Source organism: Lathyrus oleraceus, unplaced genomic scaffold, assembly GCF_024323335.1.
Source record: "Lathyrus oleraceus cultivar Zhongwan6 unplaced genomic scaffold, CAAS_Psat_ZW6_1.0 chrUn0056, whole genome shotgun sequence".
NCBI lineage: Eukaryota > Viridiplantae > Streptophyta > Magnoliopsida > Fabales > Fabaceae > Lathyrus > Lathyrus oleraceus.
In genome coordinates this window covers 12,941-157,119 of record NW_026112447.1, presented here as the reverse complement: position 1 = coordinate 157,119, position 144,179 = coordinate 12,941, and the positions used below count along the sequence as shown (strand labels likewise).

Sequence of the window (144,179 nt, the reverse complement as noted above, 5' to 3'; positions counted from 1 at the left end):
GAAATCCGGAAAAGTGAAGCAATGGTACAAGGGATCATAAAATTGCACCAATACACTCATCAATCCTTCGTCCACCTGAGTAGTCAGAAGAGAAAGAAGCTTCCAAAACGAGCTTTGAAACCCAAGGGATCTAGTACATAAGATGTCAAATTCCTTAGCTCTTTCAAGTCGGGTTGTCTGAAACTGTGCTTCTTTGTATTCCTTCTTTTTCTTTCCATGTCTGAAAATTTGCAAATAGACCTCTTAAGTTCCTCGAAATTTTTCTTATTATTTTGATGATATGGATGCAAATGGGTGCATGAATGCATGAATGCAACAATCACACTCAAGGATCAAGCAAAGCACACCAAACAAAGGTCATGGGATGGATCATGTTATCCTTAATATCAATCATCCATTTTGGTGGATCATGGTTTACACCTTATCAACACCCAAGTTCCATTGATAGTAAGGATGCGTGAACGGATCAACCATGAATCAAGGGTTTGTTGCAAGTCACGAGCATGGAGTCTCGGTTAAAAACCACCCAAAGGGAGTGTACTAGGGTTTAACCTGCCAAACATGTTCTACAAGAGGTTCCCATAGTCATCATCCCATCTTTCGGATATTATCGGAGAAACGACTACTCGTATTCAAAAAATATTCTCAAGAGAGACTCTTATGAGTGTAGTATCGTGTAACAATCGTATCAAATCTTACACTTGAACGACTTTTTCACTACATCCTAAGAATAGGCCAAGATGGGCTTGGTAAACTAAGGTCCTTGGCTTCTAAGGTCTATATTGGAAAGAGCAATGTCTAACCACAACTACTTGTGTGACATTATTGATCCCAACATGACCTCCACCAAGTGAATGGACTTGCAAGTCAACTTGCTAAGGAATAACTCCATACAAGTCAACAAGACTATGCCATTCTCCTATCCTAAGTGCACTCGAGTTCGGGTATAGAACTCATCTCACAAAGATCACCAAGCATACAAAGAATTAATATTCAAGCAATTCAATCATTACATACAATACAGTAATCCCAAATTGCACAAAAATATGTCACAAAACAATATACAATACAATACAACAAACTATGAAAAGTAGGCAAAACCCACTAGGCAAATGTTCCCCAGCAGAGTTGCCACTTTTCTGTAGCGGGGTATTCGTTACCATTAGAGATATTGACTAAATCTAAGGTAAACCATACAAGTCGAGTCGCCACCGCACTTCTATTTATCCAAAGGAATGGTTAGAAAGCGAACAAAAACCTAAAAGTTTTATCGAATCAAAAACTAGTAAAAATGTCAGAGATCTGGGTAAGGGGGTTGGTTATGCAATGGGAAGGTTTTAAGCACCCAAAACATCCTAGGTACTCCTAGGGAGCCCTTTTCACATTTGTTGTAAGGTTGGTATTTTATGAAAATTTGTTTGTGCAAACATGATTGAAGAGATGAGAAGAGAATATACAAGTTATTTACAATTTTGTGTTTGGATGGATAAACCCATTGCCTACGTACCATCTTAAAAAAAGATTAGGATCAAAACCTCGTAGTTCGGGGTAAAAATCTAAAAATTAGTGAATGGATTGATTGGTCCAAAAGCCTTAAGGTCTTTTGTTATCAGGGGAGAAAACTCAACCTAAACCCACAAATCCACCATGTGAGGATAGCTTCAACATGCTAGTGAGGGGTTAACCCTATAATAAGCATGGAAGACTCATTGTCCATCACTAAGGATATAGGTGAGTATTACATCTACCTCAAGGATAACTCAAACCTAATAGCTGAAGGTTATGAAAAAATTAGATTAAGAAAGTGGCCATTGAAACCACAAAAATATTTGAATGAGTGGTATTTACCAATGAAAAGTATTTACAAAATATGGTCAAAGTTGACTTAAAGATTCAATTCAAAATAAGTGTTATGAAAAGAAAGTTTGAGAATCAAAAGGATAAGGCTTAGGTTTCTAATGTTTGAAAAGAAGTGTTAAATGTTTGCACAAAAAGTTTTGGCTTGGGTTAGAGTGGAGGGAAGAAGAAGAATGGCTAAAGTCCTAATAATACAAGAGATAAGGGATAAGAGAACAAGACCACAAATGGAGTTCCTCTCTTGAGATTATATTGATGATCCAAGTAGCTCTCATCCTTTGGAATATGCAAGCAACATAATAGTTAGCTCAAGCAATCAACAATCAATTTAGCTCTTGGAAAGTTCCTCAATGGCTCTTAGATTTCTCTCTCTTAGAAGCTCATGGCAATGGTTCCTCACTTAGGCTCAATTTTGGAATCCCTAGCACAAGAACACACACATTAAAAAGTTCCTTCAAACAATCAAGAATGAACAAGAAGGAGTTTTAGAGATTGGTCCTTTCAAAGTTCTCTTCAACATTTATAGCATTCTAAAGGCCCAATGCCTAGTTGCTCTTTGACTTTTATAGCACTCTAAAGGCCCAATGCCTAGTTGCTCTTTGACTCCAAATTTGCATAGGGAAAGTCCTAGAGTCTAAGTCCATTTGTCCATTTCTTTGCATTTGGTCCACAATAATCAAAACAAAAACAAGCACAATGATATATACACAATTATGTACTCAAGTGAGCAAAAGGCAAATTGCATTAACATAAACATGTGCCCAAATGAGCAAAGGAAAAAGCAAATGAATAATTTGTACAAGAATAGTAAATTGCACAAAAGTAAAGAGCAAAAAGTAAATGTTAATTGTTAATGGTTAATGTTAGTAATTAGGGTGCCATAAGGCAAATTTAGCGCTATGTTAAGCAATCGTATTGGACTTATGTAGAAGTCACAACTATCTGAGGCCGGTCAATAATAATGTAGGCAACAACACAAGTTAGAAGTCTTGATTAGTGAACCAAGTTCCAACAACTTGCCATGCCAAAAAAAGAAAGAGAAATGATCTTGTATTGGTTTATGTCCTTTGTATGATTTAGAAAGCAACCTATCCTTGATGCAAAGCCATTCACTTGATCATTTGATCAAGATGAATTAGATTTGAATCAAGGAAGATTAAACCTCCCTAATCAATGTTAACTTATCAACCTTTAACTCATTGATCCAAGAAGAAGAAGAAGAAGAAGAAGAAGAAGAAGAAGAAGAAGAAGAAGAAGAAGAAGAAGAGATAGGATGGATAATAGAAATGAAGAAAATAAAGTGCATCCAATGAAAAGGATGTATCAATCCATAAATGTTGACCAAAGATAGGGAAGATCAAGGTCAAACCCTCAAAATCATAAATGAGATGAAGATTGGAAGTCAAGAAAAGAAATAAACAAAATATTTGGCATTTTTAATATTGAAAATAAACTTGAATTAAAATATTAAAGAAAGGTCAAACTTCAAAATCACTCAAATCAACTTTGAAAAGTCCAAGTGAATATCCCAAGTTAAACAAGGTCAAACAAAGTTTGACAAAAAAAATCAGCATTTTTAAAAGTCAGAAACTATTTTTAATCAATAAAAATGACTAAAAATAACCTAATTGAACTAAAATCTCAAATCAATTAAAAAATTGATGAGAATATTTTTCATAGATCCATCATCATTCAAAGAGGTTAGGAAAATATTTTTGTATTTTTTGAATATCAAGAACTATTTAAAATGAATTAAAAATAACCAGAAAAGAGAAAATTTACAAAAATATCAAATGATAAAATAAAAAATATTAAAAATCATTTTAGAAACAAGAATTAAAAAGAGAAATAATGGAATTGGTCCCATATTTTTTAGAATTAAAATGAGAGAGTTATGATTTTTGAAATAAAATGAATTAAAGAAAATAAACATAAATTAAGGAAAATAGAAAAATCAGGAAGCGTTGGATGACTTCATTAATTGACGTGGCAACATCCAATGGATCAGGAGCGCGCTCGTACCTTAGTCATTAGTCAACTGAGAAACATATTGAATTAAAAAAAGTCATAATAATGGAGCGTGGAGATTAGATCTGGAGATTGAGATCAATGGCTTATATTGAATCTGGCAATGAGACGGTGACCAGCGCCACCGTCTTCTCCGGTGAGCTCCGGCGAAGGTCAAAAAATGCAGAGACTCAAATGCTCACTAAAATGGGAGATCCAGGCACCATTCGAAACGTGAAGTGATGTACATCACTCTTATACCACTCACTTCCACTCTAAATTCCTATTAAGAGAGAAATCAGAGATGGAAGTTTGGTGATGTTCAACTGAACTTGCTCGATTTCAATAATTAAACACTCAATAATGATGCCTCTATAGAGAGGACTTCAGACAACACAATATCAAGGCCAATGGATCAAAGTATAAGGAGATTTGAAGCAAAAAACAATTGATCAAAACCTTTGGATTATGAAGATTTGAGTCCCTTTCCTTGGTTTCTTTTGCAAAATAGAACTTCAATGGATCAAATGATGAAGGTTTAGGAACTTTAGATCTGAAAATTCAACCAAATGCAATTGAATTTCATATCTGAATTTTTTGAAGAAAGATGAACTTTGTTCCTTTGGTATGGTTAGGGATTCACTCTTGCAGCATTTCAGACGCCTTCGGGTTGGAGAATTATGAAGCATAGCACATGTATTTATAGCTAAATGGATGCAAGCAAGTGAGGAACTCGTGTGCATGGCAAATGGATTTTTCATTGCATGGGCTTGTGTGATCATGTGGAAGGCCTAATGAAGACTGAAATGACCTGTTGAGTTCATGTGAATTGCAAATGGACATGCACATTAAGTGTAAACAGCTCATGCATGGCAATTTGAATGGAATTTCACAAAATGCACTTAATCTTCATGTCTTCGAAAATGGTGCTTCCAAACTCCAAATGCCACCTTATGAGTAATGGTTAGAGAGCTTGTTGCATGAGGAAAATGATATGTTGATCAAAATTTCAATTGGGCTTTGGAAATTAGTGAATTTTGAGTTTAAAGTGTAGGGTGCAAAACATGCATGAGTGAAGTTTCCAAATTTGGCCAATGTTCAAGCCCTTCTGTCTCAATGATGCAAGCTCCAAATCATAAAACCTTCAACATCAAAGTTGTATATATTTTCAAGAAAATCAATTTGGACTTAACTTTTGCATCATTTGGATTTTTAATGAAGAAGTTATGGGCACTTGAAGTTGAACTTTTTTCCATTTCAATGACTTTGGTCCAAAGTGACCTATAATGTCTTGCATTATCACATGTATTTCTTTTGAGATTTTGAAATTTTGCTCAACATAACATTTGAAGTAGACACAATAATATTTCCAATTCACTAGGTTCCACCTCAAAATCAAACAAAATGAATGAGGTATGTTCTTGGGAAGTTGACCCAAAATTAGGGTTTCAATCAAAATGACCTATAATGTCTTGGAATGGAAGATGACTTTCCAAGCTTCAAATCAAATTTTGATGAACATGAAAGTTGTTCATATTGTCCTTAAGAACATATTTTATATTGGGATCATCTCCATTTGACCAACACATAAAAAGTTAGGTCTCAGTGCATTTCAAAATAGTCAGATGAATTGACTGACCAACTTCTCAAGTCCATGCCTCAAATCTTGATGAATTGATGATTGAGGGCACTCAAATAAGTTAAAATATGCACGGAATAGTGGATTAAATAACTTCCCTTGATTGTATTTGACCATGGACTGAGGTTGCTTCATGAGCAAGGCATTGTTGATGATCAGATGAATTAGGGTTTCCTTGGGAGATAAACCTCAAACCCCTTGACTTGATTTGATCAAAATGATGAATTGAGATACTAGGGAGCCATATTTGATGGATGAGAGCTTTGGGAACCATTGTCATGCTTGCTTTCATCTTCTCTTAACTTTATCATTGCACAAAGGATCTCCTAGAAGCTTCTAGACCTTGTGATTGCTCAAGCTACAAACAAAAGATGTTAGTGACATATTTTTGTGTTTTTGGTTAATAAATAAAATGAGAAAAGCAATGAGATACAATTCAAGCATGCTTGGTGATCTCAAACCACTCACAAGAGGTCCCACCAAAGACAAAGGGAAACCAGATGCTTATGATCCTTGAGGCTTTGCAAATGCAATGTTATGATGCCATGAGGGATCTTAGGGCCAAAATTGGGGTCTTACAGCATGGCCAGACTTGTAACAATTGGGTTGTTGTTGATGTTCATACTGTTATTCACCGTTTTAAGTAATTTCTTTTTATTATTTATAAGAAAAATCCTTCTCACATGCCTAAGGGGGAAGTGAACATTGTTGGGCATTTTTATTACTATCATCAATGAAATACAATTTTATTCATCCATATCTATGATGTTTTATTTTTACTTTTTTTGCTTTTTCATGAAAATGGTAATCACAAAAACCATAAATAAATAATAATCTTTCCATCTACATAATATTTGTTTTCACTCCATTTCTCTAAAATCAAAATATCAAATCATTATGCAGGTTGGTTCTCAAACCCATTGAATATAATGATCCTACTCCCTCTCCAAACTTTAATTTCCCTGTATTTGAAGATGAGGAAGAGATTGATGATGAATAAGTATCTGATGAGTTATCTCGTTTGCTTGAGCATGAGGAAAAAGCCATTCAGTCGTTTGAGGAGCAGATTGAATTTGTCAACTTGGGTTCTGAGGATGATGTGAAGGAAGTTAAGATTGGGTCTCAACTATGTCCAGAAGCTAAGAAGGGGTTGATTGATCTTATTCAAGATTATTCAGATGTGTTTTCTTAGTCCTATCAAGACATGCTTGGGTTGGTTTATGAGATTGTGGAGCATAGACTTCCGTTGAAACCAGAATGCTCGCCGGTCAAGCAGAAGTTGGGAAGAACTCATTCTAATATGGCAGTAAAGATCAAAGAGGAAGTGCAGAAGAAGACTAACGTTAGTTTTCTTGTTACCTCCGAGTATCCGCAATGGGTGGCCAATATTGTGCTTGTTCCTAAGAAACATGGAAAAGTCTACATGCGTGTTGATTACAGAGATTTGTACAAAGCTGGTCCGAAAGATGATTCTCCTCTGCCACACATTGATATGTTGGTAGACAATACAACTAAATTTAAAGTCTTTTCGTTTATAGACGGATTTTCTGGTTATAATTAGATCAAGATGGCACTAGAAGATATGGAGAAGACCACATTCATTACACCCTGGGGAGCGTTCTGTTATAGAGTGATGCCTTTCGATTTAAAGAATGTTGGTGCAATATACCAGAGATCCATGACCACTCTTTTTCATGATATGATGCATAAAGAGATTGAAGTTTATTTTGATGATATGATTGCCAAATCTAGTAATGAAGAAGAACATGTTGAGCATTTGTTGAAGTTATTCCAGCGTTTGAGGAAGTATAAACTCCGCTTGAATCTCAATAAGTGTTCTTTTGGTGTTCGTTCTAGTAAGTTATTGGGTTTAATTGTCAGCGAGAAGGGTATTGATGTCGATCCTGCCAAGGTCAAAGCAATAAAAGAGATGCTTGCGCCCAAAATGAAGAAGCAAGTCAGAGGTTTTCTCGGCCACTTGAACTATATCTCAAGATTTATCTCGCATATGACTGCCACATGTACGCTAATTTTTAAGCTTCTTGGGAAAGATCAGTATTGTGATTGGACCGAAGATTGTCATAAAGCTTTTGATAGTATCAAAGAGTATCTTCTTGAGCCTCTGATTCTGTCTCTGCCTGTTGAAGGAAAACCGTTGATCATGTATTTGATTGTGCTTGATGATAGTATGGGTTATGTTCTTGGTCATCAAGATGAATATGAAAAGAAAGAATATGCAATTTACTACCTCAGTAAGAAATTCACTGACTGTGAGACTCGATATTCTGTGCTTGAGAAGACATGATACGCATTGGCTTGGGCTGTTAAGCGTCTGCGCCAGTATATGTTGGATCATACTACTTTGTTGATATCCAAAATGTATCCAATCAAGTACATTTTTGAGAAGCCTTCTTTAACTGGGAGGATTGCCCGTTGGCAGATATTGTTACTTGAGTATGATATTGAATACCGATCTTACAAAGGTATCAAAGATAGTATCTTGGTTGACCATTTGGCTCACCAACCGACTGAAGATTATCAGTCAGTGCAGTATGATTTTCCCGATGAAGAGATTTTATACTTGAAGATGAAAGATTATGATGAATCATTGCTCGAAGAGGGGCCAGAACCTAGTTCCCGTTGGGGCATGGTATTTGATGGAGCTATCAATTCTTATGGTAATGCCATTAGGGCAATGATTATTACTACTCATGGAACTCACTTTCTGTTTACAGCTAGATTGACCTTCAAGTGTACAAACAATATGGCTGAGTATGAAGCTTGGATTATGGGGCTTGAAGAGGCCATTGATCTTAGAATTAAATATCTTGACGTCTATGGAGATTCAACTTTGGTTGTGAATCAGATCAAAGGTGAATGGGAGACAAATCAACCCGATTTGACACCATATAGAGACTATGCGAGGAGGATTTCTACTTTCTTTATAAAGGTTGAGTTTCATCATATCCCTCGAGATGAAAACCGGATGACAGATGCTCTTGCAATGTTGGCTTCAATGATTGTGGTGAATTTTTTAATGAAGTTCCTAATTTAACTGTGATACGTCTTAATAGGCTAGCTCATGTATTTACTATTGAAGAAGTCAAAGATGAAAAACAATGGTATTTTGATATCAAATGTTTCCTCCAAAGTCATATCTACCCTCCTGGGGCATCTTTAAAAGATAAGAAGACTTTGAGAAGATTAGCTGGCAACTTCTACCTGAATGGTGATGTGCTTTAAAGAAAAAATTTGATATGGTTCTACTCAGATGCATGGATAGACACGAAGCAGACCTATTGATGACTGAAGTCCATGAAGGTTCCTTTGGTACTCATTCCAATGGACATGCTATGGAAAAGAAGATGTTGAAAGCAGGTTACTATTGGCTGACAACGGAATCTGACTATTGCAAGTTTGTGAAGAAATGCCACAAGTGTCAAATTTATGCGGATAAGTTTAATGTTCCTCTGACAATGTTGAACGTCATTTCCTCTCCATGGCCCTTTTCCATGTGGGGAATTGATATGATTGGTATGATTGAGCCCAAAGCTTCAAACGAACATCGTTTCATTCTGGTGGCTATTGACTACTTCACAAAGTGGGTTGAAGCGGCATCATATGCAAATGTAACCAAGCAAGTTGTTATAAGGTTTATCAAGAATCAGATTATATGTCGTTATGGTGTGCCAAGTAATATCATTACTGATAATGGATCTAATTTAAACAATAACATGGTAGAAGCTCTTTGCAAAGACTTCAAGATTGCACATCATGATTCTTATCCCTACAGACCCAAGATGAATGGGGTTGTCAAAGATGTGAATAAGAACATTAAGAAGATCATTCAACAGATGGTGGTAACATATACAGATTGGCATGAAATGCTCCCATTTGCTTTGCATGGGTACCGTACATCCATCTGCACTTCAACAGGGGCAACTCCTTTCTCTCTCATTTATGGCATGGAGGTTGTGCTCCCCGTGGAGGTTGAGATCCCGTCATTGTGTGTTTTGATGGAAACTAAGTTGACAGAAGTTGAATGGTGTCAGGCCAGATATGACCAATTGAATTTGATTAAAGAGAAGAGACATAATGTGATGTGTCATGGTCAGTTATATCAGTAAAGAATGAAGAAAGCTTTTGATAAGGAGGTCAAGCCTCATATGTTCAGAGAAGGTGACCTCGTGCTCAAGAAGATTTTATCTTTCAAACCTGATGCTAGGGGAAAATGGACTCCTAATTATGAATGACCATATGTTGTGAAGAAAGCCTTTTCAGGCGGTGCTTTGATTCTTACAACTATGTATGGTGAAGAGTTCACGCGTCCTATGAATGCCGATGCAGTCAAGAAATACTTCGCCTAAAAGGAAAAGAACAGCTTGCGAAGTTGAAAACCCGAAAGGGCGACTTAGGAAAAAATGAGCGTCTCGGTGGATTGAAAACCCGAAAGGGCGATCCAAGAAAAAATTAGAGACATATAACATAAAAATTATCACGGTAGATTGAGTACTCCACCTTGGGGCAATCTAGGAAAAAATTAGGGATGATGGCAAGTAACTGCATCCGGTTGGTCCTGATCTTTGAAACAGTTTTGAGTAAGTCATTTGGTTCTGGTTCATCATTCTCAACCAAAGACAAGAGCACAATGGATTTCAAAGTTGGTAGGGAGAGTAGTGATCATTGTATTCCATGTAGCCCTTTTTCCATGAAAATTACCATTCTTAAACTTTGTAAAAGATCCATGGAGTCCCGCCATCCGCGGACTGCCATTCTATTAAATAAAGTTGAGCTTTTATCCAATTATTTATATTCTTATTTACTTCTGATAAATAAAATTGAATTTTTTATGATGATAATTTTGAAATAAATTAATGAATAATTATTTTTCTTAAAATAATAAAAGGAGTCACTTTAAGAATAACCGATTTCAGTAAGGAATGTCAACAACAATCTGAGAACAGGTAAGTCTTGAAGTGTGAAGCATTATTGGTCTTCCCCGAGCAGTTGGTTTGGTAACTATTTTCCTCCCCAACAGTTCGTCATTTATCCCCAGCTTGATCGATGAGTTTCTCCCCGAGTGGTTTGATATCCCCAATAGAGTTAGTGGGCCTCATATCCGATTGAGTTGATGGTTGGTCCCCTTCGCAAATTCATATTCCCCAACTGAGGTGTTAATGTTTTGTATCCCCCAGTTTGTGATTTGAGTGATTGGACCCTAGATATCTAGAACCACTATTTGGTTTCTAGATCCCCATTTGCATTTGTTTGTGTTGCCTAACCACAACAGTTTCTCCCATGTGTGAGTCGGATCCAGTTATCTTTGCCTTGGAATTGGTTTATTTCACAATTTCCAAGAAGAATTTGATGATTATTAAGGACTGTGATGGTTTTTTGTTTACTCTAATAGGTCACAACATCCCTAGCAATTTGCTTGATTCCTCACCCAGAGTTTTATCTCTTGTATTCCCCGACGGAGTTCATCTTTTGATAGAAGATCCCTCGTTTCCGGCAGCATTGGATTCTGAGTAGTATTTGATTTTGTCCTCTGCAAGGTTGTCTCCCATTCGACATGGTGTTGACTTAAAATTCCCCACAGTGTTGACAATTCGGATCCTCAGCAGATCCTTCTCTATCCTCGGTATGTTTGGTTGATCATCCTTCAGCAGTGCTCTCTCCCCACAGAGTTTGTCGTGATTGACTAGAAGCATGCTCTCCATGTATTTCCCCAGCCATAGTTGATTTATTCGGAGCTAGATGATTTATTTTCATCCCTAGCATTTTCTCTAGTTGATGCTTCCATCTTGTTGAGATTAGTCGAGTGTTTGTAGTGATGATTCAAATCTTTGTTATTTGTATCCTTTGCGCTATTTGTCAGCATAATACTCAGCATCAAATATTTCATTATGCATTCTATCACATTGATTTATCTTCTGATCCCTTGCTTTGGTGATATTATTTTCCCATGCAGATTTGGTGTGTTTGTCCTCCTTAAATTGTAGAGTGCCAGCCCCCTAAGCAGAAAGAGTTTAACCTTTCTCATTCCCCACTGAGTTATTTCCTCGTGGATGATTGTTATTTCAGTTTTCTCCCCAGTTAATCATCTAGATGGAACCAATCTCCTTGAGTTATATCCTCATTGGGTTGAGTCCTTGCTTGACCGTTTCTTTCTAGTTATTGCCTAGATAAATATTTTAGTCCCCCGATAGTCTATTACCCATTAACTGGTAATTTTCTTCTTGATGTTGAGTACATTAATTTTTCCCAATACCCGGTAAAATGTAATCTACTTCCTTTGTTTTCCCCGGCGGATTCGTTTTCACGTTTCCTCGATAAGTCTATCCTTTATATGTTCATCCTAACTGGTGATGAATATACTTCCTTTTTGGTTTTCTACCCAGTAAAAAGGTAGTTGTAATCCCTAATTTTATTCCCTAGAGAGTCTATCCTTGATATGTTAACTTTAACCAGTGACAAATTTTTCTTCTTTGCGGTCTTCTGCCCAGTAAATGGTAGATATAAATCCTACTTTTGCCCTCAGAGTTAATCCTTGATATGTTTAGTCTAACCAGTGACGGATTCTCTCTATTTTTGTGGTCTTCTGCCCAGTAATCGATAGTTGTAAATCTCATTTCCTCTGTTGAGTCTATCCTTGATATGTTCATCCTAACCGATGACGAATATTCTTTATCTTTGGTCTTTTACCTAGTAACCGGTAGTTGTAATTCCTATTTCTCCCTGACAGTTTATCCTTGATATGTTTACCCTAACCGGTAACGGATATTATTCCTCATTCCCAAGATGGCCTATCCTTGATAGGTTCATCCTAACCGATGACATATATTCTTCCTTTGAGTTTATCCTTGATATGTTCACTTTAACTAGTGACGGATACTCTCTTTTCGGTCTTCTGCCCAGTAACCGATAGTTGTAAATCCTATTTGATTTCTCTCCCTAGTAGGTTATTCTTACCTGGTAACCGGTTATGGATACACCTCTTTTTTCTCAGCGAGTCATCCTTGATATGTTTACCCTAACCGGTAACGGATGTCCCTCTGTCAGAGTGTATTATCTTCTTACCCAGTAACTAGTAATAGATAATATATCTATTTTAATCCTGTGTTGAAGTTCATTCTTCCCCAGTTAAGTTGGAGTGCGTATTTCCTCAGTGAAGTCGTTGATCCCCTGTTTGGTTTGAGTATTTCAGTTTTGTTTTGATCTATTCTTATCCCCTGCAAATTTTCCTTATCCCCAGACCGAGTCTTTCCATTGATTTATTTTCATGGAAATTCCCCTTGCGTCCCCCAGTAGTTTTTAAGTCGTAGTCTGGCCTACGCATAACTTCTTATCCCCTAGAGTATTTGTTTTCACAGTGAGTTTTTCTTAGGGAATGCATTATGCTCCTGTGGATTTTCAGTCTCTCCCGGATTCTTTTCCTTTGTGGCAATATATCCCCCATAAATATTATTTTAACATTCATATCATATACATCATGAGGTCTCTTAGGGGCCAAAATTTGTTTCTAGATATTGTTATTTAAGTCCATTCTACTGAGTTGATACGAAGATTTTAACCTTTACATCCTCATCTAGAATATCCTTAAATAGGGGCAGCTGTAAGACCCTAATTTTAACCCTAAGATCCCTCATGCTATCACATCATGTGCATTGGCTTTGGGATCACACCTTAGCATCCTCCTTACCCCTTATTCATTAGGCTTGCATTGGGAGAGATCACCAAGCATATTTAATTGTATCAGACTTTATTTTTCTTTGTTTACTAACCAAAATACCAAAACTATGTCAATGTATAGCTTTATTTCTTTTGTAGGTAGTGTATGCATCCACCAATGCCTCATCAAGCTCATAATTAGGGTTTGAGACCCTTAGTGCAAGAGATAAATCAAGATATGGTTCACATTGGTGCTATACATCATATATGGATCCCCATTATCTTCACTTATCATTTTGATCAAGAAATCATCAAGAGTTTGAAATTAGGTTGCCTTCGAAACCCTAATTCATCTAGGTATCTTGTGTGACTTCCTCAGTAAGTTTCTTCAACATTTGATAAAATACTTTAAGGAATACTTCATATTACATCATCTTATACATATATGATCCTCCATGAGTCCCAAAGATCAAGATAACTTCAAGTTTGCAAGTAGGTTCAAGGTGGTTGACCAGAGAAAGTCAACTGGTCAAAACTGGGGTTCCCTGGACCCTATCTCCTACAATATTTGTCATATGAAAATGATTCCAATACCAACGTTACTCATTATTACATTCCAAACAACTTTCATGTTGACATCAAGAGCTAGTTTTGCGTGGAAAGTCATTTTTTAAGGTGAAACATTATAGGTCATTTTGTTAGTGCCCTAGTTAGGAGGTCAACTTCCAAGGACCATAACTTGCTCAATATTTATGATATGAAGGCCATCTAAGTTCCATGATCAATTTCAAGATTTTCTATCCAACTTTTATTCTTTTAGAAATTTCAAATACAACTTTCAAGGGCATGTTCCAACAGGAAATATTATAGGTCATTTTGGACCATCATCATTGAACAAACAATTTTCCTCAACTTCTAAAATGCATAACTCTCTCATGCCAAATCCAAATGAGGTCAAATTTAAGACCAAATAGAAGAGAGATGAAATATCTACATTTTTGATGAAGGAACATTTTCCATTTGAAGCTCATAGAAAAAGTTATTCAAGGTGGAAGAAGTGGATATTTGACTTGGTACTTAGAAAATTTTCAATTATGTTTGATTTCTCAAACTTCTACCTCAAAATCCATCATGATCCAAGCTTCAAATGGAAAAGTGTTCAACACAAAATTTGTTCCCCTTGATCTCACCTTTCCAAAAAGTTCAAGATCACCTCATTTGGACTAAGATTGAAGGACTTACGCATGGGTGTAATGCATGTACCCATTTGGAAAGATTTATGATCATTTTTCATTTCAACATTGCATAGTCCCTTGACTTTGTTTCAGCATCATTTGGAATTGAGTTTGGACCTTTTGACATCATTTATTGGGCTTTGTACACGCCCATGCAAGCATGCATGAGAACATTATTATTTTTGGATTTTGAACGGAAGTGTGTGAAAAGAATTTGGTAGCCTCTAAATACATCTCCCTTGAGCTCAGAATGGGGACTTTGCATAAGCTTTGATCTGCAATATCTCCCACCCTCCATTTATAGGATAAACTTGAAGATTTCATTTGAAATCGAGTTTCAATCTCACTTTTTTTTAGATTGAAACTCCAAGAATTTAAGCCCTTTGATCATTCATTTCATCTCCTGCAAGTTGATAGAAGCAAGTCATGCCAAATTGGAAGAGAAATTGAGCCCCATTGCTACAAACAGAAGGTGATTTTTGTGAAATTTCTCTTCTTCGATTCTCCCTCAATTCTCCATCATTTTACTTGATCTTTGGTTGTCTGAATACCTACCAATATAGGCAACAAGATTGAGTTGCTTTGAGGTCAAATCGAAACAACTCAGTTCATATTCCTCAATTTTCAATTCCACGTATCTTTCAATATAGTGAGAATTGGAGAATTTTGAGAGCATATTTGGACTCCTGGCGTTTTACTTTTCAAATTAGTGTATGCACTTTTTATTTTAATGAAGGTTGATGGTGGACCAGTCCGGTGAGGTCTAGCGGAGAAGATGACCGGAGCCCTAGCTCCGGTGGTGTGTTGGCACTCTCTCATCCCTTTGATCGTGTTTAAACGTTTTAATCTTATCATTTGGTTTGCATGACCATGTTTGCAGCCGTTTGACTAGTGTGTTTGGTGGACACCACATGTGTGGCCATCAGATCTGTCACCTCAATTAATGAGGGAGATCTGATGGCCCCTAATTTTTCATAATTTTTTATTTTCTTTTAATTGCTCTTATTTTATTTTATTCATAATAAATCCATTTTTAATCCAAAAAATATGGGACTTTCACCAAAAAAACTTAAATATTTTTCTCTTCCATATTCTGAATTAAAATTATTTTTTGGATTAATTTTGGTATTTTTCATTAATTAAATGTTTTTGTGCATATTTTTAATTGTTTAAAAACACTTTTGACTTTCAAATAATTGTGAAATTTTTGTCTAAGGTCCTTTGACCTTGTTTGACCTAGGATAAATCCCTTGGTCATTTATTTGGTGTTTTGAAGTGATTTTAGGTTTTGTCCAAATTAAAATGTATTTTAATTCATTTTTAATGTGATTTTAAATTGATTAAATGTTTAAAAATATTGTTGAGCCATTTTTATGGTCTGGTGATGTTTGACTTTCTGTTTGGGCCTTGGTCATGATGGATTCGACTTTTGTTGGATCAAAACCATTGGATTTAGGGGATTGATGAAATATGCATTTCATCTCCCAAGATGAATGGATGGTTTTGATGAGATGAAATTCCTCTCATGAATAATTTGTGTTTCTATTTCCCCCTCCATCTTCTTCTTCATCCCTATTCTTTCTCATTCCCTCATTTGACCAATGAAATCTCTAATGTCTAAAGGTTAATTGATTCATCAATGACCTTGTGTCAGATAAATCAATACAAGTATGACTGAGATAGGTCCTTCCCATTTTCTTTTAGTGTGTGGTATGTTTTATGAGTTTGGTTCTTTGTACCAAAGCTCTAAGATGCATTAACACATATATTTTCATTGTCCGGCCTCAGATAGTTGTGACTTCTACATAAGTCCAATTAAGATTGCTTAATATAAAGCTAAATTTGACCCTCAAGGTATAGCATTCTAGTAAGTGAGATTATAAGTCTCCCATTCTTCATGGCATTGTGTGGAGACTTGAATTTTTTCCTTTAATGGGAGCTAGTGGCATACTTGTTGAGTAATCCAAGTTGGAGCCCTTCTCATGGAAGATGTCTTGGTTTAAGGATCCATACTTGTGAATGAATGGTTGAGTGTTCTCCAAAGAATGACTTAATCAATTAAAACTCAATACTAACATTTGATTAATAATTGACTAACTCATATTCATTATGCTTTTACTTTCAAGTCATTTACTTTATGCAATTTAAATTTCCTCATTTATCATCCATTGCCATTTACATTTCAAATGACTTGTTTATGTTTAAGTCCTTTTTCACTTTGCTCATTTGAGTCATATCTTGTGATTCTATATATTGTTTGTGTATTTTGATTTTGTTTGTGATCTTAGGACCTTAAAACACCTAATAACAACAAAAACTCTAAAAAAACATTTGGTGGACTGTTGGAACTTGATCTGAGCTTTGGACTTTGAATTAGGCTACTTCCCATGTGCTAAAGGACTTGGTCAATGCCAACATTTTCAGACTGGGCTATCTTTGACCATTGCCTTCATCTGATGCAAGACTTGAGGATTTCTTGGATTCATCTGCTACTCTGTCTTTGTGCTTAATTGTTATTTTGATCTTATTGTCTATGTTTGATGTTTTGCTCTGAGTTGATCAAGGAATATTTCATCTGATACATTGGAAGACAATGAAGACTGCTAGCTATTGGAGTGCTTGCTTGGGTGTGGCTATCTTTATTTGATGAATTGATCTTCATGATGTCTGGATATTGCTCATTGCTTATTGCTTGTTACTTGTCAAAGTCCAAAGGAAAATGGGTTTCTATATGACATTCTTGTCTGTTGGATTGCATCCCATTGGTCAGATCTTTTTAACTCTTAACTTTTAATTTGTGCTTAGGATAGCCTCTTCATCTCCTCCCACTTCTTAAATTTAAAAATCTCTTCCTCTTTTAAAAATCCTCTCTTTGCTTGTGATTTCAAACTTAGACATTGTTTAATGATTAGAAACTTTGGCCTTATGCCATTGAATTTTCAAACTTTTTTTCTTAAATCAAACTTGTAAATAAACTTAACCATGTTGACTCAAATTTAAAAAGACAAAAAGAACTAACAAATCCATTCAAATTTTTGGCCTCTTGTGCCCCCTTTTACTTAAGCTTTTGTTAAAAGCAATTCACCAACTTATTTGAAATTTTTACCATGAACTACGGGGTTTTTATCCCTCATTTTATGTTGGTACGTAGGCATAAGACCGAAGGTCTTGTCAAACACAAAAATATAATCAATTAATTCTTTTCTTATCCCCACACTCTACTTTATCAAACATCTTTTATACCAAAAACACATGTGCACATAAAAAAGGGCTCCCTAGTTGTACCTATGTGTAAGACCCCAATTTTGGCCCTAAGATCCCTCATGGCATCATATCATACCATATCATTGCCTCAAGGATCTTTGTGCACCTTTGCTTCCCTCCTAGTGGGTGGGTTATCTTGTGAGTGTGGCTCTTGATCACCAAGCATGTATTGCATTTGTATATCATTGCTTTTCATTTGTCTATTAACCAAAAGTACAAAAATATTGTCATCTAACCATATTACTTGCAGATGAAGCCAATTAGGTCAAATCAGTCAAAATCAGTCAAAGTCAGTCATTGAGATAGATGGTGGCCATTCTTGCAGAATTTGGGCACCATGATCATTCATCAAGAGTTCATATGAGTTGTGACATCATTTTGGATCAAGATATCAAGTGGTAGGGGCTTGGAATTCACCAGAACATGGTTCAGTCAACCAAAACCCTAGCAAAGTCAACTGAAGTCAACTGTTGGTCAACTGTGCATTTAATCAGTGATTTGATGGTGGGAATTGGTCTGAGAGGTCTCATTCATGTCCATATAAGCCTCATATAACATGTCAAACATCCACAGTGAAGAATTTGAAGTCAGACAAGAAGTTGCCAAAAATAGAAAGTTGACCTGTAATTGGAATTTGCCAAAAAAGGAAAGTTCTTCTCCTCGACATTACTTCATCATACAAGCATCAAATGAATTTTTGTCTTACATGAAAATTGAAGATCTTGTTCTCCCATTTCCAAAAAGTCCAAGAACACTCATTTCTCATGTGTGGTTGGCAAGTTATGATCAAATCATTCTCAAAAAAAATTTGAACTTCAAAGTGGCATATCTTCCAAACCATTTGGCCAAATTGAGTGAGGTTTTTTGCTACAAGTCATATTTGATGTGCTCTATCCAAATCCTTCATCATAATTCACCAAAACTCAACCAATCAAAATGGCATTTTTTAGTTGACTTGAATTAAAAAGGAAAGGTAAAAAAGTTGACTTTCAAAATAGCCATTTGCTACACTTTCTACCAATTGAACTTGACTAGAAATCATATTTGGGGTATGTCTAAGGCCCAATTTCGTGCAGTCACATGCACCCCATGCATTTTTGGTTAGTTTTTAGCAAATTGGCAAAACACTTCATTTTGAGCTAATTTTCACTTACCATTCATTAACCAAACTTAGCAACATTAAAACAGAGTATATATACTTCTTTTCTGCTGAGAAAACCCTAGCCACACTTTGCCAAAGCAGACCAAAAACTCATTTTCTCTCAAGCTCTCATTTTCTTCACTTGACTTTTTCTGAAAAAATCTTCAAGAGCTCGTGTTTCTGAGTTTTTTTTCATCACTCACCATCCTTTTGGAAGCTGTAGCAAGCATCAAATCTCAGCTGTAAAGCCTCTCATACCACTGTTACATTAAAGCTTCATCCATGGCAGATCTTGATTGGAGCTGTTTCAAAGGTTGTTGAGCTAAAATTCATTCTCCATTCATCAATACAAACCTCCTTGTACATCTGTTTCAGCCTTTTGCAACCAAACAACCACTGTATCATCACTGTGCTCCAAATCAAGTAAGATTTTGAATCTCTTTATTCTCAAAATCATGCCATGCTTTAGAAAGGTCTTTCCATGCTGATTACATTGAGCTTTAAATCGTGGCAAATGGTTGAGTATTTTGAGAGTTATGTTGTCATGAAGTTTCATATGTGAATATTGTTTTTGCTTAGTTCTCTTTTGTTAGCATGAGTTAGCGAAATTTAAGGTTAGATTATTGATGAGCATGTTGAGATGATTTGAATGGTATGTCGATTTTTAAGTTTTGTTGCATTTTGTTCTTGCTGCAAATTTGGAAATAGTGAACAAGATGAACATTGTTACTGTAGCGTGGAACCCTAATTTCCTAAACCCAGAAATCGCGTTTGCATGAAAGACACTATTCCATTGCCATGCGCCAACCATCGCTTGACACCTCCTTAAGTGAAACGCAGAGTTTCACTTAAGGGACTCCCAAATTACCAGTATGCCACTGCCGTGTTTTTATTTCATTAAATCATTTTATTTTTTTTATATTTATTTCATTTTGTGTCCCAAACTTAGAAAAATCATAAGTTCCTCAATTTTAATCCAAATTTGATGGGATTTTTTGCTAAATGCTCCTCTTGATCTCTAGTTTTTTATGATAATTTTTCCAGATTTTTTACACGTATGGATTTTAAAATGTGCTAGGGTTTGTTCATGTTGTCCATTTTATGTATGTCATGCCAAATTGATTGTGAAATGATGATACATTATCCAATGCTTCCCAAATTTTTTGTGCTTAAACTAGACATGTTCATGGTGATTTTGGTGTAGAGTTTGTGAATTTATCATTGCTGGTTGTGGAGATATTATTTTTTTATTAGGGGTGTGACAATTTGTGTCACACCATTCATGTCCAAATTCATGATTTTTATTACCATGCTTATTAAACTCAAATTGGTCTGGATTTTCTCATGAACATACTTGTGGATGTCTAGTTTACATGTGAATTTTTCTGGAATTATTGATGGAATTTCCTATTTGATTGGAATTTTCTCCCCTGTTTGGTCATTTGTTGACTTTTTGTGACACATGTTTTTATTTGATTTGGGAAATCCTCATGCTTAATTGGATGGACTTGAAATTTGACATGTGATTAGTAGACATCTTAAAGTTTGTCATGGTTTTAGCCCCATTCATTTCTCATATGTTGTCACTGTTTTATGATTTATTGAAGTTGATGCATGTTTTGATGCTTTGTATGAGTCTACTTGAGCTTGCTTTGACTTTCTGATTTTCATTGACCTACTTCCTTTAATCTAAATGAGCTGAAATTTGGTACGCTTATCATGTAATGGATGATGTTTGATCATGAATTATTTGAGGATTTATTGAAATGTTTATGATTGGTTTTGACTTGAATCATTCTGTTGACTTCTTCGAGGTTCTATATGACATGTTTTGACCTAATTTGTCTGTGAAATGATAATGATGAATGATATGAATGTGCAACCACTTGGGTTTGCTTCTTGATTTTTGAACTTGATTTTGGATATCTTTCACTTGCTGTCTTGGATTTTTTATCTCCTTTTGACCCTAGGCCTGTCCTAGTGGTCTTGTTGCTCATGTTTGAGTTTGTTTTTCAGGATAAGCAACAAATGCTTCAAAGAGATCAATACAAGTTGAATGAGTTTGATTGTTTATCATAAACTAACTTGTTTGTTTTGTAGGTTGCTTAGCTCACTTGTTATGAGCTTGTGCTTTGCACATATGCTTGAATGTGTTGTCTGTTGGCTTATGCTGTTTGTTTTAACTTTGTGTCTGGTATACTAATTGTGTTTGACTGATTTCAGGTACATTAGTTGCTAATAGTTCTTTGAGAACTTGCATTGCTTTGCTTGATAGCATTTGCATTGAGGTATAATCTCTTATTCCTCATGTAGTCTGGAAGACCTGGCCTGTTACTTGGCCAGGCAACTGTCTGAAGTCCTCCTTAAGAGGCAATGTCTGTGCTTGTTTACTTTTGTCCCAAGTAGGAAAAGTCCTTTATATAAGGCAATTGGTAGAATCCAAGAGATATGTAACCTATCTCCTACTATTCTGTGAGTCACTCACCTTGCTCACACTACTTGTGTTGATGCATAGTGAGTAAAAACCCAAGATCTATAGAGTCTAACTTGTGGAGAGAGTTCCATCTTTCTGAACTCCCACACCTTCTGATATTCAAAGCTCTCCCTGACCAGGGATAAGAGCATGAGGCACACCCCTCATATCCTTTCATCTGCTTCACCTTGGCTCTCAATGTCAAGGTTAAGAGCACCATTAACCCTATTCCAGTTGGCTTCAATGCCTAACCCTTTGTATGAGCCTAATTGCTTGGTTATAGTGTGTGCTGAATGCCTCTGATTGATTGATTACTTGGTTCATTTATACATGTTTGCTTGTATGCTTTGTGCATTTATCACCATTAATTGGTCATTAGTGCATGATCATTTCATCTGTCTTTGTGACATATCTCTGTTGTTTGCCCATTGAGGACAATTGTAAGACCATTCATTGGCCATTGTTCCTATGATATGGAAGTGAGTATAAGACCATTTCATTGGCTACTCATCATCTCTTTGCTTGATGCATTTGTTTGATTTATGTGAGGATGCAATTGTAAGTCCGTGTAATTTGGCATTTGTTTTCCTATGATCATATGTTGGAAGTTAGAGTAAGCCCAGATAGATTGGCATATAACATCCAAGTGTTTGCTTTGTTTTTGTTGGAGATTGGTATAAGTCCAGATAGATTGGCATATAACATCCAAGTGTTTGCTTTGTTTTTGTTGGAGATTGGTATAAGTCCAGATAGATTGGCATCCGGTATCCACTTTTTATTTCTTTGTTGAGGAGATTGGTATAAGTCCATAGAGTGGCCTCTGATATCCAGTTCTGTTTTAGGAGATTGGTATAAGTCCAGTAATTGGCATCCGGTATCCGCTTTTGTTAACTTTCCTTTGCTTTGCCTGTTTGTTATTGCTCATTGCCTATTCCAAAGGATACACTTGAGTCATCTTCTATATGATTTCAAGAGGTGAACCTTCTAGGAAGTTTTACACTCTATCTTCATCTATTCATCCATTTTGTCCTAAACCTTTTCACACATTACTTTCAAAACTTGAGATAAATATTGTGCAAACATCTTCATGCTTTCAAATTAAAAACCTGGACCCCAAGTCCTTGACTTTTTCAAACTCCATTTTCATAATACTTCTTTTGAATCAAACTTAATCATACTTTGACCCTCCTTTTGTGAATACTCATAATCAATTAACTTCACCCATTCAATGGTTTTGTGGCTTTGTCCATTCTTGTTAAGTTTTCATACATTAGCCATAGGTTTGATTTATCTTAGTTGGTTGATGTCAATCTCACCTATTTGTCCTTAGTTGATTGAATTGTAAGTCTTCCTTGCTTATTATAGGGTTAACCCCTCACTAGCAAGTTGAAGCTTTTCTCACATGGTGGACTCGTTGTTTGTATAAGGTTGAGTTTTCTCCCGTGGATAACGTAAGACCTTAGGGCTTGTGTTTAAAATTGAATCCACTAACTTTTGGAAATCTTTTAGCCGAACTACGGCGTTTTGATCCTTACCTTTGATGGAAGGTACGTAGGCAACGGGTTCATCCGTTCGAACACAAAAATAATTAACTTGTACATTCTTTTCTCATCATCCCAATCATGTTTGCACAATAAATATTTCATAACAAATAACAATTTTTATACAACAAGTGTGAAAAGGGCTCCCTAGGAGTACCTAGGACGTAGTGGGTGCCTAACACCTTCCCATTGCGTAATTTACCCCTTACCCAGACTCTCTGATCTTTTCATTAGTTTTCTACGCGTAAAACTTCTTAGGCTTTTGTTCGCTTTTTAGCCAGTCCTTTGGATAAATAAAAGTGCGGTGGCGACTCGAATTCTTTGTATGCTTTGCTTATGGTTTAATCGATAAATCATATAGCGACGAATACACCGCTACAGAAAAGTGGCGACTCTGCTGGGGAAGTAATCGATCCTTGGTGGTATTGCCTACTTTTCACCTTTGTTGTGTTATATTATTATTTGTTATATGACATATTTTTGTACCATTTGGGATAACTGTATTGATTGTAATGTTTGAATTGCTTGATATACAATTGCTGTTTGCTTTGGTGATCTGTGAGATGAGTTCTATACCCGAACTCGAGTACACTCTAGGATAGGAGAATGGCATAGTCTTGTTGACTGGTGTGGAGTATTCCTTAGCCAGTTGACTTGCGAGCCCATTCACTTGGTGGAGGTCATGTTGGATTAATAATGTCACACAAGTTATTTGTGGTTAGGCATTATTCTTTCAATCATGTGCTGCAGAAGCCAAGGACCGTAGTTTACCAAACCCATCTTGGCCTATTTTTAGGAACGTAGTGCGGAGGTCGTTCAGATGTAAGTTCTGATGCGATTGTTACGCGATACTACACTCATAAGAGTTTCTCTTGAGAATATTTTTGGAATACGAGTATTCGTTCCTCCAATAATATTCGAAAGATGGAACGATGATGATGGGAACCTCTGGTAGAACATGTCTGGCAGGTTTAAACCCTAGTACACTCCCTTTGGGTGGTTCTTAACCGAGACTCCATGCTCGTGACTCTCAGCAAACCCGTGATTCGTGGTTGAGTCGTTCAGACAACCTTAATATCAATGGAACCTGGGTGTTGATCAGGTGTAAAAACTAAATCCCCCAAAACGGATGGTTGATATTAAGGATGTTCGAGCCGGTTCAGGTACCGTTAGTATCAATGGAACTTGGGTGTCGATAAGGTGAAAACCTAAATCCACCAAAATGGATGGTTGATATTAGGGATACAATGAGCTTTCTCATGACCTTTGTTTGGTGTGACTTGTTTGATCCTTGAGTGTGATTGTTGCATTCATACATTCATGCATTCATCTGCACTTCATGTCATCAGAAAAAAAAGAAAATTTTCAAGGAACTTAAAAGGGTTTATTTGCAAAATTTTCAGACATGGAAAGACCGAAAAGGCATACAAAGAAGTACAGCTTTAGACAGCCCGATGTAAAAGAGTTAAGGAATCTGACATCTTATGTATTAGATCCCTTGGGTTTCAAAGCTCGCTATGGAAAGCTTCTACCTCTGCTGACTACTCAGGTTGACGAAGGGCTGATGAGTACTCTGGCTCAGTTTTATGATCCGCTGTATCATTGCTTCTCATTTTCGGACTTCCAGCTGTTGCCAACTTTTGAGGAGTATTCTCATCTCATTGGGATCCCGATTCTGGATCAAGTGCCGTTCAGTGGCCTAGAGAGTATTCCGACTGCTCGAGAGATTGCCAACTTGTTGCACATAGATGAAGATTTGATTAGGGCTAATCTGACTACCAAAGGCGGAATTCAGGGTTTTCCTTCCGAGTTCCTCATTGCTCAAGCTACCTTTTATGGGAAGGCCATGAGTGAGGATGCCTTTGAGGCTCTATTTGTGCTGCTCATCTATGGATTGGTGTTGTTTCCCAACTTCGACAAGTTCGTGGACATGAACGCCATTAGGATCTTCTTAGTTCTTAATCCCGTTCCGACTTTGTTGGGCGATGCTTATGTCTCTTTGCATTTGAGGAACGCAAAGGGTGGAGGAGTTATTGTCTGCTGTCTACCTCTGCTGTACAAGTGGTTTATTTCGCACTTGCCGCAGACAGTTGCTTTCAAGGAAAACAAGGGATGTCTACGGTGGTCTCAGAGACTCATGTCTCTCACCAATGATGACATCACTTGGTATGATCGCGTGTATGATACCGTCCAGATCATTGACTATTGTGGTGAGTTCCCTAATGTGCCTCTTCTTGGCACATGTGGTGGGATCAACTACAATCCTATTCTTGCACGACGTCAGCTTGGGTTCCCCCTGAAGGATAAACCTCATAACATTCTGTTAGAAGGTGTGTTCTTCCAAGAGGGTAAAGATCCCCAAGGCCTGAAAGCCAGATTTGTCCGTGCTTGGCGCAGTATTCACAAGAAGAGTAGGAACGAGTTGGGTCCAAAGAACTGCATTGCTTTGGAGCCATACACCTCTTGGGTCAGACAAAGAGCTGCCGTCTACTTGATGCCGTATGATCATCCGAGACCTACACCGTTGGATGTGGTTGGGCCTTCAACCCTCCCTACCCAACGTGTAGAGGAGTTGAGAGAAGAAGACCTTTCACGTGCTTGGATCCGTGAAAGAGAGGAATTGCTTCAGCAGCTTAAGGAGAAGGACGCTATGATTGAGTTCCTCGAGCATCGAGTGATCGACGACCCGAACGACACTTGGACCTCTCTGCTTCCTCAGTCTTCCAAATTCTGGAAGAGGCGGTATGATCGACTTGCAAAGGAGAAAGCAGACATGGAAGCGGCCTATGAGAGAGAGATCAAGAAGCTGTGTACTTCTCGTCTTCCAGCATCCCGAGCTTCTAGGGATCCATAGGATGTTTATTTCCCTTTTCTCTTTGTAATAATTAAAAATGTTGTACTTCTTTGTCTCGATATATTGAATGAAAAATTTTCCATGAGAAATTAAAATGCTTTAACTATTCAAAATATTGCAAATGATACCCTAAGGGTTCCTTGAAAATAAACAAAGCATCTGCACAAGCATTTCATGCATCATTTTTGCATAAGCAGGTACCCTTTGTTTCTGGTCTTCTTGTCCTAACTTTGTGTTCTTCATTTATTTTGAAGACAAGATGACTCACCGGTATTATACTCGAGTCAATTCTGCGAGAGTGATGGAGCAGCTAGAACAAGAGAACAGAGAATTGAAGGAAGAGGTCGCCAGACTTGGCGCTTTGATGGAGCAACTCCTCGCTGCTCAAAATCAACCTGCCCAACAGCCTGCAACTCCTGTTCAGAGAACGGTTATTTCAGAAGTCTCCACTTCGACTGTGCCAGCCAGTGCTCAAGTGCCCAATGCTATGCCAGCCGGGTTCCCTTGGGGAATGCCTCCAGGTTTTATGCCCGATCGGCCTGCTCCGACTTTTGCTCATATGCCGGCATCTAGCCCGATCCCTGTCGCCGCTCCTCCTGTCGTGCATACCATGCCAAGGGTAGACGACACCATCTATCACTCCGAGCCGTCTGAGGGCCCGGACGTTTATGAAAAGATGGATGCCATGAACGACCAATTCCTCGAGCTGAGAAAGGAATTGAAGACCCTTCGAGGTAAAGATCTCTTCGGCAAGTCTGCTGCCGAGCTCTGTCTTGTTCCCGGTGTGAAGATACCGATCAAGTTCAAAGTACCTGACTTTGAAAAGTACAAAGGGAACACTTGTCCACTTGCTCACCTGGTCATGTACGCCAGGAAGATGTCTACCCAGACTGATAATGATCAACTTCTGATTCATTATTTTCAAGACAGTCTGTCCAGTGCCGCGCTCAGATGGTACATGAGCTTGGACAGTGCCAATATCAGATCCTTCAGCGACCTTGGCGAAGCTTTCGTCAAGCAGTACAAGTATAACGTCGATATGGCGCCTGACCGAGATCAACTCAGGTCCATGTCGCAGAAGGACAAGGAAACGTTCAAGGAGTACGCCCAGAGATGGCGAGAGCTGGCAGCTCAGATCACTCCACCGCTAGAGGAGAAAGAAATGACCAAGATCTTTTTGAAGACTCTTGGCTCATTTTATTATGAGCGGATGGTAGCAAGCGCTCCCTCTGATTTCACCGAGATGGTGAACATGGGGATGCGTCTCGAAGAAGGTGTCCGTGAAGGACGATTGGCGAAGGATGAGAGCTCTTCCTCTAAACGATATGGGGCGTTTAAGAGGAAAGATGGGGAAGCACATGCTGTGCAATCCCATCCCAAGCACAGAAGACCCTCTGTTCAGAGGAAGCCTGCACGTCGTGCCGGTCATCAGCACCAGGTGGCTCATATAGCACCTGTCTTCAAAGACAATGCTCAGCAACATCAGCAATATCAGCATCAGCAACAATATCAACAGCCTCAGTACCAGCAACAACATCGTCCACAGCAACAGGCTTACCAGCCTCGTGGCAGTACAACCAATCAAGCTAACTTGGGTTATGATAGGAAGAAGATCAGCTTCGATCCAATTCCTATGTCATATGCAGAGCTTTATCCTTCCTTGTTGGAAAGGAAATTGGTTTCTCCCAGGGATCCCCCTGCCATTCCTGCAAATCCACAATGGTGGTATAAACCAGATCAACACTGTGTTTACCATTCCGGTGCCCCAGGCCATAACATTGAGAATTGCTTCCCACTCAAGACTAAGGTTCAAGACCTTATGAGATGTGGAATTTTGAGCTTTGAAGACTCAAGCCCGAATGTCACCAAGAACCCATTGCCTGCGCATGGGAAATCAGTTAATATGGTTCAGGAATGCCTTGGGAAGTACAAGGTCAGATTCGTAAGCCACATCCGGCAGTCGTTGGTTGAATTACATCGTTTGCTGTGTCAGTACAGCTACTTGGAGCATAACCACGACAAGTGCCGCGTCTGCTCGATCAACCGCTTGGGTTGCGATCAAGTACGCAGAGAACTCCAAAAGTTGTTGGATGAGGGTACCATTGAGATTCTGCAGAATCGCAATGTTGATGAAGACGAGCCTGAGATTAATGTTATATCTCCAGTGTTCAAGTTGCCTGAGCCTGTTGTTATTCGTTACAATAGCAGCAAGCCGAAGGCTTCCCCTTCTTTGGTCATTAAACCTGCAGGCCCTGTGCCCTATTCATCTGATAAGGCTGTACCATTCAGATACAAACCTGTTGCTGTGCAAGATGGGGTAGAAGTGCCTTTTCCTTCAACTTCCGTGACCAACATCGCTGATGTGAGTGGCTTGACCCGGAGTGGTCGTGTGTTTTCTGCACCTGCCAAAGCTCCTGTTGCTTCTGAATCTGCTGAGCGTCCGGTTGGGACAGCTGTGAATATTCAGAATCAGGCACGTGATGTTGCCAAACCATCCTCCTTTGTACAAAAAACTGCCGTTTCTTCAGTTGGCCCGAGTGGCATTGTAGATGAAGAATCTGATGAGATGCTGAGGCTCATCAGAAAGAGTGAGTACAACATTGTAGACCAGCTTCTACAAACGCCCTCCAAGATTTCCATTCTTTCTCTGTTGTTGAATTCAGAACCCCATAGGGAGGCTCTGCAGAAAGTCTTGGATCTGGCGTATGTTGATCACGACGTCACCCTTGAGCAATTTGATAGTATTGTTGCAAACATTACCGCTTGCAACACTTTGAGCTTTTGTGACGCTGATCTCCCTGAGGAGGGAAGAGACCACAACATGGCTTTACATATCTCCATGAATTGCAAATCTGATGCAATGTCCAATGTGCTGGTGGACACTGGATCTTCTTTAAATGTATTGCCAAAAACCACACTCTCCAGATTGGCATATCAAGGTCCTCCTATGAGGCAGAGTGGGGTTGTTGTGAAAGCATTCGATGGGTCGCGTAAGACAGTGATTGGGGAAGTTGATCTCCCAATCAAAATTGGACCAAGTGATTTCCAAGTTACCTTCCAGGTAATGGATATCCACCCATCTTATAGCTGTCTCTTAGGCAGACCATGGATTCACGAGGCTGGCGCCGTGACATCCACCCTACACCAGAAGTTGAAATTTGTGAAGAACAAGAAATTGATTGTAGTAGGGGGAGAAAAGGCTCTCCTGGTTAGCCATCTGTCTTCTTTCTCGTACATTGACGCTGAGGATGAAGTTGGAACTCAGTTCCAAGCTTTATCTATTGATGAACCAATCGAGAAGAAGTCTCCTTCATTCACTTCCTACCGAGATGCGAAGCTGGCCATTGAATGTGGTGCAGTTGCTGGATTAGGGAAGGTGATTGAACTTGAAGACAATAGATCCCGGGCTGGCATTGGCTACTGTTCTGGGGCATGTAATGATCAAGGTTTATTCACGAGTGGAGGATTCATCCATGATGATCAACCTGAAGAGGAAGTTGCTGCTATCTTGGAAGAAGATACAGAAGACGTGAACAACTTCGTTATTCCTGGTGGTGTCTGCCACAATTGGGTCGCTGTAGATGTTCCTACGGTCATCCATAGATCAGAGTAATTGTTCACTTTGTTTAAAACCCTTCTCCCATGCCAAAAGGAGAAGTGATGACATTGTTGGCAAAGCATATATACAATGATGTTTTCATTCAATTAATGCATTGTTAAACATTTGTTTTTCCTTTGTTTTCACTTTTTGCCTTTGCATGAAATCAGTGATCACAAAAAACCCATAAAAACAAGAATAAAAGCAATCTTTTCATCTGCATAATGGTTTGCTTGTTTAAATTCTGAAGTTTTTCATTAACCAAAATCATTATGCAGGTTGATCCTAAAACCCATTGAACATAATGATCCAACGCCATCTCCCAATTTTGAATTCCCTGTATTTGAGGCAGAGGAAGATGACGTTGAGGGGATTCTTGATGAGATTACCCGTCTCCTTGAGCACGAAGAGAAGATCATTTAGCAACATCTCGAAGACTTGGAAACAGTCAACTTGGGGTCTGAAGAGTGTGTTCGTCTGGTGAAGATTGGGGCACTTCTTGAAGGGTCTGTCAAGGAAGATTTGATCAGTTTTCTACGAGAATATTCAGATATCTTTGCTTGGTCCTATGAAGACATGCCGGGTTTAGATACAGATATTGTGCAACATTTCCTGCCTTTGAAGCCTGAGTGCGTGCCTGTGAAGCAGAAGCTCAGAAGAACTCATCCAGATATGGCAGTGAAGATCAAAGAGGAAGTTCAGAAGCAAATTGATGCGGGGTTTCTGGTGACTTCTACGTATCCTCAATGGGTGGCCAACATTGTGCATGTTCCTAAGAAGGACGGAAAAGTCCGTATGTGCGTTGATTATAGAGATTTGAATAAGGCTAGCCCGAAAGATGATTTTCCTCTACCACACATTGATATGTTGGTAGACAATACAGCCAAATTCAAAGTCTTTTCCTTTATGGACGGATTTTCCGGATATAATCAAATCAAGATGGCACCAGAGGATATGGAGAAGACAACATTCATCACACCTTGGGGAACATTCTGTTATCGAGTGATGCCCTTCGGTTTGAAGAACGCCGGAGCCACGTATCAACGAGCTATGACTACCTTGTTTCATGATATGATGCACAAGGAGATAGAAGTCTATGTTGATGATATGATTGCTAAGTCCCGAACGGAAGTTGAGCATGTCGAGCATTTGTTGAAGCTTTTTCAGCGTTTGAGGAAGTTTAAACTCCGCCTGAATCCGAACAAATGTACATTTGGAGTCCGTTCCGGCAAGTTGTTGGGTTTTGTGGTAAGTGAAAGAGGTATTGAGGTTGATCCTGCAAAGGTCAAAGCAATACAAGAGATGCCTGCACCCAAAACTGAGAAGCAAGTCCGAGGTTTTCTTGGCCGCTTGAATTACATTTCCAGATTTATATCCCACATGACTGCCACATGTGCGCCGATATTCAAGCTCCTTCGGAAAGATCAGTCTCATGATTGGACCGAGGATTTCCAGAAAGCTTTCGACAGTATCAAAGATTATCTGTCTGAACCTCCGATATTGTCTCCGCCTGTGGAAGGAAGACCTCTGATTATGTATTTGACAGTTCTTGAAGATTCGATGGGTTGTGTACTCGGTCAACAAGATGAATCAGGGAAGAAGGAATTTGCTATATACTACCTCAGTAAGAAGTTTAATGATTGTGAGTCTCGGTACTCTATGCTTGAGAAGACGTGTTGTGCTTTAGCTTGGGCTGCTAAGCGTTTGCGCCAGTACATGATAAATCATACAACTTGGTTGATATCCAGAATGGATCCAATTAAGTATATCTTCGAGAAGCCTACTTTAACTGGGAGGATTGCCCGTTGGCAGATGTTGTTGTCTGAGTATGATATTGAGTATCGAGCTCAGAAAGCTATCAAAGGTAGTATCTTGGCTGACCCTTTAGCGCACCAGCCGATCGAAGATCATCAGTCTGTTCAGTATGACTTCCCTGATGAGGAAATTCTGTATTTGAAGATGAAAGATTGCGATGAGCCTACACTTGATGAAGGTCCGGAACCTGGTTCCAGATGGGCGATGGTGTTTGATGGCGCTGTTAATCAATATGGAAATGGAATTGGGGCAGTGATCATTACTCCTCAAGGTTCACACATTCCGTTTACAGCAAGGCTAACTTTCAAATGCACGAATAATATGGCGGAGTATGAAGCTTGTATTATGGGACTTGAAGAATGCATTGATTTGAGAATCAAGTATCTTAATGTGTATGGTGATTCGGCCCTGGTTGTTAATCAGATCAAGGAAGAATGGGAGACGAATCAACCTGGTCTCATCCCATACAGAGATTACGCAAGAAGGATTTCAACATTCTTCACAGAAGTTGAATTTTATCATATTCCTCGAGAGGATAATCGGATGGCAGATGCTCTTGCTACGCTTGCTTCCATGATTGTAGTCAGATGGTGGAATGATGTCCCCAACATTACTGTGATGCGTTTGGACAGACCAGCTCACATATTTGCAATCGAAGAAGTGAAAGATGACAAGCCTTGGTATTTTGATATCAAGAATTTCCTCCAGAACCAGGTCTACCCGCCTGGGGCATCTGTGAAAGATAGGAAAACTTTGAGAAGGTTGTCAGGCAGTTTCTACCTCAGTGGTGAAGTGCTGTACAAGAGAAATTTTGATATGGTTTTGCTCAGATGCGTGGATAGACACGAAGCAAACCTGTTGATGACTGAGGTCCATGAGGGTTCATTTGGTACTCATTCCAATGGCCATGCCATGGCTAAGAAGATGTTGAGAGCAGGCTACTATTGGCTGACAATGGAGTCTGACTGTTGCAAATATGTGAAGAAATGTCACAAGTGTCAAATTTATGCGGATAAGATTCATATTCCTCCGACACTTCTGAATGTGATTTCATCACCATGGCCTTTCTCTATGTGGGGAATCGACATGATCGGCATGATTGAGCCGAAAGCGTCCAACGGACACCGGTTTATTCTCGTAGCAATTGATTACTTCACCAAATGGGTTGAAGCCGCTTCATACGCGAATGTAACCAGACAGGTGGTTGTGAAGTTTATCAAGAACCAGCTGATTTGTCGTTATGGTGTGCCAGAGAGGATCATTACTGATAATGGATCTAATATGAATAATAAGATGATGGATGAGTTGTGCGCTGAATTCAAGATTGCACACCATAATTCCTCTCCCTACAGACCTAAGATGAATGGGGTTGTTGAAGCTGCTATAAGAATATCAAGAGGATTATCCAGAAGATGACTGTCACGTACAAAGATTGGCATGAGATGCTGCCATTTGCTTTGCATGGATATCGTACGTCTGTACGCACTTCAACAGGGGCAACCCCTTTCTCTCTTGTTTATGGCATGGAAGCTGTTCTCCCAGTAGAGGTGGAGATCCCATCAATGAGAGTCTTGATGGAAGCCAAGTTGACTGATGCTGAATGGATTCAAAGTCGTTACGACCAATTGAATTTGATTGAAGAGAAGCGATTAACTGCCATGTGTCATGGTCAGTTATATCAGCAGAGGATGAAGAAAGCATTCGATAAGAAGGTCAAGCCTCGTATGTTCCGAGAAGGTGACCTCGTGCTCAAGAAAGTTTTGTCTTTCGCGCCCGATTCCAGGGGCAAGTGGACTCCAAACTATGAGGGTCCATATGTTGTTAAGAGAGCCTTTTCAGGCGAAGCTTTGATGCTTACAACAATGGATGGGGAGGATTTCACTCGTTCTGTGAATTCAGATGCAGTCAAGAGATACTTTGCCTAAAAAAAAGAGTATATGCAAATGAAAAAACAGAATAGCTCGCTAAGTTGAAAACCCGAAAGGGCGGCTTAGGCAAAAATGAGCGTCTCGGCGGAGAACCCGCAAGGGTAATCCAGGCAAAAATTAGAGACTTGAAAAAAAAAAGAGAATATTTGCATCCCGCTAGATTGAGTACCTCACCCTGGGGCAATCTAGGCAAAAATTAGGGATTTGGCAAGTAACTGCATCCTGACAAGACTTTCTGTTCTACAGCTGTCATTTCGTCAGAGCATTCTCGATTCGTCGTCAACTGAAGCTTCGAATACATCGAGATTCAAATTGGTAGAGAAAGGATCATTATGTTCAATGTAACCCTCTTCCAATATATATCACTGATTTCAAATTTGTACAGATCTATGGAGTCTTGCCATTTGCAGGCTACCATTCCATCAAATCAATTTGAGCTTTTTATCCAATTATTTGCACTCTTATTTGTTTCAATTCAACAAATGTTTTGCATGTTTTAATTGATAAAATATCATTGTTTTTAAACAAATCAAATTTTTCAAAAAAAAAAATTGTTGTGTTAAACAAAGTGAATATTCACAAGGTTGAAAGGATACTCAAGAATACCTCAGTGCTCTCCCAAGGGTGGCATGATCTCCAACAGGTAAGACATTTGGTTCATATTCCTGGTTTGGTTGTATCTTCTTTCTCCAGATCTTGTGATGGGGTTGTTCCCCAGCATAGTTGCAAGCAGAGTGTTGTTGAAGACTCAGTTTTCTCCAGCAGCAGTTTTCCCCAGTAGATTTGCTTATACAGTTGGATTCTACTTGGATGTTGTCCTCCTTCAGTGGGTTGTTCCCCGGAGTTGTTTGGAGTTGCAAAACTTTTTGTTTCTCAGTTGATGCTGAGATCCCCTGCGGATCTTCGAGATTTTCTCTTGTTCCCCAACAGATTCGTCTTGGTGGTTGTGTTGCCCGTTGTGACTTTCTGTACCCTGGTTGGGTTGTTTGCTGATCCATCACTTAGAGATTTGGTGTTTCCTGATATCTCTGATCCTCTGCTTCCCTTGCAGTACCCGCAGATCTATGCTTTATAGCATGTAGATCTCCGCAGATTGGCTTTCCAGTTGGTTTTTTCCCTGGAAGTATAATACCGGGCGTTTGATTCCTGGACCTGTTTGTGTTAGATATGTCTGTTTTGTCAGCATTCATCAAACATAAATCATGCATATTCATGCATATTCATAAAACATTCAGATATTCATGTTGCATTTTTGCCATATATCTTTTGTTTGTTGTATCCTTGCTATGGCGGTGCAGATCCCTAATAGATCTCCCCTAGCAGATGTCGGGTGTTAAATCTCTCCATATAGAGTCAGCCCCATAAGCAGAAAGTGTCTTTTGTCTTGTCCTTCTGCAGTTCCCCACTGAGATATATCCTCGTGGATGACGGTTTCTTCCGTTTCCTCCCAACATATATATTGGGATGGATTTTCCTATTTGAGTTATATCCTCATTAGGACGTGTCTTGATTCAGTCTGTCTTTTCGGATTATTCCCGAATTGGCTATTTGTCAAATGTCTTGTGCTTCCCAGTGGGTTGTTCCCTAGCGGAGTTTTTCGGGCCTCTACCCTTATACCGGTAGTTGTAAGTCCTATTTTTCTTTGCCCTTTCAGCGGAATTGGTGGTTATATACCTTTTTTATTCCTCGGCAAGAATTGTTGGTTTTCTACCTAGTAGGGGGTAGTCGTAAATCCTATTTTCCTGCTCTCCAGCAGTTTGTGGTTTGTTATAAACCTTATTTTTTTGGTTTCCCGTGCGGATTTGTGATTTGTTCTATCCCCACGTAGAGTTTTTGGTTTTATACCCCGTATTCGGTAGATGTAAACCCTAATTCGTGGTTATCCCCACCAGAGTATGGCTATTACCCCGTATTCGGTAGTTGTAAGTCCTATCTCTTTTTCCCTAACAGAGGTAACCTTTGTGGTTCGTTCTGGTTGTTGGTGGATTGTGTGCTGTTCTGGCCCCATCCCCAGTTGAGTCTGTGGTTTTCTACCCCGTATTCGGTAGTTGTAAATCCCAGGTGTTGATTCTTTCTCCTCAGCGGAGTTTGTGCTTGTGGTACAGTTGGATAATTGTCGGATGCTAGCAATTTTATCCCCAGCGGGTCCCTTCACCGTTTGTCAGTGATTGCGTTCCCCGGATAGTTGATTGTCATCAATATATCCCCAGCTTGTCATTGTGGATAATTGCTGTTTATGCAATTCATCCCCAAATCATTGATTCTCACCAGTGAATCCTCAGCAGATCATCTTTCATTTACCCTTTTGTTGGTAATGTCTGTTGCTCCTTTTGATTGGTCATCATTATATACCTAGTTTGGTATCCCGATACCTTTCTTTTCGGTTGATTTATCCTTTATTAACCCAGTAACCGGTTGTGGATAATCTTCCATGCGAGTATGTTATTCACGGTCTGCCGGTAATGAATAATATATCTCATGCACTCTTCAGTCGAAGCCTTTTGTGTTTCCCTGGTCGAGTAAGATTCGTTATTTCCCTTCGCGGAGTCGAATGTTCTTTGTTGTCGGATAATTGCCGGATGCTTGCAATTTATCCCTTTGAGTTATCTTTCGTTTACCCGGATGCTTGGTATCGATTGTCTCTCTTTTTGGTTAGTCACCTATTATATACTTCGGTATCTCTGGTGTCTTTTCCTTTTGAGTATATTATTCACGGTCTGCCGGTAATGAATAATATGTCTCATGCGCTCTTTAGTTGGAATCCTTTGTTGATTTTCCCCAGCTGAGCAAGATTCGTATTCTTTGTAGAATCGAATATCCATCCTTTAACCAGTTTGTGTTTTGGATGATGAGTGTTTTGGCATATATACCAATTCACGTCTTCGGTAGATCACCTATTATATGCTTCGGTATCTCTGGTGTTTCTTACCATGCGAGTTTATTATCTACGTTCTGACGGTAATAGATAATATATCTCATGCGAGTTTTCTTATCCACGGTCTGCCGGTAATGGATATTATATCTCATGCACTCTTTGGGTTTGTGTCCCCAATTGAGTAAGGTTCGTTTTCCCGTTGTGGATTCGAACGTCCATCCTGTAAGTCGATTTGCTTTTTCAAGCCCTCCTTTCGGATGATGAGTGTTTTGGCACATATACCAATTCACGCTTTGGTCGGTCACCTATTATATACCTCGGTATCCCTGGTGTTCCTTCCCTTCTGCTCCCTATTATGACCTTGGTCCCCCTGCGGAGTCAGATTTGCCTGAGTTTATGTACCTTTTTCAGGTCTTTCTCAGACGTTTGGTTGAATGATATCTCTCACCCTTATACCGGTCTTAGATATTCATTCTTCCTGAGTTTGTTACCCTTATACCGGTAACACCTCATTCTTTGGTGCTTCCTCAGTGGAGTTTCCTATTGCTTTTCCCAGGAGTCAGCTTTTGTCTCTCCAATGGATGTCTTTTTCCTTTGGAATTTTCTTTTCCCCAGTGTGAGTCCTTCACTCCCCAGTGAGGTCTCCAGTCTGATTTCTGTTATTTCTTAATCAGAGTCGTGTTTTGTTCACGCTGTGTCAGTTTTGTTTTCCCCAACTTGAAGTCGTGTCCTGCTCACGCATTCTTTTTCTTTTACTATCCCCAATAAGAGTCTTGTTAGAGTCTCTGTTCTTGGTGAGTGTATTACTCCGATGGATCGTCTTTTCTTCTGTGTGAATCATATTCCCCACAGAGTTCGTGTCTTTTGCATACATACATTTGCATCATGAGGTCTCTTAGGGACCAAAATTTGTCTCATTACTGTTATTTAAGCCCATTCTACCGCGTCGAGTTGAAGATTTCTAAACTTCACTTCTCCGGATAGAATGACCTTAAATAGGGGCATCTGTAAGACCCCAATTTTGGCCCTAAGATCCCTCATGGCATCATATCATACCATATCATTGCCTCAAGGATCTTTGTGCACCTTTGCTTCCCTCCTAGTGGGTGGGTTATCTTGTGAGTGTGGCTCTTGATCACCAAGCATGTATTGCATTTGTATATCATTGCTTTTCATTTGTCTATTAACCAAAAGTACAAAAATATTGTCATCTAACCATATTACTTGCAGATGAAGCCAATTAGGTCAAATCAATCAAAGTCAGTCATTGAGATAGATGGTGGCCATTCTTGCCGAATTTGGGCACCATGATCATTCATCAAGAGTTCATATGAGTTGTGACATCATTTTGGATCAAGATATCAAGTGGTAGGGGCTTGGAATTCACCAGAACATGGTTCAGTCAACCAAAACCCTAGCAAAGTCAACTGAAGTCAACTGTTGGTCAACAGTGCATTTAATCAGTGATTTGATGGTGGGAATTGGTCTGAGAGGTCTCATTCATGTCCATATAAGCCTCATATAACATGTCAAACATCCACAGTGAATAATTTGAAGTCAGACAAGAAGTTGCCAAAAATAGAAAGTTGACCTATAATTGGAATTTGCCAAAAAAGGAAAGTTCTTCTCCTCAACATTACTTCATCATACAAGCATCAAATGAATTTTTGTCCAACATGAAAATTGAAGATCTTGTTCTCCCATTTCCAAAAAGTCCAAGAACACTCATTTCTCATGTGTGGTTGGCAAGTTATGATCAAATCATTCTCAAAAAAAATTTGAACTTCAAAGTGGCATATCTTCCAAACCATTTGGCCAAATTGAGTGAGGTTTTTTGCTACAAGTCATATTTGATGTGCTCTATCCAAATCCTTCATCATAATTCACCAAAACTCAACCAATCAAAATGGCATTTTTTAGTTGACTTGAATTAAAAAGGAAAGGTAAAAAAGTTGACTTTCAAAATAGCCATTTGCTACACTTTCTACCAATTGAACTTGACTAGAAATCATATTTGGGGTATGTCTAAGGCCCAATTTCGTGCAGTCACATGCACCCCATGCATTTTTGGTTAGTTTTTAGCAAATTGGCAAAACACTTCATTTTGAGCTAATTTTCACTTACCATTCATTAACCAAACTTAGCAACATTAAAACAGAGTATATATACTTCTTTTCTGCTGAGAAAACCCTAGCCACACTTTGCCAAAGCAGACCAAAAACTCATTTTCTCTCAAGCTCTCATTTTCTTCACTTGACTTTTTTCTAAAAAAATCTTCAAGAGCTCGTGTTTCTGAGTTTTGTTTCATCACTCACCATCCTTTTGGAAGCTGTAGCAAGCATCAAATCTCAGCTGTAAAGCCTCTCATACCACTGTTACATTAAAGCTTCATCCATGGCAGATCTTGATTGGAGCTGTTTCAAAGGTTGTTGAGCTAAAATTCATTCTCCATTCATCAATACAAACCTCCTTGTACATCTGTTTCAGCCTTTTGCAACCAAACAACCACTGTATCATCACTGTGCTCCAAATCAAGTAAGATTTCGAATCTCTTTATTCTCAAAATCATGCCATGCTTTAGAAAGGTCTTTCCATGCTGATTACATTGAGCTTTAAATCGTGGCAAATGGTTGAGTATTTTGAGAGTTATGTTGTCATGAAGTTTCATATGTGAATATTGTTTTTGCTTAGTTCTCTTTTGTTAGCATGAGTTAGCGAAATTTAAGGTTAGATTATTGATGAGCATGTTGAGATGATTTGAATGGTATGTCGATTTTTGAGTTTTGTTGCATTTTGTTCTTGCTGCAAATTTGGAAATAGTGAACAAGATGAACATTGTTACTGTAGCGTGGAACCCTAATTTCCTAAACCCAGAAATCGCGTTTGCATGAAAGACACTATTCCATTGCCATGCGCCAACCATCGCTTGACACCTCCTTAAGTGAAACGCAGAGTTTCACTTAAGGGACTCCCAAATTACCAGTATGCCACTGCCGTGTTTTTATTTCATTAAATCATTTTATTTTTTTTATATTTATTTCATTTTGTGTCCCAAACTTAGAAAAATCATAAGTTCCTCAATTTTAATCCAAATTTGATGGGATTTTTTGCTAAATGCTCCTCTTGATCTCTAGTTTTTTATGATAATTTTTCCAGATTTTTTGCACGTATGGATTTTAAAATGTGCTAGGGTTTGTTCATGTTGTCCATTTTATGTATGTCATGCCAAATTGATTGTGAAATGATTATACATTATCCAATGCTTCCCAAATTTTTTGTGCTTAAACTAGACATGTTCATGGTGATTTTGGTGTAGAGTTTGTGAATTTATCATTTCTGGTTGTGGAGATATGATTTTTTGATTAGGGGTGTGACAATTTGTGTCACACCATTCATGTCCAACTTCATGATTTTTATTACCATGCTTATTGAACTCAAATTGGTCAGGATTTTTGCATGAACATACTTGTGGATTTCTAGTTTACATGTGAATTTTTCTGGAATTATTGATGGCATTTCCTATTTGATTGGAATTTCCTCCCCTGTTTGGTCATTTGTTGACTTTTTGTGACACATGTTTTTATTTGATTTGGGAAATCCTCATGCTTAATTGGATGGACTTGAAATTTGACATGTGATTAGTAGACATCTTAAAGTTTGTCATGGTTTTAGCCCCATTCATTTCTCATATGTTGTCACTGTTTTATGATTTATTGAAGTTGATGCATGTTTTGATGCTTTGTATGAGTCTACTTGAGCTTTCTTTGACTTTCTGATTTTCATTGACCTACTTCCTTTGATCCAAATGAGCTGAAATTTGGTACGCTTATCATGTTGTGGATGATGTTTGATCATGAATTATTTGAGGATTTATTGAAATGTTTATGATTGGTTTTGACTTGAATCATTCTGTTGACTTCTTCGAGGTTCTATATGACATGTTTTGACCTAATTTGTCTGTGAAACGATAATGATGAATGATATGAATGTGCAACCACTTGGGTTTGCTTCTTGATTGTTTGAACTTGATTTTGGATATCTTTCACTTGCTGTCTTGGATTTTTTATCTCCTTTTGACCCTAGGCCTGTCCTAGTGGTCTTGTTGCTCATGTTTGAGTTTGTTTTTCAGGATAAGCAACAAATGCTTCAAAGAGATCAATACAAGTTGAATGAGTTTGATTGTTTATCATAAACTAACTTGTTTGTTTTGTAGGTTGCTTAGCTCACTTGTTATGAGCTTGTGCTTTGCACATATGCTTGACTGTGTTGTCTGTTGGCTTATGCTGTTTGTTTTAACTTTGTGTTTGGTATACTAATTGTGTTTGACTGATTTCAGGTACATTAGTTGCTAATAGTTCTTTGAGAACTTGCATTGCTTTGCTTGATAGCATTTGCATTGAGGTAGAATCTCTTATTCCTCATGTAGTCTGGAAGACCTGGCCTGTTACTTGGCCAGGCAACTGTCTGAAGTCCTCCTTAAGAGGCAATGTCTGTGCTTGTTTACTTTTGTCCCAAGCAGGAAAAGTCCTTTATATAAGGAAATTGGTAGAATCCAAGAGATATGTAGCCTATCTCCTACTATTCTGTGAGTCACTCACCTTGCTCACACTACTTGTGTTGATGCATAGTGAGTAAAAACCCAAGATCTATAGAGTCTAACTTGTGGAGAGAGTTCCATCTTTCTGAACTCCCACACCTTCTGATATTCAAAGCTCTCCCTGACCAGGGATAAGAGCATGAGGCACACCCCTCATATCCTTTCATCTGCTTCACCTTGGCTCTCAATGTCAAGGTTAAGAGCACCATTAACCCTATTCCAGTTGGCTTCAATGCCTAACCCTTTGTATGAGCCTAATTGCTTGGTTATAGTGTGTGCTGAATGCCTCTGATTGATTGATTACTTGGTTCATTTATACATGTTTGCTTGTATGCTTTGTGCATTTATCACCATTAATTGCTCATTAGTGCATGATCATTTCATCTGTCTTTGTGACATATCTCTGTTGTTTGCCCATTGAGGACAATTGTAAGACCATTCATTGGCCATTGTTCCTATGATATGGAAGTGAGTATAAGACCATTTCATTGGCTACTCATCATCTCTTTGCTTGATGCATTTGTTTGATTTATGTGAGGATGCAATTGTAAGTCCGTGTAATTTGGCATTTGTTTTCCTATGATCATATGTTGGAAGTTAGAGTAAGCCCAGATAGATTGGCATATAACATCCAAGTGTTTGCTTTATTTTTGTTGGAGATTGGTATAAGTCCAGATAGATTGGCATCCGGTATCCACTTTTTATTTCTTTGTTGAGGAGATTGGTATAAGTCCATAGAGTGGCCTCTGATATCCAGATAGATTGGCATCCGGTATCCGCTTTTGTTAACTTTCCTTTGCTTTGCCTGTTTGTTATTGTAGCGGTGTATTCGTCGCTATATGATTTATCGATTAAACCATAAGCAAAGCATACAATGAAATTTCGAGTCGCCACCGCACTTTTATTTATCCAAAGGATTGGCTAAAAAGCGAACAAAAGCCTAAAAAGTTTTACACGTAGAAAACTAATGAAAAGATCAGAGAGTCTGGGTAAGGGGTAAATTACGCAATGGGAAGGTGTTAGGCACCCACTACGTCCTAGGTACTCCTAGGGAGCCCTTTTCACACTTGTTGTATAAAATTGTTATTTGTTATGACATAAACATTGTGCAAACATGATTGGGATGATGAGAAAAGAATATACAATTTTTATTGGGTTTGAACGGATGAACCCGCTGCCTACGTACCTTCCATCAAAGGTAAGGATCAAAACGCCGTAGTTCGGCTAAAAGATTTCCAAAATATGAGTGGATTCAATTTTAAACACAAGCCCTAAGGTCTTACGTTATCCACGGGAGAAAACTCAACCTTATACAAACAACAAGTCCACCATGTGAGAACAGCTTCAACTTGCCAGTGAGGGGTTAACCCTATAATAGGCAAGGAAGACTTACAATTCAATCAACTAAGGACAAATAGGTGAGATTGACATCAACCAACTAAGATAAATCAAACCTATAGCTCATGTATGAAAAGATTAACAATGGACAAAGCCAAAACAATTGAATGAGTGAAGTTAATTGATTGTGATTATGAAAGGAAAGTCAAAGTATGATTAAGATTAATTCAAAGAAGTATTATGAAATGGAGTTTGAAAAAAGTCAAGGACTTGGGTCCAGGTTTTTAGTTTGAAAAGCATGAAGATGTTTGTACAACACTTATCTCAAGTTTAAAAGTCATGTGTGAAAAGGTCTAGGATATAATGAGGATGAATGGGTGAGGATGGATTGTAAAACTTCTTAGAAGGTTCACCTCTTGAAATCATATAGAAGATGATTCAAGTGTGTCCTTTGGAATGGGCAATGGATAATAACAAACAAACAAAGCAGAAAACCAAAAAAAGCGGATACCGGATGCCAATCACTGGGCTTATACCAATCTCCTAAAACAGAATGGGATATCAGAGGCCACTCTATGGACTTACACTAATCTCCTCAACAAAGAAAATGAAAGTGGATACCGGATGCCAATCACTGGGCTTATACCAATCTCCTAAAGCAGAGTTGGATATCAGATGCCACTCAATGGACTTACACTAATCTCCTCAAAAGTAAAGTAAAGATGAAATATGGAAGTCAACTGCCAATCTATCTGGACTTAGGTTAACTCCACGTATGATCATAGGAAAACCAATGCCACATTACAGGGACTTACAATGGGTCCTCACATACAAGAACAAAAGCAACATATGATCACAGGAAAGCAAATGCCAACTTACAGGGACTTATAATTGCAACCTCACATACAATCAAACAAACCAAATTATGATCACAGGAAAGCAAATGCCAACTTACAGGGACTTATAATTGCATCCTCACATACAATCAAACAAATGCATCAAGCAAAGATAATCTGAGTGGCCAATAAAATGGTCTTATACTCACTTCCATATCATAGGAACAATAGCCAATGAATGGTCTTACAATTGTCCTCAATGGGTAAACAACAATGATAATGTCACAAAGACAAATGAGATGATCATGCACTAATGAGCAATCAATGATGATAAATGCATAAAGCATACAAGCAAACATGTGCATATGAGACAAACAATCAATTAATGAAAGCAATCAGCACACACTATAACCAAACAAGGAGGCTCATACAAAAGGGTAAGGCACTGAGGCCAACTGGAATAGGGTTAACTGGTGCTCTTAACCTTGCCATTGAGAGGCTAAGGTGAAGCAGATGAAAGGATATGAGGGGTGTGCCTCATTGCTCTTATCTCTGGTCAGAGAGAGCATTTGAATATCAGAAGGTGTGGGAGTTCAAAAAGTAGGAACTCTCTCCACATTATTGACTCGATAGATCTTGGGTTTGGATCTCAATGCTACAACCATGTAATGGGAGCAAGGAGAAGACTCACAGAATAGTGGGAGATAGACTACTTATCTCTTATATCCACCAATTGCCTTACTTGAAGGACTTTTCCTGCTTGGGACAAAAAGTAAACACACACAAGCATTGCCTCTTAAGGAGGACTTCAAACAGTTGCCTGGCCAAATAACAGGCCAGGTCTTCCAGACTACATGAAGAAAAAGGGATTATACCTTAAAGCAACTTGCTAAATAGCAAAGCAAAGCAAGTTCAAAGAACTAAGCAACTAATGGTACCTGAAATAGTCAAACAGATCAGTACACAGTTCAAGAGTTCAAGCAAAAGGAAGTAGGAATCAACAGTTAAAACAGACAGACAAATGTGCAAAGCACAAGACCCAAATCATATGAGTCAAGCCACCTACAAAACAAAGAGGTTAGCTCATCATAAACAAATAAACTCAAACAGTCGGTAAAAGTTTCCTTGAGGCAATTGCTCCTCAACCTGAAACATGAACTCAATCATAAGCCACAGGACCACTAGGACAAGCCTAGGGTCAAAAATAAATGAGAAAGTCAAAACAGCAAGTAATATCCAATCAAAATCAAATTCAAACATTTAAGAAGCAAACCCAATTGGTTTCAAGTTTATATCATGCATCATCATCATTTCATAGACAAAAGAAGTCAAAGCATGGCAAATGAGGGCTCATAAAAGTCAACAGCAAGACTCAGCTCAAAAGCCAACATAGACATTTCAAAAAATTACCAAATAATTCATGATCAATCACAATCCACATAATGACATGCATATAAAATTTCAGCTCATTTGGATCATGGGAAGATGGTCAATTAAAATCAGAAAGTCAAACAATTTCAAACATGCTCAAAGAAGTCAACCAAACATGTATCAACTTCAAAAATTCATAACTCAGTGATAACATACTAGAAATGAATGGTATCAACACCATGGCAAATCTTAAGATGTCTAGTATTCACATGTAAAATTTCATGATCATCAAATAAAGTATGAGAATTTCACAAATGGAATGGCAACATGTATCGCAAGAAGTCAACATTTTACTAAACAGGGGAGAAAATCTCAAACAATTAGGAAATGCCTCAAATAATTCCAAGAAAATTCACATGCAAACTAGACATACAAGAGTAGGTTCATGCAAAAATTCACATCAATTGGAGGTCAAGAAGCATATTATCAAAAATCATGAAGTTGCATATCATTGGTGTGACACAAATTGTCACACCCTAATCCAAAAAATCATAACTCAATGACCAGATAAGATAAATTCACAAACTCTATACCAAAATCACCATGGATGAGTCTAGTTTATGCACAAAAAATTTCAGGGCCATTGGATACATCATCACAATTTCACAAATGATTTGGCAAGATGTACAAAAATTGGTCACATGAACAAAACCCTAGCACCAATTAAAATCTATCCATGCAAAAATTCTGGAAAAAATATGATAATAAACTAGACATTGTGATGAACATGATGCAGAAAATCCCATGAATTTTGGATCAAAAATGATTGAATTATGAATTTTGTAAGTTGTGTAACCAAAATGAAATAAATATTGCACAATTAAAATGAATTGATTTAAATAAAAGGAACCGATGGCATTTTTGTAATTATAGGCACAACTTAATAAAACGCCGCGTTTAAGACAGAACAATGGAATGTTCTGATTGGTCCGGGCAGTGAACAGTGAAGCGAACTCATGCAATACGTGAACAGGGAATTCTGGAAATGCAAATTAGGGTTTGTGAAAGCTACAGTATTCATCATCTTCTTCAATTGACATCGTGCAAAAATTATTTCCAGAAATGGCCAAACAACATATCAATAAAATCAGCAAACCACACACATTCATAATATAGCATCCACATTCATCAAATCGAGCTAACAAAAGAGAAAGAAGCAAGAACAAGTTTGGTCATGAAATTTAAAATCCAGATTTCTCACACATAACTCAACCATTTCATGTGATATAAAGTTCAATGGAATCAGCAAAGCCTAATCTAACTAAAGCATCTCATGATTTTGGAAATAGAGAGAGTTGAAAACTTACTTGTTCTTGAAGCAAATTGTGAAAACAGTGATGTTTGGATGTTGTAAGCTCAAACAGATGTCCAAGAGGTGTCCAGGAGATGAATAGAGGAAGGTTTTATGCTCAGCCCTGTTGGTTTCAGCTCAGATCGTGATTTGCCATTGATGTAGCTTGGAAAATCAGAACTCGAGAATGGCTGTAGTTGGTGATTGATGCTTGCAAAGGCCTCCAAATGATGGTCAGATGATGAAACAACAAAGGGTAGCTCGAGTTGTTTTGAAATTTTTCAGCAGAAATTCAAAAGATGGAGAAATGAGATTTTTTGAGAGAGAGTTTTTCTGTTGGTAATTCGTGGCTGCTAGGGTTGGAATTCTCAGAAAAAGTGTTTATATATCTCTGTTTTGCATTGGCTAAGCAAGTGTTAATCAACATTAGCTTAAATGAACCAATTTGCTCACTTTGCTAATTTTCAACCAAATGGCAAGGAGGTGCATGTTCTGCACGAATTTGGGCCTTTGGGCAAGTTTCAAATGCATATTCTGTTCAATTCCCATTGGCCAAAGTGCTTAAAAATCAATATTTGGAAAAGTCAAATTTTAACTTCACTTGAAATTAAATAATGCAAGTCCAAAAAGGCCATTTTGAATGGTGATGTTTTGATGCATGAGGATGACATTTTTGGAAAGAGGGGATCAAATATGACTTGTAGGAAAAAACCCCACCAAATTTGGCCAAATGGTTTGAGAGATATGGCCTTTTGAAGTTCAAGAAATTTTGAAAATGAATTGATCATATCTTGCCAACCATACATGGGATTTGAGTGTTATTGGACTTTTTGGAAATGGGAGAACAAGATCTTCAACTTTCATGTTGGGCAAAAATTCATTTGAAGCTTGTATCATGATGTAAGTTTAAGATCAAGAAGTTTCCATTTTTGGCAAATTTGAATTACAAGTCAACTTTCTATTTTGGGAAATTTTCTGTTTGACTTCAAATTCTTCCATGATGATGTTTGACATGATATATGAGGCTTGTATGGACATGAATGAGCTCCTTCAAATCAATTTCCACCATCAAATCACTGATTAAATCCACAGTTGACCAAGTTTGACTTTTCTAGGGTTTTGCTTGACTGAAGCACCTCTGATGAATTCCAAACCCTAATTCCTTGAGATTTTGATTCCAAATGATGTCACAACATATATGAACTCTTGATTATTGATCATGGTGCCCAAATTCTGCAAGAATGGCCACCATCCAATGCAATGACTGACTTTGACTGATTTTGACCTAATTGGCTGATGATTGCTTCAGCTGCAAGTAACATGGTTAGATGACAATATTTTTGTACTTTTTGGTTAGTAAACATATGAAAAAGCAAAGATATAAAAATGAAAGACATGCTTGGTGATCAAGAATCAACTCACAAGGCAACCTACCCACTAGGAGGGAAGCTAGGGCATGCAATGATCCTTGAGGCCATGGTATGATATGATATGGGCCATGAGGGATCTTAGGGCCAAAATTGGGGTCTTACAGTTATTGCTCATTGCCTATTCCAAAGGACACACTTGAGTCATCTTCTATATGATTTCAAGAGGTGAACCTTCTAGGAAGTTTTACACTCCATCTTCATCTATTCATCCATTTTGTCCTAAACCTTTTCACACATTACTTTCAAAACTTGAGATAAATATTGTGCAAACATCTTCATGCTTTCAAATTAAAAACCTGGACCCCAAGTCCTTGACTTTTTCAAACTCCATTTTCATAATACTTCTTTTGAATCAATCTTAATCATACTTTGACCCTCCTTTTGTGAATACTCATAATCAATTAACTTCACCCATTCAATGGTTTTGTGGCTTTGTCCATTCTTGTTAAGTTTTCATACATTAGCCATAGGTTTGATTTATCTTAGTTGGTTGATGTCAATCTCACCTATTTGTCCTTAGTTGATTGAATTGTAAGTCTTCCTTGCTTATTATAGGGTTAACCCCTCACTAGCAAGTTGAAGCTTTTCTCACATGGTGGACTCGTTGTTTGTATAAGGTTGAGTTTTCTCCCGTGGATAACGTAAGACCTTAGGGCTTGTGTTTAAAATTGAATCCACTAACTTTTGGAAATCTTTTAGCCGAACTACGGCGTTTTGATCCTTACCTTTGATGGAAGGTACGTAGGCAACGGGTTCATCCGTTCGAACACAAAAATAATTAACTTGTACATTCTTTTCTCATCATCCCAATCATGTTTGCACAATAAATATTTCATAACAAATAACAATTTTTATACAACAAGTGTGAAAAGGGCTCCCTAGGAGTACCTAGGACGTAGTGGGTGCCTAACACCTTCCCATTGCGTAATTTACCCCTTACCCAGACTCTCTGATCTTTTCATTAGTTTTCTACGCGTAAAACTTCTTAGGCTTTTGTTCGCTTTTTAGCCAGTCCTTTGGATAAATAAAAGTGCGGTGGCGACTCGAATTCTTTGTATGCTTTGCTTATGGTTTAATCGATAAATCATATAGCGACGAATACACCGCTACACTATGACACTTTGGGTGCTAGCACCTTCCCTATGTGTAACCAACCCCTTTACCTATAATCTCTATAATTTTATTAGTTTTGATTTGAAAACTTCTTATCTTTTGGGTTTTGTTTGTACTTTTCCCTTTTTCTTTGGAAACAATAAAAGCACGGTGGCGACTCTGGTTTTATTGACGTTAAGCTTATCCATATCTTGATGCTCATGAATTTACCGCTACAATAGTCAATCCCCTCTTGCTGACTATAACCTTGTGCTACCATTCGAGCCTTGTTTATTACTACCTCTCCTTGGTTGTTCAACTTTTTTTTGAAGACCCACTTTATTCCAATAACATGAGTTCCTCTGAGTCTTGGCCCCAAATCCCACACGTCATTTCTAGAGAATTGATTGAGTTCCTCCTGCATAGCCAGAATCCATTTTGTGTCCATAAGCACTTTATCAATTGATGTAGGATTTATTGCAGAAACTAAACCTAGAAGAATCTCTTCATAAGGTTTGAATGAGGATCTGGTTTTGACAAGTTCAGATTTGTCTCCCAGAATTAATTCTTCAAAATATGAAGATCTTTGTTTCTGCCTTCTTAAAGGAGTCTGAGCTTCAACAACTTCTGGTTAAGTAGCTTCAAAGTCTTTTTCTTTAGCTTCTTTGGCTTTTGTACTCTTTCCTTCAAAACCTGAATAAGCGATCTCCAGATCTACAAATTTCTTAACTAACTTTGCCTTTTCAGAGTCAAGCTTATCATCAAATCTAACATGGATTGATTCTTCAACAATCTGTGTCTTAGTGTTGTATACTCTATAGCTTTTTGAGTGTTTAGAATATCCTAACATGATGCACTTATGTACCTTAGAATCAAACTTGCTCATATTCCCCTTATTGATCAACATGAAACAAGAACATCCAAAATAATTCATAAGGAGTCTCACCCATAATAGGTCTTATAGAGATCTTGTTCCAAAATAACACACTGTGTTGACTGCCTCTTCCCAAAAGTGCTTAGCCACATTAGTCTCATTGATCATGGTTCTAGCTATCTCTTGCAGAGTCTTATTCTTCCTCTCTACAACTCCACTTTATTGTGGAGTTCTAGGGCAAGAGAAATCATGGGAAATTCCATTAGCATCAAATAGTTTTTCAAAATCTTTATTTTAAAATTCTCCATCATGATCACTTTTGACTCTTATAATTTTGAGATCCTTCTAATTTTTCACTTGGGAGAAGAAGGTAGAAAACACATAATGTGACTCATCCTTGTGCCTGATAAATTTTACCCATGTCCATCTATTGTAGTCATCAATAATGACTAGCTTATACTTCTTACCATTGACAGAGGCGGTTTTCACTGGACCAAACAAGTCAATATCAAGAAGCTCCAACGGTCTGGAGGTTGCAACGACATTTTTAGCTTTGAAAAAAGTTTTAGAAAACTTGCCTTTTTAACATGCTTCAAAAAAAACATCTGAAGCAAACTTCAGATTTGGCAGGCCTGTGACTAAATTAAGCTTGTTTAGCTGAGAAAACCTCCTCATGCTAAAATGGCCCAATCTTTTATGCCATGTTCATTGCTCTTCATTTACAGGCATAAGACATTTTACATTTTGATTCTTCAAATCATAATTTCTTATAAATGTTATTCTTCCTTTTTCCATTGAAAATAATTGAGTCATCCTTTTGACTGACATCTTTACAGGACTTGTGATTGAAAATAATGTCATAATTGTAGCAGTAAATTTTTTGAGATTAAGCTATTGACTAACTTAACTCATTAAGCAAGAGTCGTCACCGCGCTTTTATTGTTTCCAAAGAAAAAGAGAAAAAGTAAGAACAAAACTCGAAGAAGTTTTAAACAAAACTAATAAAAAGAGATAAGGGTTTGGGGGTTAGTTATGCAAAGGGAATGTATTAACACCCTAAACTTCCATGGTACTCCATGGGAACCTCATTGAAAATATGTACATTTTAGTTTTTAAAAAAGTGTTGTTTGCAAAAGATTGGAGGGATGGAAAAAGATTTTTTTTTTTAAATTTGTGTTTGCCAAGACTTTTGAAGGATCAAAACTTCGTAGTTCATGGTAAAAATAACAAAGATGTTTGTTTTGATTCATTTTTAATGAAAAGACACTTTGTCATTTTAAGGAGAATACTCAACTAGTCACCCACAAGTATGAGAACTTTGCATCATCATGAGAAGGGCTCCAACTTGGATGAGGATCAACAAGTATGCCACTAGCTCTCATAGATGGAAAATAATTATCATCAATATTATGGGGATAGGAGAATTATATCTCAACTATGAAATGAATCATGTCTAAAATTTGATAAAAAGTTTTAAAAGGAAAAAGGGCACAAAATGATTTGAATGAGTTATGCATTTTTAAGTCTTTTGAAATTGGTATGAATATGCTTAAGATGGATTAGCATTTATTAGGGAAAGGCTTTGAAAATCACTTGGCAAAAAGTCAAGGTTTGTTAAGAAAATGGTGCAAGTTAGAAAAACATAAATGTTTTGAAAAAGGGATAAGAGATTTTGAAAATTAAATAGTGGAGAAGAAAAGACTATCATAGAGCATAAAGTAAAATCTAGGAAAGAAAGATCTAACCAACAGATAGCAAGCTTTATGACATAAGTCAGGTAAGAATTCTCTCATTTGGATTAAACCTAAAACAAGCCAAAATGAGCAAAGAATATATCATGCATCATATGAAATCAAAGTAACCGAACCAAGTCTTCACAGAAAAGTCCAACGTCAAAGGCATCAGATGAATCCCAAAGTCCCAAATCAACAACTCCCAAAGCAAGGGTCAAGGTCCTAGTTCTAAGTCCATAACTCCATAACAATGCTAAGGATAGTAACCTCAAGTCCATAAAACAAGAGAATGGATTTTTTAGGGGTTTTCTTTGTTAATGTTTTTTACAAGGAATGAAAGAGAAGTCCAAGTGGACAAAGGACAAGTAACATAATCACAAATAATATGATATGGGATGCTAAACATAAAGTATATAGTAAATGGCATAAAATAAAAAAAGCATAAAGTAAATGACATTGAAGTAAAAGTTAATAAAATAAAATGTTAGTAAATGATGTTAGTAATAAAAAAGAAAGGTGGTTTGGTCATTCTTTGGAGAACACTCAACTATTCACCCACAAGCATGAAGACATGAACCCATACATCATTATGAGAAGGGCTCCAACTTGGATAAAATCAACAAGTATGCCACTAGCTCTCATAAATGAAAAGGGAGCAATATTTTCACACAATGCCATGAGGAGTAGAAGACTTACAATCTCATTTATAAAAATGTCTTTTGCTTTCGGGAGAAATTTAGCGCTATGTTAAGCAATCGTAATTAGACTTATGTAGAAGTCATAACTATTTGAGGCCGGTCAATAATAATGTTAGTGTTAATACATGCTAGAGAAATGATATGTAAATAATTCTCCTAAAGCCATGCCACACAAAAAATAAGAAAAGGAAACGATCAAGCACAAAGTCTAGGAGGATGGTCCATTACTTCAATCCATACTTCATGACACTTAGGACAAACTTATGCATTAATCTAAAGTACCTTAAATGATCCATGATCAATTAGGAGGTAAATTTGAAATGATGAAAGTTCATCAAGCACCAATCCATACATCATGAACAAGATGGAAACAAGTCATCCAATTGATCAAAGGGAGAAGAAAGAGATGAAGAAGATGGGGACAAGAGAAACCACACCCAAATTGGACAAAGGTTTGATCAAATCATCATCAAAATCAATCATCCATTTTGGTGGATTAGGGTTTTCACCCCATCAACACCCAAGGTCCATTGAGTTTGATGAGATTCATGATCCAAACCATCATGATCCAAGGCCAATAGAAGTTCACAAATATAAAATGCAATAAAATAAAATAAAAATATACTAAAAGTATTTTTAAATGAATTTTAAAATAGAAATAAACTGAAAAGTCCATAAAGTCCTTCAAAACACAAAGTAAATGGCCGACAAAATTATGGAAGGTTAGAAATAAAATAAGAAGCATGTAATAAATTTTTCTGAATTTAAAAATGCAGAAAAGTATTTTTAAACCAATTAAAACAAAGGAGAAAAGATAAAATTCATGAAAAATAGAAAAATAGTGAATTGAAATATGGAAAAATAAAAATCAGATGAAGGAAAATAAAAGAGAATTTTAGAAATTATTTTGGGATTTTTTGGATGAAAAATGAAATTACTATGAATTTTAAAAGAAAAATAAATTAAAAATAATAAAAGAAAACAAATTAAAAATCAGAAAAACACAGAGCGTTTGATCAAGCCTCATTAATTGACGTTGAAGATCCAACACTCCTCAAGTTAGGGCGCACGATGGAATGCAAAACAAACATTACATGGGATCCAATTTAAAATGAACCAATGAAAACATTTCATTTGTCCAACGTGTCTGGCCAAACTCAGACGACCTGGACCACTCTGGTCTTATTCTCCGGTGGTCTCTCATCGGAGTTTCATCGTTTGGTAAATTTAGAACACGAGACCACCACCATTGTGATCCTCTTCTCATCCCTGAATTCAACCTTATGCTCCAAATTCATTTATCTAAATCGAGCATAGAATTTTAGAGAAGTTTCAGAAGCAAGCAAGCCATAAAAAATCAAATTGAATTATTAACACGATCAATCAACACTGGATAAGTTAGGGGAAAGCATCAGAGAGTGAATGACTCGTTGTGGTAACTTGTTTGAGTTTAAATGGTGCTCAGAACTACCTTGTCCAAATGGTGATCAGAAGTTGATGAAGCTTGATCTAGTTATAGCACTTCAGAAGGTCTCAGAGCTTGGGAATTGTTGCAAAAGCTTCAGAGGATGCTGAAAATGCTAATGGAATCAAGATATTGGGTTGAAATAAGTTGGAATTCAAAACAGGATAGTTGAGTTTTTCCGGAAAATTTTAAGTTGCAGCAGGGGTTTCTTGGCTCTCAAAAGCTTGGAAATGAATGCAGTAACTTCCTCTATTTATAGGGAATGTGTTTGGATCCAAATACGTGTGGAATGATGCTGAATTCGTGCAAAATGAATTTGATCCGAATGTAAAAAAAAGTGACTTGCAACTTATCAAAACTCAGCAAAATGATGTGTTTCAAAGGTCAATTAACTTCTAGAGACTTGGTTAAACATATTTAGGTCCAAAACACATGCTAATTTGGCTTGGAATTGAGATTAGTGAAGTTCAAATTTCGTGCAATGGTAATTTCTTTAGTTCCAAGTCACTATGTTCAACCCAATGGGGCATCCTACTCATGAGGCTTTTTGGTCCCATTCTTTTTGCAATGTGTTGACATCATAGAAAAGATTACAATGTGCCAAGAAAGGTTGCATTTGGATGCTTGAGTACAAAGTTATGGCATGTTGAAGTTGGCAAGAAAAACTGGTCAAATAACTTAGAAAATTTCAAGTGTTCAATGGCTGAAAATGACCTGTAATGTCTCAATGAATTCCATGTCCTTCCGAGCATAATTTGACCTTGATCATTGAAGAAAACTTGTAGATGGCATCACAAATGATATTATTTAAAAAGAATCAGGCTCAAATGTTGAAAATTGAGGAAGTTATGATCCTTGAAAGTTGAGAAAAAGTCACTTGAAAATACGTCAAATTTCACTAAGTCCACAAATGACCTATAATGTCTCCAAACTTTTGATGATCCTCCAAGCACAATTGGTTCTTGTCATGTAAAGATAAGTTGTAAAGGATGTTGAGAAGAGTCATATGAAAAAATAAGCATTCAAAAATGTTGAGAATTGAAGGAGTTGTGATCCTTGGAACCTTGACTTCAAATGTTGACTTTTTGGTCAAACCACTTGGAACAAGCTTGTGTACTTGGACTTTCCTTGAATTTCAAAGTACATGGGTGATCATATGAACTCAAAATAAGATGTCCTTAAATGTACCTTAATTATATTGCTCAAATCTTGAGGTAACTTGTTGAAGAAGACATGGAAATAAACACATGAATCTTTGACTTTCTTTGAGAAGTAAACAACAAAACTTTGAGATGATCTTGCTCAAAATGAGATTGAAAGATGCTTGAGGACCTTAGAGATCATGCATTGAGAGATGGCCCCTTGAGAATCAATGGTTGGCCATACTTTGACTTGAGGAATCAACACAAACCCTAGTTGAGGAACCATGATTGATGCTCTTGATGAAAAAGCCTCACCTTGCATAATAAACTTAAAGAACATAAAATATACTTTTGCTATTTTGATTAGTGGTTAGATAAGTAACGAACATATAAATTAAATGGTAAAAAAACCAACAAAGAGATACTTGATAATCCCTGCAAAGGCTAAACCCAAAGATGAGAGAGAGAGGGACCAAAAGGTGATCTTGTTTGTGTACAAGGATGCCGATGGTATGTGGGATCTTATGGTTAAAAATTAGGGTATGACAATAACCATTATCATTTAATTGACTTATGGACAACATATTATACATTAATCCTTCAACTAAAAGAACATTAGTAATGGAAGGGAGAGTATTGATACCTACTGTTCCAAAGCCAATGATCTTCCTTTTATGATCACCTCTGAAACCGATGACGCCTCTAGGCTTGTTCCAGGCTAAGGAACATATGCCTTTTTCCGATCATGTGTCGCGAGCATCTAGAGTTCAGGTACCATGACTAGTGTCTCAACTCTTCTACTAAGGATATTTGCAACATAGACTATATTGTCCTTAGGTACCCACATCTTTCTGGGTCCTTTGGGTTTAGTTTTCCCAAAGTTCTTAACAAACTTGGGTTTCTGTGCAGGATATTTATACATGAATGCATGATTGAAATGGGCATGAGGTTTTGCTTTAGCCTTAGGTTTATAAACAATCCTACCTTTAGGCATAACACTATTTTGTTTCCTAGAAAGGACAAAATGGGGCTGAAGACTATTGGACTTATCATCTTTTTCAGAATCAGATTCATCATCTGAATCATAGCCAATACCCCTTGTTCCGTTTCTGCTAATGCCATAAAACATGAAAGCCATTAATCTTCTATTCAGGCTTCTAGAAAGAAATTTCTAGAAATATTTATCATATTTCTTTATGATATCACCAAAACATGTATAGGCTTTTGAAAGAATTTTCTTTTCAGGTTTGAGACTCTTATTGTGAGGCTCATAGTTTTTTTTTTAAAAACATGAGATTTTCTTCACTCAAACTTGAAAAATATTTATGAAGCTTATAATATGCTTCTTATTAATATATATGAATCTTCTTCAGATCCTTGTATTTTTCCAGAAGGTTCTGATACTTTTCCAGAACTTCAGATAAACTAGATTTAAGTTCAGAACAAGAGTTCAGAAAATACCTCTTCAGAATCTGACTTAGACTATGATTCTGATTGAATCGTTTAGACAAGAGATTTTATGAAAGCCACCAGCGCCACATTAGCCTACTCTTCCTCAGAGTCGTCTTCTGAGGACTCTAAGTCATCCCACGTTGCTATCATACCTTTCTTCTTTTCTCTGAAGTTCTTCTTTGGTTTGTCTTTGTTTAACTTGGAAAATTCATTCTTGAAGTGGCCAGACTCCTTGCACTCAAAGCACGTGAGCTCTTTACCAGCTCCAACCTCCTTGAATCCATAATTGGACTTAGACCGACCATATATCCTTCTATGTCCTCTGAATTTGCCTTGCCTTTTCTTCCATAGTTGATTAACATGTTTGGGGAGAAGAGACAATTTATCATCTTCTTCTGATTCCTCTTCAGACATTTCATCAGTTTCTACATGAAGAGCTTTTCTCAGATCTTCCTGAAGACTTCAAAGTAAGAAATGTTATCTTTCTCTTGGGCTTATCTTACTCCAGCTCAATCTCATGACTTCTTAAAGAACTAACCAGTACTCCAAGAGAAGTGTTGTTTAGATCCTTTGATAACTTTGGAGCAGTTACCATAGGTCTTTAACACTTAGGTAGACTCCTGATGATCTTCTTAACATGATCACCAGTAGAATACCCTTTTTCCAGAACCTTAAGTCCTACAACAAGAGTTTGAAACCTTGAGAAAATGTTTTTAACAATTTCCTCGTCATCCATCCTGAACGCTTCATCTTTTTGAATCAAGGAAAAAGCTTTGGTTTCTTTGACTTGTGTGTTCGCTTCATGCGTCATCCTTAGAGAATCAAATTTAGATTTTGCAATATCTTTGTTGGTGATCTTTTCATACTCAGTGTATAAAATAACGTTTAGCAAGATGGTTCTTGCTTTGTGATGATTCTTATAATCTTTCTTATGTTGATCTGTCGTCAATCTTCTTTCAACCTTATTACCACTTGCATCAACTAGGTGTACGTAGCCATCAACTACCATATCCCATAGAACGACATCGTGACCTAGAAATAAGCTCTCAATTATATCCTTTCAATAGTCAAATCTATCTCCATCAAAAATAGGAGGTTTTAGATTTGTAATGATCTCTATCATTTGTTTGAGCAATCGGTGGTGGAATATTAGCCATGTGTTTCATGCTGGATCTTTATCTGACATTGTTAAGTGTTTGATATCGTATCAAGACCAAAACAAAAAGCTCTGATTCCAATTGAAGGTGGCAATAAACACAAGAATTGTGTGTTTGTGGGAGGGGGGAATTGGGTTTCTAAAAATAAATGCTTTTTCAGAGCCAACTTAATCAAACAATAACACGAAAAAAAGAAATAACAAGGTTATTTTTATATTGGTTCACTGTTAACGAAGTTACCTCCAGCCCACCCTACCAAGGTGATTTTTCCTTCTCAACAAGTACTTAATCCACTATAACCAAAACTGATTACATACACCATAAAGACAAACCGTTTTTTCTTCTTGAGTCTATTTGACTAAAACCTAGTCACTCGAGGAAACCACTCAAACAACTTTGAGATTTACAAGTTTGTGTTTACAAAGAATACTTCTAAGGAAGCAGATTAACACAAGTTTAATACAATGAATATCTCACACAATAATGAGCAACAACTCTATATGTGTTTACAAAACTATACACATAAAATATACTTTAGAAAAATAGCGTGTGTATGCTCAATAGCGTGAGCGTTAGCATTAGAAACTTCTTCTAATCTTCCAAGCTCCTTTATATATGAAGTTAAAAGATCCGTTGGAGGGTAAAATTAGAATAGCAAACTGCAATTGTCTCTTTGTATAACGGTTTTCATATAGGAGACAAAATGGTACAATAGTACTATCCTTAGCCCACAAAATCAGTGTAGTGGAGGAAAGGGTGATCTTGTATTGTATACTATTTTCCTAAGCAAAACCTTTTGATCTTTTTTTCTAATCTTCAGAGGCTTCTGATGAAATGATGTTGAAGCATGCTTAGAAGAATCAAGAGACTATTTGACAGAATCTTCAGAACCTCGGTCTTCAGAATCTTGACACAGTTCCTCTAAACCTAGTCTTTAGAGTCTTCAGATCTTGTTCTTCAGAATCTTCAGAACTTAAGCACAAAATCTTGAAGGCTGGCAATCCTTTAGAGGCTCTTCAATCAGAGTCACAATCATAAGCTTTAGCATAAATGTTCGTCAAAATCGTTGTCTAAGAGCTTTCTAGAACTTGACAGCATCTTGTAAAGCACTTATATCTCTTCAGAGTCAGAGTGTGTTGATTCCAGAATCTGATGATGTCACACGTCAAAGATTCAGAGTCAGGACCTGTTTGCAAAAGCTACACACTAGATAAAAACCATTAGTGTAAAAAATTGTTCTCTAAGAAATAATGCATTCTTATCATCAAAACTAAAGGCCAGATGCAGAATCAAACATTGTTCTTACACTTTTATACTTTTTTAATGAACAAGTATGCAAGAAAGATGAACGAAAACTAGAAGTGTTAGAGATATTTTAACCATTGAAGAATGTGATATGAATGATGAGTTGCAAAATGTTAGAAAAACATTGATTAGTGTTAGATGTTTTTTAAATACAACATTATTTTTCATATTATTATGTCCAAATACAATTTAATAGATTATATGTTCAAAGAGGGGTTAGTGAAACAAATAATTGGTATTATATATAATAAACTCAATTGTATTTTCTTTCACTATAAAATCATCTTGACATGTTCAGAGGAACAAGATGACAGTTGCACAAAGAATCACAAAAACCACAATCTTAGTCTCAAACTAAAACTAAAACTAAAACTCAATAACAACAACTAAACCCTAAACATATATATTTCAAAACTTTGCTAAGTATAACAACTAGAAAACAACAACAATAATAGCAACAACTCAAAAGCAACAACAATAACATCAACAACTCAAAAACAACAATACATAACAACAACATTAACATTATCTTAATATAAACAACAACTAAAAAACAATCTCTCGACAAAAATACAGGAACATCAACAATAAACCTATAACTTCAATCTCAATAAACATATAATGTATTTATCTCAACAAAAACAATAACATATAACATCAGTCTCAATTTAAACAACAACGACAACAACAAGAGTAAACCTCTAATATTTTGGGTCTTAACAAAAACAAGAAACAATAATAACAAACAACAACAACAACATTAATGAAACACGAATAGTAAATAAGAAGTGAAGAAGTAGAAGAAGAAGAAGAAGAAGAAGAAGAAGAATCGAACAAGAGCGCTAAACACATATCATCTTCGTATTTTCCTTTATTTTTCAGAGTTAGATGATGATATGTGTTTAGGACTCTCGTTATCTATAATTCTTCGTTAGGGTTATGTGGGTGTTTTTTTAGTATATGTTTTTTAGCTAAGCGAAGGTGAACGCTACAAGCTATATATATATATATATATATATATATATATATATATATATATATATATATATATATATATATATATATATATATATATATATATATATATATATATATATATATATATATATATATATATATATATATATATATATATATATATATATATATATATATATATATATCAGAGTAAACAATTTCACCTCGGTTAGTAAACAAAATCGAGGTGAAAAATGGATTTGTTTTTATTAAAAACATAAACTGAAGTTATTGGGATTCGAAGTCTGTACTCTGAATTAGTTTACCCATCGATTTTCTAGAAAAACTAATGGGTAAATTAAGTCGAAGCATAAACCGATGTTTCCAAGATAACCTGAATTAGTTTACCCCTCGGTTAACCGAGGGAATAATTTATTCATTTTAAAAATAAAAAATAGATATATGGTGTGTTAAGGTATTATACCTCGGTGTTTTGTTACGTGAGGTAAAAACATTGTTATAAAATGTAATGTTTGTAGTAGTGAGGACTTGCCCATGGCGGCGAAAAGCTTTGTTCGATGTTGTTTTAAAGTAATTTAGGAGACTTGCTCATTCTAGGTGAGAGGCTCTTCTAATTAATGATGATGCTTGGTGGTAAATGTGGGGTAAGACATAAATGAGTGTCATGCTCTATAGGGTGTGTAAAATATGTATCACTTGGTGTTTGTTCTTTCTCCCTTGAAAAGAGAGGTATTTATAGAGGTTTCTAGGACCTAGGATTTGAATCATCCTTGGTGGTGTAAACCATTTTCCATTCTCCAAAGAAGTCATAAACCACCTATATTTTAGGAGTCTTCAGAGACTCCTCATTAAATGCCCCATACGTCACTGCTACCTCTGGATGGGTCTTCGAGTCATCGCCCCAGTGACACGACTCTTGGGCGAGGGCACCCTGGTTTAGAACACCCACAAATATAACACTACAACTTGTAATATCCTGGATTTTGATTCAAAATATTACTTAAAGAATTATTATTTTTCCTTTAGAAAAATAAGATATTATTAGTATTTTTTTAAACTTAAAAACATAAAATCTAATATCCTTTTTATAGATCTACTCATTAATTACAAGTTAATTTGAGGAAAATTAAATTTGTTATAAGTAAAAAAATGAAATTATGGCATTAATCAATTAGGTTTTCTCAAATTGAATTTCCATAAATTTAAAATAAATTTAAAAATGATAGAATATCATCAACATCTTTAATGGAAATAAAATGGTCTCTGTATTTCTAATCAAATAAGTTTTTTAAAAAATTATCATGGTAGTTTTATTTAATTATGAAAATGTTTAAGAAAACCCATGAATTTTTAAATTTAAAACTTAGAAGATTCAAAATTTGTCAATAAATTGAAAAGTCTCAGGATTTGTAAAGTTTATTAATAAATTGAAAAATCTCAAGATTTGATAAAAAGTTGAAGAAGACTCATAATTTATTAATACTTAAATTGTTTTTAAAATATAAATTTATTTTTCTATTTAATTATTTGTGATTTACAATATATATTATGAATTGTATTATTAATGCATTATTATGCATACAAAATGAGACTCTTGAACATTTTGAAACAAAAACAAATACGAAAGGAATATGTAAAAAAAAAAAGAAGATAATATGTTAGAAGTTGAATGTGAGTTTAATTGAAAAAGGAAAATTGAAAGGTTCAGATATAAGAAATAAATTAGTGCGTAAAAATGTTGAGCGTAAAACACATGATTCATGAAAGAAGGCAGTAAAGTAAGAAGAAGAGCGTTGGTAGCCTGTGACAAAAATAAATAAAAGTGTGAGGTGGAGATTTAATCAATCATCTTTAGGCTCTCTCGGTGTCATTTTCTGTGACCACCATCTCAAACCCAGCTCCCACACACACTATATAAAAATCATCACCTTCGATAAAAACACCCATTTCCATTGTCATCTTCTTACTACGGTCTACTATTGTAGGGTTTCATGATTCTCTTCTACTTCTTCTACACTTGACTTTCTTTCATCTTTGTCTGCTTCCAAACAGGTTTCTTATTATATTTACATGTTTTATATATATCTTTAACATATGTGAATTATATCCTGTGCTCAGGTGGAGGGCCCTCAAGAAACTCTGGTGGGGCATCAACTGAGCTTGTTTTAGGGTTTCTTTCCATTAAAGTCAACTTGTTCATAATGGAGAAAGATAATAACTATTCGGTACAAACATATTCTCTCTCTAACTACCCTGCCTTTTATATATATACATATATGTTATCTCTTTTCATTTCATCCTATACACCGTAACCTCATATATCCCCATGTTGTTTTGCTCCAATTTTGAATCGCTACAGGCACCACCCATGCCACCGTGTTTCAACACACTTGACTACTCCCTTGATCAACAATACCAGCAGCTCACGAAATATCGTGTGGGCGAAACTTCCGGTGAAAACAATAGCGGAATGGTGGATAATTACCTGCCTCAAACACAAAACTCAGGAGGCTTTTATGGTACAACAAACAACTCTTTTGATAAAATGACTTTTGCAGATGTGATGCAGTTCGCAGATTTTGGACCTAAATTAGCCTTAAACCGCCAAGAGTCCGAGATCGACAATGACCCGGTTTATTTTCTCAAGTTTCCTGTCTTAAACAACAAGATGGAAGACCAAAACTTGATGTTGAATCAAGATGGGGTAGGAGAAAATGGAGATAGGTTCAAAGTGTTGGATAATTTAAGAGATCAAGAAGAAACTCGGGTTTCTGATGAGAACAACTCGGTGCAGCTTGTGCAAGAGAGGAATTGTGCACTAGTGCAAGAGAACAGCAAGAAGAGGAAGAGACCGAGAACTGTTAAGACAAGTGAAGAAGTTGAGAGTCAACGCATGACTCATATTGCTGTTGAAAGGAATCGAAGGAAGCAAATGAATGAGCATCTTCGTGTCCTCAGATCCCTCATGCCTGGTTCATACGTTCAAAGGGTATGTAAGATTTATTTCATACAATGATTTTTCTAAAACTTTACATAGCCATTGCTCTAAATTGCACTCATACCTCAAAATTTAAGTGTAAGGATAATTTATTTAACAATATAGGGTGATCAAGCATCTATAATTGGTGGAGCTATAGAGTTTGTGCGAGAATTGGAACAACTTCTTCAGTGTCTAGAATCACAAAAGAGAAGAAGACTAGTTGGAGAAGCACAATCAAAACAAGTTGGGGATTCAACACAACAACAAGCTCCATTTTTTCAACAAGCTCCTTTACCAAATGAGCAGATGAAGATAGTTGAGATGGAAAGTGGACTTGAAGAAGAAACTGCAGAGAGTAAGTCATGTTTGGCTGATGTAGAAGTGAAAGTTTTAGGATTTGATGCAATGATTAAAATCCTTTCAAGAAGGCGGCCTGGACAGTTGATCAAGACCATTGCTGCCCTTGAAGATATGCAGCTTATTATCCTTCATACAAACATCACCACTGTTGAACAAACCGTTCTTTATTCATTCAATGTCAAGGTATATTTATTAATTAGATAATTAGATTTACAAATTAATTATAATTTATAAATTTAATCATATTATTTATTTTTGTAATGTGTGTGTAGCTGGCTAGTGATACAAGGTTCACGGCAGAAGATATAGCAAGCTCCGTTCAGCAGATACTAAGTTTTATTCATGCAAACACTAGCATGTGATGATGATGATTATTATTATTATTATTATTATTATTATTATTATTAATGTGATGATGATGATTATTATTATTATTATTATTATTATTATTATTATTATTATTATTATTATTATTATTATTATTATTATTATTATTATTATTATTATTATTATTATTATTATTATTATTATTATTATTATATATTATTATTATTATTATTATTATTATTATTATTATTATTATTATTATTATTATTATTATTATTATTATTATTATTATTATTATTATTATATTATTATTATTATTATTATATTATTATTATTATTATTATTATTATTATTATTATTATTATTATTATTATTATTATTATTATTATTATTATTATTATTATTATTATTATTATTATTATTATTATTATTATTATTATTATTATTATTATTATTATTATTATTATTATTATTATTATTATTATTATTATTATTATTATTATTATTATTATTATTATTATTATTATTATTATTATTATTATTATTATTATTATTATTATTATTATTATTATTATATTATTATTATTATTATTATTATTATATATTATTATTATTATTATTATTATTATTTTATTATTATTATTATATTATTATTATTATTATTATTATTATTATTATTATTATTATTATTATTATTATTATTATATTATTATTATTATTATTATTATTATTATTATTATTATTATTATTATTATTATTATTATTATTATTATTATTATTATTATTATTATTATTATTATTATTATTATTATTATTATTATTATTATTATTATTATTATTATTATTATTATTATTATTATTATTATTATTATTATTATTATTATTATTATTATTATTATTATTATTATTATTATTATTATTATTATTATTATTATATTATTATTATTATTATTATTATTATTATTATTATTATTATTATTATTATTATTATTATTATTATTATTATTATTATTATGTTGTGTGCTACCTATATATGTATACTCTTGTCTTTATATTTGCTAATATATACATTTATTTACATTTCCTTTTTCAACCAATGTCATATGGATTTTCATACTAGAAGCCTCTTTTTACATCAAAGGATTTTTTTCATCTCTATTCAAATCACATTCCATTAAACTAACGGATGAGGGATCAATACTAAAAAAATAAAGTTAATCAAACCTTTGAAAAATCAGACGGCAAGGCAAAGTAACGGATACAGCAGAGTCAATTTAAGATGTATATCATTCAATTGGTTTCCAACTTAAAACAAAACGTTCAGTTTAACTATATGAATGAATATTAACTAGTTGAGTTAGATATAACTGGGAGGCAATACAACGTAGGTGTTGGAATTCAAGAACAAACAAGACTTTGTATTTTAAGTTGGATGGTAATATTTTTTGTGATGAATTGTATTTTATTTATGATGAAGATGTGTGGGTCGAGAAAATTGAACTATATATCGGTGGTTGTATATTTTAAAAAATATATATGGTCTTCTGTGTGTTTTTGTAACTATCAAGAAGATGAAGCTCGATAAATCTATATGATGGATGAGCTAAATATATCTATTGAAAAAAACTTCGGTTTAGTGATGATAGTGTGACCAAAGATGATAAATTAAATATGTATTAGAATAGAATGAGAAGGGATTTAAAAAATATTTACGAAAACTGATTATAATATGAAGTTTCCCATCATTGAGCAAATGTGTAAGATAGTCTATCAAAAAAACCACTGATATGACACCAAATCAATAAAAATTAAGAATAATCAAAGAAGGTCTAACCAACTCCTAATGATAATTCAAGTAAGTGGTCACCATCATTCTATGAACATATATCCACTAACTTTATTCGTTCAAAGCAAAAATAATTGTTAGTGAGGATGCTCGCATTAGTAAATTGTCATCCTTTATTGAGAAGATGTATGTTTTAGACACATAAATTGACAAAATTATAGATGTTTCTGGTGATGTAAACTACGGATTGATGAGAAATTAAGACACAATAATAGACCAATATATAGCGGATATAAAATTCTATAGACTTGTAGGAACCTTGAGGATCAACAACATATATAAGACGACTACTCGAACAAATAAAGACACAAAAGAACGCTGATGTTTTTAACGTTAAAAACCCCTCAATATGAGAGTAAAAACCACGATTCGTCCATACCAAATAAATAACTCCACTATAATCAATTACAGATACACGAGAGTCTTCAAGTGATTCACAAACTAGTGCTAACAACCGCAAATCACAAAGCAAACTATCTTACAAATAAGAAATAGAAAAGGTGAAATTTTTTCCAAATCTACAACTTCAGTGTGAAGTAGATAACTTTTACCTCGATTGTTTTTTGAAATTCTGAACGGTCAAAAGTTATATACATGTGTTACAAACCTGCCCTTCAAATTTTGAGCACGATTTCATGGTTAACGAATTGGGTATCGTCGATTTAGTGAGACATCTTGTAAAAAAACGAGAATGAGTTTCTCTCCTTTTTTCTCTCTTTTAAATTCTTTTTTTCTCTCTATCTCTCTCAATCCTAAATTGATCATATCATCTTAAATAAGTGAGACAAATGGGCTAATTATATTTGGGTATTTCTCCACATAGAAAGGGAGTCCAAACCCAACATGGATTTCAAGTTGTTTTAACTTTAATTGGTAAGAACAAGGAGAACACCCAATTGTCTGTCATAATATTAAAAAGTTAACTTCTTATAAGGAAGATTACTTTAGTTATATGGAAAAAAAAGATAAATCAATAGTTTTCAAATGGTCTCATTCATGATAAAATTAAGGTCTCATCACCTCAAGGAAAGTTTATATATGCGATTTCCTAAAATCGGTCATCTTGTTAAAAGTACATATGACCGAGGTTTAGTTGAGTTGAGAACGCATGGTTTTTCAAAAAAATGTTCCCCTTTACAAAGTTGCTCTCCAAAAATATTTAGTTGACTGAGTTATTTGTATATGATGAATTTCAAATAAGATGCACTCTGTGCAGGTTTACTTGAAATCAGAATTTCCTCAACCACAAACATCTGGAGAATGGATAGACCATCCCAAAGAAGAAGCATATGGTTGAGAGTTTTCTTTTTCGATAGGATGGATGAGCTTGACAAATTGAATGATATTGAAAGGGAATCAAATAGAAAAAATATAATGCGAAAAATTTGATAAATTTATTTGATTTCATTGATTTTGATGTGTTTTAACTTGTATAATTGTTTGTGTGTGTTCAATTCTATTTCGTAAAATGTTTTCTTTTAATTATATACAATATTAAATTTGATATGTTGTTTAAAATTATATATATAATTATTTTGTTAAGTTTAAGGGATGTATCTGAAAAAAAGTTTCCTAAATGTGAATAACAAAGAAAAATGGGTGTTTACATAAATAAGATCTGAAATATGAATAACAAAGAAAAATGAGGGTGTATATAAGTAATTTTCAAGAATTTTAATAACATAGCAAAATGGGTGGATCCGAAAATATCTTCAGAATAATGAATGCAATGAAAAATGTGATTATCCATAAATAAGTTTATGGAGGTGATTAACGATGCAAACGAGGTTTGTAAAAAAGAAAATATCCATAAAATATATACCGAAGTAAAAAGGTGTGTGTTTGGAAGAGATTCTCCAACCACACCCTGGCTAGAAGTCGAGTTCCAAACATTCCCCTTAATAGAATTTAAATAATTTTACAAAAATATACTTTTACTAGCTAGATAATAATATTTGGAGTACCTATATTGTAGTCATAAATGTTGCAATTATAAACCTCAACAATCATATAACTCAACAAATAAGAGTTTTATAAAATTTAGTTTTGTCATACAAATTAAAAAGTACACGATCATCACAATTTGACTATCATATAAATCAAAGATCACAAAGTCATTAAAAATTTAAATATAAGTCTAAGAAGTAAATAATAAACAAGTAATTTAAAATAGTCTATTTACGGAATATTTGAAGTTAGCGGAAATATACCCGAACGCATTGCACGTTCAACGTACAACAGAGTCGTCATCGGACTTTATTTATTCCCGAAGGAAAGGGAAAACATCGATAAAATCTGGGGGAAATAGATATGTTGGGTAAGGAAGTCGGTTATGCAAGGGGAATGTATTAGCACCCTAACATCCATGGTACTCCATGGGAACTGTTTTGATTGTTTTTGCTCGAATGAGTGTTCTATCTAAAGATTACTCACGAAAGAATAAGAAAAAAGAAAAAAAGAATAGATAGAGTGCTTGGTGAGAATTGGGGCCCTCATGCCTACGTATCCTCAAAGTGCAATAAGGAATTCAGAGCTCCATAGTTCATAGAACTAATGGTGGGATGTGAAACGAAGTTGTGATAAAGGTATGGTATAAACTAAAGGATTATATGATTTGAACTCCAAAAAAGGATGAAATTTGAACCCAAGAATAAAACTGGCGTTGACCAATATGTGGACTAGCCGGAAGTGTCTGTCACTATATGGTATAGCGTAAAACAAAGAGAATTAAGTGTTTAGGTATGAGCCAAAGAACTCTTGGTTCACAAGGTGACACAAGATGGAGCTCAGAGAGGTAGTGTATTTGGCTCAAAGATAATAGGTATATCACATGGAGTGAATGAAGGTAATATGTGAACGCATCATGGAGATGAATAGAAAAGTACCTAAGGCAGAAGGAATAATAAGAAATATGCTCGCCAAAGATTCGCATCCTTGTGCCTACGTATTCTCATTGTGCAATGAGAAAGTTAGAGCATTCGTAGTTCGGACCACTAAGACTGAAACAAAGGAAGATAGATTGATTACCAAGAGACAAGGTAGGTTGCTTAACAAGCAGGAATGTGGTACTAACCAATGATGGTAATCACCCACAGGGACAAATGAGATATGATTGTCCTATACACGAGAGAATTTATAAGGCAAGAGATTCGTCTAAGCACGAGAGGTCTTATAAGACGAACAATGAATATGAGATAATTTGCCAACACGCGAGAGGGTTTACAAGGCAAAGAGATAAGGGGTTTGTCTAAGCATAAAAGATCTTATAAGACAAACAAAGATTGTGGGGTTTTCCAAAGCACAAGAGGTCTGATAGGGAAAACAGTGATTCCGAGGTTTGTTTAAGCATGAGAAGTCTTATAAGACAAAATAATTTTTAAGGGTTTGCCAAAGCACAAGAGGACTGATAAGGCAAACAATGATTGAATAGAGTGGGCCTGAACACAAAAGGTCTAGTAAGGCTTATAAATGATTGGGTTGATTAATTAGGATTTAAATACTTGATCACAAGTGGTATCTGAATATCAAGGAGAGTATGATTGATGATCCATTGAGGAATAAATGATTGAAGTGCATTGGTGCTCCACTGGTTGAAGTGTTGAATGATCGGTGCTTGCTTGAAGAGGACTTGTCAATTATATGATTTAAATTGCACTAAACTCTATGAATGAGGGTGAATGCTTTGAATATCTAGGGCCAACGACCCGTACACAAAGTCATTCTAGACAAGGGTAGGAGAAACTCTGTCTCATCATTCCTCATTACTTAAGCCTCGTGTAACCCTTATCATGATTGATAAGTGTTGTTAGAGGCTTCTGATTATTGATCTTGATGATGCCATGTTGTTTGTTGTATTGAGAAGACTTGGCAATTGTTTGATACGAATCGTGCTAAAGTCTATGAATGAGGGCAGATGCTTTGAATAGCTAGGGCCTACGCCTCGTACGCAAAGTCATTCTAGACAAGGGTAGGAGAAACTCTGGCTCATCATTCCACATTACTTAAGGCTTATGGCTTAGAATTCGAATCACACTTGTCAAGTGTTGATACCTTTGTTGTGCTTTGGGAGGTAGTCCACTTTGCTAGCTATGTTTGACGATGTTGACTTGTAGTCTTGATCTCTTATTTGAACCTTAAGGTATTGAACCTTAAGGTGTTTGCCCTATCAAATTATAAAGGGTTTTTTGATCACTTAAATAGACTTAGGGAATTACAACACAATTACAAAAGATTTGGTTGACCAAAGCGACCTTTGGTCAACACTAATCAATGGGGTTAAAATAATAGTTGAACTATATACAATAATAATCCCTATTTAATTAATCAAGTAGATAGATTTAGATCATTCTAATTAAGACCCTAAACTAAAGGAGCATGCATTAAAAATCAAGATTTTAAGCCTTAAGGGCAAAATGGTCAATATACCAAAAATTGATTAATTAGAGAAATATTGAATTAAATTTCTAATCATGCAAAGATTAAAATCAATTAAATCTAACAAATCTAATTAATTCTAGTTTCCTAAAAAGACTAATTTCCTAGTTAGTTTCTAACTAGAATTCTAAAAATATATTAACCTCATTAAATTAATCAAGATTTAAATCTAATTAATCTAATCTTAACAACTAATTCCAAAATCTAACAATTCTAATTAATCTCTAATCATACTCTAATCTATAAAAAGATCCCTAATTAACCTCCTAAAAAGAAGATTAAATGGCATAATTAAGAAAGGACTACGGGTGCAGGTCCAAGTATGGATGGTGTTTGGCAGAAGTGAATTCTATTGGGCTTGGGGCTTAAGCCCAGGATTACTCTCCTTCGTGAACGGGGTGTGTGAATAGCGCTTGGATTTTCCAAGAATCAGGAGGGGTATGTGCATGAACGGGGGTGTGAATAGCGCTTGGATTTGCCAAGAATCAATCTGTTTAGGCCTAAGGCCCAAACCAAATTCCAGGTTCAACTAAGCAGGACAGCTAATCTAGGAGGAATATTCAAAGGCGAAAAAAACAAACACCACCAAAAATCTCATAGCGGCGCCTTCATGGCATTCATCACTGCATTTTCACATAGCTCTTCACCTTCTCCGCGTCATGCCTCCATCCAAGACTTACGTCGCGTTCGCATCCCCGCGTCTTGGAGCATCGTTTGATCGGAGTCGTCGTGTACGTGGATCCAAAGTTCTGGAAAAATAAGTCATCTGGGAAAAAATAGACTTATTTGACATTTTGAGAAAAACACTGTTTTTTGAACTTTATGAAAAAAAGTTTTACAGTATCGATATAACTACATCAACATCTGTGAAATTATAAAACACTGATTAAAGATTATATTATAATAATTTCATCGTTAATTTATAGGGTTTAAACCCAAGTCATCAAAATTCGTTTCTTCGTCAAAATCGGGGTTAAGACCAAATGGGATTATCCCATTTTGAAAGCAGATTGAACCATCGATCGATTAAAAACTGACCAAATGGGAAAATTCCCATTCACAGATTTATTCCATTTTGCTCACAAATCGTTAGAAGCGATCGATTCCAAAAATAACAAATTCATAGAATTATTCACATATGCATACAATCACAAGGAAAAACATACCATTGCTCATAAGGGGTTTGATCAAATCCCATAGTATCAAACAAGACAGAATTGTATATTGATTTGATACATGATAAATCACAGATCACATGAAAAAAAATCATAGGTGATGAGAGGACAGGGTATCCTCATCATCCTGTGACTAAACCCACCATACAGTAAATAATCTCCCCGCTTACATGATAATTGCAGCTTTCACAAATCTTGAAAAATTCTGCGTTTCTCCCCATATTAATTCTAAGGTTGAAATTATATTCCTAATAATTGTTAATTATTATATATTGATAATAATAAAAATCCCAATAATTATTGTGTTCCTTAACTGTAACAACACTTAAATTATTATATGCTGTAATATTATTTTAATCTCAATTAAATAATTATTTCAAAATAATACAATTAAATATTTTTGTTATTATTACTAAAATGTCACAATTAAATAATTATGTAATTATAACCTTTCTTTATTTTATCAAAAAGAAAAGTAACACTTTTATTAATTAAACATTTTATTTTAAATAATTATTTAATAAAAATACTCATTATAATTATTATAATTATTTCTAACTTTTTCATTTGTCATTCGCTCGGCCCTCAAGTCCCAATTAACTTTTTGACTTTCATTGTTACATACACCTTTAGGTAATAAGGTTAATATATTTTTAACGATAAAATATTATTACTATTATAATTAAATAATTAATCCCAATAACTAAATTATTTCAATTATTACTAAATGATTAAAATTATCTAATATTTCATTATTTAATCAATTAATAATTTCAACACTTATTTAATAATTAAAACTCTAAAATAACTATTTTATTTTTAATCCCCTAATCCACTAATTCTCTCTAGATACTCAATTATCTAATTATTTCTATTAAATTAATTAATTCTATTTTTCTTCACCACTCTAAAATACTCATATGTTCCTACAATTTAATTTAATTATTGAAATATCCCTTAATTCCACAAAACCCCACTGAGTTGTTTCCTCGTGGATGATTTTTGTTTTAGCTTCCTCCCTAGTTGACTATCTGGAAGGAATCACTCCCCTTGAGTTATATCCTCATTGGGTTGAGTCTTGATTGACCGTTTCTTTCTAGATCTTACCTAGATAGATGCTTTGGGTCCTCTAAGAGTTAATTAGCCAGTAACTGGTAATATTCTTCTTAGTTTGCAATTCGTTACTTCTTGCCCAATACCCGGCAAAAAGCAACCCTTTTTCTCCCCCAGCGGATTCATTTTCATGATTACCCATGTGTCATACCCCAATTTTGTCCGGGTAAGGAAAAGTCTTCAACCAACGTTCACTACCCAATGTTATAAGGCATGTATTTTATCTTAAGACATAAGCTTTATCTTAGGGTTTCTCAGCCCTTAGTGACAACAAATTTTTAGTGATATTTTCATCTATTAAGATCCTTAAGAAGACACCAGTTGCATTTGTCTATTATGGCCATTGAATGAAGCATGGGATAGTACATACATTTTGGTTAACAAGGCCCATGTTGGTTTATCCATGAGAGCTTTTGGTTTTAAAAAAGGGTCCATTCACATAAACATGTCCATGATTAATATTGCAAAGTGTGGTTTGAATCTTTTTATATTACTAATCCAAAATCCATTTGATTATTAGTAAGTATTAAGAGTCATGGATATTTTCTATGATCACTTGTTTAAGCTCATTTCCACATGTTTAGGCCAAAGTTTCAATCCTTCATAAATATCTAAATTCAAATTGCATTTTTAAACATGCATTTGTTCTAAGCTAAGGTGGATTGTTGGAAAAGAATATGGACAATGTGTTAAAGCCTATTTTGGAATTATTTTTATTGTTTATGGTGCACATTTTATGTTGCTCATTTAAGCTAATAACAATTGGTATTCTATCACGGCCCAATCCATTTTTAATTTGAGTTAGGGTTTAAGCATTTTAAATAACTAACACAAATAAGATATTGGAATAAAGCTTAGAATGTTTTTTTAAAAGGGATTAATTGCATATTTAATTTTTCAACCCAAGTGTTACAAATAATTCAAAAAAAAGGGCCAATGCATAATACAAAAGGTTACACGTTTTAACCCAAATTTTCATAGTCTAAGTCGCATAATTAAGTCCAAATTCCAAATAATCCAAAATATCCACAAAATTATCCAAAAAAGAGAGCTTAAATTTAAATTATGCAAATCTTACAAATAATCCAAAGTCTTACACAATCAATCCAAACTTACATAGTCCAATAGTTACATAACCATCCAAAAAAGAAGTTTCAAATTAAATTTCTACGTATTACAAACAGTCCCTAAATTCTTACACAATCCAAAAGTTCTGTTACATCTAAATAAATTTGAAAAAATTGGATAAGCCGTAAAGTGCGGCAGTTTGAAGCAACAAGCTTCAAAGGCATTTCCAAAACCAATGGTTTAAAATTTCACAACCCCCAATTCCAAAAGCAACTCTTCAAAAACTTTCTCCAGAGCCTGTTGAATTTGCAGCGCCCCCTTTTCAATAAATTCACCTTTCACTTCACCTGCAAAACCAATTCAAAATTTAAAAAACTGCTTATCAAATAAGCACTTAAAAAACTGGAAAATAAATGATAAAATAAACAGATTAATTGGTTACACGATGAATCAAAGAAAACGCCCAAGGCCACATTTCATTATCCAAATCAACAACCTTAAATCCATAAGATAATCACTCCATAAATTCTGGAAAAAGGATAATCCAAGAAGTGATCTCAAAACAAAAATTCACAATAAATATATAACAACCAAAATCAATAGTAAAAGGGAGAGGTTTTTGAAATCTAAGAAAAACAATAAAAAGTTATTGTTCTCTGTTAAACTTAAACCAAACAAAGAGCACGTTTTTTGAAACCCAAGAGAACAATAAAATTTTTGCTGTTAAACTCAAGCCAAACAAAGCACACATTCTGGAAAATCCATGAAGCAACAATCAAAAAAATAATTCACAAAACATCCAAAATCCTAACAGTAAAACCAAGCAACAACATTATTCAAAGAAAAAATAAAGGAAAATGGAAAATAGAAGGAGACGAAGGACTTATTTTAAAGGAGGGGAGCGTCGCCGGAGTTTGACTTCAAAAAAGTAAGTCTTTCATTCTCGTTCATCTTTTCACGCCATCATCTTCGCCTCTTCACGTGGATTAAAACCCCTTTCCTAATTTCTTCAAATCGTAACTTCAGAGGAGAGAATGTCACAAATTAGGGTTTAGTTTTTTCTTTTTCTTTTGGTACCGATCCGACCATTTGAGGGAGAGTTTGAAAAAAATAAGGTTGGATTTGGATAGAGGAGCGAAAAACAAGTAGGGTTTGTGTTTGGATTTTTAGGGTTAGGGTTGTTGGTCACGGAGGAGACGGCGGCACCGTCGCGGTTGGCCGGCCACCACCGTCTTCTCCGGCAGGGTCGGCCGTGAGAATGACGACGGTAATGATGAAGAAGTTGCAGAGCAACTTGAGTATGGAAATGAAGCGAGAGAGTAGGAATGAGAAAATGGCTCTTTCTCTCTCAAAATTTCGTTTTAGATAGATAAAGTGGGTGGCTGCATGAGTGCCACGTGGCCTCCCCACGAGGCACCACACATCTGTTGACTTCTGAGTCAACCAGGGGATCCTATGTGGATCCCCCCACCATATGGTGGTGTACCCTCATGCGCCTCCCTTTGATCTTTTGACCAGATCAAAGTATGCTGATCCAACGACCCAGATTTCTCCCTAGAAGGTAAATATTTGACCAAACCATTCAGGGCTTTGGTAATTCCATTTTGGGCCAACCCAGGTTGGGCCCAAAGACCATTTTGGCTAGCAAACCCCCTTTTTATTATTCAGTAACGCCCCGAATTGGGCCTCCCTCTTGATATAGCCCATTTCACTCATTTTTTGTGATTTGTTCTTTTTTCTCTTACTATATTTTTTCATATATATACTTATAATATATATATATATATATATATATATTATATATATATATATATATATATATATATATATATATATATATATATATATATATATATATATATATATATATATATATATATATATATATATATATATATATATATATATATATATAATAGTTTAATTCCTAATGATATTTATTTAATTACTTTACAATATTTAAATATTTTATTTACTTTCATTTCATTTATTTCTATTTTATTTACTTCCTTTCAAAGTTATATAATTATATTATATTATTATTATTAATACTTAATAGTAAATATGCAATTATGTTGTTATTATTATTATTAATATTTAATGGTAAATATGCAATTATTTGGTTCTATCCATCATTTTTAATTACTTATTATTTAATCAAAATAATCTACTAAATATTTAATTAATTAATTATATTATTATTAATGTCACTTATAATTTAGATAATTGTTTATTTTTTTTGTGGAGTTTATGTGTATGATTATTTTGCATTTATTTATTTATACACAGTCTTGAGTATATGTGAACGACATGTTACAATTGTGACAAAATTATGCCGTTTTCACCGATTTAAAATCATTCGAGTCAATTTCAAAAATAAATCACATACTTCTCGATTCAAAGTCGAGCCCATTTTCAAAACACCTTTGTAAGTCGATTACTTGTAAAAGTATCGCCATCAACCTCACATGGCTTACTCTTGGGCCTTCTTACAATGAGACCTATTCGATTTTAATTGATTAGATGAACTATTCACTAAATAAATTCAATTCATTCACAAAATACAAATTTAAAACCTCGATCCAACATCGAGTTTTCTCTTAAGAATTAAAAATACCTAATCACAATCAAATACTTAAGAATAAAAGAGGTAATGGTTTTGAGTTTTCAACTCCTCTCCTCGATTATTTAAACACGAACTCTTGTACTCGATTAATCGAACAACCGTCATCTCTAATCTACCTAAGCACAAACAAATCAAATTCTTTTACAATAAGAAATAAAAAGGGAGATATCTTTGAGTCTTCAAGTTTTTCTCCTCGACTATTTGAGTACAAGTTCTCTTACTTGTTTAGTCAAATAATTGTCGTTCCTCCACAAATCTCCAAACCCTGATTAAATCAAAATATTTTCACAGTAAGTTAAATGAAAAAGGAGTTGACTTTGAGTTTTCAACTTCACTCCTCAATTGGACGAATACGAGTTCTCTCACTCGGTCAGTCGAACAATTGTCATTTTTCCGCAAACATACAACTTAATTAAATCATTTTCTTAACAAACTATACGAAAAAGGAGATGGTTTTGAGCCTTCGATTCCTCTCCTCAAATGCTTGGATATGAGTTGTTTTACTCAGTCATTCAAGTACTTGTCGTTCATTATAAAAATACGTCAACCATATACAACCTTATTTTCATAAATACTCAGATGAAACAGAGAGCGGTTTAGAGTCTTCTATTCCCTTTCTCGATTATTAAGATACGAGTTGTCTTACTCGATTATCCGAGTATTCGTCATCCGATCAAAACACCTTAACTATCTTCAAATTCTTTCTATAATTAAAGATGAAAAAGAAAGTGGTCTAGAGTCTTCTACTCCCTTTCTCGACTGTTAGGATACGAGTTGTCTTACTCGACTATCCGAGTGATCATCATCCAAGAAAAATATCTCAACCCATCAAAACATCCAATATATTAATCTGACTCGTCAAAACTCTTTTCAAAAAGAACACCATTTAATCCTTAACGCGCATAACAAACCAATGCGTAAGCCTCCGTCGAGAGTAGACAAGCCAACGTTTAACCTTTAGGATGTGATCTAAACAGTTGTTCATTAAAAAAACACCAACCAACCGTAGTTCCCGAACTACGAATGCTCTGATTTCCTTATTATGCCATAAGGATACGTAGGCAGGAGATTGTTGTATCTTCGCGAGCACACTAATAAAAAACCTCCCCTTTCCCTTTCTGAGATTCCCATCCATATCTATTATCAACTCTAATTACTCAAATAAAACAAACGAACATAAATTAACACTCGAAACGCACATTAGAACTAAAAGGTTCCCGCTGAGTACAACGAACATAAGGGGTGCTAATACCTTCCCCTTACGTAATCCACTCCCGAACCCGAATATGGTTGCGACGACCATTATTCTATTTCCAAAAGGTTTTATCGATATTTTCCTAACCCTTCATTGAGATAAATAAAGTTCGGTGGCGACTCTGTTCGAACGTAATTTTTTTCGCGACCATCGCGAGGAATCATATTTTTCGAGATGCGACACCAGGCAGTATATCCTTGATATGTTCATCCTAACTGGTGACAGATGTTTTCTTCCCCTGCTTTGAGTTTATCCTTGATATGTTCATCCTAACCGATGACGAATATTCTCATCTTTGGTATTCTACCCAGTAAAAAGGTAGTTGTAATCCCTATTTTGCTCCCCAGAGAGTTAATCCTTGATATGTTCATCCTAATTGATGACGAGTTTTCTTCTCTTTGCGGTCTTCTGCCCAGTAACCGGTAGTTGTAAATCCTGTTTATTTTCTTCCCCCCGGAGTCTATCTTTGATATGTTCATCCTAACTGGTGACGAATATTCTGTTTGGTGGTATTCTATCCAACATTCAATAGATGTAATTCCTACTTTTTGGTCAGGTATTTATCCTTGATATGTTCATCTTAACCGATAACGGGTATCATCCTTAACGTCCGCAGGAAATTCTATCCTTGATATGTTCATCTTGACTAATGACGGATTTTCTTTCCTTTGAGTTTATCCTTGATATGTTCACTTTAATCAGTGACGAATATTCTCTCTCTTTGGTCTTCTTCCCAGTAACAGGTAGTTGTAAAATCCTATTTCTGCAGTTTTCCCCGGTAAGGCTATTCTTACTTAGTAACCGGTAATGAATACACTTTCCTGGCGGCTTTTAGTGAGTCATCCTTGATATGTTCATCTTAACCGATGATGGGTGTCCTCTCTGTCAGATCTTTATTATCTCCTTACCCAGTAACCGGTAGTGGATAATAAATTTCCGCTCCTCCTGTGTTGAAGTTCATTTCTTCCCCAGTTGAGTTGAGTGTGTATTTCCTTAGTGAAATCACTTTTCCTGCATAATCCAAGTACATCAGTTTTATCCTGATCTACTCCTTTCCCCTGCAGATGTTTTATTTCCCCGGCATAGTCTTTCCATTTTTATAGAATTCCTCTAGTCTCCCAGCAGTTTTTAAGTCGTAGCCTGGCCTACGCATAACCCCTTTTATCCCCTCAGAGTCTCTGGCTCCCCAGTGCGTTTTCCTTACAGAATGCGTTATGCTCCTGCGGACCTTCGGTCTCTCTGATTTCTTTTCCTTTGTGGCAACATTTCCCCACAGAGAATTTGATTTTACATTCATAACATATGCATCATAAGGTCTCTTAGGGACCAAAAGTTGTTTCTATATGTTGTTATTTAAGCCCATTCTATTGAGTCGATGCAAAGACTTTAACCTTCACCTCCTCAGTTAGAATATCCTTAAATAGGGGCAGCTGTAGGACCCCAATTTTGACCCTAAGATCCCTCATGCTACCTCATCATATGCATTAGCATTGGGATCATACCTTGGCATCCTCCTTACCCCTATTTCATTGGGTTTGTTTTGGGAGAGATCACAAAGCACCATGTGATTGTATCATACTTGTATATTATCATTTTACTAACCAAAATACCAAAAGTATGTCTTTGTATTTGCCTAACTCCTTTGTAGGTAGGGCATGATCACCATTGATCCATCATGTTCACATCTAGGGTTTGAAACCCTCATTGCTAAGAGAACAACCAAAGAGTGATCCTCCATGCCCCTAAGAATCATATATGAGTCCCCATGATCTCTACATGTTATTCTGATCAAGATTTCTTCAAGAGTTTGGAATTGGCTTGCCTTGGAAACCCTAGTTCATATAGGTATCTTGAGTAACTTCTTTAACAAGCTTCCTCACCAATTGATCAAATTTATCAAGGGAAACTTCAAATTTCATCATTTTATGCATATATGATCTACCAAGGGCCTAAAAAGTCAAGAGAATTGCAAGCTAGCAAGTTGGTTGGTGGTGGTTGGCCAGATGAATTCATCTCATCAAAACTAGGTCTCCCTAGATCCTATCTCCTACAATTTTCATCATATGAAAATGATCCCAAGAGCAACGTTAATCTAAGTGACATTCCAAACAACTTTCATGTTGAGGTCTAGATCTAATTTTGCTTGGAAAGTCATTTTTCATGTTGAAACATTATAGGTCATTTTGTCTAAACCCTAATTTGAAAGTCAACTTCCCAAGGCCATAACTTGCTCATTTTTTATGAAATGAAATATTTTTCAAGTTTAACAATCAAATTCAAGGTGTCTACTTCAACTTTTATGTTTTGAGGAAGAGCTAAATCAACTTTTATGAGCATGTGATATGAGGAAACATAATAGGTCATTCTGGACCAATACCATTGAACAAGTGATTTTCCTCAACTTCAAAAATGCACAACTCATTCATTCTAATTCCAAATAATGTCAAATTGGTTATCATTTTGAAGGTCTTTGAAATAGATACAACTTTGATGAAGACACTTTTCTCATTTGGAGCTCACATAAAACGTTAAGCATGGTGGAATAATTGAATATGAGACTTGACACTTAGAATTTTTTTCAACATGTTGAAATTTCAAAACTTCCACCTCAAAATTCACCATGATACAAGTTCCAAATGGAAAAGTGTTCAACATAAGAGTTGTTCCTCTTAATCTAAGCTTTCGAAAGAGTCCTAATTCATTCATTTCGGACTAAGTTTGATGGGTTTGCCCATGGTGTAAACAGGCCTGTATCAGTTGGCAAGATTCAAGCCTCAAACGATCAAATAACTTTGCCTTGCCACTCAAGCTTCATGCAGACCTCATTTCAGTTGATTATGGACTTAATTGGATTGCTTCATAGGCTTGTACACTCCCATGCAAGCATGTGCATTGTATTGCCAAATTTGGACAAATTTTCAAGTGTGCAAATAACACTTCATTTTGCTATAAATAGAGACCTTCTGTGCTCATTTCAAAGGACCCTTGCGCTCCAGCTTTGCCTCCACACTTCAAACCCTCACGTTTGAAAGGAAAACCTGAGAATTTTCATTTTGAAAATTGAGTTTGAATCTCACTGTTTGGAGATTCAAAAACTCCAGGATCCAAAGCTTTGCATTATTCTTAAGCCACTTCCACAAGTTCCATAAGCAAGATCAAGCACGAATTGAAACAAGAGAGATCCATTTCTACACAACATTGAAGGTAATTTTCCAAAATTTTCTTCTCTTCGATTCTCTCTTAATACCCATCAATTCTCTTGGATCCTTGGTTGTCTGAATTCCTATCATTGGAGGCAAGAAGATTGAGTTGCTTTGAGGTCAAATCGAAGCAACTCAGTTGACACACCTCAAAATTCAACTCCACATATCTCTCTATATATATTTGGAGTTATTTAAAATTAAGGTGATATTCGTGATCTACGCCATTTTATCTTTCTGATCATGTCCTCCTTTTTCATTTATGATATGGTGATGAATGGACCAGTCCGACCAAGGTCGCCTAATAAGACGACCGACACTTTGCTCCGACAATGATGTGGCACGGTCCAGAGCCATTAGATGGATTCAAATTGTTTTAATCATGAGCGTACATGTTGATTATCAAGCGTGTGGATATCTGACTCAGGCGCATCATGGAACGTGCACGCTCAACCACTTGATCTGCCACCTCAATTAATGAGGCAGATCAAGTGGTCTACGCTTTTATTATTTTCTGATTTTAATTTTTATTCCTTTTTTTAAAATCCTCTTTCATTTTCTGAATTAAAATTATTTTTTGGAGCATTATTAATATTTTCATGATTTAATTGATTTTGTGAATATTTTTAGTTGTTTAAAAATACTTTTAAGTCTCCAAAAATTCTGAAATTTTTTCTCCAAGGTCCTTTGACCTTGTTTGACCTATGATAAATCTCATGACCATTTCTTTGGTGTTTTGATGAGGTTTTAGGAAATTGACCAACCATATTTAATTTAATGTATTATTTTTAGTATTTTTAATTGAATAAATGCCAAATAAATTGTGTAGAGCCATTTTGATTGACTTTGGAAGTTTGACTTGTGTTCTTGGGCCTTGGTCAAGGTTGATTTGACTTTGTTAAGTTAAGATCATTAGATTTAGGGGATTGATGGAATGTACATTCCATCTCCCAAAATGAATGAATGATCTTAATTTGGTAAAAGTCCTCCTTTGTCCAATTTGAGTTTGATCCATTTCCCCTCCCTCTTCATCTCATTCCCCTTCTTTATGCATTCATATCATGGACCTATGATATCTCAATATCCTAAGGCTAGTTGATTGCAAAACCAACATAAGTATGGATGAGATTAGATCCCCCACTTTGCATATTCTTTTTTGTATGTGGTATGTTTCATGAGCATAGTTCATTATATTATGTCTCTAACATGCATTAACACAAAAATTCTATTGCCCGGCCTCAAATAGTTGTGACATCTACATAAGTCCAATTACGATTGTGTTGATTCTAAGTGTTGGCAGCAATTTTGGTAAAACAAAGAGTGTTCACAAGATGTTATGTGTGATGTCTTAACATGAGATATCCTATGTACCTGTTGGAGTTCAAGAACATGTTCATGCAGGATTGTTTCAGAATGCCACATACAATGACAAGGCTTCTGACATTGGATGTACCTGCTGGAGCTTAAATGAAAGACATGTTCATGCAGGATTGTTTCAGATGACATACACAAGGTCATGGCATCTGATATGGCTGTACCTGTTGGAAGTTATAAAAGGAATTATTGGATTATGCAGGATTTTTCCAGGATGTCAGACCCAATGTCATGACATCCTGTACACAGAACATTCAGTATGAATGTCTGGTGTTTTGTGATTGCACAATTAATGGCAATCTTTGGATGATTGAAGATATGATTAGTTGGCGCATTCAATCATGGATTACAACCAGATTTACTTATTTTCCAAGGAGATCTAACCAACTGTTATAAAAAGATTTGATTGGAAAATAGATTTAGGGTTTTCAAGATGTCCAAGCCCAGCTGGATGCTTCTATAAAAAGGGACTTAGAAAACCTGTTTGAACACACAACCAAGACTGAGCGAAATACAGAGAGAGAGCTAGGGTTTGTGTCTGTTTAGTCGTAAGACTTGTAGGTCATTCAAGTCATCCATTGATGATTGAATTGGACTAATTTGTGGTTGTAATTTGTCACTCTAAAGCTGTTAAGCAAGAGTGTGTGTCTTCTTGATCAAAGTTGTGAAGCAAGATCAAGAGTGTGTCTTCTTGATTAAAACTGTGAAGTAAAATCAAGAGTGTGTAATTGAAAAGTATTTTCTTTTCTCAAGGGATTGTTGTTTAAAATCACTGGTGTGTGATTGTAGGGAAGTGAGTGGGTTCTCATATCTAAGAGTGCTTAGGTAGAAATTGCACGGGTAGAGATTAGGTGAGAAAGACTGTAACTCGTTGAAGTGTACGGAGAGTCTTTGAACTAATTCTATTTTAGTGAATTTCCTTCCTGGCTTGGTAGCCCCCAGACGTAGGTGAGTTGCACCGAACTGGGTTAACAATTGCTTGTGTTATTCGCTTTACCATTCTGTATTTTTTTTCAATGTATATTAATAGATATTAGTGTCGTGACATTACCTTCGACATCTTATATCTGATACCAGAATTTCAATTGGTATCAGAGCAGGCATCCTGCTCTGGTTCTGGGTGAGATTTAGGGGCAATACTTTCTGGTACAATGGAGAGAGATAGAGGATCTGTTCATAGGCCACCAATTTTGGATGGTTCTAACTATGACTATTGGAAACCTCGAATGGTAGCGTTTCTGAAATCCCTTGATAACAAGGCTTGGAAAGCTGTGTTAACAGGTTGGGTGCATCCTGTCATTATTAAAGAAGGAGAAGCCACCACTAAAAAGCCTGAAGAACAATGGTCCAAGGAGGAGGATGATCTTGCTCTTGGAAACTCTAAAGCCTTGAATGCAATATTCAATGGGGTAGAAAAGAATATTTTCAGGCTGGTAAACAACTGCGAAGTGGCCAAAGAGGCTTGGGACATTCTCAAGACCACTCATGAAGGCACCTCTAGGGTAAAGATGTCTAGACGTCAGCTGCTCACCTCCAAGTTTGAAAACTTAAGGATGAAAGAAGATGAAAACATTCATGAATTTCACATGAGTATCCTTGAAATTGCTAATGCTTCAGGAGCCCTGGGAGAGAAGATGACAGATGAAAAGCTGGTAAGAAAAATACTCAAGTCACTCCCTAAGAGATTTGCAATGAAGGTGACTGCCATAGAAGAGTCTCAAGACATTTCCAACATGAGGGTAGATGAGCTAATTGGTTCCCTCCAAACCTTTGAGATGGGATTGAATGATGAAACTGAAAAGAAAACCAAAAGCATTGCCTTCATATCAAACACAGAAGAGGAAAATAGTCAAGATGTGGATAAAGAGTGGGCCAATGAAGTTGCAATGTTGGGGAGACAGTTCAACAAATTGTTAAAGAAAATGGATGTAAGATCCAAGGCAAATGTCAAGAACATCTCATCTGACATCAGCAATGGAAGAAGAGTAAGGTCAGAGGAGAAGCCCAAAGAAGGAAAAGAAGTAAAGTGCTATGAATATGATGGGTATGGACACATTAGAACAGAATGTGGAACCTACCTCAAGAAGCAGAAGATGAGTCTTGCTGCCACCTGGTCAGATGAGAGTGATACAGAGGAGGCTGCAAATCTTGTGACTGCTTTGACAGGAAGATGGAGATCTGATGAAGACTCAAGTGATGGTGAAGTAACCTTTGAGGAATTGGCCTCTACCTACAGAGAGCTGTGTCATAAAAGTGTAGAGCTGAGCAAGCAGGTTGTAAACTAGAAGAAAGAAATAACTCAAATTGAGAATGAGAAGGTAGAATACTTGGAAACCATCTCCAAATTGAAAACAGAAGTTGTGGCTCTGAAGGTCAAGCTAGATGAGAGTCAACAAGTTGAGAGCCGAGATTCTGCTTCAAGGAAAGAGACCATGGATCTGGCGTCGAGATCATCGATCTGGCATCGGACTCTGAGGAGCAATCGCTTTTGCTGGGAAGATACAATCTGGCACTGTCAACTCCGCTGGGGATATACAATAATTCTGTTGAGGATACTTACTGATCTGACATTCTCGGAACGGTAGAGAAACCAACTCAACTGGGGAGTCACTTGTTGGGAAAACACCAACCTCTCGACCATGCTGGGGAAACAAATTCTGAACTCGACTTAGACGACCCAATCTTCTTACACGACTGGACAGTGTTGCAACAACAGGGTCTTCCTTCGAACAAACTTTGGCTCATCTGCTTTAGCCATTAATTAAAGATAGTAACCTGCAAAACGGCAAGACATACATGCCCCAGGGGATCGTATGGGCAAGATATACTCAAGTGTACTCAACATTCAAAATGATTTTCAGATGTTTTATCTTTCCGCACGTCATTGTCTAGCCTTCATGTTTTTAGATGCAATGTTTATCAAAAATTCGGACTTTTTTGCAAACAAAACAGTAAAATAAAAAACAAGAGAGCAATTTGACTGAATAACGACTTTTATTGATTGAAAATGGCCTATAAAGGCAAATACATCAGGAAGCAATTCCTAGGAAGAGGTAATTGCGCCAAAAGAGAAAATAAACTATCCTATTGGCAATGTGAACACGGCATTCCACTATTTTCCAATTCTGTTATGACTCATAGATCTTCACTTTCCTCCAAATTCTTTGCTTTCTGAGAAGAATGGTTGGACTGATCATATCCTTCAAGATGGTAGACACTGAAACACGATGAAGTACAGATAACTCAGACTGTAGTCTTCGCTTTAATCCCTAACTTTTGCCTGGATCGCCCTTTTCGGGTTTTCAATCCACCGGGATACCCATTTTTGCCTAAGCCGCCTTTGCAGGTTTTCGACTTACCGGGTGTACATATATATTTTTTTATTCTTTATCCCTAACTTTTGCCCGAACCTTTTTCTTTTCTTTTTCTCTTGGTTCGCCGGGATGCCCTTTTTTGCCTGGACTTTCTTTTTTGTCCAGCGGGTCAATTTATTTGAAGTATTTTTTGACCACATCTGAATTCACAGGAGACGAAAAATCTTCACCATCCATAGTTGTAAGCAACAAGGCTCCACCAGAAAAGACCTTTTTAACAACATATGGACCTTCATAATTCGGAGTCCACTTGCCCCTGTTATCTGTATCGGGAGGAAGGATCCTCTTCAAAACTAAGCCACCTATCTGATAGCTTCGAGGACGCACTTTCTGATCAAAGGCTTTCTTCATCCTTCTTTGATATAGTTGTCCATGGCACACAGCTGCTAGTCGCTTTTCCTCAATTAAATTTAACTCATCAAACCTGGCTTGAACCCACTCAGCCTCGTCGAGTTTTACATCCATCATCACCCTCAAAGAAGGGATTTCAACTTCTACTGGCAAGACTACCTCCATGCCATACACAAGTGAAAACGGAGTTGCCCCGGTTGACGTACGCACTGAGGTACGATACCCATGCAAAGTGAAAGGCAACATCTCATGCCAATCCTTGTACGTCGCAACCATCTTTTTCACAATCTTCTTAATGTTCTTGTTTGCCGCCTCTACAACACCATTCATCTTTGGTCTGTAAGGAGAAGAATTGTGGTGTTTGATCTTAAAGTCTTTGCAAAGCTCTTTCATCATCTTGTTATTGATATTCGAACCATTATCAGTGATGATTCTCTCAGGAACCCCATAACGACATATAATTTATTTCTTAATGAACCGAGCAACCATTTGTCTGATAACATTGGCATAGGAAGCTGCTTCCACCCACTTGGTAAAGTAATCAATCGCGGCTAAGATGAAACGATGTCCATTAGAAGCAGTAAGTTAAATCTTTCCAATCACATCGATGCCCCACATCGCGAATGGCCAAGGAGAATTCATAATATTCAGAGGGTTTGGTGGTACATGCACTTTATCTGCATATATCTGACATTTGTGGAACTTCCGGGCGTATTTGAAACAATCAGATTCCATGGTTATCCAGTAATAACCGGCTCTTAACAACTTCTTGGCCATTGCATGACCATCAACATGGGTACCGAAAGATCCCTCGTGTACTTCCTGCATTAACATGTCTGCTTCGTGTCTAACCACGCATCTGAGCAGAACCATGTCAAAGTTCCTCTTGTACCACACATCATCCTTGTTCAAGTAAAAGCTTCCAGCTAGCCTTCTCAGTGTCTTCTTGTCATTCTTTGACGCTCCTTCACGATACTCTTGGCCTTTTCTTCTAAAGCGGCCCCTATCTTGATCTCTTTCTTTACTTCCTCAGTACCAAGGTTAATGACTTCCAACTCTTCCTGATGAGGTTGAATGACCCTTTCCTCCTGTTTCAATAGTCTGGCCAATTCTTTGGGGAGTTCACAATCTTCTTCACTCTCCTCTTCGGCTTGGTAAATGGGATTATCGAAATCATACTGAGCCATAACAAAACTGTTTTTAATGGAATCCGCAAGATCAATTCTGCACGAGCGATGTTTCATGCTTTTTTTTAGAAAAGAGTTCAAGAAAGTCACAGAAAATAAAAAAACATTGCCATTTTTATTGTTTTGAAAATGAGAGTAATAAAAATAGAAAGACAGGGAACACAAATTTGATTGCAAAACGTCCTTTATTGATGATAGTCATTGAAAATTCAAAACATGATGTGGCCCTACAATGAACCACTACGCCTTGGGCAGAGCGTAGGGCTTTCATGCAAAATGCAAAACAAAAGAAAATTACTCTATCTGGAGAGTAACTTGGACTATTCTTTCAGCAATCCAATTGTTGATCTTCTCCCCTGGAGCACACGGGCGCACCATATCACAATCACTGTCACCATCTTCATTGTTTGTTGCAAAGACATCCCCGTGATTCATCAATCCAACACTAGTGAAAGTACACGGCCCTCTCTGATCCTGGACACCCTGCTCTGATGATTGAAAAGGATGATAACCAATGCCAAACATGTCTTCTTTTACGGGCACATCAATCATCTTTCCCCAGCCTTCCGCGTCACCTGAATGAATGACCTCCAGAGCTTGTTTATAAGACGCAATCGAGGTACCTGGTTTCTTCTGTTCAACACAAGCCACCTTCTCAATACTGACAGTCTCAAAAGCTTGACATAGCATTTCATGAATTTCGCCATCCATCTCCACATATTTGAAGGAGGATAAATGGCTCACAAAGATGTCCTCTTCGCCACACACGGTCACAACTTGACCATCCCACACATATTTTAGCTTTTGGTAGAGAGTCGAAGAAACTGCTCTGGCTCCATGTATTCAGGGACGCCCCAACAGACAACTATATGCTGGTTGAATATCCATCACATAGAAGACAATATTAAACACTTCTGGACCGATCTTCACAGGCAACGTGACTTCACCACAAACCGATCGCTTGGATCCATCAAAAGCACGGACAACAAGGTCACTTGGTGTGAGAACAACCCCTTCGACATCAAGCTTACTCAGATCCTTTTTGGGCAGCACATTCAAAGAAGAACCGGTATCAACCAAAACATGCGACAAAACGACGCCTTTGCATTCCATCGTGATATGCAGAGCTCAATTGTGATTGCGACCCTCAGGTGTAAAGTCTAGATCCGTGAATCCCAAACCATGTCTCGTGTTAACATTTGCAATAACACCTTCAAGCTGGTTAACAGAAATCTCTTGAGGCACATAAGCCATATTCAACATTTTCAACAGGGCGTTACGGTGTGCCTCGGAACACATCAACAGAGAGAGAATGGAGATTTTTGACGGTGTCTGGTTCAACTGATCCACGATCTTGTAATCACTTTTCTTAATAATTCTCATAAATTCCTCCACGTCCTTCTCAAAAGAACCCTTGGGCACTTCCTTTCGCACTGGTTCTTCTTCAACTACAACTTGTTTTCCCTTTGTTCTAGCAAGAGCCTCAACATTGTTATCCTTCGGAACCTGTGGTGCAAACAAACGACCACTTCTCGTAAATCCTCTGGATCCTCCCATATTACCCATAACCGAACCAACTGTTACTGGAGTCTTATTTGACGAACCAATCGTCACTGGAGAAGAAGCATTGTCATAGTGCCACAAAATTGCTCTACTATTCTCATAGGGTCTTCCACTAGGAGCAGCGATGGTGGTAGGAGTACTAATAGTTACTGGAGTATTAATAGTCGCGGGAATACCAACAGTCACCGGAGCAGATATGGTCACGGGCGTAGCTACGGTCACAGGAGTACCAATAGTCACAAGCGCACTTGGAGTACGTACAGAACCTTCTAACGGCGTAAAGTAAATGGTAACGGTCGATACCTCTTCACGGTCTTTCACTATTCGATCAAACTGTAAACAACCTTCATTCATCAATCCCTGGATACCTTCTTTCAATTTCACACAGCCGTCTTCATGATTACCACAATCTGAACAATCCTCGTCACATCCCGGGAATACTCCCCCTCTAAGTAGGCGTTCCTTCACTACAAGCAACGAAGTCTGAATATTATCAATATTGACTACCAAGTTCAAATTTTCCCCACCTTCCACATTATTTACTCTGGGCCCTCCATGCTGAGGTATAGGATTATTCACCACATTCGGAGTAGGAGCAAAGTTAATCGTCTTGGCGTCAATCAAATCTTGAACTTTATGGTGAAAAGCCCGACAATTCTCGATGTGGTGCCCTGGCGCACCAGAATGAAAATCACAACGGACATTAGCATCATAACCAGCGGGAATCCTTGTTAACGGAGCCATAGTGCGAAGTTCAACAAACTTTAACCTGAGCAGTTCAGGGAGTAATTCAACATAAGTCATAGGCGGCGGATCAAAATGTCGATCTGGCATTCTTTGTCTTGGTTGGAATTGGCGTTGTTGTTGTTGTTGTGGTTGTCCTCTTTGTGGTTGTTGAGGCTGGGTTGCTGGAATAGACACAACAACAACTTGACGGTATTGTTGTCCTCTATTTCCATTTCTCTGATTATATATAGCATTTGTCTCACCCTCTCTCCTTCTGGGTGCCCCTGAGAATGGTTTCTTAGCACCTGAAGAACTTGAAGAACCAGGGTCTTGGATTTTTCCTGCTTTGATAAGACGTTCAGTTCTTTCTCCGCAAATCACAACATCCGAAAAACTACCAAATGGACAACTTCCCTTACGATCCATGAATACACCTTGCAGGGTTCCGATGAACATATCTGTCAATTCTCTCTCCAACATCGGAGGTTGTACTCTCGCAGCTAGTTCACGCCACCTCTGGGCGCATTCCTTGAAACTCTCACCGGTCTTTTGAAACAAACTCTACAACTGGGTTCTGCTCGGAGCCATGTCTATGTTATGCTTGTACTGCCTCAGAAAAGCTTCACCTAACTCTCTCCAGCTTCTGACAGATTCTTTTCTCAAGTCCATGTACCAATCCAAAGATGCTCCAGACAAGCTGTCTTGGAAAAAGTACATCCACATCTTTTCATCATCAGTATAAGCGGATATCTTCCGGTAATAAGCTTGCACATGAGTTCGGGGATAAGAAGTGCCATTGTATTTGTCGAAAGATGGCGCTTCGAACTTGTATGGGATCCTCAACCCATCAACTAAACCCATATTAGAAACGTCAAAACCCAACGAATTCTGGCACTCCATGGCGCGAATCTTTTCAGCAAGGGCGTCGACCTTTCTATCTCTCTCTTCCACTTTTCCAAATTCATCATCATCACTGGGAATGGTGAACATATCTTCTTGCTTGTCAACCAAATGAGAAGGATGGTGAACTGGGGCACGTGCCGCTCGAGCATTAGTAGCCTCTGTAATGATGGGTTGTCCATTGATTTTGATACCACACAATTCGTCACCATTGGCATGGTTGTTGACAGCGTTGGTAACAACAGCGTCATCGACATGGGTCTCCTCTGGCGGACTCTGACCGACAGGGGGAATCACTATTTCTTGTCTCTGGACCAAGGCTCAGAGTTCCTCTTGCCCTTGCATTACCCCTTGCATCATACTCATGAACTGGGCCATGTTGGTCCTCATCTCTGCTAGTTCTGCTTGAACTTGATCCATGATCCTCTGTTGATTCTGCCTTGTTGCGTAACGGTGCGGACGGTACCCAACAATTCTGCCTGAACAGAAACAAGAATGAGAAGTCCTCTTCAAGAACACCTGTAATGATGCATGAATGATATGTGTATGATGCGTATGATATGTTTTATCATTCTTCTCAGACATGCATATGCGGGTTAACTTTTTTTCTTTTATATGCATTATTTTTTTTAAAATAAACATGTTATGATGCAAAATGATGTGATACTATGCAATGACATGGCAATCACAGTTGCTGTATCCGCTTGAACATCTGTCGGGTTGCACTGTCTGAAGAGAAACCCACTGAGGAATACGAAATCAGAACTCTGCTTCAAAAAAACCGGGTTGGTTGAAGGTTAAGGTTTCCTGAATTTAGCCCGCCCCTCACTGGTAGGTTCTAGGAACAGAAGTTTGTCAACTTCAGCCGAGAATAATACGTTTACCACCGAAGGTTTGGCATTATTACGGGATAAAAGGCCTTCACTGACTCCCCTCAACAGGATATCCTAATAGCAAGTTCCCAGTCTCGGGGTCCTCAGATTGATCAGCGAGAATGCGCCCACCAGAGCTAACATAATCACGTCTCGGAGGAGAGGCCTCGACTGAGTTCTCGGGAAATGGTCACCAGAGTCGACGATTTCTAGAGGAACATCATGTCGTTATGGAACACCCATAGGACAAAATATATCCAAAAGAAACCTCGTCTGGATGTGGGTCCTCATGAACGACTTAACGTAGCAACACGCCACGCAAGCCTCATGACTATCCACTCTAAAACCTGTGTGTACACTCAAGCCTGGGTAATGGGCTTATCTCTTATAGAACATCCCATCCCAACAAACAAAACCAGCAGATATAGAAATCATACGTACACAATGCAATAAGATAAAGCAGGTAAATAAATAACTGTACAAAAGCGTGAACACCCAATAAACAAACAACCTACAAAAGCTAGGAGGGACTCGCTTAGGGAAACAGTATCCCCAGCAGAGTCGCCAGCTGTCGCAACCTGAAAAATCATAGTATGCGAGAAAACAACCGGCGAAAAAGAATGACAGAAGAGTCGCCACCGTGCGTTATTTATCCCAAAGGGGGGAAAGAAAATGCTCGAAGTAAACCTGGAAAAAGGAAAGGAAAAGACAAGGTCTCGCAACCAAATCTTGGGTTCGGGAGTCGATTATGCGAAGGGAAGGTATTAGCACCCCTACGCATCCTTGGGTGTGGGTTATCTAATGTACTATTTACTAAAAAAAAGGGTCAAAAGGAAATGACTCGCACGGATGTCGCATCCACTAAATACGTATCCCATCTGAATATGAGAATCAGAGTCTTCATAGCTCGGCTACCTATGGGTTAGGGGGGAGTGTGTTGGGGTGAACGATGTTACTACGCAATCTACCGGATGCTCGACCTTTGGAGACTTACTCACCTGTAGTAGAAGGAGTAAACGTGTTCTTAGGAGAAGAAAAATCAATGATTTTGTTTGTGCTTTAGGAAGGCTCATGCAAAAAGGAAGTCCTAGACGAAGGAACAGTGCTACCTTAATTGACATGCAAACGGGAGACTATACGAAGTCTAGCAATCCTATGGGGAGACGATCACACCACACAAAAAATGTATCAAGTAAACAAACAAAAGAAAACATTGCCTCCTATCGAGGTCTTCCAGCTAAGAAAGAGGTAAAATATGGGAAAGAGGTAAAAGTACCACACGGATAAAGATCCGAAATAACAACAACTAAGGGGGCAAGAAACCCAAGGATCTCTTAAGCTAGCGCCATCAAAGAAAGCAAGTCAGCACAGGTAATCGGAATAAACCTCCAGGGGGTATCCCACAAATAAAGTGGAATACCACGCAAGCTATCTCTTCAAGAGTCATATGAGCCCTCACAAAAACTCAACAAACAGGTTAGAAAGTAACACATGGATGCAAAAGCAAACATGTCACAACAGAACACAAAAAGATTAGAGCAAACAGAAAAAACAAATGTTGTCGCGATCGCTGCTGCGTCGCTTAGCGAAGCTTCGCTGCAGGTTCGCCTAGCGAAAGTGCTAGTGAAGGCCTGCGGGTTTTGGGTTCTTCATTGATAACAGTCCGATCTCGGCAACCCAAACCCTATGGTATCCATCAGAAACGAAACGATTAAAACATTCAAGGCATTGATTTACATATTCATATACATTTAAACCCGTGCGCAAAACCTCGCGATAATACCTCATACATTCAGAGTATTCAAATTAAGCATAAAGTAATGGGAATAAGGCAAACCTGATTGGAGAGATTGATTGAAATTGAATTGCCCTGGTTGGGTTTGCAGGGCAATCCTAGAGTCTGGAATTAGTTCTTTGCAGATGAGTTTCCTTCAGTGTCCGGAGGTTGCTCTGAATCAGTTAGCTCTTCTCTCTGTCTAGGGTTTTAGGTCAGGTTAGCTCAGGTCTTTTCAGGTCAGCTCTTTTTGGGAGATGGGAGTCTAGTATATATAGCCTAATTTTCGTGGCTTTGTGGGCTCAAATGAGGGCAACTCAAGCCCAAGATTTTCTGTTATATTTTGAAAACGCGTGAGCTTTGCCTAGCGAAGGATTTGCTCGCTAAGCGAGCATGACAGTCAGGTTCGTTGGGCGAACCAATCTGCTCGCCTAACGAGCATGACAGCTCAGGCTCTGCTTTTTGCTCCTTCGAGATTAGCATTTTGAATGATGAATAGACCCCATTTGAACATGTTGGAAGTAGCTCAAGTCATTCCCTTGTGTTGACTGATCACCCAGATAGAACCCACAAAGTGTCTTGGATGATATTCAAGCTTCTTGGATCTAATTCCGATTACCATGATAAAATGCAATATGAAATGTTAAACGACCTAAAAGATGAATGCATGAATGAGGGGGGGGGGATTTGAGGTGCTACAATGGGGATCCATATATTATACTTAGAGACAATTTAAACCAATTCTTGATTGAGCTCCTTGTAATGAGGGTCTTAAACCATAGATATGAGATTGATAGAGCAACACACACTACCTACAAAAGAGTTAAACTAACAATGACATAATTTTGGTATTTTGGTTAGTAAATAATGAAAAATGAAGTATGATATAATCAAAAGTGCTTGGTGATCTCTCCCAATGTAAACCCAATGAAAGATGGGTCTTAGGGTCAAAATTGGGGTCTTACAATACCATGAAAGGGGGGAGACTTACAATCTCACTTACTAGAATGCTATGCCTTTAGGGTCAAAATTTAGCTCTATGTTAAACAATCGTAATTAGACTTATGTAGAAGTTATAACTATATGAGGTCGGGCAATAGAAATTTTGGTGTTAATGAATGTTATAGATATGGTATAATGAACCATACTCCTAAAACATACCACACAAAAAAAAAACAAAAAGATCAAAGGATGAACCTATCTCATCCATACTTGTATTTGTTCATCTAACACAAAGTTATTGATGAACTATATAGCCTTAGGATCTTGAGATTTCATTGGTCAATGGAAAAGAATGGGAGAGAATGGGATTGAAGATGAAGAGGGAGGGGAGATGATAGAAACACAAATTGGTCATGGAAGGAATTTTATCAAATTAAAATCATTCATTCATTTTGGGAGATGAAATGTACATTTATCAATCCCCTAATTCCAATGATTTTAACTCAACAAAAGTCAAATCAACCTTGACCAAGGCCCAAACACATAGTCAAACTTCACAAGTCCATAAAAATGGCTCAACATAATTTCTACACAATTAATCAATTAAAAATCAAATAAAAAATGCATTTAAATTAAATTTAGTTTGGTCAAAACCTAAAACCTCTTTAAAATAGCAAATAAAGGGCCGAGAGATTTATCCTAGGTCAAACAAGGTCAAATTACCTTAGACAAAAAAATTCATAATTTTTTAAAAGTCAGAAGTATTTTTAAATAATTAAAAATATGCACAAAAACAATTAAATCATGAAAAATATCAAAACTAATCCAAAAAATAATTTTAATTCAGAAAATAAAAGAGGAAAATATTTGAAGTTTTTTGGTGAAATCCCATATTATTTGGATTAAAAATGAAATTAATATGAATTAATCAAAATAAAAGGATTAAATGGAAAATCAAAAAATCAAAAAAACAAGGGCCATCAGATCTCCCTCATTAGTTGACGTGGCAGATCTGATGGCCAAGCGTGCACTTCCACCAAACACTGCAGTCAAATATGTGCTCACACATGGTAATCACTTTGGACGCGTGAGATTAGAACATGAGAATTAGATCAGATGACCTGGATTGATCCAGCGCACCACCGGAGTCCTAACTCCGGTCATCTTCTCCGGTGATCTCCATCGGTCTGGTTCAAGCCCAACTTCATGAAAAATGAAAACTGAATACACTAATTTGAAGTAAAAATGCTCAGGAGCACGAATCTCACCTCAATTTTCTCCAATTCCAAGTATATAAAAATATACAGAGATTTGAATTTTGAGGATCATGAACTGAGTTACTTCGATTTAACCTCAAAGCAACTTAATCTTCTTGCCTACATTGATAGGACTTCAAACAACCAAAAACACAAAGAATGGTGAAGAATTGAGGGAGAATCAAAGAGAAGAAGTTTCTGAAAATTCACCTTCAATGGAGCTTCAAACTTGCTCGATCTTGATTCCAATTGTGCTTGGCCTTGCTTCAGAAGCTTGTTGGAAGTGATTATGATCAATAAAAGGTCTTGACTCTTGGAGTTTCAATCTCAAAACAGAGAGAGATTTGAAACTCGATTTTCAAAAGAAAACCTTTCAGATTATCCTTTAATGGAGAGGGTTTGGATTGCAGGTTCAAAGCTTGGGCATGAGGTCCTTAATTCTAAGCAATGAGGGTTGTATTTATATCTAAGGAGATTCATTTCCACACACTTCCAAAAATATTAAAAATTGAGTAATTCTCTTGCATGCTTGCATGGGCACGTGATAGGCCCACCAAGTGATGTATTCAGGTCCACAAATGAGTGAGAATCATGCTGAAATCATGTTGTGAGGCCATGTACTCGTGTATGAAATGTGGAAGTGAAAATCATTCAAATGGTATATCATATTGCACCCACGCGCAAGTCCTTCATTCCTTTTCCAAATGAGATGATCTTGGACTTTTTGGAAAGGTGAGATCAAGGGTAACAACTTTCATGTTGGACACTTTTTCGTTTGAAGCTTGGATCATGATGAAGTTCGAGGAGGAAGTTTGGGAAATCCAACATATTTGAATTTTTTTTGAGTTCCAAGTCAAATGTTCACTTCTTCCACCTTGAATAACTTTTTCTATGGACTTCAAATGAGAAACTTTCATTCATAAAAATTGTATATCTTTCAAACCTATTCAATTTGGTCACAAATTTGACCTCATTTGGATTTGGCATGAATGAGGTATGCATTTTAGAAGTTGAGGAAAATCACTTGTTCAATGGTAGTGGCCCAAAATGACCTATAATGTTTCCTCTTGGCACATGCATTTAAAAGTTTAATTTTAATTTACTAGAAACAACAAAGTTGAAGTAGGCATCTTGAATTTGAAAATTGAATTTGAATGTCTTTCATCTCATAACAATTGAGCAAGTTATGGTCTTGGGAACTTGACCTCCAAACTAGGGTTCAAACAAAATGACCTATAATCGTTCACCATAAAAAATGACTTTCAAAGCAAAACTAGATCTTGACTTAAACATTAAAGCTGTTTGTAATGTCACTTTGAGTAACTTGTATCTTGGAATCATTTTCATATGACAAAAATTGTAGGAGATAGGGTCTCGGGAACCCCAGATTTGACTAGGATACTTTCTCTGGTCAACCACCATGAACCAACTTGCTAGCTTGATATTATCTTGAATTTTGGGATTCATGGAGGATCATATATGTTTAATATGATGTAATGTGAAGTACCCCTTGAAATATTTGATCAATTGATGAAGAAAATTTCTTAAGAAGTCACACAAGATACCCAGATGAATTAGGGTTTCCAAGGCAGACAAACTTCAAACTCTTGATGATTTTTTGATCAAAATGATATGTGAAGATCATGGGGATCCATATATTATTCCTAGAACAAATGAAAACCAATTCTTGATTGTACTCCTTGCATTGAGGGCCTTAAACCCTAGATATGAGCTTCATGGAGCATAGGTGAGCACACACATTACCTACAAAAGAGTTAAACTATACATTGACGTATTTTTGATATTTTGGTTAGTAAATAATGAAAAACAAGGTATGGTACAATCAAATGTGATTGGTGATCTCTCCCAATGCAAACCCAATGAAAGAGAGGTAAGAAGGATGCCAAGGTGTGATCCCAATGCCAATGCATATGATGAGATAACATGAGGGATCTTAGGGTCAAAATTGGGGTCTTATAATTGCCCCTATTTAAGGATATTCTAACTGAGGAGATGAAGGTTAAAATCTTCGTATCGACTCAGTAGAATGGACTTAAATAACAACATATAAAAACAAATTTTGGTCCCTAAGAGATCTCATGATGCATAGGATATAAATGTTAAAAGGAATCTTCGTGGGGAAAATATTGCCACAAAGGAAAAGAATCCGGAGAGATTGAAAATCCGCAGGAGCATAATGCACTCCATAAGGGAAACTCACTGGGGAGACAAAGACTCCGGGGGATAAAAAATTGTGCGTAGGGCAGGCTACGACTTAAAAACTGCTGGGGACATGAGGGTAATTCCATGAAAATAAATTAATGGAAAGACTCATCCGGGAATAAAGGGAAAATCTGTAGGGGAAGCGGGTAAATCAGAACAAAACTGAAATACTCCAACCAAACAGAGGATTGGCGACTTCACTAAGGAAATACGCACTCAAACTCAAATGGAGAAGAATAAACTTCAACACAGGAGTACCAGAATTATATTACTTATTACCGGTTACTGGGTAAGGCGATAACATAATCTGACAGAGAAGCATCTGTTACCGGTTAGGGTAAATATATCAAGGATGACTCGCTGAGGGAAACATGAGGTGTATTCATTAATGGTTACTGGGTAAGAATAACCTGCTGGGGAAAAGCCAAATAGGATTTACAACTACCAGTTACTAGGCAGAACACCGAAGAGAGAGGATATCTATCACTGGTTAAAGTGAACATATCAAGGATAAACTCAAAGGGAAGAATATCCGTCATCGGTTAAGATGAACATATCAAGGATATACTGCCGGGGAGAAAATAGGAATTATATCTATCAGTTACCAGATAGAATACCAAAAAGAGAATATTCATCACTGGTTAGGATGAACATATCAAGAATAGACTCAGCAGGGGAAAGCGGGATTTACAACTACCGGTTACTGGGCAGAAGATCGCGAAGAGGAGAAAACCTGTCATCGGTTAGGATGAACATATCAAGGATTAACTCTCTGAGAAAGCAATAAGGATTATAACTACCTTTTTACTGGTTAGAAAACCAAAAAAGGGGGGAGAATATCCGTCATCGATTAAGATGAACATATCAAGGATAGACTCAAAGGGAAGAATATCCGTCATCGGTTAGGATGAACATATCAAGGATAGACTACCTGGGGAAACATAAAACGAATCCGCTGGGGAAAACCAGAGGGAGTAGATTACTGTTACCGGGTATTGGGTAAGAGTAAGGTACTCGTAAATCGAGAAGAATATTACCAGTTACTGGGTAACAAACTTTCGAGGGACCAAAGCATCTATCTAGGTAAGAGCTAGAAAGAAACGGTCAAACAAATGACTCTAACCAATGAGGATATATCTCAAGGGGAGTGGTTCCATCCAGATAATCAACTGGGGAGGAAACTGAAGTAATAATCATCCACGAGGAAATAACTCAACGGGGAATGAGAAATGTTAAATTCTTTCAGCTTAAGAGGCTGACACTCTACAATTGAGAGATGACAGACGCACCAAATATGAGTGGGGAAAGGATATCATCATAGCAGAGGATCTTAAAAATAAGGAATCAAATGCAATAATAATGCATAATGAAATATCTGATGTACGAATGTATATGTATATGTATATATGACTGATGAGGATGCTGACAAAACAATCACAAAGGATACAGATGTCACTGATCTGAATCATCGCTGCAACACTCGACTAATCTCGACAGGATAAAGGCATTAACTAGAGAAAAAGCTAGGGATGAACATAAACCATCCATCACAAACCACTCGACCCTGACTGGGGAGATAGAAAAGATCTGCTGAGGATCTGAATCATCAACTCTGCGGGGAATTTTAGGTCAACACCATGCCATATGGGAGACAACCTTGCAGAGGACCATAAATACTCCTCAAGAATCAGTGTTGGCGGGGTTCAGGAGTGAACTTTGATGGCGACCTGAGGGGAATAAAAATCATGTGTTGAATCATGTAAACCGTTGAGATTACGCGCCTACCGCTCAGTCGGGGAGGCAATCACATAACTCGACTGGAAAAACTGAATTGCCGTTGGGAAGGAAAAAATGACCAAACCAACTGCTTGGGGAAAGACCAACAGTGTTCCGCATTTTTAAGACTTACCTATTCTCAGGCTGCTGTTGCTATTTCTTGAATGAAGTCGATTGCTTTTTAGAAGTAATTGCTTTTATTATTTTAAGAAAAATGGTTTTTATTTTTAAATATTTCAAAATTATCATCATAAAAATTCAATTCTATTTATCTAAAAAATAAATAAGAGTATAAACAATTGAATAAAAAGCTCAACTTTATTTAATAGAATGGTAGCCTGTAAATGACAAGACTCCATAGATCTTTACAAAAGTTGAAAAATGGTAATTTACATGGAAAAGGGATACATTGAATGCAATGATCACTAATCCTTCTACCAACTTTAATATCCACTGTGCTCTTGGCTTTGGTTGAAAATGGTGAGTCCGAGTTGACTGACTTGCTTAAGACTGGAGATCAACCGAGTGCAGTTACTTGCCATAATCCTTAATTTTTGCATAAAATGCCCCACTGGAAGGTCCACTTCTAAAATGAAGGTTTTGCGAGAACCATCAAACGCTTTGACGATTACGCCACAATACCTCATCGGAGCACCTTGATAGGATAATCTGGACAAAGTTGATTTTGGAAGTACATTCAAAGAAGAACCAATATTAACTAGCACGTTTAACAGTGCATCCTCCTTGAAATTCATTAATATATGTAGTGCCAAATTGTGATTTCTGCCTTCCTCGGGAAGTTCTTCGTCACAAAAACTCATATTATTGCAGGAAGTAATGTTAGCCACAATACGGTCAAACTGATCCATGTAATGCTGTGCTCAATGTAGGCTTGCTCCAACACTCTTTGCAATGCTTCTCTGTATGCTTCAGAGTTCATTAGCAGAGACAACACTGAAATCTTTGAAGGAGTTTGGAGCAGCTGCTCCACCACATTGAACACACTTTTCTTAATCAATCTCAACACTTCATCATCATCATTAGGCTTCAGCTGGCTGGATTCACCAGACTGACACACGGGAGCCCTAACTGGGTTTACCACAGGCCATCCACCTTCTTATTGACTGCAGCCTCTTTTACATCCTTTGGAAAGACCTGACCAAATGCATAACCACTACGGGTCACTTTCACGATATCAGCTATATTCACAACAGAATTTGTCGTAGGCAATGGAACCTCTTGACCATTCTCCACCATTGTAGCATTATACTGGTAAGGAACAACTTTATCATATGTATACAGGATGGGGCCCGCTAACCGTATCACTAACGGTGATACCGATCTGTTGACGTTGTTGTTGTTGGTACTATCAAATTGAATGAGTACCCGCTCAGGGGTCTTAAACACTAGTACTATTACATTGACATCATCTACTTCCCTTGACTGACAAACATGGATAATCCCTTCCTTCATCCATTAACCTTTGAATGTCCCTCTTGACAATGACACATCCTCGAGGGTTCATACTGCATACCACACAACCATCATGGTCATGCTCACACTCACTGACCAAACAAATATCTCTATGAATTGCAACCAAAGACTGTCTGATATGGAGAACATCATAAACCTTATATTCTCCATGACAACCATATACCATGTTGATAGAGGAGTTACCATGAGCGGGCAACATATTGGCTTTTACATTCGGCGCACGGTCCTCAAAGGACACCATCCCACTCTTCACCAGTTTCTGTACCTCATACTTTAACGGGTAACAGTTCTCAATATCATGGCCTGGAGCTCCTTGGTGAAAGGCGCAACGGAGTTCAGGCTTGTACCACCATGGAAGTGGCTCGGGAATTTGAGGTGGATTTCTTGGTTGAAGTAGGTTATTAAGAACCAAAGATGGGTAGAGTTCGGCGTATGACATAGGAATAGGGTCAAAAGAGACCTTCTTCCTCTCGAAGTTTTGTTGTTGATTATTATTGTTGTTGTTGTTGTAGTTAGTTCTTTGTTGCGGTTGTTGTTGACGTTGTTGTTGAATTGGAACTGATTGATTGTTGGAATTGTTTGAAAACACTGGAATTACTGATGAAACTTGATGTTGATACTGACGCGGTTGAGGGTTTCTTCTGACATGAGGCCTCCTCTGCCTCCTTACAGATACTCCATTGGTTTCCCCTTCCTTTTTCTTGGCAAAACCGCTACCATATTTCCTATTGGATGACAGCTCTTCCTTGGACAGACGTCCCTCACAGACTCATTCCTCTAACCTCATCCCCATGTTTACCATTTCAGTAAAGTCACTGGGGGCACTGGCAATCATGCGTTCGTAATAAAACGAACTCAGGGTATTTAGGAAAATCTTCGTCATCTCCTTCTCTTCCAACGGAGGACTAATCTGAGCGGAAAGCACTCTCCACCTTTGGGCATACTCTTTGAATGTCTCCTTGTCCTTCTGAGACATAGACCCCAGTTGGTCTCTATCAGGCGCCATGTCCACATTATACTTGTACTATTTCATAGAAGCTTAACCCAAATTGTTGAATATGCGAACACTTGCACTGTCTAGCCCTATACACCATCTTGGAGCAACACCTGTCAGACTGTCTTGAAAGTAGTGAATCAATAATTGATCATTATCAGTTTGATTTGACATTTTTTTGGCGTACATAACAAGGTGGCTAAGCGGGCAAGCATTTCCCTTATACTTTTTAAAGTCAGGGACTTTGAACTTCATCAGGATCTTCACATTTGGTACCAAGCAGAGTTCAACAACACTCTTATCAAACAACTCTTTTCCTCTCAATGTTTTCAACTCCTTGCGCATCTCAAGGAATTAATCCTTCATTTCATCCATTTTCTCATAAACATTCGGGCCCTCATACGGATCAGAATGGTAGATGGTGTCCTCAACACGAGGCAAGGTATGAACAACTGGAGGTGGCACAAACATGACCGAGCTAGATGTCGGCATAGAAGAAAACATGGGTGCGAACCCTTCAGGCATGAAATTCGGTGGCATTCCCCACGGGAATCCAGCAGGCATAGACGGACCGGATTGAGTAGCAGCAACAGGCATGGTCGAGGTAGCAACCTCGGAAATGACAATCCTCTGAGGAGGAGGAGTTGCAGGAGTTGGTGAAGACTGATTCTGCGCAGCAAGAATAGACTCTATCACGGCAGTCAGTCGGGTAATCTCATCCTTCAGCTCTCTGTTCTCTTGTTTCAAATGCTCCATAATTCTGGGTTGATTGACGCGAGTTTTGTATCGGTGAGTCAGCTTGGCTGAAGCACATAAGAATAACCGATAAGACATCTGGCGGAAGAAAACCTATCATGCAAATGATGCATGAAATGCAATGTTTTTGTTTATTTAATTTCAAGGAACATACTATTTTATTTGCAAACATATAATAACAATTTGATTGACCATAAAAATCTCTTTTAATCATATAATTTGGAAGGATTACACTGAGTACAATTTCAGAAACCAAAGTACAAACACAAGAGAAAAGAAAACTAACCATCCTAAGGATCCCCTAACAACGGTTCCATATGATCTGGCTGCAGACGGGTACTTCCTTCGGATGTGTCGGATCTCGGACAAAAAGGATGTCTTCATCTGAGCCTTCTCAAAGACGAGCTGATCAACAATCTTCTTCAAAGCACCGGAAGGCGGAGGCATAATAGAGGAAGATGTACCCTCTAGCTCTCTCTGTTTCTTCACTGCTCGTTCTTCAAGAAATTCAATAAGCACATCTTTGTCCTATGACTCAAGGTGCAACTCCTCATGCTTTCGGCTCAAAGCATGGAACCTCTCTTCCCAGATATCTCTCTCTTGCTTCATCTTGGCGAGTGCGTCTTTCAACTCCTCTACATCTTGGTTAAGGAGAGTTGATGGCTCAACACAACCAAAGACATAGGTCTCTCACAAGCATACAACATCTGAAGGAGAAGGGCGATCCAAAACGCAGCGGAATTTAAAATTTTCTCCTTTAGTGATCCTTACGAATGGGCATGGTCAGTGATAGAATCGTTACCTCTTGTGACGATTGAAACCTTTGATGCAGATCTACAGAGCGATCACGAACGTTGAACGACGATAACGCCTCTACTCAGTCCACACGAATAGATTCCTTCAATCTCAGTGCTAGCTGCTACGAATGAAGGCTTTGAGTGAGAGAGAGAGAGAGAGAAACGAAATTGCAACTGCATTTTATGCTTATGCACAAGGGTTCTATTTATAAAACCACTTGTGTGGGCTTCAAGCTAAAAAGCCCACTTAAGTGTATGTGGCCCATATCTTATAATATGCCAAAAACACTTAAGCGCGTGGTACCTTACCATATTTCATATTCTATTTAAGTACACCGTACCTTACAATGTTCTACAATTCACTTAAGTGCACCGTACCTTACGATGTTTCTTAGTTATTCTATCTCTCATCAATCCGTCCTTTGTGTGTGACCCTGTAGGTTTTCGTGGCATTGGCAATTATATTAAATCAGGCATTTAATATAATAAACAGTGAGCGGTATCTAGCAACACATCACTGCTACCCAAGACACAAAAATGTCATGTGATCTGATAAATCCTTTTGTGATAATACTTGTGTGTACAATTACCGTTTTGCTCTTATGTCTATATTGAACACAAGGCATAGACCGTGTCATCCCTGTCCAGTTCAATATTGGGCCCATATACATTTATCCTATTACGCAGGATGGGAAAATTCCATCTAGGTCACTCATGTCCCTTAGCATGCTTTGTGGAGTACCTATCAACTGTCTTTATGGTTATCCAGTTACGGACAATGTTTGATCAGCAATAAGGCACTCGACTCTACATCTAGGGTCCATAGTGGTTTCAGGTCGAAGGGTGGTATACACCATTATCACCATGAGAAGAACTTATGACACTTTGCATAACATTCTATATAGTATTCTCATAGCGGGTCAATCCAGTATAAATATTACTCTTAATATTCATACCTATGTTTAAGACTTGATAACTCCTTATCCATGATCAATGAGATGTGATCATTAGTCTATATATATTATAATCTTTATGCTTTAATGTTATCCCACTTCACAATAAAGCTCGACTATGGATGCTTTAAGAATAGTGTCCTTATGTTTAATGTGATCTCATGATTAAGTCATACTTGATACATTAAACAGACTAGCTATTCTAGGGACTTTATTAAACAAACATAATAAAGAAAAAGCCTTTTATTATTAATAAATAATTCAATACAAGTACCAAAAGTATTGGCCTCTGGGGATTACACCAACAATCTCCCACTAGCGCTAGAGCCAATCGGGCATACCCCTAATGCCTATAGATCTAGTATGGCCATCATGCTTCTGCTGCGTAAGAGGCTTTGTTAGTGGGTTAGCAATATTGTCAAGTGTAGGTACTCTGCATATTTTCACATCTCCTCTATCTATTATCTCTCGAATGAGGTGATAACGCCTAAGTATGTGTTTGGATCGTTGGTGAGATCTAGGTTCCTTAGCTTGTGCGATAGCACCATTGTTATCACAATAGAGACCAATGGGATCCACAATGTTAGGAACAATGCCATGTTCACTAATGAACTTCTTGATTTAAATAGCTTCCTTTGCTGCACTTGAGGCAGCAATATACTCGGCCTCGGTTGTAGAATCAACAACTGTATCTTGCTTTGAACTTTTCCAGCTCACAGCGCTACCGTTTAAGCAAAACACATAACCAGATTGCGATTTAAAGTCATCCTTATCTGTCTGGAAGCTAGCATCGGTGTATCCAATTACAGCCGGCTCTTCCTGACCTCCATATATCAAGAATGAGTCCTTAGTCCTTCTCAAATACTTAAGGATATTCTTGACAGCTACCCAATGAGCATCACCAGGATCAGGTTGGTACCTACTCGTTGCACTTAAAGCATACGAGACATCTGGTCGAGTACATAACATGGCATACATGATGGATCCTATTGCAGATGCATATGGAATCTTATTCATGCGATCCCTTTCTTCCTTAGTTGAAGGGGATTGTGTTTTTGATAGACACATGCCATGTTGCATATGTATGAATCCTTTCTTGGAATCATGCATATTAAAGCGTCTCAACACTTTGTCCATGTATGTACTCTGACTTAGGCCAAGCAGTTTTTGTGATCTATCTCTATAGATTCTGATTCCTAATATATAGGTTGCTTCACCTAGGTCTTTCATAGAAAAGCATTTCCCCAACCAAGACTTTACTTGTTGTAGGGTAGGGACATCGTTTCCATTGAGTAATATGTCATCTACATATAATACTAGGAAAACGATCATGCTCCCAGTAACCTTCTTGTAGACACAAGGCTCATCTTCGTTCTTGATGAATCCATATTGTTTTACTGTTTCATCAAAACAAAGATTCCAGCTTCTGGAAGCTTGCTTCAATCCATAGATTGATCTTTGTAACTTACATATCTTTTGGGCTTCTTTTGGTATGTCAAATCCTTCAGGTTGTGTCATGTACACATCCTCAAGAAGATTCCCATTAAGGAAAGCAGTTTTGACATCCATCTGCCATATTTCATAATCATGATATGCAGCAATAGCAAGTAAAATCCGAACAGATTTAAGCATTGCAACTGGTAAAAAGGTTTCATCATAGTCAACCCCATGAATTTGTTTATATCCTTTTGCAACCAGTCTTGCCTTATAGGTATGTACTTTACCATCCATGTCAGTCTTCTTCTTGAATACCCACTTGCATCCTATAGGGTTAACTCCTACAGGAGGCTCTACCAAGGTCCAAACTTGGTTTGTGTACATGGAATCCATTTCAGATTTCATGGCTTCTAGCCACTTCTCAGACTCGGTTCCAGTTATGGCCTCTTGATAGGTCACAGGCTCATCTTGATCCATGAGTAATACATCACCATGATCAGTTATGAGATATCCATATCTCTCAGGTAGGTGACATATCCTGCCTGACCCACGTTGGTCTTGTTCTACTTGAGCAGGTTGCTCTTCCACAACTACTTGTGTTTCCTGCTCTAATTCCTCCATAGGTGTATCAATGCTTTGTGATTCTTGAATTTCTTCAAGCTCTACTTTCCTCCCACTGATTCCTTTGGAAATAAAATCCTTTTCTAGGAAAACTCCAATTCGAGCAACAAGCACTTTGCCCTCAAAAGGATTGTAGAAGTAAGACCCTCTTGTTTCTTTAGGGTACCCCACAAATAAGCATTTGTCAGATTTGGGCTCAAGCTTAGTTGAAATTTGTCGTTTCACATAAACTTCGCAACCCCAAATCTTCATGTAAGACATATGTGGTTTCTTACCACTCCATATCTCATATGGTGTCTTCTCAACCTTTTTGGATGGAACATGGTTAAGTGTGTAAGCTGCTGTCAATAGTGCATGTCCCCAAAAGGAGTTTGGAAGATCGGCGTGACTTGTAACACCCCGATAAAAATAAGATAATTATTTAATTTAAGTTAATATTATATTTATTAATTTAATTAAATAATTGGAATTATTGGAATATTATTGGGATTATTATTATTGGATTATTATTATTATTATTATTGGAATAAAAGTTGGAATCAGTAAAAAGAGTCCCATTTGGTAAAAAGGGTTATTTTCACGTGAAAAGGAAAAAGAGACAGAAAGTGAAAAAGGGCAGAGAGCCAGAGAACGAAGGTTGGAGAAGAGGAAAGCTTAAAGCTCAGAGAGTTGCCGGATTAACTCAGGTAAGGGGGGTTTATCATCGTTTAATGGGTATTATGGGATAACATGTAATGGGTAGTGATAAGCCGTCGATTTACCTCTGATTAGAATGATATATGCTAAAATTGAGAAATATTGGATGAACGAAATTTGGATTTTTGGAAAGGAAAATTCGTAAGGATTAGAGAGAATAATGTTAGAATTTGTGAAAATTGAATGTGTATGATCTGTTTTGAGAAGATGAATGAACGTTGTGTGAAAATTGGACTGTGGAAGGTTGGATCTGAGGAATTTCGTAGCAGAGAAAGCCATTGCAGATCTGGAAATTCTGGTTTCTGGTCATACGCGTATGGCACTAGGCAATACGCGTATGAGATGGCTGGTACGCGTATGGATGAGGCCTTACGCGTATGGGTGAGGAAGATGATGTTTTGAACGTAGATTTGCCTCTGTTGGTACGCGTTTGGGAGAGTGGTACGCGTAGCATACGCGTATGAGACAGGTGATACGCGTATGGGTTGGGCGAGGAAATGCGCCATACGCGTATGGGCATAGGCAATACGCGTATGGGCAGGATTGTGATTTTTCTGAACCGTGGTTGTGCAGTTTTTGGTCATTTCAGCTGAGTGATGTAATCTAGCTGATGTAGGATGTATTAGGGATTATTTCCCGCTGTTTTGAGCAGTGTATGTATTAGTAGAGTGTGCTAATGCTGTGATTCTAATTGACATGACATGATATGATTTCGTGATAATATGCTAATGATGTATGATTGTATGCATAATGCTGTGAACGTGTATGTTATGTATGCAATTGTGAATGGACTGTTTATGGCTTAGAGTGTGAGCATATGTCCATTGTTGATTATTGTTGATGAATTGCATTGCTAGGTGATTAGCATGCATATGGTGGTCTTTATGGTGGTAGCTAATTCCCATGGTGAGGAATTAGTGAGTTAGTCATTATGGACTGTTGTTGATGTTTGCATGCTAGGTGAATTAGCGTGCATAGCATAGCCCTTGAGGGGTGGTAGCTAATTCCCATGGTGAGGAATTAGTGAGTGAGTCACTAGGTCTCAAATGAGTGGGACTAGTGGGCTTGGTAGCCGTACCTGGATTTGGACGGTGAGGTTGAACTATATGTTCACAAATAGTCGGTACCGCATGCATGGAGTCTCATTGCATAATATATATATGGCGTATAATATGAATGGATGTATTCCAATGTTATACGTGTGTTTGTGTGGATATTGAGTATGAGTATGAGTTGCATTAGTATTGAGTATGATGTTTGAATTGATATGCCGTTACTGAATGTGTGATGTGATTAGGGTGATTAATGTGTTAAATTACTTAACATGACATGATATCTTATAATGCTTATTATATCGATAGAGGAACTCACCCTTATAACTATTTTTCAGGTAACGAGCAATGATTGAGTAGAAGCTAATGATTGGAGTCTAGTGTAGTCCTTAGTGGGTCATGCTCTGGTAGATGTAACATCGGGATGAGATGTTTTGCTTGTTTTCATTGTTGGTTGTTGAACAAGTTTACATGTAATGTGTTACATGTTTGTATTGATTGATTTGATCTCTATCCGCTGCGTATTATGCAAATGTTTTATTTTATAAATAAATGAGCATGACAATCTACTTTGATGAATGGTGAGAAGTGGTTGTGTGACACCCTTAATTGCATATTTACTCTGATTTATATATGTTGTTTTAATTAAATATTTGGGGTATTTTAGAAGGGTGTTACATTAGTGGTATCAGAGCATAGTCGGTCGAGTCGAGTCGTAATTATTCTGTTTTCCCTGTACGGGATAGGTGTTGTGTAACCCTATCAGTACTTATTGTTTTATCTTGTTGGATTAACTCAGAATAGAGATGGCTGGAAGAGGTAGAGACGATGCTGCGATTGTTGAGGCTCTGGGTATGCTAGCTGGAGTACTTGGAGGGAATCCGAATGTTGTGGGAATGGGAGCTGCTCGTCAACTGAGTGAGTTCCAGAAGAACAATCCTCCAATGTTCAAGGGAGCATACGACCCAGATGGTGCTCAAAAGTGGTTGAAGGAGATCGAGAGGATCTTCTGAGTGACTGAGTGTGCCGATAACCAGAAGGTCAGGTTCGGTACGCATATGCTGTCAGGGGAAGCAGATGATTGGTGGGTTGCTACCCGCACTGAGTTGGAAGCTGCTGGGAATGCTGAGATCACTTGGGCGCTGTTCAGAGAGAGATTCCTGAGGAAGTACTTTCCAGAGGATGTCAGAGGAAAGAAAGAGATAGAGTTCTTAGAACTGAAGCAGGGCAATCGGTCTGTTACTGAGTATGCTGCTAAGTTCACAGAGCTGTCGAAGTATTATACTCCCTATGATGAGGCTACTGGGGAATTTTCAAAATGTGTGAAGTTTGAGAACGGGTTGCGTCCCGAGATCAAGCAGGCTATTGGATATCAGCGGATTAGAGTGTTTTCTGATTTGGTTGACTGTTGCAGGATTTTTGAACAAGATACCAAGGCCAGAGCGGAGAGCTATCAGCAGAGGGTTGATAGGAAGGGCAAGAATCAGAATGATCGTGGGAAACCGTATGCAGCTGGCAAAGGTTTCCAGAGACAGAGTGGGATGAAGAGGCCTAGTGGGGGAGACTCTAGTGCCCCTGCTAAGTGTTACAGATGTGGTCAGGCTGGACATCGTGTCCATGAGTGTACCAGTGCTGAGAGGAAGTGTTTCAAGTGTGGAAAAGGTGGTCACTTGGCTGCAGAGTGCCGGTCGAAGACTGTGACTTGTTTTAACTGTGGAGAGGTGGGTCATATCAGTCCACAGTGTCCTAAGCCGAAGAGGGAGAACCAGTCGGGGGGCAAGGTTTTTGCTTTATCGGGTTCTGAGACTTCTGCAGATGATCGTTTGATCCGAGGTACGTGTTATATTAATGGCTTTCCTCTTGTAGCTATTATTGACACATGTGCGACTCATTCCTTTATATCTTTGGATTGTGCTGTGAAACTTAAGTTAGAGATATCTGAGATGCATGGAAGTATGGTGATTGATACTCCTGCGAAGGGTTCAGTGACTACTACTTCAGTTTGTTTAAATTGTCCTTTGAGTATTTTTGGTAGAGACTTTGGGATGGACCTAGTGTGTCTTCCACTAGTGCAGATTGATGTTATTCTAGGTATGAACTGGTTGGTGTGTAACCGAGTTTATATCAACTGTTTTGATAAGACTGTGATCTTTCCTGAGATTGAGGAAGGAAAGGATTTGTTTCTATCAGCGAGGCAGGTGAATGAGGCAGTAGCAGATGGGGCAGAGTTGTTTATGCTGTTAGCGACTTTGGAGGCTAAAGATAAACTGGTGATTTGCGATCTAGCCGTGGTGTGTGATTTTCCTGATGTGTTTCCTGAAGAAGTGAATGAATTACCGCCAGAGCGTGAAGTTGAGTTCTCGATTGAGTTAGTACCTGGTACTAGGCCGATGTCGATGGCTCCGTACCATATGTCTGCTGTTGAGTTAACTGAATTGAAGAGTCAGTTGGAAGATCTGTTGGATAAGAAATTTATTCGTCCGAGTGTGTCACCGTGGGGTGCACCAGTGTTATTGGTTAAGAAGAAAGAAGGTACTATGAGGTTGTGTGTGGACTACAGGCAACTGAATAAAGTGACGATCAAGAATCGGTATCCTTTGCCGAGGATTGATGATTTGATGGATCAGTTGGTTGGTGCGAGTGTGTTCAGCAAAATAGATTTGAGATCTGGGTATCATCAGATACGTGTGAAAACTGAGGATATTCAGAAGACTGCTTTCAGAACAAGGTATGGACATTATGAGTATTCTGTAATGCCTTTTGGTGTGACTAATGCGCCTGGAGTATTTATGGAGTATATGAATATGATTTTCCATCCGTATCTAGACAAGTTTGTTGTGGTGTTTATTGACGATATTTTGGTGTATTCGAAATCGGAAGAAGAGCATGCTGAGCATTTGAGAGTGGTTTTAGGAGTTCTCCGAGAAAAGAAGTTATTTGCTAAACTATCCAAGTGTGAATTTTGGTTAGAAGAGGTCAGTTTTCTTGGTCATGTGATTTCAAGAGGTGGTGTTACTGTTGATCCTTCTAAGATAGAAGCGGTATCTAAGTGGGAAGCTCCGAAGTCTGTTGCTGAGATTCGAAGTTTCCTTGGTTTGGCTGGTTATTATAGGAAATTCATTGAGGGATTTTCTAAGTTGGCGTTACCGTTGACGATGTTGACTAGAAAGGGGCAAGCGTTTGTTTGGGACTCAAAATGTGAAGAAGGTTTCCAAGAGTTAAAGAGAAGGTTGACTACTGCTCCTATTCTGATATTACCGAGTTCGTCGGAATCATTTGAGGTTTACTGTGATGCTTCATTGTTGGGTTTGGGTGGTGTGTTGATGCAGAACAAGCAGGTTATAGCTTATGCTTCGAGACAACTGAGGGTTCATGAGAGGAACTATCCGACACACGATTTAGAGTTGGCAGCCGTGGTATTTGTTCTGAAGTTATGGAGGCATTACTTGTACGGGTCAAGATTTGAGGTTTTCAGTGACCATAAAAGTTTAAAGTATTTGTTTGATCAGAAAGAGCTGAATATGAGGCAGAGGAGATGGTTAGAGTTTCTGAAGGATTATGACTTTGGTTTGAATTACCATCCGGGTAAAGCAAATGTAGTGGCTGATGCATTGAGTCGGAAATCATTGCATATGTCTATGTTAATGGTTAAGGAATGGGATTTAATTGAGCAGTTTAGGGACTTGAGTTTGGTGTGTGAGAGTACTCACAATAGTGTTAAATTGGGAATGTTGAAGTTAACGAGTAGTATTCTGGATGAGATTAGAGAGGGTCAGAAATCCGATGTGCTTTTGGTTGATAAGTTGACTCTAGTGAATCAAGGTCAAGGTGGTGAATTCAGAGTTGATGAGAATGGTGTTTTGAAATTTGGTAATCGGGTGTGTATTCCGGATGTTACCGAGCTTAAGAAGAGTATTCTTGAGGAAGGACACCGTAGTGGCTTGAGTATTCATCCTGGAGCTACGAAGATGTATCATGATTTGAAAAAGTTATTTTGGTGGCCGGGAATGAAAAGAGAAATTGCGAGTTTTGTTTATTCTTGTTTGACTTGTCAGAAGTCAAAGATTGAGCATCAGAAGCCATCTGGGCTAATGCAACCGTTGGCTATTCCAGAGTGGAAATGGGACAGTATCGGTATGGATTTTGTTTCTGGTTTACCGAGGACAATTAAGAATTTTGAAGCCATTTGGGTGATTGTTGATAGATTAACGAAATCGGCTCATTTCATTCCGATCAGAATGGATTATCCGTTAGAGAGATTAACTGAGTTGTATATTGAGAAAATTGTAAGTTTGCATGGTATTCCGTCGAGTATTGTTTCGGACAGAGATCCTAGATTTACATCTAAGTTCTGGGAAGGTTTGCAGAGGGCTTTGGGAACTAAGCTGAGATTGAGTTCCGCATATCATCCGCAGACTGATGGTCAGACTGAGAGGACGATTCAGTCACTGGAGGATCTTTTGAGGGCTTGTGTTTTGGAAAAGGGAGGTGCTTGGGATTGTTATTTACCTTTGATTGAGTTTACCTACAACAATAGTTTTCATTCGAGCATTGGTATGGCACCGTTTGAAGCTTTGTATGGTAGGAGATGTCGGACACCTTTATGTTGGTATGAGTCCGGTGAGAGTGCTGTGGTTGGACCAGAGATTGTTCAACAAACTACAGAAAAGATTAAGATGATTCAGGAGAAGATGAGGATTGCTCAGAGTCGTCAGAAGAGTTATCACGACAAGAGGAGGAAGTCACTTGAATTCCAAGAGGGAGATCATGTGTTTCTTCGCGTTACTCCGATAACTGGGGTTGGTCGAGCTTTGAAGTCGAAGAAGTTGACACCTCGATTTATTGGTCCTTATCAGATTTTGGAGAAGATAGGGGAGGTAGCCTATCGTATCGCTTTACCGCCGTCGCTTGCGAATTTGCATGAGGTTTTTCATGTGTCTCAGTTGAGGAGGTACATTCCTGATCCGTCGCATGTGGTCCAAGTGGATGATGTACAGGTGAGAGATAACCTGACTGTTGAAACATCACCTATGAGGATCGAGGATCGAGAGTTGAAGCAGTTGCGGGGTAAAGAGATTGCCTTGGTGAAGGTAGCTTGGGGAGGACCAGCAGGTGGCAATGTGACTTGGGAACTTGAGAGTCAGATGGAGGAGTCCTATCCAGAGTTATTCGCTTGAGGTATGTTTTCGAGGACGAAAACTCTTTAGTGGGGGAGAGTTGTAACACCCCGATAAAAATAAGATAATTATTTAATTTAAGTTAATATTATATTTATTAATTTAATTAAATAATTGGAATTATTGGAATATTATTGGGATTATTATTATTGGATTATTATTATTATTATTATTATTGGAATAAAAGTTGGAATCAGTAAAAAGAGTCCCATTTGGTAAAAAGGGTTATTTTCACGTGAAAAGGAAAAAGAGACAGAAAGTGAAAAAGGGCAGAGAGCCAGAGAACGAAGGTTGGAGAAGAGGAAAGCTTAAAGCTCAGAGAGTTGCCGGATTAACTCAGGTAAGGGGGGTTTATCATCGTTTAATGGGTATTATGGGATAACATGTAATGGGTAGTGATAAACCGTCGATTTATCTCTGATTAGAATGATATATGCTAAAATTGAGAAATATTGGATGAACGAAATTTGGATTTTTGGAAAGGAAAATTCGTAAGGATTAGAGAGAATAATGTTAGAATTTGTGAAAATTGAATGTGTATGATCTGTTTTGAGAAGATGAATGAACGTTGTGTGAAAATTGGACTGTGGAAGGTTGGATCTGAGGAATTTCGTAGCAGAGAAAGCCATTGCAGATCTGGAAATTCTGGTTTCTGGTCATACGCGTATGGCACTAGGCAATACGCGTATGAGATGGCTGGTACGCGTATGGATGAGGCCTTACGCGTATGGGTGAGGAAGATGATGTTTTGAACGCAGATTTGCCTCTGTTGGTACGCGTATGGGAGAGTGGTACGCGTAGCATACGCGTATGAGACAGGTGATACGCGTATGGGTTGGGCGAGGAAATGCGCCATACGCGTATGGGCATAGGCAATACGCGTATGGGCAGGATTGTGATTTTTCTGAACCGTGGTTGTGCAGTTTTTGGTCATTTCAGCTGAGTGATGTAATCTAGCTGATGTAGGATGTATTAGGGATTATTTCCCGCTGTTTTGAGCAGTGTATGTATTAGTAGAGTGTGCTAATGCTGTGATTCTAATTGACATGACATGATATGATTTCGTGATAATATGCTAATGATGTATGATTGTATGCATAATGCTGTGAACGTGTATGTTATGTATGCAATTGTGAATGGACTGTTTATGGCTTAGAGTGTGAGCATATGTCCATTGTTGATTATTGTTGATGAATTGCATTGCTAGGTGATTAGCATGCATATGGTGGTCTTTATGGTGGTAGCTAATTCCCATGGTGAGGAATTAGTGAGTTAGTCATTATGGACTGTTGTTGATGTTTGCATGCTAGGTGAATTAGCGTGCATAGCATAGCCCTTGAGGGGTGGTAGCTAATTCCCATGGTGAGGAATTAGTGAGTGAGTCACTAGGTCTCAAATGAGTGGGACTAGTGGGCTTGGTAGCCGTACCTGGATTTGGACGGTGAGGTTGAACTATATGTTCACAAATAGTCGGTATCGCATGCATGGAGTCTCATTGCATAATATATATATGGCGTATAATATGAATGGATGTATTCCAATGTTATACGTGTGTTTGTGTGGATATTGAGTATGAGTATGAGTTGCATTAGTATTGAGTATGATGTTTGAATTGATATGCCGTTACTGAATGTGTGATGTGATTAGGGTGATTAATGTGTTAAATTACTTAACATGACATGATATCTTATAATGCTTATTATATCGATAGAGGAACTCACCCTTATAACTATTTTTCAGGTAACGAGCAGTGATTGAGTAGAAGCTAATGATTGGAGTCTAGTGTAGTCCTTAGTGGGTCATGCTCTGGTAGATGTAACATCGGGATGGGATGTTTTGCTTGTTTTCATTGTTGGTTGTTGAACAAGTTTACATGTAATGTGTTACATGTTTGTATTGATTGATTTGATCTCTATCCGCTGCGTATTATGCAAATGTTTTATTCGATAAATAAATGAGCATGACAATCTACTTTGATGAATGGTGAGAAGTGGTTGTGTGACACCCTTAATTGCATATTTACTCTGATTTATATATGTTGTTTTAATTAAATATTTGGGGTATTTTAGAAGGGTGTTACATGACTCATCATGGATCGGACCATGTCTAACAGGGTTCGATTTCTTCTCTCAGATACACCATTCAATTGGGGTGTTCCAGGAGGAGTAAGTTGGGATATGATCCCACACTCTTTCAAATGGTCATCAAACTCTAGGCTTAAATACTCACCACCTCGATCTGATTGAAGAGTTTTAATATTCTTACCTAGTTGGTTTTGTACTTCATTCTTGAATTCCTTGAACCTTTCAAAGGACTCTAATTTGTGTTTCATTAAATACACATAACCATATCTACTAAAATCATCAGTAAATATGATAAAGTACTGAAAACCTCCTCTGGCTGGTATGTTCAGTGGTCCACATACATCAGTATGTATGAGGACCAAAAGATCATTAGCTCTTTCACCTTTTCCTGTGAATGGAGACTTTGTCATCTTTCCAATTAAATAAGATCTTTATGAAGTCTTTACTCCATTCTTCATATCTTTCAGGTACTTTGGGCAGTTTCTCTTCTAGTGTCCGGTCTTACCGCAATGGAAGCAGGTGCCTGCGTTTGCTATGCCTCCACTAGGCTTCAAAGCAGCAACAGTGGGTCTGGGTTTGGCAACTTCCTTGCCTTTCCCTTTATCACCCTGCTTGGTGGGTCTTTTGTTCTGTCTTTTTCCATTTTCGATCATCAGAATGGACTTCCCTTTTGACTTCAGATTCTGCTCAGCAGTTCTTAACATGGCTAGAAGTTCAGGAAGAGATTTGTCCATATCATTCATATTGAAATTTAGGACAAATTGACTGAATCTATCTGGAAACGATTGCAAGATCAAATCAGTCGCAAGTTCCTTTTTGAGGGGAAAACCCAACCTTTCAAGGTTTTCCACATACCCAATCATCTTGAGCACATGGGGACCTACAGGGGCTCCCTCAGCTAACTTGCCTTGAAAAAGGGCTTTTGAAACTTCAAATCTTTCATGCCTTGCTTGCTCTTGATAGAGCATCTTCAGGTGTTCGATCATATCAAACGCTGCCATGTTCTCATGTTGCTTTTGCAACTCTGAGTTCATGGTAGCTAGCATGAGACAAGCAGTTTCATTGGCATCATTGACATGCTTCTTATAAGCATCTCTTTCTGCCTTAGGTGCAGAACTAGGAGGTTCCTCTTCAGGAACAGGTTTCTCCAAGACATACAACTTTCTATCATGTTTGAGGATAATCCTCAGATTTCGGTGCCAATCCAGAAAATTTGTCCCAGACAATTTTTCCTTGTCAAGGATTGATCGCAAAATATTGTTAGAGGTGTTTGTTGTCATGGTAATCTACATGAAATTAATGAAAATATAAGTATCAATAACATATTTAATTAGGCCTTTAATTAAATATGCTCCCACTATTTTACTCAAAACAAATGACCCTCATCATTTGATTCGGAAAATCCCGTTGGAAGATTTTCTAGTGGGTCGAGATCCACATTTCACTTTGTTGTAAGTCCACGTAGGCGGATTACACAAAACTAGGTTATTTAGGTAGGAACTCCTTTCAATTGTATCTAATACAACTCTCGAATATCTTAGTTGGGTGAATAACTCCTTATTTCAATCCGTCACATGGATCATTTCCAACTCTTTCTTCTAAACACATATATTCTTATTATAATTTGTTTAGTTAAGTTTGACCCATTGTTTTAGCAATTGGATATTACAATTATCTCATCGCACCTTACTAATATAGAACATGCACCTCGCGTAGGTGAAACCTACATTATCCGATACTAGTCTTGATGAGTGCTAAAACTTGGAAAGCATACACTTAATATTTAATTTGAGGGAATTGCAATTATTCTGATCTCACCAACTTATTTATCATATAAATCGTCTCTCACATGCATCAACATACATTCACATGCATCAACATACATAATGAAACAGTTATGGCCCCTAGCGCAATTGTTCTCCCAAGCCAATGAGAGAACCTAAGCTAACCTAATAACGATCTAAGCTTCTCCAAGCAAGATCTTCAAGGTTGTCCTCCTTTGATATTGAATTCTTCTCTTTCTTCATAACATTTCATTACAGAAGAAAGAAACTCATTTTACATACGAGGGAGTGAGATGAGAAAAGAAGTTACATTAAGAGATTAAAAGAGAGGCATAACACGCAAGTCGTATTTTAAATCCCAAAACAAAATAAAGGAAAACTAAGGCCATAACCGATCACCACAAGATAATAATAATAAACACATTTTTATTATTAATTTTTATTCTTTTAATTAATTAAAACCAAATTAAATTTTGGCGACCGATCACACTACGCAGAGTTAGCCGGGGGTCCGCTGCCCGGTCAGTAGAAGCTGGTTCCACTGACCAATCACCGGACGGGGGTCAAGGGGCAGCTCCCCTTGCAGGGTTGTAGGGGCAGCGCCCCGCGCCGAAAATTTCAATGAACAATTCATTTGAAATCGACGTCGTTTTGCATCAACACAACTCTTGCTCAGTCACAAAACATAAACGCTGAGAATTCTGACTCTATGAATGTGACGACCGTCACAAAGCATGTTACGACCGTCACGTCCAGCTTGTTATGACCGTCACAGGCCCATGACGAACGTCACGCGGCCAAAATCAGCGCTTTTGAAACAATCAACAAACATGATCCAACAAGCCCTCGATTCATAACTCCTTGACGGCACAACCCTTGTGCCGTCACTAACCCTAAAGCACCAATTTCAGATCGTCAAACACACCTCGATTGTTGATTCAGTATGATTGATCAACAGATCATTGCTTCACCATACTAATGTCGAATTCCGAAGCAAATGACCATTGATCGCTCAAAGGAAAACAACCATTAAGTGTTTGAATGAACGAAACAGAAACAATATATCATATATACCGTATTTTGCATTAGGATTACTTATATCATATATATATAACTTGGTCGATCTTAATTGCGTAACCTATGGACGATCGATGTATCGCTGCTTCACCATACTAATGTCAGATTCCGAAGCATAGTCAACATCAATCATCCAAATCGTACACACATGATGCCAAATTTAATTACTCATTTGATTAATTGATTTATTCAGTCTTTTAATCATATTAATACAGAAAAATAAACAGTTATCAGATGCATGGTTTCGTAAGTGGCTCTGATACCACTGAAGGAGAAGGGCGATCCAAAACGCAGCAGAATTTAAAATTTTCTCCTTTAGTGATCCTTACGAATGGGCATGATCAGTGATAGAATCGTTACCTCTTGTGACGATTGAAACCTTTGATGCAGATCTACGGAGCGATCACGAACGTTGAACGACGACAACGCCTCTACTCAGTCCACACGAACGGATTCCTTCAATCTTAATGCTAGCTGCTACGAATGAAGGCTTTGAGTGAGAGAGAGAGAGAAACGAAATTGCAACTGCATTTTATGCTTATGCACGAGGGTTCTATTTATAGAACCACTTGTGTGGGGTTCAAGCTAAAATGCCCACTTAAGTGTATGTGGCCCATATCTTATAATATGCCAAAAACACTTAAGCGCGTGGTACCTTACCATATTTCATATTCTATTTAAGTACACTGTACCTTACGATGTTCTACAATTCACTTAAGTGCACCGTACCTTATGGTTTTCTTTAGTTACTCTATCTCTCATCAATCCGTCCTTTGTGTGTGACCCTGTAGGTTTTCGTGGCATTGGCAATTATATTAAATCACACATTTAATATAATAAATAGTGAGCGGTATCTAGCAACACATCACTGCTACCAAGACACGAAAATGTCATGTGATCTGACAAATCCTTTTGTGATAATACTTGTGCGTACAATTACCCTTTTGCCCTTATGTCTATATTGAACACAAGGCATAGACCGTGTCATCCCTGTCCAGTTCAATATTGGGCCCATAGACATTTATCATGTTACGTAGGATGGGAAAATTCCATCTAGGTCACTCATGTCCATTAGCATGCTTCGTGGAGTACCTATCAACTGTCTTTATGGTCATCTAGTTACGGATAACGTTTGATCAACAATAAGGCACTCGACTCTACATCTAGGGTCCATAGTTTTTTCAGGTCGAAGGGTGGTATACACCATTATCACCCTTAGAATAACTTATGACACTTTGCATAACATTCTAAATAGTATTCTCATAGCGGGTCAATCCAGTATAAATATTACTCTTAATATTCATACCTATGTTTAAGACTTGATAACTCCTTATCCATGATCCATGAGATGTGATCATCAGTCTATATACATAATAGTCTTTATGCTTTAATGTTATCCCACTTCACAATAAAGCTCGGCTACGGATGCTTTAAGAATAGTGTCCTTATGTTTAATGTGATCTCATGATTAAGTCATACTTGATACATTAAACGGACTAACTATTCTAGGGACTTTATTAAACAAACATAATAAAGAAAAAGCCTTTTATTATTAATAAATAATTCGATACAAGTACCAAAAGTATTGGCCTCTGGGGCTTACACAAACAACATCTTCAACTCCAAAGCTCTCTTCTTCACCTAAGTAGTGTAAGTTTCCAAAGCTACACAGTTGCACGGACCAAGCTCAGATCTTCCTTTTCTATGCGTATTATGCCAAGCGTGTATCATATTTTATTTCAAATGTTGGGGATCTTTACCCTCTTTATAGAAAAGACCTTCTAATTGAGTGTTATTAGGCTTGTCTCTCAAGGGGAACCCAAGTTGACGATGAGTCAAAGCAGGGTTATAGTGGATTCCTCCTTGTGTACCAATAAGAGGCATATTAGAGAATTCACAACAACTATCAATAATATTCAAGCTACTCAATGCAGAGTCATACCAAACAATATTATCATTAGTGAGGGACATGAGTCTCTGAGACCACCGTACACATTGCTTGTTCTCCACAAAAGCAGGCGTCTGAGGCAAGTGCGAAATAAACCACAATAGGAACACAACACACAATAGTTCCACCACCTTTATAATTCCTTAAATGCAAAGAGAAGTACATGTCACCCAACAGAGTAGGCACAAGATTTCCAATCAAGAATATTCTAATGGCGTTAACATCAACAAAACCATCAATGTTAGGGAACAAAGCCAAACCATAGATGAGCAACACAAATATGGCTTCAAAAGCGTCCATACTACCGGCTTGAGAAAAGACAGTAGCTTTTCCAATGAGGAACTCAGAAGTCAACCCAAAAATACCTCCTTTCTTTACCCAATGAGCTTCAATCTCAGACTTCTTCAGATGAAGAGCTTCAGCTATGATGTGAGATCTGGGAATCTCCTCCAATCCACTAAAAGGCACGTTGTCAGAAACGGGTATTCCTAAAAGATGTGCGTACCCCTCTAATGTAGGCACAAGCTGATAATCGGGAAAAGTGAAGCAACGATAGAGAGGATCATAAAACTGAATCAACACACTCAAGAGTCCTTCAACCACATCAATAGATAACACAGACAAAATCTTCCCATGATGTTGCTTGAAGTCCAAGGGATCTAATACAAAGGATGACAACTTCCTTAACCCTTTCAAATCAGGACATCTAAAACTATACTTCTTAGTGTTCCTTCGTCCATAATCCATGGTCTGAAAATATTTCCAAATAGAGCCTCAGTTCCTTGAAGTTATTTTTCGTGTGATGAATGTTATGATACGCATGAATGCATGAATGTAACAATCACAAACAAGGGATCACACACAAGGCAAACATAAATAGAGGTCAAGGGATGAATCAAGTCATTGCCAAGACCAATCATCCATTTTGGTGGATTATGGTTTTCACCTTATCAACACCCAAGTTCCATTGATATTAACAGGACTTGATTGGATCAACCAAGAATCAAAGGGTTTGTTGTGAGTCACGAGCATGGAGTCATGTTAAGAACCATCCCAAAGGAGTGTACTAAGGATAAAAACCTGTAGATCATGATCTAAAAAGTTCCTAGAGTCTTAATTCCCTCTATCAGATATTATAGGTTAGGATGACTGACTCATCAACCCATAATATTCTCAAGAGAAACTCGTCTGAGCGTAGTATCGCGTAACAACTATTATCAAGCCTACACCTAAACAGTCTCCACATTGCATCCTAAATATGCCAAGTTGGGTTAAATGTTCTACGGTCCTTAACATCTCGGACCCCAAATCAGAGAAAGTAATGTCTAACCACAAATAACTTGTGTGATATCAATAGCTCCAAAAGGGTCTCCACTGAGTAGATGGGTCTCAAGCCAACTTGTTAAGGACTAGTCCACACAAGTCGAACATGACTTTACCATCCTCATCTCTTAATTGCACTCAAGTTAGGGTTAGAACTTATCTCACCACTAAGAGATCACCAAGCACAATAAGCATATTATATCACACAAACAAATATACAAACCTCAAATATACAATTATATACATATAAAAAAGTAGGGTAAACCCACTGAGGACTACTCCTCAGTAGAGTCGCCACTTAATTTCTGTAGCAGTAAATTCATGACCATTAAGCTATGGATAAACTTAACGTCAATAAAACCAGAGTCGCCACCGCGCTTTTATTGTTTCCAAAGGAAAAGGGAAAAGTACGAACAAAACCCAAAGATAAGAAGTTTTTAAATCAAAACTAATAAAATGCCAGAGATTACAGGTAAAGGGGTTGGTTACACTGAGGGAAGGTGATAGCACCCAAAGTGTCCTAGGTACTCCTAGGGAGACCTTTTTATGTGTGTATGTGTTTTTGGTATAAAAGATGTTTGCAATAAATAGAGTGTGGGGATGAGAAAAGAATTTATTAATTATATTTTTTGTGTTTGACAAGACTTTCAGACTTGTGCCTACGTACCAACATAAAAATGAGGGATCAAAACCTCATAGTTCGTGGTATCAATTTCAAAGTGAGTGAATTGCTTTTAATCAAAAATTAAGTTTAAAAGAGGCACAAATGAGCCTACAAAAAGTTTGAATGAGTGTTAGTTCTTTTTGTCTTTTGAAATTTTAAGTCAATATGATTAGATTTATTTACAAGTTTGATTAAGAAAAGAGTTTAAAAAATGCAATCGCATAAGGCCAAAGTTTCTAATTTGCAAAAGAGTATAAGTTTGAAATCACGAGCAAAGAAAGTTTTTGAAAAAGGGGAGGAGATGAAGAGACTAATCCTAAGCATAAAATTAAAAGTTAAGGGATGAAAAGATCTTCCCAATGGGATGGAATCCAACAGACAAGAATGTCATATAGAAAACCCATTTTCCCTTTGGACTTTGAATCAAGCAATAATCAGCAAGCAATTAGCAATATCAAGCAAGGCATCAAATAAAGATGGCCACATCCAATAAGGCATTAGACACAAGTTCAAAGTAACAGTTGCATCAAGACCACATAGAAGATGAATGCATGAGGATCCCAATACTCGCATCAGATGAAAGCTCAAATCACAATAACTTGGTTTCAGAAATGTTGGCATTGACCAAGTCCTTTTGCATATGAAATGTTGCCTAATTCTAAGCCCAAAAGCTTAGATCAAACCCAACAGTCCACACAAACATTTTTTTAGGGTTTTTGTTGTTTATTAAGTATTTTAAGGTCCTAAGACCACAAACACAAACAAAATACACAAACAAATATATACAAACCCAATATATGGCTCAAGTGAGCAAATTGAAAATGACATGAATATAAATAAGTTAAATGATGTGTAAATGACGAATGAAATGGTAAATGACTTGAATTTAAATTGCATAAAGTAAATGACTCGAAAATAAAAGCAATAATAATAAATGTGTAGCGGTAAATTCATGACCATTAAGCTATGGATAAACTTAACGTCGATAAAACCAGAGTCGCCACCACGCTTTTATTGTTTACAAAGAAAAAGGGAAAAGTACGAACAAAACCCAAAGATAATAAGTTTTCAAATCAAAACTAATAAAATGCCAGATATCAATTTCAAAATGAGTGGATTGCTTTTAATCAAAATTTAAATTAAAGAGGCACTAAGGGCCTAAGAGAGTTTGAATGAGTGTTAGTTATTTTTGTCTTTTGAAATTTTAAGTCCATATGGTTAGATTCATTTACAAGTTTGATTTTAAAAAAGAGTTTTAAACATGCAATGGCTTAAGGCCAAAGTTTCTAATTTGCAATAAAGTCTAAGTTTAGAAATCACAAGCAAAAAAGGTTTTTGAAAAGGGGGGGGGGATTTGAAATTTAAAAATGGGAGGAGATGAAGAGACTAATCCTAAGCATAAAATTTAAAAGTTAAGAGTTGAAAAGATCTGACCAATGGGATGCAATCCAAAAGACAAGAATGTAATATAGAAACCCACTTTTTCCTTTGGACTTTAAATCAAGAAATATCAATAAGCAAGCAGCAACATGAAGAGAAAAGCATCAAATAAAGATAACCATATCCAAGCAAGCAACTTCACAGTCTTCTTCTTAATCTTCCATGTATCAGATGACATACTCCTTGATTGGCTCAGAATAAGGCATTAGACACAGGTTCAAAATAACATTTACATCAAGACCATGTAGCAGATGAATTCATGTGGATCCCAATTCTTGCATCAGATGGAAGCTCAAATCACAATAACTTGGTTTCAGAAATGTTGGCATTGGCCAAGTCTCTTTGCATAGGGAATGTTGCTTAATTCTAAGTCCAAAGCTCAGATCAAATCCAACAGTCCACACAAACATTTTTTTAGGGTTTTTGTTGTTTATTAAGTATTTTAAGGTCCTAAGACCACAAACACAAACAAGATACATAAAAAAATATATACAATCACAATATATGGCTCAAGTGAGCAAAGTGAAAATGGCATAAACATAAACAAGTTAAAAGATATGTAAATGGAAAATGAAATGGTAAATGACTTGAATTTAAATTGAATAAAGTAAATGACTTGAAATTATAAGCAAGAATAATAGGAGTTAGCCAAATGTTAGTTGATTAGAAGTTAGTTGAGTTTTGCTTTTCAATTGATTAAGTCATTCTTTGGAGAACACTCAACCCTCTATTATCAAGCATGGATCCTTGAACCAAGACATCTTCCAAAGGAAGGAAAAAAGGCCAAGTTTCCACATAATACCATGAAACGGGGGAGACTTACAATCTCACTTACTAGAATGTTATGCCTTTGGGTCAAAATTTAGCGCTATGTTAAGCAATCGTAACTGGACTTATGTAGAAGTCACAACTATCTGAGACCGGGCAATAAATATTTTGGTGTTAATGCATGTTAGAGATATGGTATAATGAACCATACTCCTAAAACATACGACACACGAAAAGAAAATGATCAAAGGATGGACCTAATCTTATCCATACTTGTATTGGTTCATCTAACACAAAGTTATTGATTAACCAATTAACCTTAGCATATTGAGATTTAATTGGTCAATGGAAAAGGATGGTGTAAGACCCCAATTTTTTCCCTAAGATCCCTCATGGTATCATGACATTGCACTTGCATTGCCTCAAGGATCATTAGCATTTTGGTTCCCTTTGCCTTTGGGTGGAACTTCCTGTGAGTGGTTTGAGATCACCAAGCATGCTTGAATTGTGTATCATTGCTTTCCTCATTTTATTTACTAACCAAAAGCACAAAAATATGTCACTAACATCTTTTGTTTGTAGCTTGAGCAATCACAAGGTCCAAAACTTCAAGGAGATCCCTTGTGCAATGGTAAGGTCAAGAGAAGATGAAAGCAAGCATGGCAATGGTTCCCAAAGCTCTCATCCATCAAGTATTCCTCCATAGCATCTCAATTCATCATTTTGATCAAATCAAGTCAAAGGGTTTGAGGTTTGTGCCCCAAGGAAACCCTAATTCATCTGTGCACCACAATGCCTTGCTCTTGAAGCAACCTCAGCCGATGGTCAAATATAATCAAGGGAAGTTCTCTAATTCATCATTTCATGCATAATTTAACTCATTTGAGTGTCCTCAATCATCAATTCATCAAGATATGAGTCATGGATTTGAGGAGTTGATCAGTCAATTCATCTGACTACTTTGAAATGCACTGAGACTTAACTTTTTATGTGTTGGTCAAATGGAGATGGTTACAAAAGAAATTTTTTTCTTAAGGACAATATGAACAACTTTCATGTTCATAAAAAATTGATTTAAAGCTTGTAAGGCCATCTCCCATTCCAATACATTATAGGTCATTTTGACTGAAACCCTAATTTTAGGTCAACTTCCCAAGGACATAACTCATTCATTTTTTATGATTTTGAGGTGGGATCAAATGCATTGGAAAGATTAAGATGTCTACTTCAAATGTTATGTTTAACAAAATTTCAAAATCTCAAAGGAAATACATGTGATAATGCAAGACATTATAGGTCATTTTGGGCCAAATGCATTAAAAGGCAAAAAAGTCCAACTTCAAGTGCCCATAACTTCTTCATCAAAAATCCAAATGATGCAAAATTTAAGTCCATTTTGATCGTCTTGGAAATATATACAACTTTAATGTTGGAGGTTTTTCCATTTGAGGCTTGAATCAGCAAAACAGAAGGGCTTGAACATTGGCCAAATTTGGAAACTTTGCCTTGACATGTTTTGCACATTACACTTTAAACTCAAAATTCACTAATTTCCACACTTCAAATGGATTTTTTCCCAACATAATAATTGTTCTTTACATCAAGACCTTTCCAACCATTACTCACATGATCATGTTTGGATTTGGCAAATGGTATTTTCGAAGAAGGGAATATTTTGGTGCATTTATGGAAACTTGATTCAAACTTCATGCATAATCCAATTACATCATATCTGCACGTCCAAAACCAATATGCTGATGTTAAGCTTGCCAAATCAATTAGATTTGGGCCCTCCATGCACCTGTATAGGCCCATGCATGGAGGCCCTCTTCATTCATGCACATGAAATTTTCATGCATTGCCTTTGCCAATTGCTATAAATAGAGCTGTTCAGTCTCACTCTTCCTCAACCTAATGGCGCCAGAAATGCTGCACAACTGAAACCATAACCAATACCAAAGAAGCTATCTCACTTTCTTTCAAATTTTTCAGATCCAAAATTCAACTACATCTGGTTGAATCCTTGGATCTAAAGCTTCTAAACCTTCATCCTTCAACTCATTGATCTTCTATTTTGGCAATGAAAGCAAGGAATCGAGCTCAAGTTTCCAGAAATCAAGCTTACTCTTCAACTGGTATTTTCTTCGAATCTCATCATCCATTGACCTATTTGCTTGGATCTTGTGTTGGTTGAAGTCTTCTCAATAGAGGCATCATGATTATGCATTTATTTTTTGAAATCCATTGAGTTCATGATGAACACCACATAACTTCCATCTCTGATTTCTCTCAATATAAACATCTAGAGTGGAATTGAGTGGCACACGAATGATGTACATCATCCCAACTTTCTAAAGATGTATGGATCGTGCATTTTGGTTGCCTTTTGGATCTCTGCAATTTTGGCCGGAAAATCCAAGCTCACTGGAGAAGAAGGTGGCTCCGGTGGCCGTCCCATTGCCAGATGCATTGTGGACCCTTGAATTCATTTTCCAGATTTGATCTTGGCCTTTGATTGTTATGACTTATTTTAATATTGTGTGTTACGCATTGACCTGGACTCATGGTGAGCGCGCGCCTCTGTACCATTTGATGTGCCATGTCAATTAATGAAACACATCCAACGATCCCTGATTTTCCATATTATTTCAATTTCTGATTTTATTTTGTTTATTCCCTTTTATTTCAAAAATCAATATCTTCTTCATTTTTAATCCAAAAATTATGGGACCAATTGCATTAGTCTCCAAATAAATTCTAGTTTCTATTTCTGATTTTTAATATTTTTTATTTCATCATTTGATATTTTTGGTGAATTTTCTCTTTTCTGGTTATTTTTAATTCATTTTAAATAGTTTTTGATATTCAAAAAATACAAAAATATTTTTCTAACCTATTTGGATGATGATGGATCTATGAAAAATATTCTCATCAATTTTTTAATTTATTTGAGATTTTAGTTCAATTAGGTTATTTTTATTCATTTTTAATTGATTAAAAATAGTTTATGACTTTTAAAAATGCTGAAATTTTTTGTCAAACTTTGTTTGACCTTGTTGAACTTGGGATAAAATACTTGGACCTTTCAAGGTTGATTTGAAGTGATTTTGAAGTTTGACCTTTCCATTATTTTTAATTCAAGTTTATTTTAATATTTTAATACCCCAAAATTTACCCTTCATTTTTCCTGGAAGCATACGCTTTACACCTCATGCATGCATTCATTTTTAGGTCATTTAACATTAGATACATTGCATTTCATCATGTCAATCAGAGTTAGATCCAAGAAGCTTTATTTAAAAAACGAAAAAAAAAAACGAAAAAAAAAAAACGAAAAAAAAAATAAACCTCACGGGTGCCACTCAATTTCAATCAAGCTCTCCAATCAGGTTTGCCCTTATTCCCATTACCTTTATGCTCTTAATTTGGATCATCTGAATGTTTGAGGTATGATGGATGAATTTCATTAGGTTTTTGCCCACGGGTCATAATTATGTATGAATGTATAAATAATGCCTTGAATGCTTAAACGTTTAATTTCTGAAGTGTATGCCACAGGGTTTGAGGTTTCTGAAACCATATTGTTATCCATGAAAAAAATGCTTATCGTGTTTCACTAACCCTTTTGTTGAGTTTTTGTGAGGGCTCACATGACTTTTGCAGGGATAACTTGCGTGGTTTTCCACTTTATTTGTGGGATACCCCCTGGAGGTTTCATTCCGATTACCTGTACTGACTCACTTTCTTTGATGGTGTTAGCTTGGGAGGATCCCTGGGTTTCCCATTCCTCTAACTGTTGTTACTTCGGATCTTTATCCGCGTGGTACTTTTACATTTTTCCCGCATTTTACTCCTTTCCTAGCTGGAAGACCTCGATAGGAGGCAATGTTTTTGTGTGTTTTTTTTACAGGTCCTTCGTCAAGGACTGCCTTTTTTCATGAGTTCACCAAACCCTAACCCTTCATTGATTTTTCTTCTCCTAAACACACGTTTACTCCTTCTACTACAGGTGAGTAAGTCTCCAAAGGTCGAGCATCTGGTAGATTGCGTAGTAACGTCGTTCGTCCAAAACCCACTCCATAACCCCGTAGTTAGCCGAACTACGGCTTGCTCTGATTCTCATTCCAGATGAGATACGTAGGCATAAGACGCGATGTCTTAGCGAGCACACATCCCCCAACCCATAGGTCAGCCGAGCTACGAAGACTCTGATTCTCATATTCAGATGAGATACGTATGCAGTGGATGCGACATCCGCGCGAGTCATTTTCATTTAACCCTTTTTTTTGCTAAACAGCACAAGATAAACTCACACCCTTTAGACAAGAACTACAAAAGTGGATCCCGTAGAGTACTACGGATGCGTAGGGGTGCTAATACCTTCCCTTCGCATAACCGACTCCCGAACCCAAGATTTGGTTGCGAGACCCCGTCTTGTCCTTTCCTTTTTCAGGTTTACTTCGAGCGTTTCCTTTCCCTCCTTTGGGATGAATAACACACGGTGGCGACTCTTCTGTCATTTTCTTTCGCCGGTTGTTTTTTCGCGCACTGTATTTTTCAGGTTGCGACAGCTGGCGGCTCTGCCGGGGACACTAAGAAGTTGACCTCTTGCTGGTCCATCTTCCCTAAGCGAGTCCCTCATAGCTTGTGTGATTTCTTGTTTATTGGGTGTTCATGCTTTTGTACATTTATTTGCTTACCTGCTTGCATGCATCTATTGGATCTGTTTGTTTGTTTGTTTGTTGGGATGGGGTGTTCTATGAGAGATAAGCCCATTACCCAGGCTTGAGTGTACACATAGGTTTTAGAGTGGATAATCATGAGGCTTGTGTGGCGTGTTGCTACGTTAAGTCGTTCGTGAAGAACCACACCCAGACGAGGTTTCTTTTGGATATATTATGTCTTACAGGTGTTCCGTAACGGCAGGATGTTCCTCTAGAAATCGTCGACTCTGGTGACCATTTCCCGAGAACTCAGTCGAGGCCTCTCCTCCGAGATGTGATTATGTTAGCTCTGGTGGGCGCATTCTCGCTGCTCAATCCGAGGATCCCGAGACTGGGAACTTGCTATTAGGATGTCCTGTTGAGGGGAGTCAATGGAGGTCTTTTGTCCCGTAATAATGCCAAACCTCCAGTGGTAAACGTATTATTCGCGACTGAAGGGCCGAAGTTGACAAACTTCTGTTCTTAGAACCTACCAGTGAGGGGCGGGCTAAATTCAGGAAACCTTAACCTCCAACTAACCCGGTTTTCTGGAGCAGAGCTTTGATCTTGTATTATATTCTTCAGTGGGTTTCTCTTCAGACAGTGCAACCTGACAGATGTTCAAGCAGATACAGCAATCCTGATTGACATGCCACTGCATTGCATTCACATCGTTGCATCACATCATTTCGCATTCATATCATTTAACACATGTTTATCCATTTCTGTGGGGTTTATATCTTCTTCTTGATTCTAGTCGGGGTTTTTCTGGTACTTTTTAAAAGGGATATTTTATCTGATGAGAGACTGGAATCAAGGGGGTAGAATACCTTTTGGATTTGATAAACATGTCATTGCATTTACATATTCATTAGCATGTCTTGCATAACAGGTACCTCCACAGTGTTCTCAGTTTGTTTGGTGTTCCATTAACAGGATAGCTGACCCAGGCATTCACCGGTACGGTACCCGCAGAAACCAACAGAGAGCAATGGAAGGTGTACAAGCAGAGCTCGCTGAGATGAGGATCCTGTAAGACCCCAATTTTTGCCCTAAGATCCCTCATGGCTCATATCATATCATATCATAGCCTCAAGGATCGTTGCATGCCCTAGCTTCCCTCCTAGTGGGTGGGTATCTTATGAGTGTGGTTCTTGATCACCAAGCATGTATTGCATTTGTATATCATTGCTTTTCATATGTTTACTAACCAAAAGTACAAAAATATTGTCATCTAACCTTGCTATTTGCAGCTGAAGCAATCATCAGTCAATCAGTCAAGCAAGTCATTGAGCTAGATGGTGGCCATTCTTGAAGAATTTGGGCACCATGATCATTCATAAGAGGTTCATATGAGCTATGGTATCATTTGGTATCAAGATCTCAAGAGAAAAAGGCTTGAAATTCATCAGAACATGGCTCAGTCAACCAAAACCCTAGCAAAGTCAACTGTGGTCAACTGTGCATTTAATCAGGATTTTGAAGGTGTGAGATGGTTGGAAAGGTCTCATTCATGTCCATATAAGCCTCATTTGGCATTTCAAAGATCAAGGTTGAAGGATTTGAGGTCAAACAAAAAGTTTCCAAAAATGGAAATTACCTGTAATTTTCACCTGCCAAAAATGGAAAGTCATGCTCCTCAAAATTACATCATGAACCATGCTTCAAATAAAAATTTGTCCAACATGAAAGTTGAAGATCTTGCTCTTGCCTTTCCAAAAAGTCCAAGAACACTCATTTCTCATTTATGGTTGGCAAGTTATGATCAAATCATTTTCAGAAAAAGTTGAAATTCAAAGTGCCATAACTTTTGAATGGAAAGGCCAAATTGGGTGATTCCTTTTTGAGAAAACCACATTTGATGTGTACTATCCAAATCCATCATCACATTTCATCAAAAACCTTCACATAAAAAGGTCATTTTTCAAGTGGACCATTTAAAAATTGGTGGGAAAAAAGGCCAAATTTCAAAATACATGGAATTTCCACATGAAACCAATTGGAATAGCTTCTAAATGTGATTTATGACTTGCTTCAAAAGAAAAAAACACTGTTCCATTGGTTCAAGCTATCAAAGGGCAAATTGGCCAAATTGCATAATAAGCTCAATTCACTAATCACTCCAATTTGGTTAAACATGATTAAAGCATGGATTAAGGGGTACTATAAAGGCCTAATCCTAACAGAAAACTCGGAATGAACAATCACAATTCAGATCAAATTCACAAAAATCTCAAAATTCTCTCAATTTTCTCCATTTTTCACATACACTTTTTTTCATCAATTCATCAAGAATTCATCAATGCTTGTGCTAGTTCTTTGCTGAATCATCATCTGCAGGTAATTTGGGAGATCTGTTGAACAAGATTGTGGAAGGAACTGTGCAAATTCGCAACTGTTGCAACCTTGAGCTTCAATGGCAATTCGCGATTTCTCCATCTCCAAGGCTTGTTGAGTTGAGCAACCATTCCCAATCACCTTCTTGAGCATAATAGACGATCTGTTTTCATCAATTAGGACCAAACACGCACGGATTCCACAGCTGCACATCAAGAAGGTAAAATCTCGATTCCTTCGATTCTTAAAATCAACATGTGGTTTAGGTAGAGCGCGCAACATAGAGTATTCTGACATTTGAATCGTGCGATTTCATCAAGTATCGAAGGAGAAATCTGGATCTGAATATTTAGATGCAAAACTTTTCTTGATCGTATCTTTTTCTATGTTGAATGTTAGATGAAATTAAGTTGATATTAGTGATGTACGTTGCATGCTGATTACATCCATATATGGTTTGTGCATTTCCATGGAGTTTTGTGAATGTTGATGATGAACAGCTCAAGAACATGATGAGCACGTATTTTTTCCTTTCCAAACGCGATTTGATCCATCCGGCCTGGCTTGCATTCAAATTTTCTGTTTCCCGCTGGAAGTAACCAATAACGCCACGCCATTTCATTAAATGAAACGGGGCGTTTTGCCCCTGGCTGCATCTATTTACCAAAATGCCATCCGCGCCAATTAATTCATTCAAATCATTAAATAATTATTTCATTTCTTAACCAAACTTCTAAAAATCATAATTAATTCACCTTTTATCCAAATTGGATGGGGATTTTTGTGTTAATCTCCAAATTCCCTCTAGTTTTTTTTAGGCATGATAATGGAAGTTGTGCCTGGTGGATTTTTGATTTTGCCTAAGGACTTTGGACATGTATGCTATATGTGTATGTTTTGCCATTTCATTCATAAAATAATGATGCTTACTCCAAAATGTGTGAAATTTTACATGGCTATTCTTGACTCTTTTCTGGTGATTTTGATGTATAGTTTGCTAATTTTGAGTTCCTGGTTAATAGATATGATGTGCTCAAGTTGAGTGTGACAATGTGTGTCACACTATGTTATGCCATATTCATGAATTTTGTTTCCATGCTTATTGAATGCCATTTCCCCTGGATTTTTGCATGTGATTACATCTGCATGTCTAGTTTACCCATGATTTTTTGTAGGATTTGTTGATACATTTCCTATTTGATTGGTATTTTTGTTTGCTGTTTACCATTTTGTGAACTTTTCTTGAGTGATCAACTTACATAGCTTGTAAAATTCTCATTCCTTATCATATGAAAATGAAATTTGGTGGAGTGTTTCTTAACATGTTTGACTTAATTTTGGCTTTGGTCCCATTCATTTCCAATGTTTGATTTCTGTTTTACATTTGCTTGAAGTTGGTGTATACTTTGTGACCTAGTTTGGGTTGATTTTTGCATACCATGACTTCCTGATTTTAATTTCCCTACTTCCATTTATCCAAATGCTATGAAATTTGATATGCTGCTCATTGAATGTGTTCTGTTTGAGATGGAATTTTTGTGGAATTTATTGAGCTGTTTTGATATTGGTTTGAGTGTGATCATTCTGTTAACTCCAATGTGATTCTAAAATGCATAGTTTGACATGTTTAGCTTATGAAATGCAATTGGTGAATGTTTTTGATATGGGACCAACTGGAATTTCTTCTTATTTGTTTAATCTTGGTTGTGATCATTTTTCACTTGCTGTTTTGAATTTTTCATCTCCTTTTGACCCTAGGCTTGTCCTAGTGGTCTTGTATCTCATGTTTGAATGTGATTTTCAAGTTATGAAGCAAAATGCTTTAAGGAGATTAATGCAAGTTGTTGAGTTGTTTCATTTGATGTTATAAACTAACTTGGTTTATTTTGTAGGGTGCTTGGTTCACTTGAGCTTTGTGCTTTGCACATTACATTGTTTGATTGTACCTTATCTGTTGGTTCTTATCTTGTCTGTTTTGTCTTTGTGACTTGAATACTGATTATATTTGATTGATTTCAGGTACCATAGTCGCTTTAGTTCCTTGAGAACTAGCTATTGCTTTGCTTTGCTTAAGCATTGAGGTAGACTCTCTTGTCTCCATGTAGTCTGGAAGACCTGGCTTGTTATTTAGCCAGGCAACTGTCTGAAGTCCTCCTTAAGAGGCGATGTTTGTGATTGTTTAAATTTGTCCCCAAGCAGGTAAAGACCTCATATGAGGCAATTGGTAGACAAAAGAGATATGTAGCCTATCTCCTACTATTCTGTGAGTCATTCACCTTGCTCACACTACATGTGTTGATGCATAGTGAGTAAATACCCAAGATCTATCGAGTCTAACTTGTGGAGAGAGTTCCATCTTTCTGAACTCCCACACCTTCTGATATTCAATACTCTCTCTGACCAGAGATAAGAGTGATGAGGCACACCCCTCATATCCTTTCATCTGCTTCACCTTGACTCTCAATGTCAAAGTTAAGAGCGCCATTCACCTATTCCAGTTGACTTTTTAAGTCAAACCCTTTGATTGAGCCTAATTGTTTGGTTATAGTGGGTGCTAAATGACTTTGTTTGCTTGATTGATGGTTGCATTTGAACATGATTGCTTACTTGCCATTGTGCATTCATCATTATTGATTGTTAATTCTTGTATGATCATTATTGCATATCCTTGTGATCTATGTTTGTTTGCCCATTGAGGACAATTGTAAGTCCATGTAGATTGGCTTTTGTTCCCATGATATGGAAGGATAGAGTGTAAGACCTCATTGGTCACTCATATCTTCTTTACTCTTGTTTGTTGTATGAGAGGATGCAATTGTAAGTCCCTGTAATGTGGCATTTGTATTCCTATGACCATACTTTGGAGGTTGGTATAAGTCCAGATAGATTGGCATCCGACATCCAAGTTTTGTTTTACTTTAGGAGGTTGGTGTAAACCCAGTTATTGGTATCTGACATCCGCTTTTGCTTTGTGAGATTGGTATAAGACCATTGATGGCATCCGGTATCATTGTTTTACTTTAGGAGGTTGGTGTAAACCCAGTTATTGGTATCCGACATCCGCTTTTGCTTTGTGAGATTGGTATAAGACCATTGATGGCATCCGGTATCACCTTGCTTTTATTTTGCTTACTTGCTTTGTTGCCTCACTCCTAAGGACACACTTGAATCATCTTCTATATGATTTCAAGAGGTGAACTTCTAGGAAGTTTTACACTTCATCCACACCCTTTTTGTTTCAAAACCCCTTTTCACTTGTTGACTTTTAAAAACTTGTAAATGCATGTTGTGCAAACATTCTCATCCTCTTTTCAAATTAGAAACTTGGACCCTAAGTCCTTGACTTTTCAAACTTCTTTTCATAACACTTCTTTGAATCAATCTAATCATACTTTGACCATCCTTTTGTGAATAATCATAATTAATTAATCCAACTCAGTCAATTGTTTTGTGGCTTTGTCCATGCTCGTTAAGTTTTCATGCATTAGCCATAGGTTTGATTTATCCTAGTTGGTTGATGTTAATCTCACCTATTTGTCCTTAGTTGATTGAATTGTAAGTCTTCCTTGCTTATTATAGGGTTAATCCCTCACTAGCAAGTGGAAGCTTTTCTCACATGGTGGACTTGTTGTTTCATAAGGTTGAGTCTTCTCCCCAGGTTAAGCGTAAGGGTTTGTAGATCCGAAAGAAACTCCTACTTCTAGGCTCGAAGTGGTTGACTAGGGATTAACTCCTTATCTCTCCAGTGTTTGGGGATTTGAAACAATGCCTGTACATCATTAGCAAGGTTTTATCCGAAAGCATACGATCAACAATTATGAGTATTTCGTTTTCGTCATCCTCCTTCCAACATTTACTAACAATAGTGTGATAAAGGAGGTGAAGTGGAAAAGTACGTGTTTGTGATTTGCAAATGTGATAGATGAGTGAATATGAAAGATTGATTCAAAGCATGCATAATCATCCCATTAATAAAACCAAATACAAACAACAATGTTTAAAGCATACAGTACTTAAACAAACAAGAAAAAATTACAACAATGCAAAAATGGTAAAAATGGCATAATGATCGCCTTCATTCAAATGCAACGGGCCTTCATCTCTTGATTCTTCGTTGGGATTCGTTCTGCTTGTTCAGGCCGGTGAGAGGATTTACCTTCGAGCTTCACTCGACTCTGCATGTGCTGGCATGGGATTTGTCGCAACGTTTGGCCTCACTGGCGTGAATGTAAGTGCCTTACTATCAACCAGGTCCTGGACCTTGTGCTTGAAAGCCTTACAGTTCTCTATTGTGTGCCCTGGGGCACCCATGTGATACTCACAGTGAGCATTGGTGTCGTAGCCTGGAGGGTAAGGTGGAGTTGCAGGTGTTATCTCCTTCAGAACAACCGATCCATCCTTTAGCAGGTAGGGGAGGATCTTGCTATACGATACTGGCAAAGGATCAAAATGTCTTTCTGGCCTCCTTGCCCTCTGTTGGTTAGGGGGACGTGGTTGTGGAGCACGTTGATGTTGATTCTGATGCTGATAAGCTGTTTGTTGATAAGGCTATTGATATTGTTGTTGATGGGGTTGCTGATATGGAGGCTGATATGGTGTCGGGACGACAGCGGCAACCTGATCATGAGGCATAGGAGCATACGGGCGTGCCCTATATCCTCCTCCTCCCATTACAGCATTGGTTTGCCCTTCTGGCTTCTTTGGGAGATTGGGATATGGTTTCTTCATCCCACTTGAAGCATTAGCAGTGCAAGGTAGTTTCCCCTTCTTGATCTGGTTCTCAATCCGTTCTCCCACGGAGACGACCTCAGCGAAAGTCGGAAAACTGGATCCTACCATCTTCTCCATGTACTGGGTGTGCAGAGTTCCCATAAACATGTCAATCAGTTCTTTGTCAAGGAGAGGAGGTTGGACACGAGCTGCAAGCTCTCTCCACCGCTGTGCGTATTCCTTGAATGACTCATTGTTGCATTGAGTCATGTCTTGTAGCTGTGTGCGATTGGGCGCTAGATCAGTGTTGTACTGATAATGCCTGAGGAATGCTTCAGCAAGGTCTCTCCATGACTGGACCTGACCTCTCTCCAGTTGCATGTACCACTCCAAGGATGCCCCACTAAGGCTATCTTGGAAGTAATGAATCAGGAGTTGATCATTACCGATGTGGGCAGCCATCTTGCGGCAGTAAGCTCTGAGGTGTGTTCTTGGGCAGCTGATTCCCTTGTATTTATCAAAGTCCGGGACCTTGAATTTTTGTGGAATCACGAGTCCTGGTACCAGGCACATATCAACGGCGTCCAAACCGGGAGTAGTGTGAACCTCCAAGGACTTAAACTTTTCCTCCAAAGCATGGAGTCTATCAACAGCTGGGTCTGGGAGACCTCCAACAGCAGGTTTGGCGGGTGGTGGCATGAAGAAAGCGTCGTATGGATCTTCGTCACCCATCATGGATCCATGGCGAGCAGATGTAGCAGAGTGCTCGTGGGGGTTCATGTTGACTATGGGAACAGGAATAGGGATCGGTCCTCCTCTAGGCTGATTAGGGTTGCCATCAAGGTCAATCACTCCAGGGATGCTAAGTGATGGCGATCCAAACTCGGCAGCAACTTTCCTGGCTTCAGCGTTAGTCTCAGCATCCTTCTCCTTCTGGGCCAAGAGTAACATGGTCTCAAGCAGACGATCCATCTTTGCCTGCATGGAGTCAATATCTGTCCTCATTGAAACTTGATTTGCTTCCAACTGTTCAAGTGTCATCTTGTAGTTGCGGCGTGTCTCGTACCGGTGTCGAGTAGTCAGCGTTTACTGGACAAAGGGTAGAATATGGTGTAAGTTTTTTGTTCTGGACAATGATATGCAATGCATGTTGATGATATGCAAATGCATGAAGTTTTGCCATGTTTTTCGCAAAGGAATACAGACTCAAAATTATCCACACGTCTGGTACGTCAGGATAACAGAAAGAAGTACGGGTTTCTCTGATTACAAGAAATCCCCAAAGGTAGGTTCTAAAGTTATGTTTTCAAGGAAGGAACTTAGACTCACGGATCAAGTTCAAAACTTCCTCGCAATGGTGGGCTAGCCACATCGTGATGGGAGTTCTGAAATGATCTAATCTAAGTGGGATTCTCGTATTGTACGAACAGGGTGTAGACCCTTCGGTTCAATACTACACAATCACCAATCATGAAAACAAAACTTGGGTTTAAGGCGAGGTCCCTAGAGTTACGGATCGTATTTAGAACCTCCCCCACAATGATGGGCTAGCCATATTGTGATGGAAACTCCAAACAGATCTACTCTAGGTGGAGTCTTCGTATTGTCCCAATGAGGTGTACACCCCCCGGTTCAATACTACACAACTCCGGGTTCTAAGTTTTTTCTCGAAGCTCGGGTATGGAGCTTATCTCACAACATACAAAGTTCCATATCAAAGCATCAAGACAAATTACATACAACATAAGCAATATAATAAGGTACAAAGAAACAAACATGGAAGAAAAGAATATCTTCCAACAGTCATAGCAAAATCAGACTAAGTTAGGCTAGACTGAGCAGCCTCCCCAGCAGAGTCGCCAGTCTGTCGCACCTCAAAAATGCGATCCCTCGCGATAGGACGCGGAAAAATGTTGTTCGAAACAGAGTCGCCACCGAACTTTATTTATTCCAATGAAGGAATAGGAAAATATCGAGAAAACCTTTAAAGATAAGAATAATGGTCGTCGCAACCATATTCGGGTTCGGGAGTCGATTACGCAAGGGGAAGGTATTAGCACCCCTTACGTCCGTTGTACTCAACGGGAACCTTTTAGTCTTAATTTTGCTATTTGACTGTTAATTGACTGTTTATCTGCTTGCTTCGAGTGATTAGAGTTGATGATAGATATGGATGAAGACCTCAGGAGGGGAATGAGAGGTTTTTTATTAGTATGCTCGCGAAGATACAGCAATCTCCGGCCTACGTATCCTTATGGTGCAATAAGGAAATCAGAGCATCCGTAGTTCGGGCTACTACGAATATTTGGTGTGTTTTGTTTTGATGAACGACTGTGTAGGTCGGCGTTCTAACGGCTAAACGCTGGCATGTCTACTCTCGGGGGAGGCTCTAGCACTGGTTTGTTGTGCGCATTAGAAAGGATTGACAGTGTTCTTTTGAGAAGGGTTTTGGTCACGCGGGGGTGACAAGTTGAATTGATGTGTTTGGGTTTGATTGGTTTCGTTTCGATCGCACGGGGGCGAGAAGTTAGGTTTAATGTGTTTGAGATGTTTTGGAGAACGACGAAAGATTGAGCAATGTGGTGTTCACCAATCGTCCAATTCTTTCGAGGAGTAATAAGGCGTCCGCCTTCTAGTCCCTTTTCGTTCGAATTATTTTGAAAGTTTGTTTGTGGATGTTGAATATGCACGGTAGTGAGGCGTACGCCTCTTACTTGCTTATTCAAAGAATAATGAGGCGTACGCCACCTATTCCCTTATCCAAGTTTATTTAGCGTGTTTTAGTCGGAAGTCGATAATTTGTGCAATATGGCGTTCGCCAATTATTCAAATAATCGAGAGAGGGCGAGGCGTACGCCTCCCCTCTTTTATCATCCGAAGTTTAAATTGTAAAAGATATGTTTAGATGTCGTATTTGATTTGTGAAAATAATTTGTATTTTGGTAGGCTTGGATTTATTCGATTGTAGTTTTGATTTGATGACGAAGATTCGAGCAATATGGCGTACGCCAATTATTCGAATAATCGAGAGATAATGAAGCGGATGCTCACTATTCTCCTTTTCATCTGAAATATGGAATTAAAAGAATTTAGGAATTTGTAGGAATGATTTGAAATTGTGTGATTTAAGATTTAATTGGATGACAAGAACTCGCGCAATATGGCGTACGCCAATTATTCAAGTGCTTGAGAAATAGTGAAGCGTACGCTTACTATCTCCTTTTCAACCCAAGTTTATGTTTGAAATTGAATGGTTTTGGAAAAATGATTTGAATTCATGTTTATGAATAAATGAATTTTTTTAGTGTATTATTTCATCTACTCGATTAATCAATAACCAAGTAGGTTTCATTGTAAGGAAGCCCAAGAGTAAGCTATGTGAGGTTGATGGCGATGCTAAGAGCAATCGACTTACAAGGGTGTTTTAAAATGGGCTCGATGTTGAATCGAGAATTGTGGTTTGTGCCTTTTTTGAAATTGGTTTGTGTTGGATGATGAAATTGAAATAAAATTGAAATTTAAAATGATTTATGAAAAGATGATTTGGAATTGGAATTGGAATGAAATGGTTTTCTAATTAAACAAATTAATTTCTCAAAATTTGATTGAATCAATTAATTAATTAAACTTAAACTAATTACCAAAATTATTTACTTAAAAAATAATCATGTTAATTAAAATTAATTAATGTTAATTAACTAATTAAACAACATTTAAATTGATTAATTAAAAAATGATTAAAGCTATATTAAAAAACATTAATTAATCAATTAATCTTGATTTGGAATGTAAAACTTGGGGTAATTGACCAAAATGAGTACAAAATAATCAAATCCAATAAGCCGCAATGTGCTCGAAACCGGTTTATACATATCGACCATCAAAACGTCGTATGCGAAGGTGAAAACACGGTGAAATACTCGATTACTTTATTGAACCGTTGGTGGCATGGCAACATAAGTCGTTGAATCCATTTAATTAAATCGGGCAAGCATGGAACGTCATAACAGTAGCATAGTAAACATGGTATCTTACGGTTACCTACAAGATTGTTTGTAACGCAAGAAGAAAAACTAAATGGAAACCAAATGGAGATTTGACCTGATAATGGAATTCACAAACAATATCTAGCATTTTTACCGACTTTCTAAAGGCTCTTTTCACAAAGAATAATCATACCCATCTATTCTTTACAGCCAATACAAACAACTTAATTTTACGAAGCTTAACCTGATATCAAAACACACACTCAACAACAGCATGATGAAAAACAGCTTGAGGCAGATGATGCACAACCAGCGAAAATACAAGAAGAAAATTCTAATTTTTTTTAATCACAACCAAGACATAAACGTGATTTGAGATGTGAAAACAGCCGCACAGACAATATGATACGATGCCGAAGCCATTACCTCAACCTGAATCGTTCGTTAGTGTCGGTAGCTTGACGAGCTTGTGATGGATCTTTGAGCCAATATTGTCAACAGCTATGAAAATAGCAACTCAATAGTCACTGGATCAGAATTAAAACCGGTAGAACCACGTGCATCGGTGAGGTCTTGTATGGGTTGCGAGCTCGCGGTAGGCGAAGTGAGGGTTTCGTTAGAGCGATTTAAGGTTTTCTTCGGAGAGGGGTTTGCTGGTGGTTGAACGATTGGTCAGTTTTGGTGGAGGTGGAGCGTTTATTGATGGTCGCGGCGAGTTAGCGACGGTAGGGGTTTTGATGAGGTCGAAGATGGGTATTAGGCGGTGAGGCGATTTGAGAGAGACGATGAAGGGTTTGAAGCGGCGGTCAATATTGTGAAACGACGAGAGTTGACGGATGAGGTTTTGAGGTGTTTGACGATGAGGGTTTTGATGGTGGAGCTGGTGTTTCGTGGTGATTTGACGGTGACGGTAGGGGTGGATTTTTGGGTGGTTTGCGGCGATGATGATGACGGCGCGAGGTTTGTTTGGTGGTGGAAGTGGATTTGTGATTAAGGTTTTGTTGGAGATGAAGGTGATTTCTGAGAGTTAATGGCGATGGTTTGAAGTGTGATGGTGGAGCTGGTGTTGGCGATGAAACGGCGGAGAGGACGATTGAAGGTAAGGCGATGAGGTTTGGTTGAGAGAGACGATGAATAGGGTTTGTGTGTGGCGGCGATTGAGAGACTGTGAGGTGAGAAGTTTTTCTGAGAGTGAGGGGTATCTCTTAATTTGGTGAATGTTGTATTGAGAGTGGGGAGTGAACAGTGCGTGAGGAGGGTTTTATGGATTAGATAGAGAGTGAGTATACGTGAGAGGATAAGAAGAAAGCTGGCAGACCGTTGGGAGTGGATTGGAGAGGATCCTAGGAGATTTTTTTGTTTATTACCCCCTTTTTTTTTGTCTTTTTGTGAATAAAAAATGAGGGAATCCATGAGAGTGGGTTTGAGAGATTTTTGAGAATCCAATGTCAAATATATTCTATTTCTCATAATTGTTATTCATTTAAATAATAAATTATAAAAACTAACTAATAATTAATTTAAACTAACTAATATTTAATTTTAAACACATTCTAATTATTTAATATTTAAAGAAAAAATAATGACCCATTAAAAATAGAAATTGAATGCAAATTTGTCCAGGAAATTAAATCAATCATACTAAAATTATCAACACAAAACACATTATTTGAAAAATACACTGTTTCCTCAAATTTTGACTTTTCAACCGATTTGTCTGTATTCTCAAATAAATTCATTCTGACTGACATTTCAGGTATTATTCATGATGCAATGTATGTTATGCTATGCATATGATGGAAAAATAAAATGAAATCAATTCTGTGAAAATTTAAATATGCCCGGACAAAATTGGGGTACGACAGCTGCCCCTATTTAATTATCTTGAATTAGAAGGTAGGAATGACAACGGTCATCATACATTCGTGGTGGAAGGTAATTAAATATGAAAGGATCCAAATTTTGTCCTTTGAAATGCAATGGAATGGATGCAGAAAGAAAATGCAATGGATTCTAACAGCACCAAGGTAATAGGGGTAAAATGCCAAATCAATGTCAGCCCTCGAGTCGACACTCGATCTTGCAAAGGTCGCTTCTGATGTAAAGGCAAAGGTGGACATGCTTTCTGGCACCAAAAGGATGACAGTAGGACTTGCTATTACCAAAAGGATGATAGTAGTTCACCATGATTGTCAGGATTGTCATCACCAAAAGGATGATGGATAAACCGAGCTTCAAAAGTAGTCATCACCAAAAGGATGATGGTTACAGTGGGTACAACAAAGATCGCCATCACTAAGAAGATGATGGTAAGATAAAGAACAAGTCTCGCTATCACCAAAAGGATGAAAGTTAGACACAATTCAAGATTTCCGTCACCAAAAGGATGATGTCCGTCACCAAAAGGATGATGGTTATTCTGATAAAGTTTCCATTACCGAGAGTATAATATCAAGGCTATCACCAAAAGGATGATAGTTGACTCATCAACTTCAAAGATCACCGTCACTAAAAGGATGAAGGTATAGTTACACAACAAAACTTGTTATCACCAAAAGGATGATAATAAGTCAAATAACTTCAATGATCACCATCACCAAAAGGATGAAGGTATAATCACACAACAAACTTGTTATCACCAAAAGGATGATAATAAGTCAAAACTCAATGATCACCATCACCAAAAGGATGAAGGTAAGATCAAGACACAAACTTGTTATCACCAAAAGGATGATAATAAGTCAACAATCACCATCACCAAAAGGATGAAGGTATTGTCAAACGACGAAACTTGTTACCACCAAAAGGATGATAATAAGTACACAACGCAACTGATCACCATCACCAAAAGGATGAAGGTAGGATCAAGACAAAAACTTGTTATCACCAAAAGGATGATAATAAGTCAACAATCACCATCACCAAAAGGATGAAGGCAAGGTTAAACGATAAAACTTGTTACCACCAAAAGGATGATAATAAGCACACACGCAATTGATCACCATCACCAAAAGGATGAAGGTAGGATCAAGACACAAACTTGTTATCACCAAAAGGATGATAATAAGTCAACAATCACCATCACCAAAAGGATGAAGGTATTGTCAAACGACAAAACTTGTTACCACCAAAAGGATGATAATAAGCACACACGCAACTGATCACCATCACCAAAAGGATGAAGGTAGGATCAAGACACAAACTTGTTATCACCAAAAGGATGATAATAAGTCAACAATCACCATTCACCAAAAGGATGACGGTATTGTCAAACGACAACACTTATTACCACCAAAAGGATGATAATAAGCACACACGGAATTGATCACCATCACCAAAAGGATGAAGGTAGGATCAAGACACAGACTTGTTATCACCAAAAGGATGATAATAAGTCAACAATCACCATCACCAAAAGGATGAAGGTATTGTCAAACGACAAAACTTGTTACCACCAAAAGGATGATAATAAGTACACACGCAATGGATCACCATCACCAAAAGGATGAAGGTAGGATCAAGACACAAACTTGTTATCACCAAAAGGATGATAATAAGTCAATAACCTTAAATATCACTGACACCAAAAGGATGACAGTAAGATCACACAAACCGAACTTGTTATCACCAAAAGGATGATAATAAGGACAAAACTTCAAAACTTATTATCACCAAAAGGATGATAATAAGCTGAAACAGACTCAATGATCGCCATCACCAAAAGGATGAGGGTAAGATCAAAACAAAACTCGTTATCACCAAAAGGATGATAATGAGCCCATAACTCAAATGGTCACCGTCACCAAAAGGATGAAGGTAAGACCAATCAACAAAACTTGTTATCACCAAAAGGATGATAATAAGTCAATAGTCACCATCACCAAAAGGATGAAGGTACTACAAACAACAGAACTCGTTATCACCAAAAGGATGATAATGAATCCACAATCACCATCACCAAAAGGATGAAGGTGAGATCATAACTTCAAAACTTGTTACCACCAAAAGGATGATAATAATTTATAATAACTTCAAATATTGCTGACACCAAAAGGATGACAGTGTGGTTGGACTTTCCAAATGTCACCATCACCAAAAGGATGATAGCTTAAACCAAACCCTGTAATCTCTATCACCAAAAGGATGATATTTATATTGAACTGGACGTCATCACCAAAAGGATGATGATTGAACCAAAATGACAAGGATCCTTATCACCATAAGGATCGCCGACACCAAAAGGATGACGGTAGGCTGTAATAGTTGTAGAGGTCCTCATTCACCAAAAGGATGAAGGTTGTACCAAAACTTCAAGGATCTTAGACACCAAAAGGATGACGGTAAGATCTCAAATGTCAAGGATTTACCATTACCAAAAGGATAACGGTGATCGTAAACAGGGTGATGATTAATATCCTTCCTCAACGGACTTTCACCAAAAGGATGATAGTGAGAAAAATATTGGAAAAATAAGGCTACTGTCAAAGTTCAGTAAACCTGATTTGCTAGGTAGTATTGGAACATTATTGGGTAAGATTTGCTTGGGTATCAACAACAAAAGGTTGCAAAACCAATATTCTCTGGGGAGATGTAGTTTCCATCAACAAAAGGTTACATGAAACGACTCATTGAGGGACGCTCAATGCGAAACAAGGTGAATGTTTAAAGAAACAATGTTTGACTAAGCTGAGGATAACATCTTATCAACAAAAGGTTGAAGGATGTAACTTAATGGGGAACGCCCGATAGCAGGGTAGGAACCTACTTAGGAAAGGTGACCATGACTCGACTGAGGGTTGGCCTGGATACCCACAACTAAACCTTGGATTTTGATTCGTGTTATGTACATGAATGATATGTATGTATTATGTATGAGGTGATACATGTGATGCATGTGATGCATGTTTGAATGCAAAGGATGCTTGTTTGCTTGGGATTGGCCCCCCTTTTCAAAGGCAGTGTTTTGTGGAAACCAGTGTTGGTTGTATTTGTTTTTGTGAAGGTGCCACCAAAGTGGGCTTTGGGTTTTCTGGTAATTGTCAATGTGGATTGAGCTATTAATTGATGAAAGGATCTGACTTCCCGACACTAGGTAGTTGATGATTTGATGAACATGCAATAGATGCGGATACTCTTGGTGCCCCAAGTTTGATCTCTTGCTGATATGTTGTGTGTTTGTCTTTTGAGAAGATCTCGATTTCTTCTTCTGAAGCATTGGCCAGCCCGTAACTGAACATAGCGACGTGATCAACGCATGATGATTATGCTCTTGACGTGCCCCAAGGATTCTCGTCAAGGTATGATGTTGTACTGGTATGAACTTTCGACATTTTTGTTGTGAATTCAAGCAGTTACTAGTGTATGATGCTATCTGCTTGACTGACTTGAAGATATGAAGGGAATTTGCCCCTTGCAACTTGTCTTGCCCCAGTATGTAGGGTGTTCACAGGAATTCTCCTTGAAAGGAAGCCTTTGGGAGTGATTATCCCATGTCATGGTCTGAGTTTGTTTTTCGATGTCCAAATCTGGCCATGGTCTGCCCCCTGATTTGCCTTTGGGGAACTTGCCTTAGACGTACTGAGTGTTGAAGTGTTTTTCCCCCTGATCAACCGATGCTTGGAGATTTGCCTTATACTGACTACTTTTTAGGTCAATATGATCTGAAGATGCCATGCCCCTGATCCATAGGATTATGAGATGGTTCTGATTCGTGTCAGCGCCAACGATCAAGTGCCTCTTGAATTTCCCCTTGTTGGAATTTTCTCGATGTCAAGTACTGACTGACAATTAAGAATTGTTATCCAAGAAATGGTGATGTTAATGCAACAGTTATGCAAGTTTTGAAAAACAATCATTCACTTGGAGTGTTGTGGTAGTGTGTGACGAGTGGATCATGAGTCCAAACGCGGTGCTGATTTAGCTAGTGTGTAAGTGATATAGCGAGAAGAGAATATTAGCA

General features: G+C 37.4%; 2 protein-coding genes across 3 annotated transcripts; one reads left to right on the top strand and one right to left on the bottom strand.

Annotated features, from left to right (window-relative positions):
• The first annotated feature begins 60,594 nt into the window (after window positions 1–60,594).
• LOC127112208 (transcription factor FAMA) lies at window positions 60,595–62,450 on the top strand. 2 transcript variants are annotated; one of them, XM_051046273.1, is made up of 5 exons: window positions 60,595–60,698; window positions 60,836–60,942; window positions 61,077–61,706; window positions 61,821–62,240; window positions 62,330–62,450. In XM_051046273.1, exons 2-5 carry the CDS (start codon window positions 60,919–60,921, stop codon window positions 62,417–62,419), a joined length of 1,164 nt encoding a protein of 387 aa, XP_050902230.1. In that variant the 5' UTR covers window positions 60,595–60,698; window positions 60,836–60,918; the 3' UTR covers window positions 62,420–62,450. The 2 variants fall into 2 exon arrangements, with proteins under 2 accessions (XP_050902230.1, XP_050902231.1); XM_051046274.1 differs by having other exon boundaries at window positions 60,651–60,769.
• Window positions 62,451–72,260: 9,810 nt separating this feature from the next.
• LOC127112209 (uncharacterized) lies at window positions 72,261–135,275 on the bottom strand. Its single transcript, XM_051046275.1, has 3 exons — window positions 135,213–135,275; window positions 134,681–135,167; window positions 72,261–72,367 (listed from the first exon to the last, which is right to left on the bottom strand). The coding sequence occupies exons 1-3, from the start codon at window positions 135,273–135,275 to the stop codon at window positions 72,261–72,263; spliced, it is 657 nt and encodes a 218-aa protein (XP_050902232.1).
• Window positions 135,276–144,179: the final 8,904 nt, after the last annotated feature.

Coding starts and splice junctions, on each gene's coding strand:
- LOC127112208 (XM_051046273.1), top strand. CDS start 60,919: ATGGAGAAAGATAATAACTATTCG. Junction 60,943..61,076: donor AGAAAGATAATAACTATTCG/GTACAAACATAT, acceptor GAATCGCTACAG/GCACCACCCATGCCACCGTG. Junction 61,707..61,820: donor CTGGTTCATACGTTCAAAGG/GTATGTAAGATT, acceptor TTAACAATATAG/GGTGATCAAGCATCTATAAT.
- LOC127112209 (XM_051046275.1), bottom strand. CDS start 135,275: ATGACACTTGAACAGTTGGAAGCAAATCAAGTTTCAATGAGGACAGAT. Junction 135,168..135,212: donor CAGATATTGACTCCATGCAG/GCAAAGATGGAT, acceptor CTCTTGGCCCAG/AAGGAGAAGGATGCTGAGAC. Junction 72,368..134,680: donor CAAGATGGCTGCCCACATCG/GTAATGATCAAC, acceptor TTGGTTTTGCAG/GTGAAGTGAAAGGTGAATTT.